This window comes from Centropristis striata, chromosome 18, assembly GCF_030273125.1.
Source record: "Centropristis striata isolate RG_2023a ecotype Rhode Island chromosome 18, C.striata_1.0, whole genome shotgun sequence".
NCBI lineage: Eukaryota > Metazoa > Chordata > Actinopteri > Perciformes > Serranidae > Centropristis > Centropristis striata.
This window is the reverse complement of record NC_081534.1, coordinates 15727106-15871284: the sequence shown is the minus strand read 5'-3', so window position 1 is coordinate 15871284 and position 144179 is coordinate 15727106. Positions and strand designations below refer to the sequence as shown.

The 144179-nt window shown below is 39.7% G+C and overlaps 5 protein-coding genes and 1 long non-coding RNA gene across 8 annotated transcripts in view; 3 read left to right on the top strand and 3 right to left on the bottom strand.

Moving 5' to 3' along the window:
• The window catches only part of si:dkey-206f10.1 (adenylate cyclase type 8), an 18578-nt gene extending 13139 nt beyond the window's left edge, over positions 1-5439 (bottom strand). The window contains exons 1-5 of the mRNA XM_059356286.1: positions 5203-5439; positions 2759-2970; positions 984-1727; positions 185-334; positions 1-51 (exon numbers count right to left, since the gene is read on the bottom strand). The exon at positions 1-51 is cut by the window's left edge and continues 80 nt beyond it. Of these exons, the coding sequence (XP_059212269.1) occupies positions 1-51; positions 185-334; positions 984-1727; positions 2759-2914 (1101 nt within the window). The 5' untranslated portion in view covers positions 2915-2970; positions 5203-5439. The remainder of the gene's footprint in view (positions 52-184; positions 335-983; positions 1728-2758; positions 2971-5202) is intronic.
• Positions 5440-10155: 4716 nt separating this feature from the next.
• On the top strand, positions 10156-47164 carry LOC131990839 (protein EFR3 homolog B). Of its 3 annotated transcripts, XM_059355998.1 has the most exons (24): positions 10156-10294; positions 10755-10893; positions 22627-22703; positions 25452-25579; positions 26440-26590; positions 30567-30688; positions 31063-31212; positions 34834-34968; positions 37056-37134; positions 37542-37677; positions 38322-38483; positions 38676-38787; positions 38883-38934; positions 39478-39650; positions 39768-39843; positions 41115-41276; positions 41700-41831; positions 41984-42051; positions 42148-42275; positions 42664-42755; positions 42875-42923; positions 43516-43622; positions 43727-43776; positions 43865-47164. In XM_059355998.1, exons 2-24 carry the CDS (start codon positions 10887-10889, stop codon positions 43968-43970), a joined length of 2454 nt encoding a protein of 817 aa, XP_059211981.1. In that variant the 5' UTR covers positions 10156-10294; positions 10755-10886; the 3' UTR covers positions 43971-47164. The 3 variants fall into 3 exon arrangements, with proteins under 3 accessions (XP_059211981.1, XP_059211980.1, XP_059211982.1); XM_059355997.1 differs by lacking the exons at positions 10156-10294; positions 10755-10893 and adding an exon at positions 11829-12370; XM_059355999.1 differs by lacking the exons at positions 10156-10294; positions 10755-10893 and adding an exon at positions 14797-14946.
• A 572-nt stretch (positions 47165-47736) lies between these two features.
• Positions 47737-49116, top strand: LOC131991201 (uncharacterized). Its single transcript, XR_009396109.1, has 3 exons — positions 47737-48086; positions 48567-48713; positions 48907-49116. It is a non-coding gene; the product is annotated as an uncharacterized LOC131991201 (long non-coding RNA).
• Positions 49117-50693: 1577 nt separating this feature from the next.
• On the bottom strand, positions 50694-52938 carry LOC131991200 (pro-opiomelanocortin-like). The gene is made up of 2 exons (XM_059356534.1): positions 52698-52938; positions 50694-51423 (listed from the first exon to the last, which is right to left on the bottom strand). Exons 1-2 carry the CDS (start codon positions 52815-52817, stop codon positions 50839-50841), a joined length of 705 nt encoding a protein of 234 aa, XP_059212517.1. The 5' UTR covers positions 52818-52938; the 3' UTR covers positions 50694-50838.
• Positions 52939-79988: 27050 nt separating this feature from the next.
• LOC131991193 (tyrosine-protein phosphatase non-receptor type 14-like) lies at positions 79989-127801 on the top strand. The gene is made up of 20 exons (XM_059356526.1): positions 79989-80352; positions 91971-92372; positions 95939-96114; positions 106110-106207; positions 110526-110593; positions 110917-110987; positions 111076-111163; positions 111270-111358; positions 111487-111574; positions 111756-111838; positions 112017-112077; positions 113274-113352; positions 115291-115760; positions 115849-117177; positions 118951-119091; positions 120504-120722; positions 122903-123031; positions 123230-123464; positions 124303-124466; positions 125866-127801. Exons 2-20 carry the CDS (start codon positions 92199-92201, stop codon positions 125992-125994), a joined length of 3891 nt encoding a protein of 1296 aa, XP_059212509.1. The 5' UTR covers positions 79989-80352; positions 91971-92198; the 3' UTR covers positions 125995-127801.
• A 613-nt stretch (positions 127802-128414) lies between these two features.
• LOC131991229 (N-lysine methyltransferase SMYD2-B-like) lies at positions 128415-139891 on the bottom strand. Its single transcript, XM_059356568.1, has 12 exons — positions 139302-139891; positions 136888-136951; positions 135532-135642; positions 135389-135449; positions 133448-133572; positions 132896-132963; positions 132183-132285; positions 131276-131386; positions 131073-131193; positions 130516-130690; positions 129031-129139; positions 128415-128574 (listed from the first exon to the last, which is right to left on the bottom strand). The coding sequence occupies exons 1-12, from the start codon at positions 139469-139471 to the stop codon at positions 128494-128496; spliced, it is 1299 nt and encodes a 432-aa protein (XP_059212551.1). The 5' UTR covers positions 139472-139891; the 3' UTR covers positions 128415-128493.
• Positions 139892-144179: the final 4288 nt, after the last annotated feature.

Genomic DNA, 144179 nt, shown 5'->3' with positions numbered 1-144179 from the left:
AATCATCTCCAAGGCAACAAATCGAGGCAGGATCGACAGCACCAGACGCTCCTGAGTAGCAAAATAACAAACTCTATTTGACAGTGTATGGTACAACCAGCATAATACTTGTTTATATACAAGTAAGGAGGATTACGGAGGTATATTTTGGTTAAGACCGAATCTATGGCAGCAGTTGCAGTACCTGTCTCTGGTTCTCTTGCTCTAGTTTGAGGCGACCCTCAATGCAGCGCCGTGTCTCCAGGAAAACCTGTCTCTGAGCGTGATCTGTCAGGTAGTGAATGAACAAGCCAGCTGTGTTCATACCCAGGTACAGCAGGCCTTTGGCAAACACCTGCATCCGAGAGAGATTTTGCATTCATGCAATTTATTTTAATGCAATGCATGTGGGCTTAGAAGAGAATAAGAGAGTCTTCATCGTTTGAGAGATTTTAGAGGGAAATTTTATATGTTTAATAGGCTTGTAGACAATATCTGGGGCTGTAGATGGGAGGAATGATTGCAATAATAAAGCAAGTTGTTGCCATAAATGGATACAAATACATGGCGGATTCTGCAGATTATGATGGTGTACTCAAGTGATCATTTTAACAATTTTTAACTTTAAACTTAACAGTTTTAAACAGTGCAGATACCTCTAGTATATTAATATCTTGAACATAAAACTAATCTGTAAGGGACTACAATATTGTAGTACAGTATACTTAAACACTGAAGTCCATAATAAAAGAATGTAATTTATTAAGCTATTTTTTGTTTTGTTTTTAAAAACACTTTGTAATATTTTCTAGGATTAATGTTTATAACTAGCTGATTTTATCATCTTTCTCTCTCTTTTTATTTTTTTAAAATTATGAACATAGACAATATAAAGCCAGTGCCAAAACATTGCGGCATACCAGTCAAAGAAAAATACACCACCACTCCCAAAACATACCACCCCCTTTTCAGGTATTGCCCTCATCCCTGTCTAAATTTCTCACCTTTCTCAAAAGCATGGCATCATTGTAGTGGCGCACCACCTCCACCAGAAGGTGCAGTATTGAGGTGAGGGAGCCGGCGCACATGGCCCACAGCAGAGGTAACGGTAGCAGCGTGTATGTGGCGAACAATGTGAACAAAACATACCACGAAGGGTCTTTTTCCAGTCCGTACACCAGTCCTCCTAGTACCTGCGTGGTCTGTGACAACCAGCTAGCTAAGCCAGCGTAGTGAAGCCACCGCGGGGACATGGAGTCTTTGCAGGTTAGCACCACGATGCACAGCGCTATAGCTAACGCCATGAAAATGCCCGTCAGGCAGCCACGCAGAGTGTCTGTGGCCGCCTCAGGGGCCAGCGCCAGGTACAGAACCAACACATGTAGCTTAGCCACCGCGTCGATGACATTAGTGATGGCTAATGAGTTGCGTCTTTGGTGGGAGTAGTGTTGCTGGTAGAGTTTCTCCAGATCACGACTCTTGAAGGTGTGCCTCAGGGTAGGTATGTAGACTCCACGAATTGTGCGGCCCCAGTGCACAAAGAAGTCGGCATCGCTGACATATTCATTATAAGAAGTCCTGACACTGTTGCGTGTGCTGGTGGAGCCGCGGGACTGGACAGGATGCACTCTGAATGTGGAGGAGCGACGTTTTGTGACCCCACGTGAGGCCTTGTTGCGGATTTGTCTGTTGATCTCCTCCATGTAGGTATCTGTCACAAAGATTTTACTTGCTGGCTCCACGCCCACCTGTCAAACACAACAGAAAAATCAGACACAGACATCAACTAGAGTCCATCTCTAGTTCAACTAGACTTTCTACCACCCATCTTCATTCTGATCTAAACTAGTGTTATCATGGGAATAAAATCTATCCACAGGCACATAGCTAATCATCTGTCAAACCACTGATAATAGCTTCTGTGATAAGTTCCTGCTGGAGTAGGTGCAGTGGTTGAATGTAACTAAACACATTTACTCAAGTACTGTAGTTAAGGTGAGGCACTTTACTTGATTATTTCCATATATGTAACCTTTCTACTTCTACCTCACTACATTTTGAAGCAAATATTGTACTTTTTACTCCACTACATTTAGCTGCCAGCTTAAGTTACTTTTCAGGTCAATGTTTAACATAAAAACATGATAAATTTAAAGTGATTAGACATTTTTTTGTATAATTAAATCTCATCAGCATATTAAGTTGTTAAAATAAACCCTACATTTACAAAATTAAAACGCTGCTGACATACATACATCAATGCAAATAAACCAATAATATATTTAGAATATATAAAACAATCTGAGTGGGTCCATTCTGCATAATTAGTACTTTCACTTTTGATACTTTAAGTACATTTTGATGCTGTTTCTTTTGTACATTTACTTAGGTAGGTTTTGAATGCTGCACTTGCAGTGGAGTAACTTTGCAGTGTGGTATTAGTACTTTTACTTTAGTAAGGGATCTGAATACTTTTTCCACCAATGAGTAATTGTCTCCAGAACCACATTTTGCCATGATGATAGATACTCAGAGACTCATAAGGTGAAAAAGAGAAACAGCTGTGAAGGCTGATAATATGAGTTTCTGTTTGGTTAAATTTTCCTTGGTGTGTGTTAAATGAGGCAGTGTTTCAGAAGATAGAACATCTGTTCCAGTACACACAGTCCTCATACTCTCGTAGGAGAACATTTACAAAACAATATAAAACACACCAGAACGAACAACAGTTCCATCTGGATGTAACAAATCTACTGACAAATGTGGGATAATGAATGACCTGGGCACTGAGCTCCTGCTGGATAATGATGTGCTTCACAGCGTTCTGCCACAGCATCTTTTTCCGCCGCAGCCCTGGGGACAGGGTCGCGGTCAGGTGGGTTGGCTCATGCAGCCCCATGGGGGTGAGCTGTGTTGTCTCGGCGAAGGTCACCATGGTGATGAGTTCAGCTGACCTCCTCTGTAGGTCTCAGATCAGGAGGAGGCAGCAGCCTGGGGCAGGCAGAGTGATGTAGTTGGAGGAGAAAAAAAGGGAAAAGATGTTGATTAGTAATGAGTCAGACCATCTTTTCTCACACATTCAATACAGTCACCTTAAGGACACTCAACCATTGTTATATATTACGTTTAGTCACTGTTAGTACTACTCAGTCTCTAAAAATAACTGGGGTTGTGACTGTGGAGGAGCTTTGTCAAGAAGATAACCATGATGACGTCACAATAATGTCATCAGGGTTACCTCAGAAAAGTGTAAAGCTAAAAGCGAATTTTCAAATCAAATTTGAAATCAAATCAAATTTTATGTGACTTGTGCAAGATGGCGCGGTTGGTAGAGCGATCGCCCAATGATCGGAAGGTTGGAGGTTCGATTCCAGACCATGGCAGCCTACATGTCAAAGTATCTTTGAGCAAGACACTGAACCCCAAATGGCTCCCAATGCTGCGTTCATCAGTGTGTGAATGAATTCCCAATGGTGTCAGCTGGCACCAGTGTACCCTCGTAGACTAGGCCACCAGTATGAATGTGTGTGTGAATGGGTGAATGAGCACAGTCTGTACACTGAAAAAAGAAAATAGTTGAACCAACTTAATTGAATTGTTTCATTTGGTAAAACCTAAATTAATTAAGTTCTTTCAAATTAATTTAATAAGTTAGATTAACACAATTGATTTTACATTAATTTGAAAGAACTTAGTTCATTTAGGTGTTACCAAATGAAACAATTCAATTAAGTTGGTTCTTTTTTCAGTGTAGTGTAAAGCACTTTGGATAAAGCGCTATATATACCATTTACCATTCACCAGTGTCCACTATTGCTGAAGTCCCACATATGTTGGAAAACCACATGCTGTCATGTCTGAAATTCTTCAACTTATGCGAATATGTGTCCTTTGTGAGAATTAAAATCTCTTACTGTGAGTACTTTTGTGTCTATTTGATGACTTTTTATGTAATTGTGCCTGGTGAGAAACTTATTTTAGGTCTTACCAGTGGGAAAAGGTTGGGGGTTCCACTGAATAGCGCTTTGCATTATGGGAAATGTAGGATCCACTATTTCTGGACCTTGACTCAAAGTCACGATATCTGGACATCTGCTGATTTTGATCACTTTTTATTTTATTTAACTGTGTCTACTGTGAGTCCCAGAACTTTGTGATAGTGCAATATTAAATTGCTGGAGTTTTCCTTTAAGCATGCTTTATTTTATGAATTTTATTTTTTACAAATTTTATGAGTTCTTAAGAACAAAAACATGTACATGCAACCAATTGAGCTAAATATTAAGATTTATTAATGTATATTTTAACATGTGATTGAAAAAGCTTTTGAATGATTGCTGGATGGAGATATCAGTTTACCCACCTTCTTCTTATGTAACAGCATCATCACTATGTCTTCCATAATGGTGCTTTCTGCTGTAGTGTATACTGATCTTCCTGAATCATTTGAATCTTTGTTATTTCGTCAGCAATTGATTTTACAGCCTTTGTGACCACTGACCACACACGACATGTGTCCAAACCGTCTGAAAAAATAATTTTAAATTATCTTTAGCATATAAACCCTTTTTAAAATGATAATTTGTGTGGACTGAACTGGTTTTGCTACACTCTTTCAGTGTGTTGGACAGGCTGGTAGGCTCCACGTGTTGACACGGCGTGTGCCAAAAAAAAAGGCAGCTTTCCAACAAATTACCTTGTGGCCAGATTTAGATTAGATTTAAACCTGAGCTGGTTAATACCCAGAGTTTAACTCCTCCAGGTCCTTGAGATGCTGCTGCCCTGCCCACTCACAGTCCACGGTTAGCCTGCTTGTCACCATGTACGCACACTGAACAGAACGGATATGATAAAACACTTGATGTTTGAGGAGCTGCATTTTAATCATCATTATGGCTGCTAGAAATATTCATCCTGTGAGTAAATGCTGTAATATGGCCGCAGTGCATTTTACAGACTTGGATCACAAGGCAAGAATTCAGCTGTTTCTCTGCTGTAGAAGGATCTCATCACTTATTGCTCTAATATTAAGATGGATACTAACTTATTTATCACATTTTAATGCATGCACTATTTGAATTTAGACTTCCTGTATGATATAGTCAACACCTGTTCCGAGGAAATAAGAGTTGTAAAGGCACAGAGTAATTTGTAACTTGTAGCATAAAGAAGAACTTTACTTCACGTCAGACAAACACATTGTGGCTTGTAGCTACAACTGACCTATATTGTTTTACATATCGTGCATCCTCTCCTCATGTCCAGCATTTGCCATAGGATATATTCGTCCAGCTCGTCATAATCCACAGTTGCTGATTCCATCTCACAGGGGTCGTACGCAGATTTTAAAATTAAGGCATAATCCATGAAAGGGAAAATTAAACTGGAACTAGTCCCCGTTGTGATAGTGTCCAAAGATGAAAAGATGGGGTTAAAGATCCAGCCAAGATTTGAGGAGCCGTTCTGGCTGGGTTTGTAGGCCACCACCTGGACTGTTTTGAACAATGGCCACGGAGCCGAGCTGCAGGAGTGAAGAGTGCAAAGAGGATTATTAAGTCAGCAGCCACTCTCAATGGCCTGTAAAGCTGAGATCATTAGCACCAAGACAACTGCAAGAAAAATGCAATGCTGACAACCTTTGGCTAAGTCAAGTGAATCTTTTAAAAGCAGAGTTTGCATTTAAATTAAATAGATTTATGATTAGTGCTTTTTCATATTCTCTCTATTTTATAGTCTCTACAGTTCTCTTCTTCATTTACTCTGCTCCTATTCTGATGCCATCATAGACATAAAAGCGGAATTGCTGCCTCTATATTACCTTCATGCTCTTAGTTATGTCAGCATGTGAATGAGCAATTAGAGTCATAAGGGTGAACAGTTCAAAACATTACCTAAAAGCTTACAAACACAGGCTGAATGTGGAATTAACAAAGCTGAATCATCTCCCACCTTTTTGCACCCTGAGGTGATTCAACAACAAATGGAGGCTGATGAAACAGCCTCTGCTTAGCATTCTGCAGTATGTGATCAACATTTTGAAGTAGAAAATGTTCCTTGCTGGGAGAAAAAAAATGCACATTTTGTATGTTTTATTGTGTTTCATACAATTGCAAGCTACTGAGTGACGTGTTAATATGGACATAAAGGATTTATTTACTGTTTTTTAAAATCCAGACCTTATTAAAATGCTGTTTTCGATCAGTTATAATATGGCCCATGAATGGATTACTGATGCATATACCGGGCACAAGCCCCCTTGGCCTTCACCTACAAAACATTACTGAAAGGAAAACATATCAACCAAGGAGAGACTCAAAATTACTATAAAGCAACATAAAACTACCACGAAGAGACACAAAATGACTACAAAGAGACCAAAACAACTACAAGGGGATACAAAACAGCTGCAAAAACACATACAACTACTATTGAATAATAAAATAACCACAAAGAGGCACAACAACTACAAAAAGCTGCAAAACCACAAAAAAGGGGTGAAAAAAATCACAGCTTAGAATGACTCCAAAAAGACCAAATCAATTGTGCACAAAGGAACTACAAAGAGATTCAAAACAACAACAAAAAAGCTGAAGAACTATAAAGTCTGTGTGTCTTGCTCAGTGGTGGAGCCTTTTGCATGCATCTGCCCATTTTCTGATAATGTACCCATGATATTGCTCAAAACAGTCCCCATCGCCAACAGTCCATCTAGGCACTTTTTGAAGACTAAAATCAGTATTGGTCCCAAATACTCTCAACGGCCCTTTATTAGGTAAACCTGTCGTCACCTAATACTGATTGTTAATTATCTAATCAGCCAATCACATGGCAGCAACTCAATGCATTTAGGCGACGCATTCAAGGCGACCTGCTGAAGTTCAAACTGAGCGTCAGAATGGGGAAGAAAGGTGATTTAAGTGACTTTGAATATGGTATGGCTGTTGGTCTGAGTATTTCACAAACTGCTGATCTATTGGGATTTTCAAACACAGCCATCTCTAGTGTTTACAGAGAAAGGTCAGAAAAAGAGAAAATATCTGGTGAACCACAGTTCTCTGGGCCAAAATGGTGAGTGTGAGTGTAAATTGGTGGGACTCTCCAGCAAGGTGACAGGAGAGGAATTTGGGCCAATCAGACCAACAAAAGAAAATATCAGAAACAAGAATATCAGGAACAACAGGTGTGTTTGAACAGTACGTCAGTAGTGATGATGATGAAGAGCAGTGATAGCATCAGCAGGGCTGTGGTCCCTATAGCTGTAAGCTGGTTAAAGTTTTTGAGACTGGCTTTGCTAATTGTGTCCAGGCCCCTAAGACTGATCTAATGAGTTCCCATCTGTCCAACCGTGACTGCGTAGCTCAGACCTTTCTTGCTGATTACTGTACATCTAAAAATATCCGCCAGGTCTAAGGCAATTAGTCTTACAGTATTATGAGTGCTACCACATCAGCATAGCTTCTCTTACACTTGGCAGGCATGCAGTAAAGCACCTTTGAATAAGTTTAATGAGATGTCACTATTACTAAAACAATGTGAGGGAATCATTGTAGATCATTCTGTTACAACACAGCGTTTATGTTCATAATGGGTAATTGAATAACACCTGTGAATGTCTGTCCACTGTTCAAATATGTTATTTTATTAAGTGACTCTGTTTGGAGTGCCTGGGAACTTGTGTCCACCTGAGGGAGGAGTTAGGTTGAATTAGTCAGCTCAGGGCAAAACCCCAGAAGCTAATTAGTATTAAGTCAAAAGTAACCGCTTTGGTTGTGCACTAATCAGATGATTCTCACACGCACTCAAGCCAGACCAGCAACAGAACTGACCCTTTGGCCTATGTGGTTGGCAAACATTTTGCTTATGCTGGACACAGAGATCTATTTGCATCTGTTGTAGCACAAACGCGCTGTGTAAGCATGGGAGTGTTTCGTAAGACTACAGTTGGATGGTGAATGCGTGTTACGTTTTGATGGCAGTTTCACAAAGCTCTTGAGGGTGAGGACATGTACAGGTCAGGTCGTGTCAGGTCAAAGTGAACCAAAAAAAACGAAAAACCTGTTCTTCCAAGGCAATCCAAACGTTTTGCATGTCTTGTTCCCCGTTGGTGGAACTTGCTACCAGTTCCTACCAGAGCAGGGCGTCCCTCTCTACCTTTAAAAAACTCCTGAAGACCCAGCTCTTCAGAGAGCATCTTTGAAGCACCTTGATTGTTCCCCTTTTTTTCCTGTAAGTCGCTTTGGATAAAACAGCATCTGCTAAATGACTAAATGTAAATGTAATGTAAATGTAAAAATGCCGACCAGAGAACAGATCATGCTACAACACTTTCATATTGAGAATTATGAATATTTACATCATACTTTTTGAGATGTATTTTGTCTCAAAAAGATGATGACAACAAACGAAGATGAATAGATTGTGAAACCATGGTCTCCTCCTCCTACCAAGCAGCCTCTATCCCAAAAGACTGAAAGCCCATGGTACAATTTGGCCAAAAGGGTTCCTATACTACCGGATCAAATTACACCAAACATAAATTAGCAGGGTTCAGTAACAGCACGTGTGCATTTAGTGATCAAATAGTCCTTAATCCAGTTTATATAATCTGCCATGTTTATGGAATAATCTAGTCTAAGGTGACTCTGTAGCTCACACCATGATGAGGGTGCAAAGGCTTTGAAAGCTCTTTCTGTGAGGGTTCAAGGAATGATGTACTTCTTGAACACGTGACAGAAGACTGCAGCTACTGATAGTTTTAGGAGTCATTAGAAGATATAAGTAAGGAGGCAGTTCATTTAAATATATAGAAAAAAAATTACCAGTGTGCCATTCTACTGCTGCATAAGGAAGACAAACCAACTTTTTCATACAATCTACAATGATGTATGCTGAAACCAGAACCAGAGACAAATTCTCACGTGTAAAGCTTACATGTTTTTAACTTTAGCTGAGTCATGATTAGCCTAACATAATTAGGATGGTATTATCCCATTCAAATGGGCTCTCACACCACCAGACATCGAATGGGGCTGAACAGATAGAGAGATGAGCAGCATAGGAGGACAAAAATACTGTCGCATAAAAGACTCAGGGATCTCACGGCTTAGTGGGGTTAAGAGACCCTGTGATCTAAGTGCCTTAGTGGTTCACCAAGAAGCACCAAATTTAGATTTTAAAGGAGCCCACATATAACAAGACACATCATGTACAACATTTATGGTATATTATCCTTTATGCATGATAAAAGCCTCAGGAAACTGCAGGCTGTTTGGCTTGTAACAAACTCCTGTCAGATTCTCCTGACTCACTGCTGCCATCAATTGGTTAAAAAAAATAAATTCCTAAAGCACAATTCATCCACAGAGACATGCTACAGAACACTGTTTTTATGTTGTTTCATTTATTATATTATAGCCTGATAGTATTGAATTGTCATTGTGTTTCACTAAAAATGTATTGTAATTACTTCTTGCATCACAAATCTGAACTCTGAAATAAATCTGCTTGAAATATGATGCATGGGACAGGGATTGTATAAATTAAAGGGGAACATTGCAGACTCTAAATAGGTTGGAATCTGCATTTACAGTTAAATAAAGTATGAGCGTGTCATAAACATGACATGGGATGTGTCATGAACATAAATGAAACTTCGAAGTAACATTAATGCTCATGATACTTGTCATGTCATGTTTCTGACAGGCTTGTGTGACTCTTATGTAGACACCTTCAAAATAAAGTGTTACCATATCTTGCTTAAGTCACAAAGGCGTTATCAAAAAAATTGCCTAAGTCATTTATTTCTCTTAAGTTACATAATTTACACACAGTGTTATTACTATGCCAAAAGCCATCCTTTGTTACATCTTTTTTGAGTGAAATGATCAATAAATGTCATATGTTACACTTTTGGTGAAGTTTTTTGTGTTTCCTGCAAAACTTGAAAAAATGAGTTAGGCGATTATTTTAACAGGGTGACGATATTAAAACCCCCCACAATTAACTCATGATGTTGTAATATTAAGGAATGTATTAATAACTTCTTATTTGTGTGATGGGGTGTGTATCTTTCCATTATGTACCCGGTAAATACATGTATGGGCAGGGTTAGTACTTGTCGCCTAGAGACTGCATGTGTTCAGACATGACTAAGGCTCCTGTCCAGTGGTGGGCTGTCACATATTTACAGCTGTCAGCTACAGGGAGTGGGACTAAATCTATGGTGTCCTGGCATAGTTAAACTTCAGTCAAGGTGGCCGACGTTACCTGTCCGCATGCCTCACATTTTAAGGATTTTAATTTCGTTCACTTTATGGTAAGTAATGGGTGTTGTCTCTTATTTACCTGGGGCAGTGGTAGCGGGGGATTCTTGTTAGGAATGTCAAGCACTTAGCAAGCTAACGTTAGCATACATTGCTACTATAAGGAAGAATACTAGCTGTCAGTACTATGAGTAGTTTTATTTGATTTGATAACCATAAATGTATCTCGAAACCTAGCTGTAATGTATGGGAAAGTACTGAGACACTTAACGCTAAGTTAGTTTAAAACGTGAGGCGGCTAGTACGCTAACATTAGCGTTAAATTAATTTATCAGCATATGTCATGATTTAGGATTTTTGTCCCGATGTATAAAGATGTATGTTTCACTATTTGGTTTCCACAGGTCAGGTTAACCTAAACACCTGGTAGTTTTCTTATTTTGATAGGTTCAAACATAATATCAACAATATTCATTAGAGTATCGGCTAAATTGGGCACACTAACTTCCGCAGGCCAAAGACAATCCAGCGGTTTTCCTGATTTTCGAAGCGCCGGTGGTGACTCCGTTCGGGGCTGAAGTGCCCACCATCTCCCTGCCTCTGTGAAACTGGAAGAGCAACGCCGCCTTGTGACTAGCATCCAACATGACAGGTGGGCAACACCAAAATGTTACAGTTGTTTTCTGTTTGCTTAAGCGCTATCTTGGAAACGTTGAGCTATATTTGCAAAGCTCTGCGTACACAAACTACAATACATTATGCTAAACATTATAGATTACTGGCAAAAGCAAGGCTTTTGTTTTGCGAGAGCAGATTACACAATCATCATCATTTGAATATTGTCAATGAAAACACTCGTGGCGTTTGCTGGCTATACGTCCTGGAAAGGCAATGTAGAGATCATTGTTCACAGTTTTGCTAGAAGTGTGTTATTAAATTGCAAACTGAATGTAAAGCAGAAAAGATTCATTCAGTTTGGTACACTTGGTAAATGCATTGGCTATAATGGTTTCAGCAAAAGTTTTTCAAGAATCACCGTTTGTGTTTGAGAATTCAGAAAAAACACCTCTGCTTTGCCTGAAGATCTAATTACAGCCCTCCAAAAGTTTAATGTAGGACACTGCTGAAGATGTGTGAATACTGAGGAACTAGAAAACCAGCTGCCGCCTAATATAAATCACAACGCATCTCTGCTGATTGTGAAAATGGTTGTGAGAGAAGCTTTGCATCAGTGCATCAGGTGTGTGATGTGTCTGGTCTTGCAGTGTATTATTATGTGAATTTGCACAGAAATTACTCACCAGACATGTAGGCCGTGTTGGCATCTGCTGATGGCCACATTCCTTGAACCTCAAACCCTCTGACTGAATGGCTGTCCCACAGTGCCCCTCTCTCCCTGCCTCTCGGCACCCTCCTCTCTCTGTTTCTCCCACCCAGAGAGAGAGACTTTGGGTGGATAGTGAGGTCCATTGTGTCAGTGAGATGTTTATTAATGAGAGAGGAGCACACAGAGAGCAGAGCTGCTATTGAAGGACTAATCGCTAATCTCTTCGTTAATACGGTCAATCTGCCTATGTACTAACATAAATTACTAAGAAGCCCCAGGACAGGGACACATACTAGATGGTCTTCAGCAGGGACTCTAAGTGAATTTGGGAGTTTGATCCGGTGTTTGTGTTGGTGTTTCCACAGAAGTTGGAGATGGCTTTTCTGTTCAGGCTTGACTGAGAGAAAGTTTGCATATGAATGTGTTGATTGCAGCCAAAATGGGAAGTTGTGGATGCCTGTGAGTTTTGCATTTAGCTTGCTTCGGAAGAAATTGTGAATCTGACAGCAGTTACATTTTTTGTAAATATTGACAGGCATTCATTTTTTAAAGCAATAATCTGAGAATTTTGGCTTTTTAGTCTGCTGCTTGTTGTGTATTGTTGCATGTTTTTGGCTTTGGATAGGAGGTTTTTTACACCTATAAAAGGAGTAGTGTGTGCCTGAGTGTGTGTGTGTTTCTTGTGTTAGTGGTCTGTTGTGCGCTTGTTTGCCTGCCATGCCCTTGCCTGCGCCTGATGTCCCGGCCTCTCAGAGGCTGGCACTGGACTGTCGTACCCTTCTGGACCATCGCGTTGGCAAGGGTAAGTGACAACACCACCTCCTCTGTTCTCGCTCTGGCTTCTTCTCTGGCTCTAAGTCACATGAAAAGAGCATTATTTTACGGAAATGTTGCTTTCCTCTTTATGGTTCCATGATGCTGACAAAATATGTCATGTTGCAAAGGAAATTACTGTTTGGGGTTTGACTTGCGCCGCCTCCTGTCTTGTGAAATTGATACAATTTACATCATAGATTGTAGAGGGTAATTGAGCACTTGAGCAGGCCAGCATGAAAAGGAACACTGGCTGTAATTAGTACTTACAGGTTGCTGTTAAACTGTGCTGATGGATTAAAGAGAAATTGCATTCATTTTCAGTTTGGTAATGTTGACTGACTCATAATATCCAGTACATTCTCTTCGTTGGATAAGATAAATGTTTGTCTTTCAATCAGGAATCTATGTTTATAGCTCCACAGGGAGTATTGCTGATGAGCTACCAGAGTTTCTGGAATGTGAGAGCGAGGAAAACAAAGAGTGATTGTAAATGATTATGATGATTTTTCCACCAAAGTGATATCACACAAGACCCCTGCTATTCAACCCAAATTAACAAAAAATTCACAGTAGGCGATGAGATTAATCTCGTGAAGGATTTTATCACAAATTCACCTGCTCTAAGCTGCAGTGAAATGCAGCAGATCATAGTATCATAAGGATGGAGTTTACAGATTAACAGCAATGTCTGAATCTTTTTATTCACTGCCCAACTGAGAACAATTCACCACCATCTTTAATTCATTGAACCAGTCCTGATGTAGCCCACTCTCTTCTCCTTGTTCAATCAACTGAGCACTTTTGTTAATTGCAAAACCAAGCCTGATAATAGATCTCTGCTTTCTTCTGCTGCATAAGCCGGTTCTTTCTTAGATTGTTTCCAGAACCTCTTTTTAAATGGGGATAGTGAGGGTTCATATGTTTGTATTTAGGGCTGGCCTTTAATTCTATATGATAATGTATCCTATTATAATGGTGATAAAATAATATACCCTAACTAAAATTTATCAGAAAATGTGATGTGAGAGAATATGATTTAAAGTTTGCCGTTTTGGTTTTACATCACACTGTACAAGAAGAAAATTGAATTATTAGGATAAATGCCTATGATGCATTTTCTCGTTTTCGGGGGTGTCCCAACATTACCATTCAGTTGCCTGCATAGTCAGCACATAGCTAGAAGAAGAATGTATTTCCCCCCCATAATTTCACTTAAGACCGTTATGTTCATTTTGCACTTAAGTTCTAAATTAAATAAGGAAATGCTTTTCATTTGTTAAGTACTTCATTCAAACCGGAATATACTAAAATAGTCCTCACCATGTGATTATTTCATGAGGACTATTTATTTATTGAAGTATCAGAAAACGTACTGTGTCGTGATATATATTGTTATTGAGATATGAAAAGACCTTTATGGAAAACATTTTGGCCTCATCGCCCAGCTCTTATTTGTAATAATACAACATGTGAACCAAAAACGTTGAGTAGGCATTTTATCTCAAGCACTTGTTCATGCTTTTACAAGGACAGTGTGGTACCATCAGGTTTACGGTTTAACTGCAATTTTGTGCATTAGAGCGAATTATGTGAACATCATGTCTGGTTTTATGCTTGTTACAGTTTCATGGCTGTGTTGTAATGTAGATTAAAGCATTGCTTTGGAAGTTTTGCAGTTGAGAAGCTCTGCTATGAGTGAGCCAACTGCTGAACATTATTTTATTTTTATACTATGGTTTTGGAGAATTTAACCTGGAAGAGAATGACTCCATAGTGACCTCTTGAAAAGGATAATATTTCACAGTTTTGCATTAAAAGAAAAGGGCAAATACAAGTAAACATGGTTATATAATCACACAAACAATTTGGTATTGGGCTAGAAAATGGAAGGAAAGGTGGTAGAAAGTTGCATTAGCATAGAAGGAAAACCTGAAAGTGGGTAAAGCAGGAGGCATGGGAAGATTAATGATGGAGAGGAGGGAAAGAGTGATGCTAGCAGGGGGTGGAGAGAGGGAGAACAGGAGATTGCGTGGGTGGGAGGTCTTCTCCCTTTCTATTCCTGTGGTGCATATTTCTTTTTTTTATTGTCCCCCTACCCACCCCCTTTTCTCTGTTTCTTTCCCTGTAAGTGAGAAAAATGATTAGAAGTGAGGTGAGTGTGTTTGTATGTGCGCCTGCATGTGCAGTCTGCACTACCCCCTTCAGAAGGAGCGCTGTTGCGGAAGACAAACGGGAAAATCCAAGGTCATCACGGCACGCTTCCCTCTGACGTTGCCTTTCAGCCCCCTTTTGTGTGTGTGCGTGTGTGCATGTCTACACGGCAGGGAGAGTGTGTGTAATTCAGTGCATCGAGCCAGGCTCTGCACCAATCACGGTGCGCATTTTAGCTCCAAGCACACGTGCGGCAGGCATTTATACCAGAGTGAGCGGGGAGTGTGTGTGTGTTTGTGTGCGGTTTCAGTGCCTCTTGGCACAGCAGTGTGTCCGTATGAGCGACTGAAGCTGCATTAAGACAACATAAGCGTCTGTAGTGAGAGCCTCCAACATCACGAACGATGTACGGTAAGAATAACAATCACTCTTCTATTGTGTATTTGTGAGTGCGAGCATGTCAGCAATGTGAAGCATGCAGTGTTCAGCCAGTTTTCCTACATTCTACAAACACGTTTCTCTTAGCTTTCTTGCGATACACTGCAGCTGTCACAGTGTAACGTCTCCTAAAGCGCATTATAGGAACTTGGACTCTTATGAGGATTCTGCTTTATTAAATTACAGTATTAGCTCACAAGGAGACGCAGCTTTGAAGATGTTTATTTTTGGTAATAGACACTAATTTCATCGAAACACTTTTCACGCAAGTAGTTTTCTGTAGTAGTCTTCTGTTCTATTTGAGGGGGTAACGTTGTGTTCTCTACACACTGTAATTTTCTTGTTATCCTTTAATGGTTTTCACGATTTTTCAATATTTTAGGTAGCACATGATAAACAAATGCCTTGAAACCAGGACCATGTAGTATTTTGCTGTTGAAAGTTATAAATTGTGTGGTTTTCTGTAAAACTTTAAGATCTTGAGAAAATGATGGTGTTAGCATTTACTGTAGCTCTGGTGTTACTGGGACATGTTGATTTACGGTTCATTGATTAGCCCTAATTAAATATGTAGTCTGCTTCGCTTTGAGTTTGCAGCAAACTATTGATGGGAAAAGGCTTTGGTTAGTAGGCTAATGAATTATCAACAGAGACACTGCACACTGGAAGAACAAGCTCACTCAGTAAGGCTTCACTGTGCAGTGCACTGGTGAGCTCCTGTGTGGAAATGGTGCTGTGCTGGGCTTGAGTTCCTCATAGTGCAGTTTCAGTGGCTGTTTGACTGTGATTCATAGTGTGTCGGATTGGCCTTGTGTCATGAGGATTTGTTGGCAGCTGGGTCTGTACATCAGCATGTTGGTCACATTATACCAGCCATGTTCACTTCCACCCACACTGGATCGAATATGCGCTTTGAAAACTGGCTCAGCACACATGGATTGATGTCTGAAATATATATATACTGTACATATGCCTCTGCAGAGTGTATGTGAAGTGTACATGTGTGTCCATGGCCTGAAGATGCATCCTCAGTGGCTCTTCGTGACAGAGGGAAGCGGGGGATAGATTGATGTTGTGGTTATATATGCAACACATTTGAATAGCTGTCATTTGGTGCATGCATTAGTGACAAAAATTCACATTTCTTCCTCTTTGTCACGCTTTCCCTAATGCTATCAGCCTCTCCTCCACAACACTCACCTCCTCCCCTCAGCCTCTATACAGCACTCCCAAACTCATTGAGCGACAGCTTATGTGCATATTGGCTTGCTGTTGAATCAGCCTTGCTCATTATCCATTATTTGCTTACTCTCCCCCTTGCCTCTTGTCTAGTTCTATCTGAGTATTTGTAGATTCTGTTCTGTGTGCTCGCATTTTACTGTGTGAATCGACTGTTTAAGGATGTTTCGCCCGTTCTTGTTTACTGATGTAAAAATAGCAGGACTTGGTCTGTCCCCCCCACCCCCCTCCCTCTTATATAATAACACCCCTAAAGGGCAACATGCTTTGTAATAATCATGAGACATGCCATCTATTATGCACAGGTATATACACATTCGTGTATGTGGCTACAGAGTGTTTGCTTCTGTATGTTTGTGCATGTAAGTCTGGTCTGTAAAAAAAAACGTTGCCTGCATGACCCCAGGTGAAGGTGAGGTCTAAATGTGTATTGACAGTTCTGTTATGCAGATGCAACCACATAGATACACATACACTTACAAAAATACACACCGAGTGATATCAAAGTGTGCTTGATATTCTCCTTGCAGGACTATATTTACTCTGTCTTGTCAGCCACGTGACTTTGGGTACAACAGAGCGGCTTTGGGACAGCAGGTGCAGATATGATACTGCAAGATGTGCTTGGCTACTTTCCACGAACTACATTCTGTGTGTCTGTTAACTATTATATTCCTATAGATAAAATTATTATTTCTTAGATGTTAATGTTCAGTTTTTGTTGTGCTATTTACTACCCATGTGCGTCCCACAGGACAGCACTCGTATGCGCTTTTGTGTGGGTTTAAACAAACAAAAAAAAAATTCTCATGCACAAACATGTCTTTCAGAGCTATGCATTATTTGTTTGCCTCTATTTTTTTCTCACTTCCGCATGATGTTTTTTCTTCAGTCTATCTGTCTCTCTCTCACCCTAATGTGAAAATGTTAAGCTGACATCCTAGGGGAAATGGAGAGTGTAATCTGTTAATGTACCAGCCCATTGTCACAGGGATAAAAATAGCATTGTGATTGGCTGGTTCCTTGCTGTGGGGATTCGAGGGGTGGAGACCCCCTCACATGTGTAGGCCTGTCACGAAAACTAAATTTTTTTTGGACTTTATATTGTCACATAAATAATAGCGATTAACAACATTTTTTGTTGTTTAAAAACATTTAATGCCACTGATATTATGATTATATAATAGCAAGATTACACTTTTTCAAGAGCAATGAACTTTTATTGTGCGGAGATGCCTGAGTCCCGACCACGGTGAAACTCTGGCACGGAGAGCAGAGGAGAAGACAGAAACAACTGTACCACCAGTGACAGCAAAACTTGTCTCAGCATATTTTTTTCTCTTTCACCTTAGGCTCTGTAAAAAAATCGCTTAGACAATACACCCCAAAAATGAAAAAAAATTGGATGACATTCATATGTAAACAAACATACATGTAAACACAGCAGGCAGTATCCTAAGCTATATGGACACGTCCTCTTTTACTGAGATCGATACGTCGCGTGTTGTAATTATTGTGACAAGCCTATACATGTACTCTCATGGCATTAGAGTACCTCACAATACGATACTATCAAGTATGGGCTGTAACGATGACCCCTTTACTGTAACACTGTGGACATGTGACACTTCTGTGTTTATTCATCACTGTCAATGTTTTCTGCATGGTCAATCCCCTGTTATTCCAGTTAGCAATGCATTTGGAAGCTTTCACTTTCTAGGGTTGGGCAATTGGATGAATATATCATTATTCGGTGATTGGTGAAGTTCATAGGCAGTTGTTATTTGGTGGATGATTTTGGGGCCGCTTTTGGTCCTGTTTTTTTTTTTTTGCTAATTCAATGGTCTGCCTCTGAAGGGCCATGACAGATTTGGTGGCAGAGTTGCACACGGAAGCAGCAAATTGTGGAATGCAGGGCGATCTCCTGCTCAGTGGGCAGCTGTGCACAGTGGCACAGTGTGGAGGTCATAGACTGTGCGAGAGTCAAATAGCCCTTAACCGTTCTGAAAATATCGATATTTGGTGTGTCACCAATGTGTGATACAATATATTCCTGTATCAATATGTTGTCCCACCCCTAGTGTACACATATGCACACGGAAGTTCTTTATAAATGGATGTGTAGCTTAACATTCAATCAGTGAAACAAGTAAGAGACATTACACAGGCCAAAGTTTCCCAAGTCTGGTGCACCCGGCTGCAGAGATGCCCGCCTTCTCTTTAACATCTTGTTCTGTCTGCCAACAACCAGTAATTCATTGTTCCATGCTTCTCAATGTGTGTGCATAAACCCACACACAATGCTGTGTGGGTTTATGTGTGAGTGTGTATGAAGCCACTTGGTGTCCAGCCCCTAAATGTGTTGTCAGCTTGCCATGCAGAGTGGGTGGATGTCGTGAGGCCCCCTGTGTGTGTGTGCTTTTCTTTTCCACCGCTGCTATCCAAATTCTTGTCCACCCACCTTGCTGATCTCTCTTAGCTTTTTCCTTCCTAACCCGCTATTATCACAACCACAAACACTTAACAACTCTCTTTGTTTTTCATGCAAACTCAACATAGCTCTGAAGCTATACAATGTTCTCTCAGAGTGGCACTGAGGCTGCTGCAGTGGTTTCCAACAGAAACATAGCACATTATCTTGAGTATTCTGGGAGGAAAATATGTTAATTTTAAAGATTATTATTATCTCCGCAGGCGTAAGGGGATGCAAATGTTAAAAAACAGCTTTGATTTGGAATATTGTTTCCAATTGGGGACAATCTTCTTTTTCCTTGGGTCAACATTGGCTACGAGCCAGCTAAGCTGGTGTGTAAAAAAACAACAGTAAAGTGTGTGGGCACTGGCTGGTGAAATTAAGTTATTGTTATGTATGTCGTATGAGCAATGGTGGATCAGGCAACTGGCTGATTGTATTTGCTAGCCCGACTTAGCCTATGTCGTACCTTGTGTCATTTCAGAGTTAATGTTACAGTACAGTGTGAAGTGAATATAAATTAGTGTAATTGGTGTCAAATTTTTATCAATATGTTTATTTCTCTGTGAAATATGCATGTGACCTGTTTTGACCTTGCCGCATCGAAATCCAGCATAGTTAAGAATTGGGATTCAGAATCGTTATTAATTAGATTGGAAATAACATTTGTATTGCTACACCCACTGAGCTCTACTGAGCTCATAAAATGAATGATTGTAGAGTTTTTGGCACAATAGCACTGTTGTTTTTTTTCCAGAGTGAAAAAAATCCCAAACTTTTCCTCCCCCAAAAATCTCTTCTCTCAATGCTGACACAGAGGACAGGACGGATTTGTGCTGGACAGAGAAGATGCAATAAGTAGCACTAATCTGTGACTCATTCAGTTCATCACAATCCACCTCCTCCATCACACTTCTATCTCTCGCTCTTTTTCTCTTTAGCTGCCTGTGTCTCTGTCAGTCTTTGTCCTCCACCCTTTACCCCTCTACTCTTGGGACCTGCTGCATTTTCATTAATTTATTGGCGACTCCTACACTCGGGCTACGAGCCAATACAGCAAGGATGAGAGAAGGTGGTAGAGGGAGGTTGGGTGGGTGATAGAGGAAGGGACAGAAGGAGGGTGGACGGGAGCGGACGAGAGCCTCATTAGTGTTTGAAGTGATGGAGGGGAGTAGCACTATGAATAGACGCACAGCTCTCAGAGATAATCCTGAGCTACAGCAGAGCTCCTGCTGTGGAGTTCAGCACAACTTTTAGAGAGCAGACAGAGGCCTTGAAACATAAGGGCTCTTAAGTGGTTAAAGCACTAAATATGCCTTTTACTCTATTAAAAGGCTTTTCAAGGACATCCGGCCTGTTCTGACTAGCCTCCTCCCAGGTGTAGTTGGCTGATAACATACCAGAAGGCTAGTGAAACCAGGAATATAGCCCAGAAGACAGAGCATTATTGGGGATTTCACAGGAGTAGAACAGGTCCTCCTGTCCAAATGTCATTGTGTCCTTGGGTAACACAAAGAAACCCAAATTGCAGTACATCACATGGTAGCTTGCTGTTATCAATGTGTGCATGTGTGGATGGGAGGAAAACTGTAAAGTTTTTTGGATAAAAGCTCTATTTTAAGGCGCAGCCATTAACTCTTCATCGTCTTCTGAGCATCATTGCTTTTGCTTTTGTCTCCACACATATAATATCCATAGGTAGGGCTGTTATGTTATGGATATTTTCTCACCAAGGTGAAAAATTACCATAGGCCTGCGGTTTTGCAGTTAACACCAAATGCCTCCACCACCGCTCACTGATGTATGTGGTATGTGGCAGTTGACTGAATATCTTTACGTTTTGTCTTTGTACTTATATTGCGTGTTTGTGGTCCTTCCTCCATCCTTGCCTTATTTTAAGTCTTCTGTATTTATATTTGTTTCATCATCTTGTTCAAGTGTGGTTTTATATTACATGGATATCAACTGTATTGCACAGGAATCTCAGTTGTTGTCTGTCTTGCGAAGTGCTGTTACAGCTGGGCTCAGCTCATCCATTTGCATTCATGAGTCAGGCACGTGGCAGCTTATTGCCCCCATCATCTGCGTGTGAAATGTGCACAGTTGGTCCATTTTATATTGAGAAAAAAAGAATTCTGTGATTTCTAGGACGTGAAGTTGACAGCTGGTTTGAGCAGGCCAATCTTTGTAGGAGGCTCGGACTCGGAGTCTCACAGAGTGAACAGTGTTGAACACAAGGCTTGTCACTGGTTTTGTTGGTTGGTTAAAGAGCTCTTATATGTTTTTGTTGGTGTATTAAAAAAATGTCATCTTGGTGTATGTTTGATACAGCTTACTGTGAGTCAAGGGAAGGCAATTTGGCAGTTGGCAGTCTTGTTGAAGTCTGGTCAGTATGCTCTTAAAATAGGGTTTTAGTGCCACATCAGCAAAAAAGCTTCAATCTGTGTAAAAGCAAACTAAACTAATGAATAATGAAACATTTCCATTTTGGAATAATAGAGGGAAGGAAACTTACGTTATCAGGGAGGAAGGAAAGAAGAAAAGCTGTTTCTTTGCAGGTTGTTTTGCTTTTGTCCAACATGCTCTCAATTTCAGTTTGAAGTGTCAGGCTTTCAAACCATGCACTAAACCTGACCTACTTTTTCTCATTAGCTTTTATGACTCCTAAACTCCTATATCCTTGTTTTGTGTCAACAGGAAGATGACAATTGTTATGCAGAGCTGCTTGAACGGTTAAGCGATGCATTTGGGGTTTTTGGAGGTTATCTCTCTTCTTTTCGTTTTCTTCATTCTCCCAGGGTCCCCTTATGACTCACCACTGCTGAATTTCTTCAACCAATCAGAATCCACCTCTCTCTTTGCTGCCGAGCTTGCCTTTCCTCTCAATGCAAAGTCAGAAAAATCACTCTTCAGTGTGTTGCACTTTTCTCTTCAAGGCTTTCTTGATTGCATTCTGAGAAAAGAGGCTCTCTTTTCTGTGTGCATGTGTGTGTGTGCTTCTGTGTGTCTGCGTTATCATCTGAGCCGCATTGTTTTGACTGTAATTATCTTGTGACTGCTTACCTTTCATATCTGGCTTTCCTCAAATGTCCTATGCAAAAAATTGCTTCCATTTAGCACAGCTTCTATTTCCCAGAAGCTCCATAGAGATGAACACATCTTCATGTTTTTAATCTTGGACTGAGTTGTTTGAATGATGGCATCACGCCAATACTGACACTGCTGATTTAATTCAAATTAACATTTGGCAACTTTGGTATTTTTGCAGGCTACTTGACTATGCAGTTTTGTGGATGCCTGCTATATTTTTTTGCCCTGATACAATGAAAGCTATTGATGGAGCTGTCAGTCAGTCTTTTCTTTCCATATTCAGCAGCTCCCCCTGAAATACATGCTTCAGCCTCTGCACGTCAGCTGATCATTTTTACCTGTCACAGCAGGCTAGACAACCTAGCCTAGCGCCTAGTAACATGAAGAATTTATACATTTATATATTTTAGTGCCACTTGAATATGGCCCTTATTATAATACTGACAAGGCTGTTGTCAATACTTGCTCGTTAGCAATTATTATTTTATAAGCTGCAGCTGTGTTTTCCTTGCTGAGAAGTCAATTTGACAGATGTTGAAGCATGATTTTTCTTTATGCTTTTTATTACCTAATTTTGCACCACTAGCTCTGTGTTGATGTATGTTATTAATGTGAAGTCATTATCATTTGCTGCCTTTGCTGTCTTGTCATAGTAGGAAAAGCACGTGAAAATGATAACATTAACGATGGATCAGTTCCATTAAGTGTCACAGTGAGCTATTCCAGTGAGCCATGAAAAAAGAAGATCAGACTACTTTCTCTTTGTTTTTATTGCATTTCAGACAGTCATACCGCACAAGTCTAATTGAACATCTCTCTCTTTCTTCCTTCCCATCTTATGTCTTCCTCAGGGGTTTGTGGTTGTTGCGGGGCACTCAGGCCTCGGTACAAGAGACTGGTAGACAACATCTTCCCAGAAGACCCAGAGGTGAGAAGCTCCAGTGACTTTGTGTTTCTTTAATAATGTCTTTCCAAATGCAAACTGTTTGTCTGAAGTTTATAACTTTTCCACTTTCGTCTGTATTATTGTATCTTGCTACTGCATTTGGTTCATTATTGGTTCTTTTCTTATTTCTTGTAAAGATTTGTTCAGCGTACTAGGTTACCAAGTTTAATATAAAGAAGAACAGTGCACAATAGAAGACATAATTCAAAAATGTGGGAAGAAATTATGATAAATAATGTGCTATACCAGATTTAGCTGCCAGCTTTCAAACTGTAGTCTCTGTCAAGTAAATATAAACACAGTGTTATGATATTGTCTTAGATATAGGAAGAGTGAGGCAGAGGTGATAAGAAAACACAGCCTCCATACTTAACGATCTTCTTCAAAGCTGTTGGTATCAAAACACAGACTTCATCTTCACTACTGTGTGAGATCTGATACAGATGACTCATAAAGAGAATTAATTTCTGGGGAGAAGAAGGAGCATTTGTTGCAGAGGAAACTTTTAAGAAGTGCCTCTTTGCTACTGCAGTAACCCACTTTACCAATCAGATCTGTGGCCAAAACTGCAGTACAGGGGATAATCGTTCACACAGACCTCATTTCGCTGTTTTGTGTGTGCGCGCATGCGTGTGCACCTGCTCATTGTGCTCCTAAAAATGGTTTCTAAGTTTGGCTCCAAACTGCAGTGGCTGAGACTGTAACTAACACTATCCCAGCAGCTTGGGAATAATGAAGCCGTCTGATAACATTTACTCAAAATTGTGACACCCTGTGTGAGCATGTGGGTGTGTTTGTACACATTTACTGTATTTCAGTGTTTGGCCGAAGTAATTGGTGGTAATGTGCTTAAATATAGGTTGTGTTCTCGGCGTGTGTCCTGCACACATGAAGTGTCCCCATGTTACTGGTTTAAATTGGATTGGACATGATTGGACTTTATCTTTGAAAAGAGACTACAACTTACTCAGTTTACACCCCTGACACTCCCACAGCCTGAACTGTTTTGCCACATTTGGTTTTCCTTGAGCAAAAGTTGTGGATAATACCTGCTACTTTTGAGGATTGTCGAGGTTCAAAGCAAACCAACACTAGGTGGTGGAGTTAAGACAGACCAGACCACTGATTATTACATGCAGTCAATCGTCTCCTGCGAGACAGAACATCCTGCACAAACCTGGCATTTTTAAATAGCCAAGCTACCTTGACCCAGATTTAAATAAATAGCAGCCTGCAAAAACCACGCAATGCGCTGCAGCGTGCAGTGGACAAAGCGCAAGAGGTTCTTCTGTTTGGTTGCTGATGAAAGGGTTCATTATTGTCTCACTGAAGATGATGCCTGAGTAGTTCCACACGACATCGTGATGGCAATCAGCTGCGATTAGGTACGCCTACACTGAGCAGGTACTATCTGCTGTGGAAAACGAAATAGAGTAGAGGACCTGAGTTGAGCCGAACCATGTGGTTGAAATGCAGCATTTGTCTGAAGAACTACATAATGATTGATTGTAATAAGCAAAAACCTAAAATCAGCTTTTCAAACTGAAGTGTTTTGTGTTATATCCAGCTGCAGTGTTCTAGCTGTATGATTGGTGATGGATTTCAGCCGCAGGATGTTTTGAAGGAGCAAACAGAAACAGAGCCTTCGCCCTTGACTGACCCCTAAAATAACCCTCTGATGAGAGGAATAGGCTCCCTTTTTACAGCAGACATTTTCACTGAAAGGCACAGGGGCAACTAATAACATTAATGAGGCCCTCATTTCATGTAGGTGTGCAAGTAAACTATAGCAATGCACCAGCATGCACAATAGCAATGGCCTGCAACTACAAAATCTCAAATTGAATAAATCAGCCATTGGAAATGTTTTATGTCATACTAGAAAAAGCACAGGTGGAAAAATAAAATTAAAGATGATTTAGTTTGAGATTCCTGGTATCGTTAATGTTATTAGTAACACCTGTGCTTTTTTCACTATGACTAATCAAAAGTGTGACTGATTGTGATTGTTTGTTTCTCACATTTTACAAATGGGGAAAAATTGGATATTTTTTCTGGGATTTTTTGTAAATGATGAATGATGTTCTGCCAGTTATTATTTTTAGAGTCACTTTGCCATGCAAAGGTATTCAGGACACACTGTATAACTCCATTACATTATGCATGTCCTCATGTCTACATCATATAATGGTCATATCTGTATGATTTTACAGTAATTTAGAGTTAGATTCAGATTTAACAGAGTTAACCATTCTTTTTCCTGACTTTCTGTTCTTTTTGGAAATGCTATTTCATTGACCGCATGGTTTGGCTCCTGTCTGAATTTAAACAGGATCTCAGTAGGCTGTAGATGTTTTTAGCTCTCTCCTCCCCCTGACCAGACTGCAGAGCAGTGAAGTAGGTCAAGGGGGAAAGTAGGAGGTGAAACTTGGTGAACTAGTTATACTTTTACCATATGGGTTTTCAGGAGAAGTACCCACTTCAGTACACACACTGCTGCATTAGCTCAGAATTATTTATGGAATAGAAAATGTGTGTGTTTTTTCTCATTGGCGCAAACAACCTCATTGTCCAGCTGCCTCTTTGTTTAGTGGACCATTTTCATGTACATCTTCTCTGACCTGAGACTGACAGATTTTATTTTGGGTGAACTACTCTCCCTAAAACTTTGTTTTCATTATCATGTTTCTCCCCCTTTTTTCTTTCCATCTGTCTCTGTCACCCTCTTAGGATGGGCTGGTGAAGGCGAACATGGAGAAGCTGACATTCTACGCCCTGTCAGCTCCAGAGAAACTCGACCGTATCGGAGCCTACCTGTCTGAGAGATTGTCAAGGGATGTGGCCCGACACAGATACGGGTAAGCATCACCAGTCAATCGCCATTCAGAACAGTCTCTCAAAAAAACATTTGAGCTGTTTCTGCCCTGACAGATACTGTTTGCACATTTTATGTATTTATTCTCTGCCACTCATTAATTTGACTGATTTAAATTCAGCACAAGTGAAGCTAAAACATTCACAATCCTGGAAAGAATTTAAGGTCGTCTTGCTGTGGAGTAATGGAAAAGTGGTGCATGGAATAGCCTGTCATCAGAGAGATTTAGAGAGACAGTCCATCAAAGAGCTTAAGATGCTTTAAAGATCTCCATTTACAAGCCTGTCTAAAAGGATACATATCACATGCATTCACATACAGACTGGATAAGGAACTGTAAAGTAATTCCATTGCATTTTCTCTAAATGTGTATGTGTTCTTTACACTTTCTCTCTGTATGATGAAAAAGTACTTATTGTGCACTCCATACAAAGTTGCCAAGTAGAGGGGGAGGCAGGTTGGTTTTGTTTTTTTAAACAAAAAAAACAACATGACTTGGGCAGGGTCATCAACAGTTTCTGTGTGCTCTGTACTTGCTTTTTATGCTGCAGAAGTTGTTTTCTTTTATGACTCATGACTAGGACGCACTGCTATGATTCTCGCCAATGCAAACAGCCTGTACAGATTACATTTAAACTTGGCAGTGCCCGGCTGAAATCTGTTCAATATGCAAGTCCCCAGCGTTTGTCTGGCAGAACTTGTCACGTTTTTATTTCTGTTGCTGTGTGCATTTAGACATTTAGAATATATGCACCTATTTTATTATCCAGAGAGGGATTTAATTGCCTACAGGGTTAATTGTGTCCTCCAGATGTTTCTATATCTCTTTCTGCTCCTCTTCAGGTATGTGTGCATAGCCATGGAAGCCCTCGACCAGCTGCTGATGGCCTGCCACTGTCAGAGTATCAACCTGTTTGTGGAGAGTTTTCTCAAGATGGTGCGCAAGCTGCTAGAATCAGACAAACCCAGCCTGCAGATCCTTGGAACCAACTCTGTGAGTTTACAGGATTATATTAATTGTCCATCAGATGTAAACCCTGAAATTATAGAATAGTGGCTTTGTGCCTCCTTCATAATGAGCATTTTGCATTATGTTTAGGGGGATATATTCTAGGGAAGAAGCTAGTGTAAAAAGTATCTACAACAAATGTGCATCACTGTGACAACTGAAAACTGCAGTTAAAGTTGTGGTAAGCCATAAAGTAATAAACAATAAAAAAACATGATAAACTGTAAAAAAACAAAACAAACATGTACATCCATGTGCCGAAGAGAATGGATGCTGGATGAAAGAAATGTCTTGTAGAGTTGAAACAAATGGATATAAAGTACACTTGGTGTGCAGATCTATTTTGGCAACTCTGCTTAACATTAAAATAAGGACATCAAGTAGTTTACATTTAATTGTAAGTCTTCAAAGTTGGTTGTTGCATTCTCAAGAGAGTAAATGCACTATTCAACTTTAATTTTAACTTAACTTGATATGTGTATAATTTAGATTTAAGGTAGTTTTTTCAAAGGAAGTACAGTTTCAGAAATCAAACACAGACACTTTTTTGCTATATATAGAACTTACAAATCAAAGCAAATATACCCAGCCATTCATTCTTGTTCACAAGAGACACATAAAATGAAGACAGCTCATTTTACTGATGTAAATTTAGACAAACGCAAACAGTTTTTCACTAATGTGTCTAATGTGCCTTAGTTTCTAAGCTTTTCTGTCTATCAAATTCTGCCCATTTCAGTGGATTTAGAAGCATTATCCAATCAAAAGTTGACAGACTGCATTTACTTTCCTAATGTGATGGCACAAAGTGAAAGATGTTAACATTCAGAGGAATACTGCGTTAGTATTTGAGGAAGATCATAGCTCAGCAAAAGAGTGGTGGGCAGAGGGAGTGGGAGTGATGAGTATCCTCTGATGTGGGAAGCAGCTATCAGCGCTGTCAACCCGGTCAGCAGAGGACACATAAAGGAAATCAGATTAGCTGCAGACCACAGTTGCAAAGCTCCGCAGTCATCTACACAGATTGACGAGACACGCCAGCCTCTCGCTCATAATCTTCATGCTATCAATCTCTCTTGCACACACTCATGGGTGTGTATTTAGGACAAATGCAAGGCTATACACTGATCCATTCTTATACAAACAGACACATCGGCGCTGCATAAATAATCGTCCATCACAGTGTTATTTACTGTGATGAATAGTAGAGGTAATTTGCAGCATGTGATAATGTAAAGCTTTGCATCCATACTGCCTGTTGTTGAACATTGTGAAAATATTGATTGGTGTTAGTTTCCTGTAACCGATGAGTCCATTCAACCCGGAGCTTCCTCACACATAGAACTCTGCATACTGCGTTTCTCAGTGCACAGCTGTGGCTGTAGCTATAGCGTCTTTCTTTCTGTGCGTGCACTAGATGGCTCATCTGAAGCAGACCAGTGTCAGAGGCAGGTGAAAGGAGCAGATTAGAGAGTTTATCACCACAGGACTCAAGCCCGGCCAGGTTTTCTCACACTCTGTTTCCCTGACCTAAAACCTTGTACCGCAGATGCCTTTTTAACACAACTTTTTAACAAATCAGTACCAAAGTTAGTGTTTCTTTCAACTTGCTTTATGTGATGTGACAGAGAAGACTTAGGCCAGGGTTGAGTTTCTCCTGGCCTAGCCTGTGGTCACAACAAAGAAGTTTATAATCTCAGCTCTCCATCACCTGTGGTATTAGACCCCATTCTCAAAGCTTTCAATCAGATAGGGAGTCCATTTCAGCAGACACACGCTGACTTGATTCATTGATACCTTGAAGCAGCCCAGTTCTCCTGCCGGTAATACTGGGCAGCTTCTTGGTATCAACTGCAGCAGCAATTTACTGCAGCAGCTGAGCTGTTGCACAGAAGTAGTTATGGCTTCACTTTATTTAATTTGCTCGAGGGTACTTCATTTAAAATCAAGACCACTCCAAAATGTAATTTATATATAGAAAAACAGATTCACAAGGGGCTTCTCTCGATGCTCATTTTCTCCATAAATTCCTTATTATTTCTTTTAAGGTTACTGCACAAATCCAACCTGAGTTTTTAAATGAGGAATTTATGTAGTTAAAGTACCATCTGCTCTGCTTTTATTTCATTATATAATTTTTGCTTCAGGTAGCATCCGTTCCATCTTTACTTTAAAGAAATCCAGTTCATAATAATTTATTAATTGGAGAGTGTTGTGAAGCTAAATGTCAGCGTGTTTAAATGGTGACATTTTCTGGCCCAGTGGGAGAGCCCCCCTCTGCCCTGTGCTTTTCACTCTTAATGAGATGTTATGGCGCTGTGGTTTGACTTTAATTTAGGAGATATTCATCATGGGGATTTAGGGTTATTTCATTAAAGAGTTTTTAATCAATTTGAAACAAACTAGAAATGAACAAAGTAGAGCAGACTTACTGTAAATCTTTTGAGTAGTAGACTTTAAGATTCAAGACTCAATGCTTGACATATCAACACGATTGAAATTCGAGCTAATTTAAACAAAGTCAGGAAAAGACAAAATTACCATACCCATAATATAATCTTAAAAAAACTAAACACAACACATCTGCCTCTTTTCTTCAAGTCCCCTCAACTAAAAATAATTATTCTTACGTTTATGTCCAATAAAATGTCTGACCTTGATTATTCTGACTTGTATCTGTGCAAGGTATGTCACTAGACAGGTGCTGGTTTCAAGTTTAGAGCTGAAAAACAACATAAAAGATGCTAACTAGACTTATATTACATTCTTGATGTTAAACAGACTCCTTATTTCAGTCTGAAGGCTCAAGCACATGTGGCTAAATCTCTGTGATGTTTCCTCTCATGGATAAAAAGACCAGATGCAAACAGCAGTAGTCAGCAGCACATACTCATAGTGTGAAGCTTGTGAGTCTCCCCGGTCTGCTCGCACTGCTTTTTCACCTTTCAACCAAGCACGAGCAGCGGTGGTGGGAGCTTCTTTGAAAAACATTTTGAAAGATGAAAGAAATGTTAAACAAAATATTAATCATAGCAGAGTATTTTTAAAACTTGCCTGAAGTGGAAACTTTAATAAGTTGACCTGCCCAGTGCTCTGCAGTGCTATGCTTGTATTGTTTAGACTGCGGATGGCTGCAGGATATGTGCTGTTCTTGAACCTGGATGTTCTGGTCTTGTTAGTCTGTGAGCAGAAAGGAAATAAAAAAGGTTGTTAGCCTGGTGAGAAGGGTCTTATGTAGTCTAGCATGATAGATTTCTGCCTGTAGGGGAGATCACATCTGATAATTGTGGTTGCAGTGTGCATCACTTTGTCCAGCTGTCTCCTGTCCTCAGTTGACATGTAACAACAGCACACAGTAAAGCATAGGTAAAGATATTTTCCACTGCTGCTCTATTAAACTGCACAAAAACATCCCTGGATATGCCACATTTCATTCAGGGTCGATGATCCCAACAGCTCATGTGAAAGTCAACATCTAATTTGGTTTTTGAAACATTTACATTCACGGAAAAAAGGATTAGACCACCCTTGTTTTCTCCTTGCTTTCTTGTTCATGTAATGCCTGGTACAACTAAATGTGCATTTGTTTGGACAAATATAATGATAACAACAAAACTAGAGTTTAATTTAAGAGCTGATATCAAGACATTTTCCATGGTTTTCTTGATAATGATTTTGGTTATTATCAAGAAAACCATGAAAAATGGCTAGGTATCAGCTCTTAAATTAAACTCTTATTTGCTATTTTTGTTGTTATCATTATATTTGTCCAAACAAATGTACCTTTAGTTCTACTAGGCATTAAAATGAACAAGAAATTGAAGAAAACAATGGTCTAATGTTTTTTTCCATGACTGTATATCCAAATTGTTCACATTACACCAGTCCACCAAAAAAAACAACTGGGAGTTTGACATGAAAATATTTCATATTTTTCCCTTGTCTCTTCTGCCTTTCTCAGTTTGTGAAGTTTGCCAACATAGAAGAGGATACACCATCGTACCACCGCAGTTATGACTTCTTTGTGTCACGCTTCAGTGAGATGTGCCACTCCAGCTACGAGGACCCTGACATCCGCACCAAGTGAGTGGACAGATGCTTGATTGCACTACAGGCAGAATTATTAAATAACTGCTGTTTTTAGACTGCTTTGGGGCGTTTGTTTTTAGACTACTGCTGCCCCTGTTTATTTTTTACATCTTCAACAAAAATGAAATCCTTTTAAAAGTGATTTGTCATCTGCTAAAAATAAACAAAAGTGACATCTTTGAACTGTTGGTTATAGGTTTGCAGAATTAAAGAGTAACTGCCAAGCAAGTCACAGCTTGTGAAGGATACAGACTAAATTCTAGACAAAAATGAGATTTCCTAAATATAAGCATCCATTTATAGATTCAGTTAGCAGTCAGGCCATGTCTGGTGTCTGATTTCTGATCTTCTATTTCTGTCACTTCCAGGATCCGCATGGCAGGTATCAAGGGCCTGCAGGGTGTGGTGAGGAAGACTGTGAATGATGAGCTGCAGGCCAACATCTGGGACCCTCAGCACATGGACAAGATCGTGCCCTCTCTGCTTTTCAACCTGCAGAGTGGAGAGCGCACAGAGAGGTTAGTGTTCACAAGGAAAATTCAACTGATGGTGTTTTGTGTGGTGTTGCTCATCAGACCTATTGCAAATGTTTAATGGAAAACTAAAGTGCTTGTTTATCTGCTTCTAATTGACTTACATACATATCATTTAGGCATTCTGCCACTTAACACAGGCTTGAGACTACTTCATTGCTCTGCATTTTTTTACTAACTCAAGATTTCCTTTATGAGGTCATATTTAATGTGATAATGGTTGCTCGAAAATGGGGGCCCTACTAAAAGACTGAATTAGTCACAGTAAAAGTCACAGTCACAGTGCTCAAACACACTGTCCTGACAAAGGATGCAAACCTCTAGGAGTATTCCAGATGGAAATTATTCATGAAAATGAACTTGAATTTATGGGGATGTAAAACAACAGAAATATAATGGTAATAGATTGATTATTTGCTCAGGCTGTATTAACAGTGTCACATGCAGATGGAAACAAACCTTTTGCCATATTGTAAGCAGATATTAGCCATTCATATTTCAATTAAATCCTTTACTAAATGTAAACCTACATGAAAGTGTGAAGTCCCTTTGCTCGAACTGTGCAGTTACAGTAGTGTGACATGAGAATAGACTGAGCATGAAGAGGGCTACTTAATCCCTATTTAATGGGATGCTGGCAAATTATCTATATCTGATGCTGTGATGGAATAGTGTGCTGGGCTTTACAATAGGCATACCAAAGCATGCCTTAAGACCAACTATTGCTTTATCACGTGCCCCCCTCTTCCCCTTAATAAGCTCATTAGTAAAAGAAAAGTTTTTTATATTGAAATTGTGCGTTCCAAATTCTGAGCACAACTCTCCTTGGAAATGTTCTGTAAATGTACTGAATATTTTCAGTAACTTTGTCGACCTTTCTTAACCCCTGTCCTGCCTGCAGTTAAGGCAGATAAATTAGCCCCTGATGTTACCATGTGAGCCTCATTTAACAGGACACGCCATGCCAACATTTGGTGACAAAGCTGATGGCCCAAAATGAGTCGGCGTTGACCTGCCGCGACTCGGTCACACAGTGCAGAGCCATTGTGTTGTGGCCAACTGGTGCTGTTTGTCTTACGTTAGGCCATATTTGTCCTGGCAGTCTAGTCAGCCATCATCCATGTCATTCATCATCATTGTCATCTCTGAGTAAACCCCCTGAAAGCTCTGCTCCCCTTATGGGCATCTATTTGCCCACCTGCAGCATCTGAGGACAAAGACACTAAGACAAGGGGAGAAAATTTAAAGGAGAAAGGCGGAGTCAGTGTGAAACAGGGGAGCATGCAATGCTTGGAGAAAAATAGCATCACAATTGCGAGCTTGAGTTTGCCAGTGAGAGAGAGAGAGAGAAAGTCTGGAGCCTCCTTTTCTTGGCAGTATTCCACATACTGAAATTCATTTTGACGTCAATGCCGAGATCTGAGGGTTAGAAGAGCAAAGGGGAGGACAGCAAGAAGAACATTGGAAGATTGGGTGGAGGGTATGTAATAGAAAGTACAGTGATGGAAATGTGGAGGTTATTGAAAGAGAGAGACAGATGGACAGAAAGAGACAGAGACAGACACACTCCAGCAGAGAGACCCATTTTCCTCTCAGCTTCCCTTCGCTCTGTGTGTGTTATGCAGCCTGCCCCTGCCGTGCATCCTCAGTCATTACCAGTCCTAAAATCCACAGCAGTCAGTACAGTCTAATTAAGCTCACAGATGGTGTATTTTTCTCTACATTAATCCCTATGCACATGCATAAGTTCATTTAAAGATCAACCTCAGGCAAAGTTTTAGCAAAGCCTTCTGACAGATGAGACTAATTTCTGTAAGGAGTTTATTTCTGGAGATAATAAAATTTTCTCAGTGCCTTCTTTTGTGTGTTATAATTAAAGAACAACCACCAGCAGATTGATTGGTTTTAATGCAGTTTGATGGTGCCTGCAAAAGCTTTATGGTCCCCAAGCGATTTTCCTCTAGGCGTTGCCTCAGCAGAAAATCTTAACGGAAATGATCCTCACCTTTAACACTCCACTCCACAGACTCCAACACATCCACTGTGAATTGTTGATGAAAGCACATGTAAGGTCAGATTGCCTTGGGATAATAATGTCTATGATGCTGATTCTAATGCTAAACGTTTCACCCTTGTGAGTTTCCAAATCATTACACAAAACTGTACAGTGAGAGGCTGTTTGGGTGACCTCAGTATAAAGTCTCCCTTGGGTGTTTTGGATGCACTTTTCCACCAGACAGGGGTCAATAAGAGTGGCTTTGTAAGCATCATTAGTTACTGCTAACCAAATGCTGAGCCTTTTAACAACAGCCACACTTGCATCACTTAAAGAAAACGGCTTTTGGTTTGTGGCCTTAAAGTCAAACCAGGATATTAATCCTGTATTTTTTTATTCTTTTTGCTGTTTTTCAATACCCTCAAATTTCAGACTACATCCACCTGAACGTGTTTTGTATTTTGAATCTGTTTAAAACTAAAACGATCTTCTGCTTCACAAGCATTTTTAGAAATAATGTGAGTCCATATTATATTATGTAAATGCCAACTATCTACTCTGTGGTTGTTTCTTTGCTTGGACAGACAATAAGGTGGAACTGTGAAGTGAAAGTAACTTATGGTCAAGGTTGCGGAAACCCTAGATTGGGAGATGTTGCTCAAAAAGGGTTTTACATTTTACAGTGATACAGAGAGCATTATGCATTGCCAAAGCCATGGCAATGGGAAAGAAGTAACCACACAAGAAGGATGAAATCACAAAAGATACGTTGCCCTAGCTATAATGTTTTGACAGTTTCCAATCAGGAAGCGTACCTGTGTGTCTGCATTATTGTTTTTCAAAACTCTCCACCCATCCAGACTTTTTAAAACAAAAAGAAGTCAGTAGAGTTTTCTAAAGTCTCTGTTTTAGTGGTTTGGAAATGCTGGAATATTTTGGCTGCTAGGTGTAAATGTAGCAAAAATCACGTGATTTAAAACTGAAAAATATATTTATGTGGATGTAGCTCAATGCTTTTTTGAATTTGGGTTAAACTAGAGAAGCCACTGAGAGGCAGGAAGTCGCATTTCCTCCACATGAGCAGCAGGCAAGATGAAAGAGTGAGGCTGTTAATAAATAATGTCATCATTGGTGGACCACCCGAGGCTAGTCATGACTAAGATGGAGTTATAGTGGAGGTTTTAACTATGCATGAGAACAAAGGCAGGCTGGACCCGGTGTAAGTGCCCAAACACACTTGCACACATATACAAACTTAGAGACGGACATTTGCCCCATGGTAATAACAGATTCACAATGTGTACACACACAAGACGCCAAACACAGTCTGTTAATTTTCACTGCAGACAAACTGCAGAGGGAAAAGTCACCTCGGGAGAGAAGGCTGCAGTGACACAGCAGTTCAAAGAGTGTTTTTGTGTCAGAGATTGAGCCTTTGTTGAAATGTTAGTGTTATTGAATCAAATTGATTTCAAACTCTTCTGTCCTTTCTCTCTCTCTCCCTCTCTCCCCATCTCTAACTCTCTTCCCCCTCCCAACTTGACTTCCCCTCCCCTGCTCTTTCTCCTCTCCCTCTTTTCTGCTTTCTCACCTGCATCGCTCCCTACCAGCCGCTCCCCCTCTCCGCTGCAGGCGTCGGAGAAGGAGAAGGAAAGCCCGGTGGAGCTGACGGAGCGCTGCTTCAGGGAGCTGCTGGGACGAGCAGCCTATGGCAACATCAAGAACGCCGTCACGCCTGTGCTGATGTAAGACAGCCCCAAAAACTCTTCTATCCTCTTTTTGTGCTTTGTTCTTCTAGGCATTTGTTGTTTTTGTGACGCATTGACTAAACCTGAAGGAAGGATGCATGTTAATGCTACGTTGCGGCATTTTTATCTGTGTGCTGATTGGCATGAGGGGGCGCAACAAGGTCGTTGAAGGTGACATAGTTGTTCCAGACTAGTGCATGATTTGCAGATGACTCATTTTAAATTGTATGTTATTGTATTTATCTTGAGTTCTGACTGCAAGGTTGTAATTTTGTTGCAGTTCTTGTTCTTTTCTGGCAATTCTGCTTTTCGCAGCGTTGTCGTGCTTCTAAGGTCGTCCTCGATTATCTTTTCATTTAACTTTGGATGTGTCTGAGTCTGGTCCTCTGTGATTAGTTTTTTTTTTAAGTCGTCTGTCTCTCTATCCATCTTTAGCTTCCTCTTTCTGTCTCCTATTTGGATCAATTCAGCACTACTCTTCTTCCTGGAATGTTGTGTTTTATCTATCTGGCCATTCCCTGTATCTCTGTGAGCCCTAGACATTAACGCCTACTCTTTTTTTGTATTGAGTTAACTTTTAATTTTCTTAGTTTTTTGCCTGTCTTGGCTTCCATCCTTGTATCTCAGCTAATGTTTGTAATCTCTCATGATTTATATGTCTCTGAGGTTGTTGACATGTTGGGATTTGCAAGCTGACCATAGCATTTTGAAGCTAAATAAGTTCAGAGAACTGCTGAGGAATACTGTGGATAAAATACTTCAACCAGTATTCATACATGTGTCATGTGCTTGCAGAAATTCAGCTAGCTAATGCAGCCTTGTATCACACAGACTGTATTAAAGAAGTGAATGTAGCCACTGTGATGTGACCCATCGGTTCATAGACCAACATTTTCAAGTCTTTTTGAGTCAGAAGTGACCAATTTGGATGAGAGGGTGAAGCAAAGTAACGTTAGTGCTGTCTAGCTATGACTTTGGTTAGCATGATGCATCCATAATTCATTTTTAACTGTAATATTACATTTGGATGCTAATTTTCGCTGGCAAAAATCCAAAAAAGAATGTATTTAACTTTGAGGAACTGAAGGCCTCTATCTTGATTGACAGGTTGTCATGGTAGCGGCTTTTCTGTCACAAGGTAGCCATGCCCTAAAGCATATCCTGCTTTTGTTGTATATTTTACTCTAAATGGGACCATAATTTACAAGATAAACATGCTGTATTGAAGAAGACTTGAAGTTAGTGATTGAGACCATGAAATCATTAGGAAAATAATTGGTGAGGTAAAAAAGTGATAACTAGTGTAATTTTTTCATAGACCTATATACAACCAGACTTGCCTGCTGGCAATTAGAAAGAATGCAGGTTTAAGGCTCTTGAGGATTGGCTTCGCTTTTTAAGACCTAGAGGCTTTGTCAGCTTCTATCAGTCAGTGGTTTGGATTCTGCATAATAACATTAAAGCCAGCAAAAAAACAAACATTCAGGGACTTGTCTATAATGCCTTTATTCTTTTTTTGTACACCAGAAATCCAACTGCAGCTCCAGTTGCCTTTTTTTTGTGCAGTTATATATTAAATTCTTATCTCTTTTGATTTATTCTTTTTCAGTTTTCTCTCAATTTTCCCTTCAATTCATCTCACTTGTCGTGAGCCGTGTGAGACCAGCTCTCGCCCATCCATCACTGTCCCTGTTTCTGTTGGTTTCAAGCTTTAGATGTTTATTTCGCTCTATGCTCCGTCCCTCTGTCTCTGTGTACGTCAGGATTCTGCAGTCTCACTGTTCATTAGTAATGATTCTGATCAATAACATTGACTAGGTTTTTTTTTCCCTCTTTGCATCTTATGTCAGCATCCTGACAACAGTCAGCAGAGTTAAATGCCAACATATCTCTACTTTTGGTTGTGCATCCATACATTTTTATCACATAAGTAACTCCCCTGTGCTCCATCATAAAAAAATACATTAGGAGTGTTGATGTCTGGCATTTTCCAAACTATAAATTTGCTCTCTATCACTACCATCGCTGTATTTTTTACCTGCTGTATCCTCCCCATCCCTCTCCTCCTGTCTGTATTCCCACAGGCACTTAGATAACCACTCTCTATGGGAGGGGAAGACCTTTGCAGTGCGTTGCTTCAAAATCATCATGTACTCCATTCAGGTGAGTGATATAGTGCCTACACGTCCACAGAGACCTCTTCTGCACCCTCGTTTTTCTCCCGTCTACTCTGTTGAACTTAAATGGAATCCTGAAACATTTTGTGTGAGATACAGAGTACCCTGTTTTCATCTTTGCAAATGTTTTTTACATGACTGATGGGAGCAAAATAGAAACAAGCTCCAGTATTCATAAAACTAAAACGACTTAGAAAATGAGAGATATTTGGGCATCAACCTTTTCTCCTCATAGCTTAATTTTCGACCTGGATGAAAAATGTAAAAGTCAATGACTTTTTTAGTTTGCTGTCTAGTTGAATGACTTGCTCCAATGTAATAGTTTAATGTTTCTTCCTACATTTCTTTTTTTTTATCTCTTACTTTTCATTCTTTCCTTCTCTCCTCTTTTAGTCGCAGCACTCTCACTTGGTAATCCAGCAGCTTCTCGGTCACCTGGATGCTAACAGCAAGAATTCAGCCACAGTGCGAGCTGGGATAGTGGAAGTTTTGTTGGAGGCAGCCGCCATTGCTGCCAGCGGGTCTGTAGGTGAGGAGACAGACGCGCCACACACACACACACACACTGGCATGTTGTGGGGGGGGGGGGGTCATATACTGTATGTTGGAGTGAACTAGTGTCGTCAAAAATGTAGATTCTGTTATGCATATCGAGTCTAAATATTTGATATTCAGATTTCACTCAGATTTAAAAATACTAATTTCACACATTATCAATACACCTGTCTGGTACCTGCAGGGCTTTCCCTCTCTCTCTTCTCTCTGACAGTATGCTAATACACACACCGCCGCAGTGCCCAAAAGCCCCGCCTCTTACTTACTCGCAGTGCCACATTCGCATCACTCATCTCATTCTTGCAGATTGAAAAATAATAATTTGCTGGTTTTGTTGTGGTGCTGGCTCATTAAAGATGACTGGTTGTGATTGACAAAGAAAACAGCAGGAGCGCTGTTTGGAAACACTTTAAGCACATCAACAAGGAAAGACAAACGATACAAGCAAGCCCATATGCAGCGATGCTACATAGCAGTGCTAATTAAAGGTGCTAACACACCAAATTTACAGTTACTAAATAGGACAGGTTATTGAATATCAATGTTTTTTAAGGTTCCAGTATCATAATAAACTAGAGTGAAATATTCTTTTGTGTGTTCACTGTTTTGCGTCTGCAGGTCCCACGGTGTTGGAGGTGTTTAACACACTGCTGCGACAGCTCCGTCTGAGTGTGGACTACGAGTTGACCGGCTCCTATGACGGCAGCACCAACATCGGCACCAAGATCATCAAAGCTCACGAGGAGAGGCAGCTGCAGGAGGCTGTCATCAGGACCATCGGTAAGTCTGCAAGTGGTGTATCTGTGTGTTTTGGTGAATGTGTCTGTGTGTGTGTGAGGCTTTGTTAAACAGGCTTTGGGACTGGATCAGTTTGTCTAAGCTTTATGTTTATATGTTTATTTTGTGTTCCTTTTTTCTCTCATTCCATACATACTGTATCTCTGCTTCTCTCATCTGTCTTTTCTCTTTCAGGGTCATTTGCCAACACTCTGCCGACATACCAGAGGTCAGAGGTCATGCTCTTCATCATGGGCAAGATCCCTGTCCCTGGGATTCACCCAGCTTTGCCCTCCACAGGCTCTGGGTAAGCAAACTGAAAGCTATTCCATCCTCCAGTCAACCACTGGACTGTTGAAATAAAGGGTTTTAATTTGTATCTTAATTTGTTTTCTTCTCCAGGCCTGAGGGCACCAGGATGATTCAGGTCATGTTGCTTAAATCCTTGGTCCAGGTAAGTTTTCAGCCTCACATTAGTATTGATTTAATGTTTTTTTAAAATGATTTGCATAGCTTTGAGATACCTCGTTATGTCCCCAGTGCATCTTTATCATTTTAGGAATGTTTTTAATATAATGATGGTGCTAGAAAATGTGTTTATCAAGAAGTAAATTAAATCTAATGAGTCAGGTTGACACTTCACTTACCGGCTGTATAGAGCATACAGCTTCAGCTTGTTTTGGCAACACTCTTATGATCTCAGAATGACTTTACCCTCATCTTTCATTTCTGTACGGCTTTCCATTTGTCTTCATGTGATCTAAGAAGTGTTTGCACAGCAAGGCTACATCCCTGGTGGTCTTTTTTCTTTACCAAGGACTAAATATGTGCTTATGAAAGCAACAATCGATCTACCCAGGTTGGACTAACTCACTCCAGTCCAAACAAGACGAGTATCCATGTCCCTCAATGTGTAATTTGTGTATATTAGTTAATAAGTATCTTATTTCATGTAAACAAAATCGAACATCTGAATGTGTGGTCATCAATCTCTCAGGTGACGGCAGGTTTCCAGACCACCAACATGCTGACGGCGCTGCCCAGCTCTTTCCTGGAGCCGCTGCTGTCCTTCTCTCTAACAGAGGATCCGGAGATTCGGCTGCTGGTGCTCCAGATCCTCCTCAGTCTCATCGACAGACACGAGAACACGCCCAAGTTCTCCAATATAAGGTGTTTGCGGGGTGTCTGCAGTAGCATGCCAGTTTTGTGTGTATATTTTGGGGCTTCATTTGGAGTGTGTTGGAGTAATTGCTTGTGTTAATCATTGTGCTGTCTCTCTCTATGCAGCATCATCTCGGACATCTCTGTGCTCAAGCTTAAAGTTGACAAGTGTTCCAGGCAGGACAACTTGTTCATGAAAAAGGTACAGCTGGGCGTCCCGGTGGCTCACACCGGTAGAGCGCTAACCATGTATGCCGTGTGCTGCGGCGGAGCCGGGTTCGAATCCGGCCTGAGCTCCCTTTGCTGCATGTCTTCCCCTCTATCACCCCCTTTCTATCTCTCACTATCAATAAAGCAACAAAATGCCAAAAAAATAATCTTAAAAGAAAAAGGTACAGCTTATTTACATTTTTATTACTTATTTAAAGTTTTATTGTGCATCATTGTAATTCAACACTAAGCCCCTGTGATCACTTTACCCTTTCTAAATCAGATTTGACCTTTCGAGTCTGGCATGGAAATGGGAATAAAATTGTCAAGAATCCGTTCATGAATGGGGTGTTTGGGTCATTTCAGACTGTTTTGCATTTCCCAGTTCTCATTTTTTTCACTTCCTTCAGATCAGGTGTTTTGTACAGAAAGGTTATCACTCTCTTCCTGAACAACCCCCGAGCACACCTTTAGTCATATTGTGGCTTTAAATGCCAGACGCAAGTGCACCATCTCCTGGATATGTCAAGAAATTGATGGTATAAACTTTCAGTCGAATATGAATAATATTAAAATACATAAACCTGTCTGTTATAGACAATCAGTGGCATGATTTTCCAGGCCACGTTGCTTCTAAATGTGCTCTAAAAGTAAATCTGTTCTGGGAAAAGGCAACATGTAACAGATTAAAGAAATTATTCGAGCCGTCAAGCGAGGACAAAGAAAATCTAATTGATTACATGCTTTGTGATTAAAGAATCTGAATGAATCACATATGTCAGTATATCTCACATGGATTTTGGTAAATGAGTGATCAATGAATAGACGGTACAAGCTTTTAATGTCAATATTTAACATTTTTATCATCTTGTATGTGCAGTTATGGCATAATTATCAAACAATATGACATTAACCCCCTGCCTTCTGCCAGCAATATTATCCTGCAGTCTGTTGCAATCCTTTTAGCGAATGAGCTTAATCTGTTGCAGGTAAATTTACTCAGTCTGAGTGTGTTGTGACCAGACTGGTCACTAATGGAAGCATCAAGGGGGTTTTGCTCGGCACCTGTGTGTTATTTTTATTTGTATCTTTCTTTACATTCTCGTCCCACTTTTTTTCAGACTTCATGATGGAAAAGAATAATCACAAATTTAAAAAAAATCATTACTCATTCATTTTTATTTTTCTGCAGAAAAAAGTAACACACTTAAACTCTAGAGTCCCCTTCAGACACTTCATTCTCTTTGTCCATCCTCCTTGCAGCACGGCCAGCAGCTGTACCGACACATCTACTTGGGCTGTAAGGAGCAGAGCAGCGGGCGGCAGCACTACGAGTCCCTCTTCGCTCTGTTGAGTCTCCTCAGCGTGGAGCTGGCTAATGAAGAGGTGGTGGTGGACCTCATTCGCCTGGCGCTCGCCTTGCAGGTACCAACGCATGTGCCCTTATGTTACTCGTTTATGTTTTTAGTGATTAATTGTGGAGTTTTCTGTTATTACTCCCAGACACGGTAATCTGCCAACACTGCACTACTGTAATTAGTAATTTAATACAGTCATTAATTTTATTTTTATAGCACTTTCCTAAATCCAAAGCATTTTACAGTGCTTTAAAACAACCATAAATTAACAGGAAATAAGGACCTAAACCCGGAATACCTTTTTTTAAAGTTCAGTCATAACACTAACAATAAATAAAATATATAAATACTAATATATGACAGAAGCTTAAGAGATAGAAACAGGTCTGAGTGCTTTTTATGAAGGTGTTTCTGCTGAATTTGTGACCTTGAGTTCCTCAGGCTTTACATTTGAGGGGTCCTTGCTGATGTGTCTTTGTCTCCTGTGCAGGACCTGGCTCTGTCCACCGACGAGGCTATGCCCATTTATAACCGATGTGCTGTTCATGCCCTCGCCGCAGCCTACCTCAACCTCATCTGCCAGCTCACCACCGTCCCAGCCTTCTGCCAGCACATACACGAGGTCTGGGTCTGCGCTTCTTTGTGTGTGTGTGTGTGTGTGTGTGTGTGTGTGTGTGTGTGTGTGTCTCTGTGTGTGTCTGTGTGTCTGTCTGTGTCTGTGTGTTTATGTGTGTAAAAACCTCTTCAAATAACCTCTTTCCCTCTGCCCTCCAGGTAATAGAGGTGAGACAGAAAGAAAGTCCTTATCTTTTGCCTGAGGATGTCTTCATTGATAATCCCAAGTATGTACCAGCCACATTAAATTTTTCCAAAGGAATATTAAATTTGATATTTGAATATGCAATAATAGAAATCCATATTTCCTATTTACTTCCTAGGCTGCCTCCTTCACTGGAGAAGGTAGAGGGGGATGTTCTGTTTCTCCAGTCGAAGATCACTGAGGTCCTCGGAGGGAGCGGTTATAACACAGATAGACTGGCTACGCCTTACGTCCCCCAGTATACTGGTAAGGAGCTCCAACAATACACATCTTGTGTAATAATTTAACATTGAGTTCAAAAGGCAACTGTGACAAAGAAAAGGAATCCTTAAAATGAGAAATGTAGTCCTCTGTCCAAGTAAATAATGATAATGTTTATCGACTCTCCAGCGCGTTACAACTTTGTGTTGGTGCTTTATTGATTCCTGTATGGAAAAGCAGAGCCGAACTACTCCCCCGGAGCTGGCGGGGATTTAGTGTTTAGCTGAAGGACACTTCATCATTCAGGGCAGACACTTTTGCCGCTCTGGAGCTCGAGCCAGAATCATTATGTAGAAGGACAATCCCTCTCTAACTTAGTGATATGCAGCCTTCATTTGTTAAAAGAAGCAATATGTCTGCACTCTCCTTCCAGATGAGGACCGTCTGTCCAAGAGAAAGAGCATCGGAGAGACCATCTCACTGCAGGTGGAGGTGGAGTCCCGAAACAGTCCAGAGAAAGAGGAGGTAAAGACAAATAAATACAGTGACCTTGTGGTCTAGAACACAAAAATATACTCTCTATTAAAACGTTTATATTACTGTATTAGTGCATCATACTACTTTTTTCTTGTTGTATTCTACAGAGGACACCAGCAGAGGAGATCACCTTTGAAACCCTGAAAAATGCTATTGGTATGTCCATACATTTATCAACTGTTGTGGTTTTTAAAGACACACTATGCAAAAATTGTCCCTTACTGTTTGTAAACACAACATTTACACGTGGCCCCTTCTCTCGGGCTCAACGAAAAGTGAAAGCAAACCATAGATTCTCTCGTTTTCGTGCGAGCTCTGTTCGCCTTGCTATGTTGGCGGTTTTTTTTCGGTGTTGTCTGCTTTTTTTATAGCTTAATGCCTAAAGATTGACGACCAGAAACTTCTCAAACAGCAAAAAGGAAAAGAAAAGACACACTACAGTCAAAGGACACAGTCTCTGCAGATACAGACACATAAGTGATGATTTATAGGGATAATTTCATTACGAGTCTATACATTTTTTTATCATTTTTAAAATTCTGCGTCATTTTTAAAGTATCCGTGAAATTACATACTGGAACCTAACATGTTACTTAAGGTAACTAAAAAATGGGTCAACAATCAGGAAATGTAATTGTTCTGATTCCCTTCACTGCTGTAAGAAGAATCACTGCAGGACAACATTGATACTTTGAACAGAATATACTGCAGCATAGTGCCTTATTAATATGTAAATGTCTCCCTCTAGTGGACAGCGTGGGCATGGAGGAGCAGGAGAGGGAGCGGAGGAGGCAAGTCGTGGAGAAGTTTCAGAAGGCCCCCTTCGAGGAGATCGCTGCCCACTGTGGAGCCAGGGTACGACAAAACATTTTTATTTTAGCCATATGGTTGTATAAAACATTTTCCTTGTTTCAGATTTGTAGTAGTGTCTAACATGATCTTGTTTTTGTCCTGTCCAGGCCACACTACTGCAGAGCAAACTAAATCAGATCTTTGAGATTACAATCAGGTAAGAATTAGCACTTTGGGATACTTCCATTTTTTTGATGACACTGACTAAGTGGATGATCAACTCATGATGTTGTTGACTCTTTCAGACCCCCGCCCAGCCCATCTGGAACCATTTCATCAGGTTACGGACAAAACCAGAGTCGATCTGTACCCATCTATGAGATGAAGTTTCCTGATCTCTGCGTGTACTAGACCAGAAAAAGCAACGTTACAGAACTATTTAACATTTGCGGACAGGGATAGGGATTTTGGAAGGGCAACCGATCGTCACTGTAAAGGCGTCTTCTTTAAAATGGAATCAAACAACCACAGGAGATGAGGAGGAAGCCACGGTTGTTTGAAGCCAACTCAAGAACAAGCCACATCTTGATTAATTTAGCTGTCTGAAAAAATAATTCTTTTGCCCTTTGATCGCAGCCAAAACAAGCCGGTTAATATCAATAAATGCAGCAGTAAAACAAACTTTTATTTCACATACTTCCCCTCAGTTCTCGTTAGATGTTTGTAGAAACTCCACTGGTTGGATTTTCAAATTTAGAAATTGCCAAGAACTGTGAGGCAGACTGAAAGTTATTTCATTGGCTTTAGGATGAATTGACTCATTGCATGCCCTCTAGCTGGACATTTTTTATATAGCACTGCAAAATATTTTGACCTATTTGTCCCTTACAGGGTGCCATACTACCCTCGATCACAACAATAGACTGATCAGTCTTTATATTTTATATTTTATTTGTTTTATTGGTTGTTGATTTTATGGCCAGGACGAGTGTTTATGAATTTCGAGGCATTTTATTTATCTGACATGATTTATCTGTGTATTTTTGTGTGTGTTTGAATGAAAACTGGATAGATGTATACAAATATGATGCTTATCCTTCTCATCTCCCATGTTACTACACTTTTGAACATCTGTCTTTAGTGTTTAATGCTTTACCATTTTTTGTTGCCTTTTTAGTGTTAGCCAAAAGTGCATTTTCTTTCATAATGGGCATTTATAGTTTTGTTTCTAACTATTTTGTCTCTAGCCGTGGTTTTAATGAGAGATAACTATCATCCCAAAGTGAGTGTGCCTTACAAGGTGACTCAAAATTCAAAATCACACACTGCGCCACAGTCATGACCACACTAAACTTCTGAAAATCTGAAGTCTTTACTGTGATGTTTCCCAGATCAAACACTATAAGATAATTAAGGATCCTTTATTTTTCTCTTTCCATATAAATGTGTACATACAGAGAAATATATAAATCTTTAAGCCTATGTACAGAGTAGGGATGTTTTTGTGTGTTTATATATACTGTATATTGGTTCTAATTTTAGACTGCCAGTGCACTGACTGTGTCAATAGAGAAGGGAGAAAGCTACTTAGTTAGTATTCGGATACTTATGTTAAAATCTCAAATAAGTAACCAGCAACACATGAAATCAAAAAGGTGGTTTGACAAGGGTCTGAACAGCCCGCAGTAGAAATCTGCATCATCTCAAGGCCAGTAGATCACCCTAGTAAAGTCTCTCCTGAACCTGAAATAATCAACATCATCATTTGCAGATTTTGAGACATCAGAATCGGGACATGTATTGTTGCCAATACATTTGCAATCCTGATGGAATAACTTTGCACTCTGTTTTTACGCCATACTGCTGCTGCAGCTTCCAAGCAGTGCACCTGTCTCATTCAGCGAGGTTTAAAGGAATACACCACCCCTGAAATCATCGTGTATATCAATTACTCACCCTGTTACCTTGAATTCCTAAAGAAAACTTTTGGTTTTTTTGCATGCCTCCATGGTGAGCCAATAATCCAAAAATGTAGATGAATGGAAGTAAATGGGGGTTCAAATTAAATGACAATAAAACTATATCAAAACATCAATTTATAAACTCTTACACAACTCGTGCAGTATAATCCAAGTCCCATTTATTCAGCTGTATGCTCTGTACTTCCGAAACCTTACAAAATCAGTTTGATTGCATTGTTTTTTTATTGCTTTTGTCAGATGCCCTGTTTTTTATTTATTCCTGTCACTAGCTTTGAAAGCGCTGCAATAAACAAGGAACGGCTGATTTGTGAAGTTGAACTGAGTTCTCTATACAAAACCAACTTATTTCAATACTAAAACCTAACAATGTGGTAGCTGGCTGGAGGGAGATCGCCAAGGAGCTAAAAGTTTCTGTTGCTGTTGACTATATTGTGTCATTTCCAGTATATATCACAATATGAAACTTGTATCTTTTACAAAAGATTAAACACATAGGGAAAAAGCAAATGCACACAAGTGAGAATTGTGTTGGGTGAGATTTTGTAAATTAATATTTTGATATAGTTTTACAATTGTCTCGCTGTATTTTTGGATTCTGTGTTGACCATGGAGACGTGAGAATAATGCTTTTTAAAGAATTCATTCAATCACTTTGGTGGCAAAGTATTCCTTTAAATAAGTCTAAAAGCCATTATGTGTGCATGTGTGCACATACACACAGGTATAAAAACAAAGTATAATGGCAATAATTTGCCACTAGTCTGGCTAACGCAGACCAACTGTTGGTAGCAGATCCTTGCGTGTTTTAAATTGTACCTTCTGTTGTTGTGGTGCTGTGATGGTCACTTTTGTGGTGTTGTAAGAGAATGACCCTCCTGCTCCTGCGCTTCAGTGAACTAACTGCATCGTGTGTAAAACGCGCTGCAGCCATCCTGTTTAATGTAAACGACAGTGTCTGGTTTGTCCCTGATTGTCATGTGTCGCAGTTGTTTTTATTATTTTTTACAATGTAGTGTCTTCTGTATGTATATTCATGTCCACACATGCTAGTGTATCAGATCTGTTTACCCTTACTGTCAGTGCAGGTGTGTGTGTGTGTGTGTGTGTGTGTGTGTGTGAGAGTGTATTTGTTCATGTGTCTATATGAACATAAGTCTTTATCGTCATTACCCAAGACCAAACTCTTCAAACACAGTTTACACTCTTGTCCAGTGACTCTTTTCACCATGTTAACGAAGAACAAGCTATCTTAGAGCAATGTGCAGCTGTCTAAACCTTCCAGTGACACCTTGTAAAATTGTCTTTTTTCAGCATCTCGCAACTTCGCAGTGAAGACCTGTAAATCTACTGATGTGCTTGTCATCATTGCATAGTGTAATGTAATATTAACTGACGGTAATCCAATCTTACTTTTGTCATTACATGTCTGGTTAATAGATCTGTTTACAACGTAGTGCTGTAGGTCAAATCTATTCATTCTGTGAACTTTGCACTTTAAAAACAGGATTACCTAGCGACAAAGGCAGCTTTTACATGGAGAAAATGCCTTACGAGTGTCATACCTGACTTTGCATGCTAGTGATGTTGCTGTGTTGTACAATAAATTTGTCTGTAACCAGAAAATGTTTCAGATTCATTTTTTTATTTTTTTATATCTGCCTGAAATACAGGAAGCTGCAGAGCGTCCTCATATAAAATAATCTTTGATTACAAACACAGATGACTGGTTAATCTTGAGTGCAATTGTTAAGTTTTCTCAAATGTGCTTGTGTTATTTTTTCCACTTGATTGTAATGTTTATTTACACTAAATGCATCAGTGCTTTAGTTATGTAGTTGCCATTCCCATGTCTGTATTTTCTCCAACTTTTAGAGCCTTCAGCAGGATAAAGTATCCAAAAACAATGGACAGGTTGACCTAGAAACTCTGTTTCACAGTTTTGACCTTTGTAATAAGTTCTGCAATTTTGAAATGAGCTAAGTAGCCTAAAAGACTAGGTCAAAACCTGGTATATGGATGTCTACATTTGGTCAATGTGATTTTGTGGGAATTGTTAATGACAACTATTTCAGTGTAATATATACAAACGGCTAGATATACCTTTTGAAATTAAATTATTGATATAAAAGCTCTGTCCATATGAGACTAATGACAACTTGATTGAAAACAGGTGTAAGCTGCGGATGTAGAAAAGGACTGTGGACGAGCAGCTTGAGCAAACAACAGTGTGAGAACAGTCGCTCAGACAGACTCTTGCATACTTACTCACCCGTGGTTAGGGCAGACCTCGTCAGCCAAAAAGGAAAGAAAATATGTATTTATTATAACCTTTGATCCCTTGGCTTTTCATCTAGCGCCATCAAGTCAGGAGTGATAAAACTGTTCACTGTTCGGCCCCAGATGGTGCTCAAGCACCTGCCCTTTGGGACCTCTGACTACAGGGTGCCTTTTTGCAAGACACTTTTCTTTTTATGTCTTTTTCTAAATGTAGAGTATTGATGAGCATCTAACTCAGCAACAACCACTTTAGTGGTGGTAAAAAGAGGTAAGTATGCTTTATGTGTGTGCGCATTGTTTCTACATCTGGCCCCAGATGTGATGAGTGGACCAAAGAGGAGAACGCACACTTTAATTTTGTGTGAAGATTTGTTGATTTTCAATGGTTCTGGTTTATTTATACATCAGTAAAACATACACAATGTGGAACTGCTTTCTTTTTTGTTGCCTGTTCTTATGATAAATTTAGAACTAGTTCTTAATAAAGACTTCCATTTCTTTGTGAATTTTGTAGAAATGTAAGTATTAAACATCTGTATAAGCATATGAGTAGTGAGATAAATATGACAGTAAGTAAATTATGTGCTAACTTTTTTTTTCATTATATAATGTGAACATGAGTGATACACCGCAGGCCTCTGTTAGTGACAGCTACTGGCTGACAGACATCCATCCATCTTGCTTATTGTTCTTTGGGAGATCAACAGAACAAACCTCAGCCACTAATAAAGATCACGTGTCCCACCAGGGATAATAACACACTGCTTAAAGGAATTCGGCTCTGGAAATCGTCATCTCCTGACTTACAGGCCAACTGAAGACATGGGTGAATTACAAGGAAACGTGGCCCTGGGCAACGACATGCAAAAGGCCCCACCTTTTGTCCTCCATAGCAGTGAGACACACAGACTTTATAGTTTATTGATGCTTTGTGTGTTTTTGTACTTGTTACCCATCTCTCTGTGATTATTTTGTTACTCTTTGTAGTCCATTTTAGTCTCTTATGGTTGTTTTGCCCCTTTTTGTAGTCGCCATGACTGTCTTGTTTGTGTTAATTTTGTGTCACGGTTGCTACGTGCCTCTTTTAGTGACATTCTGCAGGAGACAGACAGAGGGCCCCTGAGTCTGCACTCAGGATCAGAGGATGTGTGTCAGTGATGTCACGGACAGAAGAGAAGGAAAGCGCAACGCCCTGGTGATATGCAAACACTCCTACCTGAGAGTCTGTGCAGCCAGCTGGCCCTCATCTTCACACACATCTTCAACAGATTACTGAGGATGTGGGAAGTGCCCTGCTGCTTCACAATTATCAAGATCCCATATACATTTTTCCATTACAGAATTTAATTGCTACAGGCCCTGATGATTATGGTCATAAAATCCTTTGAGTTTGTAGTCTGCTGAAAAGATCACTGGATGCAATCAATATGGGACGCCTCGACATTCCTGCAACACCTTGACTCCCAGGGACATTTGCAGGTATAGTCTACAGACTTCAGCTTTGCATCCAACACCATCACCCCAGACATCCTCCACTCCAATCTCACCCAGGTCACCTCTGTGCAAGCCTGTCAGTAGCATTTTTTCTTCCTCAGGCAGCAGGTGAGGGTAGATAAAATCACATCCAGCACTGGGACCGTTTGTACTGGCGTCCCCCAGGCATATGTGCTCTCCCCACTGCTCTTTTCCCTCTAACCTTACACCAACAACTGCACCTCAGAAAATTTGTCCGTTAAACTCCAGATAATACACTTACACTTATTTGCTTTATCCAGAACAGTGAACCATAGAGCGTATAAAAAGATGCTAATTTACTTTTTTCGTTAGGTCAATGTACCATCTGCAAACATGGAGGGTTATAGTGCAGGCAACCAACACCCTGTGCACCACTGCACTATTTTCTTACTGTCTACAACTGTCATTGTGTTGTTGGTTTTTATAAAAGCTGTACATATAAACTATATTTATTGCATTGCCGTCAGCCTTAGCCAGGGTTTCTCTGTTGTGCTATTTAGCAGTTGTTAGCAACCTAACACACTGAACAAAAGACCATTTTGGGGGTGTTCTTCGCCCAGGGCTATATTTTAGTCAGGAAACTTGACTAACGCTACAATGACACCTGCTTATTCAAGACGTGGCAAAGACAACATGGGATTGCAAAGAAAAAATGTGATTAAATACCGTTGTTAGGACCTGCGTTTAGTCTATTTTTAAGAAAATAGTCCTCCACATGGTCTAAATTCAGGGTTAGCTCACTTTAATGTTTGCCCAGGCTAGTCCAAGGCTACATTCATCTAGTTACTTAACAGGAAACTTGAAAACGGTTTCTTTTATTCTATTTTTCCAAGTCAAGGATCTAAGGATGGATGGGCTGTATGCTGTACAAACTGGAAAGTCCCAGTTGGTTTTCAGCAGGATGTTGGGAGCTGTGGTGACCTTTGTCTTGCTGAGAATTTTCTGGATCCCTGGATCTGAAATCTATCTTTCTATCACTTCTAGGAACATGGTCCTCTTACTGGAAATTTTCCTTTCTGCTTTCAGCTGCATGTAATGGCTCTCATCAGGTGGTTGATACTGTGCTTATTAAATGAAATCAGTCATTACCAATATTGTTTGCCACAAATATAATGATCTTTAATATTTAATATTAATTTACAAAAAGACACCACTCTGTAAATAATTTTAAAATAAATGGATTAATGGATTTTTAAAATACTTTCATTCACACCCACCTCTTGCCCTGTAATAACATTCTCTGCTTTTATGGATCAATAATAACATTCCACACAAGAAAAAAACACCTAAAGAAAGCTTGCAATTCAGACCAAGAAGGTCAAGGCAGTCAGTGGGTGCATTATGCTTTTATTCAACATAAAGCCTTTCTTATCTTCAGCTAAGGCGTTAATGAAACAAAGCTTTGGCTCAGAAAATACATTCAACAACATGCTAATGATTGTGAAAATTGTTTGTAATTTAAAGTTAAGACCTGTGGGTACTAACATGCAATGACTGTTCTCCTCTCAGCCCATTATCCTCTGCACCTCCTTGAATATACTGTTCCTGAAGAGCTTGGCCAGCTGCCCCTGTGGTTTCTCCTCCCACTGTTTCATAAAGTTGCCATTACGTTTAGAGGCAGGTGGGCTCCCCCATCTGAAGTGACTCATCCGGTAGGTTCCATCTTTCCTCTCCTGCGGGCTCAACGGGGCATGTGCCTTAGAGCTGACTCTGGCCTTTGGTAATCCCTGGCTTTCACTTCCTACCTTCAGCTCCCTCTTTACCTCGTTCTCGTGAATGGACAGCTGCCTGCGAGCCTGAGCGGCAAAACTGCCCTCAGACGAGCCTCCTCCCTCCAGAGAAGAGACAAAAACCTTCACAGGCCGACGCTTGCGGCCGGGGGGTTTGCCCCAGCGGAAATGCTCCATCGAATAGGAGCGTCTCTGGTTGATGTGTGCTCTCAGATCCGACTCTGATATCTTGTTTTCAGACACCATGTTGGCCAGAATGATGCTGAGTAAGAGGTCGTCATCATCGTTAACCTTCAGGGCCAATGCACTGAGCTGTGGGAACTCTGCCCGGATCACAGACATGCAGAGGTCAAGGCAGTCCTGTGAGGAAGAAATCACAGAAACACCAGCTTATTATTCACAATCACTGTGAGATCTGTGAGAGATGAAGAGTTGGTAATGAGAAGTAAAGAGTGGGAATTATGGCGCATTCTGGGCACCATTTCTGCAGGATAGTGTACATAGCTGCAGTAACTGTCGTTATCTGTCTTTGGTCTAATCATCATTCATCAGAAATGTAAATACATGCATGAAAGACAAATTTCCATATAAAGAGAGGAGGAGGAGGAGGAGGAGGAGGAGGAGGAGTGATCTATTTAGTTAGTTCAGCAGTTGTTGTTTTTTTTACAGCATTCTTACCCTTGATGATTACAGCACATTCCCATTCACTGTTCGTTCATTTTGATCCTGAGTTATTGTGTATTCTCCCATCAGTTTAAAATTTCGTTCAAAAACAAATATTCTGATGCTAAGTATGCACATTGAAAAAGTCAATGTACAATGGTGTCCAACTTAAAGATAAAACTGAAAAACTAGACTTTTTTCATTGCCGCAAATTGCAATGCCATTAATTAATCTGCCTCATTGCATTCTCAATCTTTTTTCAAAATCCACAAAATGTTAGATAATAGTGAAAATGCCAATAAAAATATCCCAGAGCCCACACTGACATTCTGGATTGTTCTGACAAAAAACAATATATATTTAGTTTACTTTGATTGTCCACAGCAGTACATTGTTGTACTTGTATATTGTATTGTACAGCTTTTGTGCCAGTACTCCTGCTTGGTTCTCCAATCTGTAGGTAGTTAGTACCTCAAACAACCCCACTTCAGAAACTATCCAAACTATCCACTTAATGCTGTTTTAGGTTGTGCACAGTACATTTTGTTTGCCACAAAACCATTTCACTTTAATGTCTATTTAGTAGCTGTTTTGGAGCTTTTGATCATATGACACAATCTTCCCAAGCAGATGGAGTTTGTGCTGTAGTTATGGAATTCATCATTTTCCACTTTTCTGAGCTTGATAAGGCTTGAAAGTTGAGTGTCAAAAACTACTACTACAACTACTAAATGGACCTTGAGGAAAGATTATTTGTCAACTGCTGTTTCACTGCAAGAATGAACTTTTATGCTATTTCAGCTTTTTCTTTGAGTCTGTTTTTTGTTTTTTAATTAAAGGTAATTTTAATTAATGTTGGAAATCCTTTATAGAAACTCAGTTACTTCGCTTAGTATTGGCTGCTACAGAGAGGAAATTAAAAGAAGGCAACAGTATTCATGATAAAGAAAGAGAAGAAGAGTTAGACCTACCTGTAACCTTCCCTTGTTCCTCAGGTCGTTGCAGATAGAGCTCTCCCAGCACACCGACCCAAGCCCGGGGACGCACACGTACGCCATCACCACCACCATCAACCAACAAGGACACACCATCTTCAGCCTGGTGCGAGGACAGAAACACAAGTGAGCCTATGAGTGAAAACAAAGCATTGCCACTGCCTGGGACCTCTTTAAAGGCAGTCCCAACAGGCTCAAATAATCACTATCAGTCTTGCTTCAGTAGAAAATTGCTACTTTTGTGAAGAATCAGTCTCATGATAATGGCACTTGTATAACACTTCCTATAATCCTTACGTAACCTGGAATGTTTCAACACTATCTTTGAGGCAATTGGTGAATTTGTAGCTCAGTGTGTCTTGGGTTGATACTAATCTGTGAGCTACAAAACATTCATCAACATTCCTTTTCAAGCACCACATGCACTGACATAACAGATGGTCATGTTTATCTTTCGCACATAAATTTTATTTAAAAGTGGTTGATGATAAAAAGCCCTGGAAATTGTGATATGTCCCTAAGGGATTGTCTGAACATTATTAAGTCATGTGTTAGGGTTTAGTTAAGGAGGAGGATCTGGTCTGTCTTATTGTTTTGGAAGAGCAGAGCAGAGCAGGGTATTGAAGCTTAAGTTTCCTTGTTCAGGAATTAAATTAAATTTTAATCTTTATCTTGTGAGATTTACTGTTAAATGAAGTTGAATAGTTACATAAAATATGTGCTCACAAATATGTGAACCATAGACTTTATCTATAGGTATGTTTTGCCATATGTAGAGGGCAGCAATTTCTCTGTAATGGAAGTAATTTCACACTTTTTTCATGCACAATAAACTTGTCAGTAACAGAAACCTATGTTTTTTACTGTTAGTGGCAGAGACTGCCATAAATTCACCTTTGCTTCACACATGAGCAATTACTTAATGAGGCATGACTGTAGACCAGTTACATTTTTAGTCATCGTTGTGAACCTTGAAGGGACAGTTCATTCCCAAAATAAAAAAACCCAATTCCAAAAATGTTGTGACACTGTGCGAAATGTTAAATATTATAGCGTAAAAACAGCATCAAATTCAGAATTGTGAGTGTATATTCATAAATTATTTTTTAGCAAATTATTGCATTCTGTTTTATTCACCTTTAAGACAACGTCTCAACCTTTTTAGATCAAGGTTGTACACGTTTTTCCTCTTAACTGTATTGCTATATATCAATCTAGATTATCTTTAATATAATGGCACTAGATGGCACTTAGCTTGTGATGCTCAAAGTGCTAAAACATGCATTTGAAGAACTTAACATCAAAGTCTCTTTCAAGAAATCAGTTACTAAACATTAGCTAGCTTAGTGGTGCTAGGTGAGCTAGCAGTATCGGTAGGCTTTGGAGCTAACAGCACAAGCTAGCTAACGTTACAGCAGTGGTACGGTTGATACTACAAAGAAAATAGTTCCTACATGAAAATGCTCAAAATAAGGGTTGTGGATAACTTCTTCTGTCAAATTCAAGAAAAGGCAGACATCTCTATGGCTGATATCTCCAACACTAGACAACTCACACCAAAACAGTGAAAAATAGCACTACAGGTAAGAATAAAAATATGTTTTTTTTAATTTATTCACTGTCCTAGAGCCTCATCAGAGTTGCTGCAAACTGATTTTCTACTGCTGGTGTCACAATGTCTCAGTTTTTTTTATATTAAACTTCTCTGCATTGCCTTTTTCTGTCCAACCACTAGAGGCCTTCGGACTCTTCCAGTCACCTGATTCTTACTTGCACCTGCTCACCTGTCTCCACCTTCACTAATCAGCCCTGCATTATATAACCGGCCCACTCATTTCCTGCCTGCTTGTCAATATTGTGCTGTGCCCTTGCTTTGCAGCCAACTGTAACCCTGACACCCTGATACGTCTGTTGCACTTGTTATTCATTCTGGTAAGCTTTTTCTTATTTTCAGTTCTTGGACTACATTCGGGCCCTTCACTTGTTGCCGTCACTGGCTGCTGCTTCACATTAAAATCCTTCTGTTAGTGAAACATTATGGAGCTTAAGCAGCAACTGGAGACACAAATGTATCTGGCAGTACTGTGGTTTGGGCTGACAACAATCATTTATCAAGCATGCGTCTACAAAAGGCTTTCTTTCTTTCTTTCTTTTTTTCAGCGATGAAAGAAAACGTGCAGGAAAGCCACACAGCTGTGTGGGAAAAAGTTCTGTCTGCTGCATGAAATCAAATCACGATTAATCTAGAATGACGGGAACTGGGCAGATTGACCGACTTCCTCTATTAAAAAAACGCGAGTTTGTTTGGCTGCAATTCTAAATTAAATTTTTAAGGATTATAACTTTAACTCATAACATGTATATTCAAATTAAAACCCAACCTGATCTACTGATGGATAAAGTGAAACAAATCCCAATTATAACTGTCCATTTAGTATTTTTTTGGTTAAAAAGTCTGCAACGTGAGTTTCAGCTTCCTCCTTAGATGGTAGTTCATAGTCCCAAGGTGTAGAGCAAAATGGTATAAAGCCAGCTTTGTTCCAGCAGCCATCACCCAGATAAACAAATAGTAGCCCCGTTGCACAGATGTTCTTAGTGATTATTGGAGCCTTAGGTTTTTTTTTTTATCATGTTTTAATCTTGTCTGTCTATTGTCTGCGTTTGAAAATGTGTATCAAGACGGATGCCTCGTCTTACTGCAAACCAAAGTAGCCTATCTACATGCGGGAACAAATAAACTAATATTTACCCTTACTAATATTATAACTAACGTCTACTAGGAGTGGGAACCAAAATAGCATGTGTATGATAAATGGCTCAATCTGGTGGAAAATTGTAAAGATCTGGATATTTTGAAGCTGTGATCTAGATTGAAAATATGAATTAATAGAATGAATGTTTGGCCATGGGGGGAAAATTTTTGGTTTTACTGGGTTTTAAACAAAAGTTTCCATAATTTGGCTTTGCAGTTTATTATAGAATGAATATAAGAGCTGAGTTTCAACTTCTAAAAATAAAATAAAAAAACTTACACCCTTGCCAAAATATACACAATATGTATTAACACAGCCACAATGATCAAAAATAACATTAAAAAGCTTCATAAGGATGCACAGCTCTCAGATCACTGCAAAAATATTCAGAACTGTGTTAGTATACAGTATTGTGCAAAAGGTAGGTGTGAAAGATGCCTAGAAAAAAAAGAAATTATGCTGGTTTGAAGGCAAAGGATGGTCACACCAAATATTGATTTGATTTAGATTTTTCTTCAGTTCACTCACTTGTTCATTCATGTTGGTAATTGATACTATTAACATTTCTATTTTTGCAAGCATTCTTATTGAACAGCATTTTTTCACACCTGCCTAAGACTTTTGCACAGTACTGTACACTGTCCAACTGCAGCTAAAATCAAGGCAGTAACCTTGCTGGACAAGAAGGACCCCAAGCAAACGAACAAAAATGAATGCAACAGTCCCTGCTCAAGCTGTTTAAGGGCACACAGGAGAGTAATTTAATCATTCATTACTTCAGTGAATAGGCTACACAGCCCCTTTTTTATTAACACAAATAGTAAGATCTGCAGCCAAAAACTGGGAGGTCAGTGAGAGGTCGGTGAAATGGACAATAATCGATACGCAAATGCACACAATGCACACAAAGGAATGCAGTTAATGTAGGAGTCTGCATTCACACAATTTAGAAGCAATATATTCTTGAGTGAAGATGTACAAGCAAATTCTTCCAATAGACGAAAACACCGGATTGCTTCACTTATGACGCATCTCCAGCAGGCAAACGCCTCTCCTCATCTCTTCACTGCTCTGTTTATCATCAATTCATCTCCTCCTCTTTTCTCTCTAAACCATTTATTTTGAAATAGAAACTTTAGGGGGTTTATTTTGCAGAAGCTATAACAGAAAAACATCAACAGTTATTTTTTTTAAAAACATTTTTCTTGGCGCGATGAGTTCATTTCTTTCTTTTTGTGGTAAATTGCATCTTGTTTTTCCTCCCCCCTCCCTTCTCTATGATTACAAGGAGTGACTCCTTGGTGGGCCATCGTCTTTGTAACTCTGGCAGAGACTCTCCACTCTTCCTACAGCATGACTCACCCAGCTGAGCTCTGCTCTCCACAGACATACTCCGATGAAAGAAGCCTGAGAGCTGCTATCAAAATAGATTGAAACCCTTTGCATTAATAATATATGGAGTTATTTAAAGGGGGTCTGTTGGTTAGAGTTTGTCGAGGTTTATATTAATGGAAAGCAATTAAAATGTGAATGTGTAAAACCTTCACACAATTGTGCATATTCTTCAAAAAAAGCTGTATCTATGAAAAATAAATCCACTTTGATTATAATTTAAGGAGCAAATGCAGCTGTCAGAAAACGCCATAAAATCCTAAATTGATCAATTAGAGAGTGCAATAATGCTTCAGAAAAAAACTAGACTAAAAACAAGCAGACACACTTTTGATGCATGCAAAACAAGAACCAAACAAGTTGAGAACATAATTTTTTTTTACCTTTTCTGAAAATGCTCTTCTCCTCTTTTTTTCCTCTCTTCTTGTTTTGTTTTCCCTCTGTTTGTCCACAGATCTTCCAGAGAGGCGACTCTTAACTGTGATCCCTCTCCTCCTCTTCTGCGCTCTCTATGCTCTGTGACGAAGTGCTCAGTAGGAGAGGGTCTGCTGTTCCTGCTTCCTTCAGAGGAGGAAAGCTCTTTTTATAGACTCATGCAGTGCAGAGTCCCAAGGCCCCGGGATGTCATTGAGGCAAGGGGTCTCCTTGTCTTTTTCTGCATCGGATGGAGTGTGTATAAAGGCCGCCCACACACACTTTTTAATCAATGGTGCGGCTCACGTCACCACCGCAACAGGTGAAGCATAAGTGGACTTGCTCCTCCTGCTTCTCCCTCTATGGTTGGGTTGCAGTCTTAGAACTATCCTGAATGGGTGATTATTTCTAAAATTAAATTTCAGGTCATTAACAGATCCCTGCCAATCTCACCTCTAAGTCATTGAAAGGTCAGCCTTAATCCCTGACAACTCAACGCCGACTGCAACGTCCTTTTGAAAAGGGATGAATAGCCGGCGATAACTGTTCAAAATCGATTTGACTGATTGAATTGGTTCTTGCAGATGTAACCCTGTGTGGAAACTTAATTAGGAACAACTGACTCACTTGTTTAGACGTCACCTTGAATGGAGAGGATGCACACACACACACACACGCACACAATGCTTTATAAAACGAAAGGCTGTGCTGTTGAAAGGAAAATCACTTTTCTTTCATGTGTTAAATGCGCGTACGTACACATTTAGCTTCCTTTTTGCTGCAGGCGTATAGTTTTTTTTTCTTTCAATGACTAATGTACAAGGACGGGCCACAGAGAATTACAGCAGGGTAGTGAAGACAACAATGTGCTTGTTGTAAGAGTCACTGATTAATTGCTTTCTTTTCAAAACACAGTCCCTTTTGTTAATTTGTGCTTATAAATTATATATATAGAATATATTCATTCATTCATTGTGTCTTCAATACATCTTTAAAAGGCAAATGTTAATGCATATCAACATTTGATATGTACACTCACTTAGGTGTACCTAAGAAAGTGGTGGTGTGGTTTTCTGCTGTTGTAGTGTTGTGCGTTCAGAGATGCTCTTCTGCATACCATACATTTACATTTAGTCATTTAGCAGACGCTGAAACTATCAAGGTATAGTGCGATAAGAGCCAGAGTCAGAGAGTCAGAGAGGGATGCCCCTGCTCTGTTAGGAACTGGTAGTGCGTTCCACCAACGGGGGTCAACAGACGCAAAGAGTTTGGATTGCCTTGGATGAACGGGTGGCAGAGCCAGGCGCAGTTCATTGGAAGAACGCAACAGTCGTGAGGTAGCATATGCCTGAATCAGGGCGTTCAAGTAGTGAGGTGCAGTACCGGAGGCGAGCATTAGAGATTCTTCTTGGCTGGTTGTAGACCAGGTGCTCCGCTGCGTTCTGGATCATCTGAAGGGGTTTCACTGTGCAGGCTGGCAGGCCCGTCAGGAGGGCGTTACAGTAGTCAAGTTTTGAGATGACGACAGCTTGTGTCAGGAGCTGGGTAGCATGTTGAGTTAGGTATGGTCTGACCTTGGTTGTAACAAGTGGTTACTTGTGGTTACTTACTGTTGCCTTTCTATCATCTCAAACCAGTCTGGCCATTATCCTCTGACCTCTGAATCAACAACTGCCGCTCACTGGATATTTTTTCTTTTTCCGACCTTTCTCTGTTAACCCTAGAGGTGGTTGTGTGTGAAATTCCCAGGAGATCAGTTTATGAAATACTCAGACCAACAACCATGCCATGCTCAAAGTCACTTAAATCTTCTTTTTTTCACCCATTCTGATGCTCGCTTTGAACTTCAGCAGGTTGTCTTCACCATGTCTACATTCCTAAATGCATTGGGTTGCTGCCATGTGATTGGCTGATTAAATATTTGCTTGTATGTGTATGTGATCCCATGATCGCTGTTTAAACACATTGTAAATGCTGTAAAGCGATTAGGTTTAGCCAACAAAACCAAAGGAAAAGTATGGAGTTGGGTTTCAAAATCTCTACATCTGGTTGCTTTTGTGGAATATCTACGTATTCGAGTACATTTCTTCTTTCTAATGAATCATACAAATTGTTCATGAGGATAGCCTGAAGGAGCAAAAACCCAACCACCAGAATAAATGTTGGCATTGAAAACTACAGTTAACGATGAATCAAACATACATATTATGAACAACAAATATGCTCAAAAATGGCCAAGGGGCGACTGCAATTTTGATCTTTCAATGATCTTATCGTAGAAAACTGAAGGAGTGTGCGTTTTTTCTGCCATAGCAGTTCTAAATTTATTTTGCACATGATGAAAAGACATAAACAGTAGATCTATTATCTGTTAGTACATGTGCAGATATAAATATATTAATATGCAGACTGTTGCCCCTCTTCAAACAATAAAGACTATTATTCCAAGTGACATGCAAAATAATGTGTATACAGTACATCATTGGCAAAAGGAGATGATAACGTAATGCATATCTAATATTATTAATCATTTAAAAAATAGCAACAACCCCCCCCCCGTTAAATCGCTATGGCTTTCAAGATAACTGTTATCAATCAATTCTATTAGATGTTTATGTCTATTAGATGTCTATTAGATGTCTATTAGATTAAAAGTTTCCTGGAACTAAAATGTGTCAAATTATAAAACAATAGCAAAAAAGAAGGATAACTGAATCATGAGATAGCACCATGTCTAAAATGGGCTAATTTTGAATTAACAACAGGGAGAAGTGCCTTCAGGGTTTAGTTATGAAGAGAAGCCTTGTCTGCAATAATCTGTTATGTTTCAAAAGCAATTTATCGGCAAGAAAGAGGACACAAGGTCTATTTATCCTGTTTAACAAAAGGAACATAGGCTGTTTCCAAGGCTTCGGTGCACTGCTGTGTGACCTTCCAATATATATAGATGTCCATCAATGAGAACAAAGGGTGTTTTGGGAAACGGTTGGGGCAAAGCTCAACTGAATATTGGAGTATAAAGACGTAATGTTTATTTAACCTCGTCCACGTTGGTGACGTAAAGAACCTAATGTTCTCCGCTGTCAAATATTATAACAATACCTTTAAATATCCCCTTAAACAGGGAGTTTACTTTCTCGTAAAAATGTTACCTCCTACATGACTTATCACACTGTTTTTAATCACTCCGCCTTAACAGCAATAAAACTGCCTCTCCTTACCCAACGGATATCCCATTGATTTACTTGAATATAGTTCCTCACTTTAGTCTGCCCTCGTGTTTATTTCATAAGCGGTTTGCAGGATGATTTCAACTTGTGATGTCTTATTTTTATGTACGGAAGCCCTGAAAGGCAAGTGAGAAAAACTGTTATGGTGATCCAATTGTTGACTTTCCTGTGTTTATGGCTTAATCAGGTTTTTTTAATCAAGTTTTGCCAAAATTATTTTTCTTGTAATGTCAGTTTCAACAGAAGTGCTATAGATGATATCTGATGTTTTATAATAATAATGATTCTCAGTAGTTGAGGATTTGACCTCAACCCTCAATTACTGAGTGTTGAGGTGAAGACAAACTCGACCCACTACAGTTTGTATACAAACAACAAATCGGTGTGAACGATGCTGTCCTCTACATGCTTCACCGTGCCCTTGCTCATCTGGAGGAAACTGGTGCTCATGTGAGAATCATGTTCTTTGATTTTTCAAGCGCATTCAACACCATCCAACCCCCCATACTTAAAAACAAGCTCACAGAGATGGGAGTGGATCTTTCCTTCATCTCCTGGATCACAGATTACCTGGCAGGAAGACCACAGTATGTCAGGTTGGGGAACTGTGTTTCTGAGACATTAATGAGCAGCACAGGGGCTCCACAAGGCACTGTACTGGCTCCATTCCTGTTCACACTGTACACAGCGGACTTCAAATACAACTCAGAGTCCTGCCACATCCAGAAGTACTGGGAAGACACTGCTATTGTGGGGCGTGTATCAGGAATGGACAGGAATCTGAATATAGGATACAGGATGCTGGCAAAACTGCTGGCTGTCATGGAAAATCCCTCCCACCCCCTCCACAAAACACTGGACAAGCTAAAGAGCAGCTTCAGCCACAGACTCATACAACCCCGCTGCTCCAAGGAACGATACAGGAAGTCCTTCCTTCCTTCTGCAATAAGACTATACAACTCATCTACCTCTGCCAGAACCCACATTACTGAAATGCACTAAATCTTTGCACTAAATCTACGCACGACACTTTGCTATGTTATTAATATTATTACTATTATTATTATTATATATACTGTTGCTGCCATTATAACTATATACTGTAATATACTACTATTATTATTATACCGGCCTTACCAGCCTTATTTATTATTATTATTATTATAACTATTATTATTATATATTATATATCATATTATTTTACTAATAATTACTTTATTTATATTTTTCATTTTATCTCTATATTGTTTATTATCTATTATTACATATTATATTATATATAATATATATAATATATACTGTACTATTATTATTATTATTATATACCGTCTAGTCACTATAGCTTCGTTGCCATCATATCACCAGTATAATTACCTTCATCTGTCAACCATCCTACCAACTGATGTTCTTTTTTAACTTCTTAAGTGTCCTTGTTCTATTCTGTGTTTTTTTCTATTGTTGTTTTTATTTATGCTACCTCAGTATTTTATTCTATTGTATTTTATTGTACTTGAATACCGAACTGCTGTGACAACCGAATTTCCCTTCGGGGATGAATAAAGTAATCTATCTATCTATCTATCTATCTATCTATAGGGATCTGATAAAAGCATTCAGTGACTGGAGTCACAAGAACTATCTCTGAATACCGAACACCTCAAAGACTAAGGAAATGATCATATATTTCTGCAGGTTCAAGCCCCCCCTTCAGCCAGTGAATACCTGTGGGGTGGACATGGAGGTGGTGCCAAGTTATTAGTATCTAGGTGTATACCTGGATAATAAGTTGGACTGGTCCCTAAACACTGACGCTCTCCACAAAAAGGGGCAGAGCCGCCACTTTTTCTTAAGGAAGCTCAGATCTCTTGACATCTGTAGTAAGATGCTGCAGATGTTTTATCAAGTCTGTGGTGGTAGTGTGTTGTTTTATGCTGCAGTCTGCTGGGGAGGCAGCATCAGACACAGAGATGCAAGGTGGTTGGACAGACTGGTCTAAAGATCTGGTTCTGTGGTTGGAGCCAGGTTGGACACACTGGATGGTTGAGAGATGACCTGTCAAGATGTTCGAGGCCATCTTGAAATACCTGGATCATCTGCTACACAAAACCTTTATGGACCAAAAAAACAGCAGTGGGTGGCTCCTCTCTCTCTGTTGCAGGACAGAGAGATACAAAAGATCCTTCGCTCCTACAGCAATCGGGCTGTCTCATTCTTCCAGAGTTACCAGACTAACTTGATTTTTGATGATCGAGATGATGCTACAGCTGTCTGCAGTAAAAGTCTCTGGTGGAGAACCTCGCTGAAATTTCACTTCTTCTTTACTGTATTCTTTACTATATTATTGACAGGTTGAAAGAGTGGTGGAGCGGGTGTAACATTTGATATGCAAATTAAGTTTAAGGGCGTTTCTACATGCATTATTGGAGAACTATGGGTGTAAGATTGTAAAACAGAAACAGCTCTATGAATCTGCAGAAAAGTATGAATTTATGCATTGAGTTTGAGTTTTATGCATCTGGCCTCTTGGATTTAGAGCATTGAGAAAATAAAACTCACATTACAACGTGACTTGTGGTGCCTTAGCTTCAGCCTCTTGTGGCCAAAAAAAGTATTACAACAACTAACAGCTGCCAGAACGTTTAGTAAGTGGAAAATGATCCTGGAAATGTCCTTTTCACCTGACAAAACACTTTTTCCCCCTCGACTTTTTAATAATTATAATACATTTTAATGCACTCGAAGCAGAAATGAGTATTACAACAAAAAACACTCAGACCAAAAAAACAGCACAAAATCATTATGTTGTCTTTCCATGATAAAAAGATAGATTTAAACTTCATATTTTCAGTTTTAATGCCAAATTTTTTACCAAATACTTGCATGTCTTGGTGTAATGATATCCACATTTTCTGAATGCTGCTAAATGCATTTTCAAATTAAAATGGTGCAAAACATGCTGTTGTAACCCCACACCAAGAATAGATTAGTAGAGTTCAAATGGTTAAAACCCCCTGTGGTAGAAAAAACATGATGTGCTCTCCAGGACACCCTTTTAGTGGCGTAGGACTCTGCAGGTGGTTTAAACAACAATAACAAATAAGATTTAAGAACTCTGAATGGGAGTGATTCATTATTATCCTTCATCAACAAGTGCCCATGCCTGTAAAGGTTTAACCCACTTGACCTCCATGTGTCCCGCCTCTGCAGGTTCTATTTGTTCTATTCATGCTTGCAAATTTGAACCATTACTGGAAATAAATGCAAAAGCATAAAGATCATGCACACCAAGCCACCTCTTTGATGGATGAATGTGTGTTAAAAACAAATGGAGATGATGCATTCCAACAGCACTTAAGAGTTTAATTCATCTCCCTATTGATGTTGCTTAATAACAATAATAATAATAATGCAACCCCCGGATGAGGCTGTGCAGGGTGTGAATCATTGCCTAATAAAGACTGTGCCATTTAACCAACTGCCAGTACACAAGTATTATTATCTCATCAATCTGCTGAGGTTTTAAAGACTATGAAGGCAAAAGACAGATACTGCTCATTTTCAGATCTCGCTTTGCAAAACACAAGGCTTGTGTGCACGCTGAACAGCACTCAAACAAGGCAAGTATTGAGAAAATACTCAGATTTACTTCTGTGATTGACTTTTCAGCAAAATATGTATATATACAGTCATAGAAAAAATTAGAAGAACACCCCTTTTTTAAATTTCTTGTTTATTTTAATGTCTGGTACAACTAAAGGTACATTTGTTTGGACACATATAATGATAACAAAAATGGCTCATAAGAGTTTAATTTAATAGCTGATATCACAACATTTTCCATGGTTGTCTTGTCTTGTAATGTAATATCCACAACCATGAAACATCTTGATAATGAATTTGGTTATTATCAAGAAAACCATGGAAAATGCCCAGATAACCTAGCTGGACTCAATGGCTGAGAGATGTGAGGCAACACCTTAAACTTGAGAAATTGAGATTTATGTTACGAGGCTCCCCAGATAACTTTGAGAATACCTGGAACCCATTTATGGATTACATTGAAACCAAGCTTTAACCTTCCCACTTTCCTGTCTGTATCTCCAGACCAAGCCTGCAATACGTGACTACTGTTATTTATTTAAGCTATTATAGCCCATCATGATGGGGGGGAAAAAGCCCTGAACTGCCTGTCTGTCTGAGTCTGTATGTTTTTTTTGTTCTCCTTACTGATTGAAGCGTCTGTTGTTTGTTGAATGGCTGTCTTGTTTTATCGTTTGAAAAGAAAAATACAATAAAAATAATTACAAAAAAAAAAAAATGAAAATGCTCTTATGAGCGATTTTTGTTGTTATCATAACATTTGTCCAAACAAATGCACCTTTAGTTATACCAGGCATTAAAATGAACAATAAATTGAAGAAAACAAGGGTGGTCTAATATTTTTTTCCATAACTGTGTATTTGTTTATGCCTAACCCACATGATATGGCTACTTATTTGTTTCAATAAAAATGCTTTATGCCTGTTTCGGAATTTTGTGTTAAATGTACAAGCTTACTTTGTGACAAAAAGGAAGTTACCATAGTACTTTTCCACCTACTGAGTTTGCAAATAGTATTAATATTTTCACACACATTCACCACATCAGGGCATATTATCCCATGCTGTATAAGAAAAGCTCAAGACTGAATTTGTTTTGTTTCTCAGCCACAAAGAAAGTCAAAGCATTTCCATGAAATGCAATGGGACAGGAATGTCTAAATGCCGTGCTTTACATGGAGAGATAACAAAGCAAAGATATGTCTGCTTTCAATTAGAGACTGAGACACGCTAAATTTCATTATAATGTAATCTAATTTAAAAGATGAATGTGGAATTCCTGGCAACGTACAAAACAAATTGGTAGCCAGCCTTTCATCTTGTGCAAGTCTCAGCCTACATGATTTATTGATCATACCAGACACAATGAATTTGCAATGTCCTTAAAAAAACTGTAGAAATCAAAACTCACACCTGAACATAAACTGTCATTTTGCATGTAAAAAGACTGCAGGAACCTGTCCAATGCATCAATCTCTGCAGGGATTACTTGCTCAGCAGAGCGCACAGAATCCAACAATCAGGCAGAGAGGAGTCACAGGTGGATGTGATGCAAAGTCAGGAGTTAATTTTTAGGTGTAAAGCTAACTGTTGCACTGCTAACGGTGTACATACGTATACTTCTTCGTAGCAGTGACTCACTATCACCTCTCGAGGCACAAGTGGTATTACAAGACAGGACAAGCCTGGTCTAGCTGGTTAGCTAGTTAATAACAGTAGAAATATCTGCAACATAATACACAGTCATAGCTTCCACCATGTTACTTCTTCACATTTCTGTTGAATATGCTAATTGGTTTAATATTTCAAACTCTAAATCTGGCCAAATCTGACACTGCACCCTTTTAAAATACTGAGTTATATTATAATACATCCCCAGTAAATGTAATTGAAAATAGTATTATTCATTGCCAGCTCCAGTACCGCTGCTCTTTATTCTGCTTTCTAAAGAAGTTGTGTTGAGGGTGAAGTGATAAAGTGAAACCCATCTGCTGATGATCAATGTGGACTGTTCATTCACTGTGAACCCAAACTAATTACTCAAGACACTGACAATGAACTCCAGGTTACAGCTGTTTATAAAGACTGTACAGTATGTCAGTTTCCATTCTGTCGTTACTCTGAGATGTTTACTGTAACTGTATGAAGTTGATGTCAAAATGACTTTCTTTTTTATGTAATCACAACACAACAAGTTACGAATTAGCTCATTCATTTCAAATGTGAGCATCCTCCTGCTCCTCAGGCATCAAACATTTCTCTCAGACATTTCATCTGAATAGAGATCAACGTACAAACAAGTGACAATTATACGCGTGATCTGGACAGATTACTTAACCTCGCTGCAACGCCCCAATCAGTCTCATCTCTTCAACTTCAAGTGTAGAAAATAGACTAAAATGTACTTCAAATCAAAAGTACTCAATACAAAAAGGTCATGGTTGATTATTTCATTAGATTGTTATTGCTCATCCATTAATATAAAAACAGCATTTAACTGTTGTAGTTGGCTGAGCAAATTATTTTAAACTATTTTATTTCATCTAAGGCTGCAACTGATCATTTATTTCATAATGAATATGTCTGCTGATTGTTTTCTCTTTAATTAATAAATAGTTTGTTCAGACAATAGTGAGAAATGCCAAAGCCCAAAGGAACACCTCCACACCGCCTGTTCATTAAGAATATTAAAATAATTACACAGAAAAAACATAAATCCAATTTAATTTGGCAATTTTGCATTAAAATATGACAAATTTTAAATACATTTTTTGTCAATTAATAATTTCAGCTCTATTTTTTTATATTGTTGTGTAGTTTATTCTAGAACAAAGTATCATATTTTATAAGTTCGTGTATTTTAATGAAGAACTCTTGGAAGAGATAATAATTTCAAGGTATAATAAGTAATTCAATAGCATATTTCTAAGAACAAAAGGTCAAAGGTTACTTAATTGTCTCCCTTGGGAGACCAGACTTAACCGCAGTTTTGTTTACCTTACTGAGTCCATGTCCACCCAAATGTTGATTTATATCTGGAGGTGGAAATAATAAAAGAAGATGATGTTCCAAGTAGGGCAAGCAGGTCCAACACTCCTAACTGCTCCAATTACATACATCTTTCATTGACCTTCTTCAACCTCAACAATCATCAATCAGATGTCAGTTCCTCCCACACCAGTGTTTCCACATTGTTCCTTTAAAGCTCACACCAAAACAACAGGAAAACTTCATATTGTAAAGTTTTTTTCTTAGATATGAGAGTAGTCGTGCATCACAAGAAGAAAGCTATGTGCATGACACATCCAAAACATTTGAAAAAAGAAACATTTGCATGTTCTCCTAGAAGAGACCCCTGTTAATTTTCTAAATGTGACAGCAAATTTCCTCCATGGAGTGCACTAAAGGTGTCAAGGGGATAATGTGAGTAGCTGAGTTCACAGGTTGTTTTTGACCTTTGAAACAGCATCTGGTAAAATAGACTCGAAGTCCTTCCACACACTTGAACTGGAGTTTTTCATGTCACACACCAAAAATGAATGAATGAATGAATGTATTTAAAGCAAGCAGAACTACGTAATAAGCCATGCTGTGGTAACAGTAAGTGTATTATTGCTAAGGGGCGTTGTTAAGCATGACGCTATTCTAAAATCACTATTAAAATCAGTTCTAAATCATGATTGGCTGTCTATAAACACACAGACATGACCGCATTACAGTTTCAGTATTACTGCATCAATTAATCCGCCAGAACGAGAATGGCAGTTGCCTCTGAGGTTCAATTATCCCCTCAGGTCACAAGTATTATTGTCACTTGTTTGTGCGCCGAGAGAAATGTTTGATGCCTGAGGAGCCGCAGGATGCTCTCATGTGAACTGAATGACCTCAATCGTAATTGTTGCTTGTTGTGTTGTAATTACATAAAAAAGAAAGTGTTGTAGACATCCACTTCATAAAGTTACAGTAAACATCTCAGAGTAACCACCGGTTGGCAACATTAATAAGCTGACATCCTGTACAGTCTTCATAAACAGCTACAACCTGGAGTTCAATGTCAGTGTCTTGAGTAATTAGTTTGGGTTCACAGTGAATGAACAGTCCACATTGATCATCAGCAGATGGCTTGCACTTTATCACTTCACCCTCAACACAACTTCTTTAGAAAGCAAAATAAAGAGCAGTGGTACTGGAGCTGGCAATGAATAATACTATTTGCTGTTAAAATTTTAAAATTACTGGGGAGAAATAATAATAATAATAATAATAATAATAATAATAATAATAATAATAATAATAATATAACTTAGTATTTTCAACTTCAGTCCAGAAGACACCAAGACAAAAATGACCAAATGAGATCTCCACCAGGCATTAAGAATCTGATTGATCCGACAAAAGTCCTCTGGTTGCATTGAGAGAAGTGAAATGTACAGAAATTCACTAAAACTATATACTGACTGGGCAGTAAGAGTTTTTCAGATGGGGCGATCTGAATTCTCTGAATTTTCTGTGATGAGCCTAAATCGGCATTCCTTTCTGAATTCTGAATCCTCAGAATTCCTCTCTGTGAGGGCAAGTGAACAATTAAGTGGCCATCAAAGGTTAGCTACAACCCCCAGGTGTGAGCAATTTCACAGCTTCCATTCACAGCTCTGGCAGAGGGCGGTCTACGGTTGTCAAAATCAGCCTGAATGCGAGAACAGCCGCGTTTAATTCCAATCACATGAAGCGACAGCCGTCCTTGGGTAAGACGGACGAGGCTAAGACAAGGGAACCAGTCCTATTCCCTCACCAGTCTTACAATATGTGCCACTCCATTCCTGTTGTTATCTCCGGTCCACACAGAAAATGTCTTGCCAAAAGGTGCAGAAATCTAACTAACCTTCTGCCTCTAAAACAGTCCTCACACACTGTCACTTCCTTCTCCACGGGCCTGTGGAACTGCCAATCTGCAGTAAACAAAAGTCATTATATTACGGCTTACATCAACCACTTTTCTCTTCAGCTCCTTGCTGTCACTGAGACCTGGATCAAACCTGAGAACACAGCTGACAGTTGCATCAAATTCAAATCTCTAAAGCTGCCCTACAAAGTTGTCTCCGGTACTGCACCCAGCTACTTGGACGCCCTGCAGGCATATGCTACCTCACGACCGTTGTGCTCCTCCAATGAACGGCGCCTGGCTCTGCCACCTGTTCGCCCAAGGCAATTCAAACTCTTTGCATTTCTTTTCCCCCGTTGGTGGAACGCACTACCAGTTCCTACCAGAGCAGGGGCGTCCCTCACTACCTTTAAAAAAACTCCTGAAGACCCAGCTCTTCAGAGAGCATCTTCTCTCCTAGCAAAACATGACAATTCTACCCCTTAACAAATTGTCACTAGCACTTATTGCTGCACTAATGGCTCTTATTGCATTATACCTTGATTGTTCCCCTTTTTTTCCTGTAAGTTGCTTTGGATAAAAGCGTCTGCTAAATGACTAAATGTAAATGATCCAAACTACATTCAGAAAACAAGCATTTAAAGTTGTTTTCTTGTTGTCTTTTGGACAGACATGACAAAGCATGAATTCACACCATTCACATCCATTTTGCGCCATGGGGTTCAAATTACTTACATTTTTTTATTGCTCTGTATTTTATTATCTGATGATATGTTTTTTTTTTTACTAGTCTGCCTTACAGCCTCTAGTCCTGTTTTTGCTCTTGCAAATTTTTGTAGATTGTAGATAAGGTAAATAAATAATCTATTAAGCTACGGATTTGCTAACTTGTTTAAACCGCTCATGGGACCGTGGTGTAGTTAGCTATAGCATAAGGTTAGCCTTTTACTTCGGTCGGCTGCATTAACGCTTCAAACATCATAAAAGTGGTGTTCATTTGTGAAGGTTATCCTGCTGAACAAAACAAGTAAGCATCAAAAATGTGTTTGCCACAGAGCTTATTTTCTGCAGTGATACAAAATCCAATGCAAAAATCCTGTAGGTGAATTCTCAGTAGACCTCATGGCGATGCTACTTCGGGGTTGGCCAACAAATGTGCATAATTTGATTTGCTCTCTATACAGACGAGTGAAGGCAAGAGCCACATGTGACTTCATTCTTCTCTGTTACTATTTCCCCTGTTCAAAAAAAAAAGTCTGAGTTCATGCTTTATCATGTCTGTCTGCAAGACAACAAGAAAACAACTTTTAAAATGCTTGTTTTCTGAATGTAGTTTGGATAAATCAGATTTTTAACCCTCCTGTTATGTTCGTTTCTCAGCAATAATGTTCATGGGTCAATTTGACCCGGGGCATGTTTAATTATCCAAAAGTATCAGAAACTAAAAAAACCTAATAAAAATTGTTTATATTTCATTAATAACTCCATAACTAACCATTTCAATCAATATTTAGTGCAATGGTGTTCTTTACCTTTCACAGATCATGGTTCAATGAGGATAATTCACTCGTTTTCCATAAAAAATGCATGTTAAAACTTTTTTTAATGTACATTGCAAATACCTAGGCCTACATATAAATTACAATGGTTTTACATGAAATTGATTTAAAAAAAATGTTTTTTATTGTTATGAAAACTATTTTTAACTATTTTTTTCCTAGATAATTAAACTTTGAAATGCCTGGCTTAATGCCTGGTGGAGATCTGCAACTACTGAGTGCACTTATCTAGTTTGGTCTTCTTGTCTTCTGAACTGAAGTTGAAAATACTGTTATATAAATGTTGATTTATGTGCGTTTTCCTTATAAATTCGGTAAGCCCAGTCTGTAGTTCCTCTAAGTAGGGTTGTGTTTACTCTGCTCACAAGAAGAGTCCATATGAACAGTTCTCTGAGTACCACAGATGGGTGATTCACAACCAAGAATTTCCACGCATGACACTGAAATGCAAAAAGAAAAAACCCCACCAACAAACAAACAAACAAAAACACACAAAGGCCGTAAACATATCAGAAATATCTATTGCCTGGCAACGCTTAACCTCCTGAACCCAAAACATATTGCGCAAACAACTTCCTGTCAAAAACAGAACCTCTGACAGCAGCACGCAGTCACTGAAGCTGGAGAATATATATGTGACAAAAGAACATAAAACAGATAAGTCATATCTTAGGTGATTTGAATACATTAAAAAAAACATCTATTTTGGTTGCATGTGCCTCATTTTTCTCATTTTGGTATTTACATAATAAATGAATCATAAAAATACCATCCCACCATTTTGCTGTTTAGTCATTTGCCAGCCAGGCGTATCCTGTTTGTGAAGCCCTCTATTATTTGCATCTCAGCTCAGCCGTGGAGAGAAGAGTCCAATTATTTCTCCCTAAAGCTGCAGAGTAGCATATTTTATCGTCCCATAATAGGCCACCTAAGCTTAAAATGAATGAACTTACTGTACCTGTGACCTTTAATAAACCAATTAAAGACTTCATGTAAGGTATTTATAGCTTTTCACGCATTATCCAGAGCATTCAATCATAACCCAGTGTCAGGTTATGCAACTGTGCGTCATAAACCGGTTGACGTCACTTAAAAACATTGCCCAAGTGAGGAGGAATGTCCCTTTGGCAAATGTTTTCCTTTACATCGTAGGCGGAAGAAGCTGAAGTTTAAAGAACGGAAAGTGAGAGGGTACCTTTAGATGGTGCAAAAGGTTAAAAAAAAGGTCAGATTGTTTGAAAAGCTCCATTTTATCCAACCACTTTAAAGTTATCACCTTGGAAGAGAATTCTAGAAAAGGTGAGTTTTTTGTGGGTGGGTAACATGGTGTGCATGAAAGAACGAAACAAAAAGAGAGATGTAAGGTTTAAAAAGTGTCCATTTACTGTGGCCGTGACTTTAGCTAGTACACTCGTCATGTTTTAAGGCACCTGAGGACAAACGGGTGTGCATGAGCAAAGCTTAACAAAACGCCTACGAGTGTTTGAGTCCCAGGATGAACTTTTTCTCACACTGCCAAATCCCCAAACACAAGCGTCAGAGAAGAGCTGTGAGGAGGAACTGATGAACGCTGCTTCATCACAAATACTGAGTTGGAGACATGTACTTCTAGTTTATAACATCTACTTATCTGTCTGGTCTGTGGGGTAAAACAGTGTCACAACTTCTTAGTGTGACAGGAAATTTAAATATGATTCATAAATGACAATGTTACCCTTCTTTCTCTCTTTTGATTGTTTGAAACAACATTCAGCCAATTCTTTAGATACTTGTTTCATGGAAGGATTACTTAAGGGGCCTACTGGGTAAAGGCCCAGGGGCCCAAAGAGTCAGGAGCCTCATGACTTTAACTAAACCTATAACCTTTAAAAGCGTCTGCTAAATGACATTGTAGACTACACAGGCTTACCTCATGATAGAGCCATAATTATTCCTAAGAGTAAACAATAAATTTGGTGGCTGTCATTATCCGTATTTATCTCTGTATCTGTTTATCCAAACCAGATTATCTGTCTCTGTCCATGTATTCAGATTGGAAGTGGCCTTGAGTAATACTAGAAGTTTCAGCTAATCAGGCAAATTCTGTATTTTTTAACTTAATATTCATTGAGATACGTATAGACATTTCCCCTACATAGCCGTAAAAGAAACAAAGACTTACAGCATCTATAAAATGGGAAAAAGAGGCTAAACAACTATAAGGTCTGTGCTTCTTTCTCCTATGTAAGTGAGGTGGTGGGGCCTTTCTGTGTCTGTGTCCAGGGGCCCATTGTCCTATAATGCACCTATTCTTTCAGCAGTTCACTGTATGTTCCTCACATGGCTTTTGATGTGTTACACAATATTAAACTCTATGTCTCACTGTGCTGCAGCTATGGCCAGTAGGAGCCATAAAGTGCAAAACAACAACTTTTTGGGGTCCCTAATGAATAAAAAAAAAGATCAGAGACATTAACAATCTCATTGTAATGTGTAAATTCTTAACACATTTGGAATTAATTAAACTATGCTCCAACAACATAGTGATCCTGGTGCTTTGAGGACCCATGATGGTTTTTTGGGGAAAAACATTAGGTTATTCATCAAGAAATAAGCAAGAGAAGAGTGGATAAAGATATTTCGTGCGTCATTAAGAGCTGCCTTTTAAGATTTTCTTTCAAACAAAACTGCTGACGTCAGACGAGAGATGCCAATAAGTGTAATCACACTTGTAAAACACAGCTATTAGTGACGCATGTGGCACATTTATAGGTGTACTGATGTATCAACGTGCAGCTCTGGAGATTGAAATGTGCAGAGCTGGAGGGTTACTTAAGTATTGCACAACAGATGAATAGATAATAATGTGATACTCAAATAATGTGATGTGTTTTAAATACTTAGTATTACTTTGTGTAATATATATAAATCATCTTGCTGATCTCATTTGTTTGGGTCTTATATTTCCATGCCAAAAAACTGCATGCCTAATATGAATTTTAAAGCATTTTTTGTGACATCTGATGAAGGTCATGCCTTTCATTTTGTAGTTTCAGTCTTTTCTGCTTCCCATTTTACTTGTAGCAGCACTGTGTAGCTCACAGTGTCTCTTATTTCAGGTCCCATCATTTCCTTCCCTCATATATTTTCCCACCTGTGTGATTGTTTTCACCTGTTCCCAGTTACCCAGCATTCCCTGTGTGTTTAGACTTTGTCTTCCCTCGTGTCTGTGCCAGTTTGTCTCATCTGTTTTCAATAGGTGCTCCAGCCTGTTTCCTTTTGATTTTGACCTCCAGTCTTAAAGCCTATCATATTTGTACTACTTCTGCCTTGTCATTGGCAACATTGTGGAACACATGAAGACTTTGTAAATTGTCACCACTGTCCTGAGGCATGCATCTGGGTTCTTTTCCTGGTTTAGCCCCTGTTAGCAGTGGTGGAAGAAGTATTCAGATTCCTTACTTAAGTAAAAGTACTAATACCACACTGTGAAATTACTCCGCTACAAGTAAAAGTCCTGCATTCAAAACTTACTTTAGTAAAAGTACAAAAGTATCAGCATCAAAATGTACTTAAAGTATCAAAAGTAAAAGTACTCGTTTTGCAGAATGACCCCACTCTCACTCACAAGATTCTGATTTGCTCCTGAATATTTTGGGTTCTTCCTCAGAAAACAAACCCTACCATCATGTTTCATGAAAATCAGGCCAGTAGTTTTTCCATAATCCTGCTGACAAACAAACCAACAAACCAACCAAACTAAGGACATAACCACCTTATGTTAATAAAGTAATCCCATCCAGTAATCTATTTTTAAAGACAATACCACCAATTTTACTATTTACTATTCTACTTTACTTGTATTCTCCCAGACCCCGGTCATGCGACTTTTTTTCAACTAACCATTCATGTCTGAAACATCAAGACCACAGACATGTGACCAAACGTGAGTTATGTGGCTCATATAATCGTGCAGAGACAATATACCTACTCCAAATGACGTCCTGCTGAGAGAACAGGATGGAGATATCCCTCATCCTTTAAGACCAGAACATTATTACATAATACTCCCTGTCTAACTTTAATTTATGACAAAGATAAATTTGTGAATGTATCTGTTTGATCATTCAGAAATAGGAACCGTGCCACTGTGTCAAAGTGTGGTATTGTGGTATGTAAGAAATACTTGTTTTTAATTAAAATCGTGACCATCTGGCTGCTTTTCGAAAAAATTTGCAGGAAAATTGAGTGTGTTTGGTTTTAGTCGTGCCAGGTTTATTTACACACCTCTTCATTTAAGGCATGTGTCATGTTAGAAAAGACAGGAAGTCAAATTTATCTTGCTTTGAGTCTCACAAGCTTCAGACCACTGGTGCTGACAGGGTTAAATTGATAGACAAAGTCAGAGACTTCCCACTGTGTGCAATAACTGATATTACAAGAAATAATAGAGTGGACAATAACTTTGGCAATAACAATGAGCTAACCAAGAAAGCAAATAAAACACAATAAATATTTTGCTTTTATGCCCTCGCTGCTGCATCCGGTCAATCATCCAAAACTTTTTAATCCTGTTTTATAGGATGCTGCCCACTATAACTGTAGACACATACGTAAGGAAGGACCACCTGTGTCCTATTTAGTGTCTCAAACCCACATTAATGTCAGTGAAGAAGAACATAATGCACACCGGGTGTAAAAAGCACTGGCGGTCTCATAACAACAACGGCAGTGTTTTACACTCCCACAGCATCTCCCACAGGATATCTCAGGAAGCACAATCCTCTGCCTGTTCCCAAAAAAAATCCAAAAATAGAAAATAAGAAACATATTGTTTCTGTTGGATCTCATGCTTTAACCGCTGGTCAGTTGATAGTTGAGACAAACCCTGCCTGCAGTGTCCTTTAGATAATGTGATGTGCGGGACTGTTTTTTATTTATTTGTAGATTTTTTAACATTTGGACTGAAGCACAAAGGCAGTAGTGTTGTCTCATTGAAGAATAGGTGAAAAAAATTAACCCGCATTTATCTCATCATGTCTGGATTAATGCCACAGTCTCTTGCCTTCAACAACAATCTATTGATCGACTCCAGACTGTACAGAACTCGTCTGCCAGGCTTTTTAACAAGAACCATGAGACGTGATCACATCGTTTCAGTTCCGCCTGGGCTCCTAAAAAATATTATTAAGCCTCATTGTCAAGTATGTTCCAAGGAAAACACATTTTCTCCTGGAATACATTTGAATCACAAGAGTCTTTCTAAAGTTCACAGATGTCCACACACAGAGGTGGTCAGAGAGGATGGATAGACCAAACAATCACAGGACTTTCACCCAATGACGGCTGTTTGTGTCCCACGAGAAAACAAGTATCAATGCTGTGTTACTTATAACAAATTATAACCCAAAATCATGACCTTTTATTAAATCAAACCAAGAAGATTTGGTGCCTAAACCTAACCAAACTGCAACCATTTCACATTGTTAATCACATGTTTAAACTGTGGTCTGTCTCAGAATGTATCGCTCTCCCTGCTAGATCTCATTCATTCATTTTAGTACTACTGACACACCACAGGACACACAGAGGTCTTTTTTTCTCAGAGATCTCAACCCAGACTCTTCTCCTCTGCACCGCCACGGTGGTGGAACAAACTTCCAAACTCCATCCGATCTGCTGAGTCCTTATCAATCTTTCAGAAGAGACTGAGAATGATCTACACAGATGAGAACTATAGAAAAAAAAGGTTGCAGTGACAGCTCTCACTGCCTAAAAGCACTTGTAACTTGTGTTGTTTCTTGGTTACATCTTTGCTTATATTGTACTAACTCTCGATTATACGTCTCTTTGGATAAAAGCCTCTGCTAAGTGACATTGTAGAATTGTAGAATTGTAGGTCTTAAAACATACTTTAATCTGAGACACTTCCCTGATTTTGTATGACTTTTAACCTTTTAACTTTTATTTTATCTTTTCATTCATTCATTAGTCAAACTCAGGTCATGGGGGGGTGGGGCTGATCCCAGCTGACATTGGGTGAGAGACAGCCAAAATATCACAGGGCAGACACATAGAGACAACCATCCATGCCTTCATTCACTCCTACGGGCAATTAAACCTAATTAAACCTAAGCTGCATGTTTTTGGACTGTGGGAGAAAGCCGGAGGACCCAGCTGCTGAAAGACTTTCTTTAAATCCTGATGATTTTAAGACTTCTTGCTGCTTGAGGAGCACTTTGCAATGTGGATGTTGAAAAGAGCTCTATAAATAAGGATTATTAATATTGTATTGAGGATAAAACTTTTGATTATCGGGACAAATACACCCCCGAGCAGGAAATGGGACCAATTCTGGTATCTTTCACTTAGAATTTTCTTTTAAACAGAGGGACTGCTTCCTTCAGTGTATGTGAGACTTAATACTGATGATTTAGAATTATTGCAGTTAAATGCTTGCCAGGATAGGCTACACATTTGTGTTTTATGAAGCTCCTCCAGGATCCATTAAGATTCACAGGCTGTCTCAGTGATGCTGTGTGGAGGATGCAGTGGATTGCATGGAGTTATTATTTGCAGGGACTGCATGCATCATCAAATAGTATTAAAATAAAGGTGATCAAGCATTTCACTTGATCACCTGCTTGGGAAATGTATAACTCTGGACAAATACTTGCTTAGATTGTGTCTTTTGTACAACAATGACTTTTAGACAAAACATTGATATATTATATATATATATGTTTTTTTTTGCCAATATGTTTTTAAAATATAGCTTCTCTCTCTGTGGAACTTTGTTTTAACTGCCACTTTATGATAATTGTGATGTGTTGACACACTGATGTGTTTTCAGGGTTTTTGCTGCTGCTGTAATTTGCATTTTGGCCACAAGAGGCCGCTATGCTGTCACAAATAAGGCAGGGCTGTTCTTATTCTGCTGATAGTTGAAATCCTCTTTTTCACTTAATGAATGCCTGATCCTTTAAACAAATCATAAAGCAAATATACACATAAACATACAGATATTATGTTGATTATGTGTAATAATACATTTGTTGTCCAGCTATATAAGAGCTATACCTAGTACCTTCAGGGGACAACAATACGTTTTATATAAAGCCTTTTGATTTTCTCTTATTGAACCCCACACTCATCCCAAATAGAAAATCACTTAGATACCTTTTTTAATAAACTTGGAGTACAAGTTCCTGTAATTCCCCCCTCCTGTGGTGTCATTAGATGTTTCTGTGAAGTCCTTGCAGGATGCAGGGATGAATCACTTGCTATGGTATTTATAGTTTGCTTTGAAAAGGTTCTAATGAGATCACCATGGACTCTGCTCACCAGGGCTCATAACAGCACAGCAGCAAGTGGGGGGCAGTGTATTGCATCAGCATAAAAAAAATTAGAAACATTTTGACTCATTGAAGATGGTTTAGGGTAACATAAAAATAGAAGCATCTGGCATCATGAACATAAGTATTTAAAACCATACATACTAGGGCTGACTTTCTCCACAAAGAATCATGGAAAAGCAACACTAAATTATGTGTTTACCAGAGATGTGCTCATACCTTTTATTTATTGGAAATTAGTCATTTAAAAACAGAAAAAAACCTAAAATCTTTGATGACTTACACCAAAACGCCCAAACTACTAAGAAGAGACAGCCTAATACATAAAAAATGGCCATGATAAATAATTAAATAATTTTGTACTTCTTCGGTCACAGGGATAAAGCCACTACTGAGGGCACAGAGGTGATGTCTCCGGTATTGTGGAAACCCAATTGAGGTGATACTACAATTAGGCAAAATTAGGCATATACTTAATGAGTTTTTAAAGGCTGGCTAAGATATTTAATAGAGTAAAAATATTTACGTTTTTAAAACTGTCATTGGCAATAAAAAAGAAATAATAATACAAATAAATAAATGAAAAAGGACTAATTGTATATATATATATATATATATATATATATATATATATATATATATATATATATATATATAGCACCTCCAATAAACAATAAATTAATTAATCGATAAGGTGTTGCTCAGGACAAGCTCATATATAAGTTCATATATCAAAATATCCTATATATTAGTTAAATAATGTTCAGATTTCCCTATACATCCCAAAGCCTTTAGGCCTACATGTTGTAAAAATGTAGGTTATGCAAATAAATTGGCCCACAAAGGCTGTAACTCATCCCCGGCCAAAAGGCAAAATGGGGGGACATAAACATGTGAAGGGACCTCCTTTGTTCGACGTTTAGTCACCTCTGTGGCCCCTGGAAAACCATTAAACGAGGAGGACTTCTCCCAGGAGCCCGGCATTCCTCAGATTCCTCCGGTCTGATGTCAGAGCGGAGGGGACGGCGCTCCGCAGGCATCTGGACCCGCTGCTGCCTCCACGGCCCTCACCGCGGCTGCGAGCTCCGAGCTCCACTCTCGGTTACACTATTCACACGTTTAAAATACATTCGTTATTTTACACAAGTTATTTCTCAAAAGTCCTTTTTAGTGATGTTACTTTATATTCACAAATGCATGGAGTAATATTGTTCTGATGTTGGACAAAACGTTGGACAACACACTTATTCACTTAAGTTGCAGAGAGTTCACTCACTCTTACCACTCTTTAAAAATGTCTGTATGTTAAAATTTTTAGCTTATACTTGTTACAGCCCGGAGCCAGTTAGCGTAGCTTAGCACAAGGACTGGAAACAAAGGCAAACTGTTAGCCTGCTTCTGTCAAAGAAAACTAAATTCACATATTAGCGCCTGTTAAGTTTGCTGATTTACAGTTTATGATTAACCAAGCTACATTTAAAGCAAAAAAAAAAAAAGAAAGAAAAATAATAATCAAATTAGGCTGTTTCCAAACATGTTAATGAGTAGGCCTATGGTAGTAAATGATTCCCACACGTGAAATTTCTTGTGACATCTTTTTGGCTTTTGACATCTTATTAGATTATTTCTTGATAGATTGCTTCCTATTTTTTCTTTTAACTCTCTGTCTTTGTTTAATATACCCTTAATGATTGTGTTTTTATGTTTTTATGGGAAGCACTTTGTGCCTCTAGCTTAAAAAATGCTATATAAATAAAATTATTATTAGTATTAGTATGTCTTGATCAGGTCGTGATGCAGAAAAGTCAATGAGCAAAAATCATCCAGTGATGAAAAAGGGAGCAAACAAAAGTCTGTCGATTCGATTTCATGCTTTGGTGCAGGAGAAATGTGTTTTTTATGCCTTACTATTCTTTTAAACATCTCATGAGCCTTTGAATATCTCTAGCGACCATTTGTGAGGCTCTCGAACCATTCTTTTATATCCCCTTAAACTAATACTCCATATTCCAATATTTCCTGCTGTTTGTGAACGCAGCATATGCTCCTCTCTCCCCCTTTCCTGAACGCCTCCATTGGACTAGAGGGACCACTACTATAAACATACAGAGTCCCTGCGCGAGAAGAAGACCACGTCGTAGTTATCCACGGCCGAGTTTGAGAACTTTTTGTGACTCTTTTTTATGACTTTTTAATGCTCCGTGGAAAAAGAAAAAAAAAACAAAAAAAAAAAACGGGCAAGAAACGTGGGAGCTGGAGCAGCGACAGGACTGAGTTTGCGACTTTTTTTGTTCTGAAATTTGCGCTCGTATGATTCACGAGTCCGTCTCGCGGGTTAGTTTTTTTCCATGGGAACTTATTTAAAAGAAATATGAGGATTATGTATCTGCTTTGAGGCTGAACGCCGTCGAGCAAAGAGGAGTTTTTACAGCGGGGAGCAGAAAACGGCATGTAGCACAGGACCGAGGGTGAGTTGTCTTGTTGCACTAAAAAAATCTGCACCAGGAGTTTTATTATACTGTTAGTTGTTTCCAAAACATCTAGACATTCTTAAAGTAAAGGAAAAACTATTTCTCAAAGTCGCAAACCAAAGTGTTAAAATGTAGGCCAAATGGCTGGGCCACGTAGGGAAGACAGGGGATCCCAAATATTCTAATGCTAAGCCCCCACCCCCGTCCTCCAGCAGATAAACATACATTAAAATACAGACAGAGCCCCCAGTCCTCCTCTCCTCCTAGTGGGATGTGGACTGCTGTTGGATTTGAGGAGACTGGAGAACCTGTAGGTAAGTAGGACAAAGTTTGGAGAGTAACACCTCCAATCAGATCAAGGTAAAGAGGTAATACTGAAGGTATATTAATGCACTCAAAGGCACTTTATGGAGGCCTTCTGCAGGACCCAACTTAGGATCCACTTTGGGGAGAAATGGGCACATGCAAGGTGGAGTTTACACCTGGGTGATCTAGATCATACTCTAAAAATCACAAGCTGTACATGCAGGTGATTACAGCTTTACATGATGGGTTGAATGAGTCTGTTCATGATGACAGTATGATGTTGTTTCCCCTGATCACACCCTGTGTGTGCTCCATGCATACATGTTTGTGTGAGAGTATGTAAAAGATGTGTTTGGACATGCACCTTGGACTAGCACCATTACTGTAAAAAAAGGGGAGAGTTCTGTAAAGGCAAATATAGCATAGCTTCAGGAGGCGTATGCTGCACACACACACACACACACACACGTACAGATACACATCTGGCTGTCTTTATAAGCTCAAAGGCATGCTGTGTAAATTATATGGTGCCAGAGCAAGTGGCTTGGGAGTACACACCACTTTTAAAACACTGCTGGAGGAGTTAAAGGACCAAAAGTCAGAGTTGTAGGTCCCGCCTTCATCCGTGCTTCTCATCACCTTGTGGCTCGTTAAAGAGTTGAGACCCAAGGGAGAAGGCTTACCCTAAATATCTAATATATGTTTCAGGTTACTTCCACAGAGGAAGTGCCATTTGTTGCCCCTTCCAAGGTGCTCCTGAAATGTTAACTTCAAGTTCCAAAGGCCTGTTTTGTTTATGTTCAGCATGGTAAGCTTATAATAGGTGTTTACTGCATAATGCGGGCCTGCATGTAAAAAGGAAAAGTGGCTATTGTTTGTGTAGCCAGTGGTCATTTGAGTCTAAAGGCCATTTGATTGCTATGTGGGGCAACATACCTGTAATTTTGGTCAAGTGCTCACGCTGTAGCTTAGGAAGAGAGGGAGAGAGGAGAAGTTGTTGTTGTTGTTGTTGTCGTAGCAGAATTCCTTAAAGTCAACTTTAGATTATTTTGTTATTCTGCAGAGGAAAGCCTAAGACCTCTTTATCTTTGATTAATTCTTGAGGAAAAACAACGATATCAAGTGGTTGTGATCATGCATAGTGAGGCTGTTTTAATTAGTGAAACAAGGCAGCTTTTGCAAAACAGTAGAAGAAGAAGAAGAAGAAAAGTACTTTATTAATCCCACAATGGGGAAATTCAACCTCTTATATTTTATATAAAACCCCTAATTATATCCTTTTAACATGTAGGTTTGCATGTCAGGAGCTCTTAAAATAATTTTTCCATTAATCACTTTTTTGACTGCAGTTAAACAACAACAATTTTCCAAAATTAGCAATTTTAAGAGTCATTTATCAAGCAAAAGTGTTAAAAATGTTGGTTATAGCTTTTCAAATTTGAGGATGTAATGCTTATGCGATTGGAAACAAAATATATATGTAAATATATTTAGGTTTTGTCATATTTTGTCATATTTTGTTATATTTAGGTTTGTCAGACAGCACTAGCAACCTTAAGATGTCACATTCGGCTGTAGGAAATGTTGATGGGCAATTTTCACCATTTTATATGACATTTTATAACCATCAGATTAATTACTATTGTCATTAGCTGCAGCCCTAAATGTAAGTATTCCTGATACATTTATTCCTTATGAATAAATGAAGTTTTTCCTTATAATGAGATCAGCCCCACCACATCTTTGCCTTCTTTTAAATCTCTTAAAAACACACTTTTAAAGTGTATTAATAGCTTGCTGTGTATTTCTAATAGTTAATTTTATTATTTTAATATCTAATTATTTTATTTTTATACATGTTTTAAATTATTATTTTAGGTTATTGTAATTTTATTGTTTTTTCAATTTTAATTTTAGCCATTGTATACCACTTTAACTATATTTTATTAGATATTTTTTTGTGTCACTCGGTTTTGATTATAAAACTAGCTATTCATATAAATACTGCATAAATTTGAGTTCTTGAAAAGCAATGATTTTGAAAAAAAGGTGAGAAAAGTCATTAATAATATGAAACAGTATAAAATACATTATTGTGCAAGCTGGGGTTATATACTGTGATCAGTATGTGTTTGGTGAGTGTATTCAGACTGGCAGAGATGCTTTCGTCAGAGTTGTGTAAGTGCTGTGCTCGCTAGCAGCAGACAACAACAGAGCATAGAGCGTGCTGCGACCTGTCCCACTCTCCCACACTCCACCTTAGGCACCTACCAGGTGCTGCGGGCGAGTTGTCAATCACTGCTTGCCCCGCCTCCCCATAGCTGGTCAGACCCCTCTCCCAAAAACGTAGAAACATGTGATTTTCCCTGTGATCTGAACTACAAAACGGTTTTCAGAGCGTTTTGTGAGGAAGTGTGTGTATTTTGTTTTTCCTAATAGAATATCAGGCAGAGGCATTTTCCATTTGATGTCAAGTTTAAAATGTGTGACTTTTCCTTTTCCTCACACTCATTATGTGTGTTAGATGCAGCCGGATGTAAGCAGTAGCAAACCCAAAGTGTTGCTGCTTTCATAGGCCTGTAAACTTGCTGCTATTGAGGTCCCTGCTCGTGTTGGTGCCCAGGGCTTCAGCTGTGAGAAAACACTCTGTGGCTTTTTAGTGATTGAGCATGTGTGTGTTTGTGTGAGTGTGATGTGGTTCCCAGGAGGAGGGGGGCATGGAAAATGTGAACAGCACCGTGGTTTGGCTGGAGCAGACGTGGTGGCCAATGGTTGATGGTCCCATGTTTCTGTTGTTGAGGTGGAGAGTCACCACTATCAGCCTCGCTGTCCTCCCCTGTCTCCCCCGCCTCCCCCCCATCCTGACCAACTGTACCAACATGATAAGAGCCTGAGAAACACCGGTGTCACACCTCTTCTTCCCTCTGTGCCCTGATCTCTGTATCCTCACTTATCTAAAGCCACACTCTGCACTTTTTCTCTCAATCATATCTCCAAACTCTCCCTGCCTCCGTGTCATCAATCCTTACATTTCACTGCCACAGGATGAGTCGCCAGTGCTACGTCATTGTTGGTTTAAAATTCAGTCTCTGGCCAGTGTGAAGCTGTGTCCCTCTTTGATCCTCCCCCTCCATCATGTTCTAGTGACAGTGTTTAGATGGCTATGCCAGCCTGAAACACTGGGCATTCCCTATCTATTACCGTCAACTGCGGCACAGTGCTGCAGTATGTTCACATATTTCTATTATTTTCCTTTAGTTCCTTTGATTTTAGAACACTAAGGTTGCTGTCAGACATTCAGTATTAATAATGTGGAGCCGGAAAATCCCATTATTTACTCTTTTAATGTAGTGCAAGTGGTACAGTTCTGCATATGTTAAAGTCTGCATCAAAAGTGAATGTATTATTCACTCTTAATGCAGCATCTTTTTGGATTTGGAAGTTTTGTATTGTTTTTCCTAGCCATAGACTGTATAAAACATGGACCTAGTCTCTGTGACATTTTTGAACAGCCAAACTGAAGCTCAATATGGTTGATTTAAGCATTTGCAATCTTAGCAGTGCCCGATTTCTCCTTCTGACTCCTTGCTAATCCAAAATAGGCAGTGTAGGTGAGCCACTGTGAGGTCACCCCCACATGCCCTTAAATATGCATAACTTTAAGCCTTAATAAATTTAAACGAGTGAATTGCATATAAAGTAATTCCCTGTACAGCTGTTATGAACGGGGAATTTATCTAAAGAGATCAAAACCAATTATTATACCTGGCTGTAAACTTGTTTATTTTTGCTGTAAAGTTAGAAATTTTAACATGGCAGTCTATGGGTTTTTTTGCAGCCAGCCTCAAGTGGCCATTTTGAGGAACTGCAGTTTTTCACACTTCTGTAGTGACTTAATTTATCGGGAGGTTGCCACTTGCACAAAATATGTGGAAGCATGGCACAGACTTTGTGAGATTGCAAAAATGTTTGAGTTGCATGTTGCTCAACACTCAGATACCGAAATGTGGACAGATACATCTTGTTGCACAAGATGGTACAAGGAATTTGTAGTATCCATAGTGCACCTTGAATCAAGATTTCAGGCTGAGTTATTGTCTGCAGTGGATGTTTTCAGAACAAGCCTAAATGCACGTCATTTTAAAATAGGATGTACTGTTGCATTGGCTGCTAGTATCAAGTATTCACAGAAGATTAAAATGCTTTTAAGCTCTTTAAACCTTTGAGTGTGGCATGCATGATTTGCACCCTGAGTTGAACCCCTGGTCTGTGCAGAAGACTGTTTGTGTGTGATGGAGATAGAGGGGGAGGCAGGGAAGTGTGTGTGACTGTGTCAAACTACAGACAAGGCTCCTTCACTGTCTGGATGTCACCTCTGTGCGAACACTTTGCACTATGTGTTTGTGACCGTCCCCGTGCTCTCATGTACTGGAGAGAATGTGTGTATGTGTGTGTCTTTTTCTCTGAGATAGAGAGAGAGAGAGAGAGAGAGAAAGAGAGAGCTGGAAAGTGAAAAAGCAGATGTGCTTGTTAGAAACACACTGTCTGGCCGCCTGGCTCCACCATCTGTTTGCAGCTGCTGATGTTTTGTGTGTGACAGACAGTACGTGTGTGTGTGTGTGTGTGTGTGTGTGTGTGTGTGTGTGTGCAGGGGTGTATGTAAGCAAGCATACAGTATATTGTGGAAAGTGTATTTAACTCCATTTCTTTAAGGTGAGGAAACGTAAAGACAAGGTCTACTGTGTTGTATTTTAGTGGTGAGACTAAACACGCACACACACACACACACACACACACATATAAACACAATCCTCTGGCTCAGACAGAAGCACACATGTCCAGAGTGTCAGATAACAGAGTGGGTCCTGGTGGTGTGTCCTGCTGTCCCTTAGGCAGGCTGGGACAACAATCGCTGTGTATTTTGCATGCATGTTCTTTCACTTATGTGATTTTTTTCATATTGCAAAAGATAACACTCATTGTGTTTTGCTGTCCAGCGAATTGGGCAGCAAAGTTCATTCAGGAATGTGTGCAGACTTCAGAGCCGTATTTCCCCAAAACATCTAACTACTGACTGGGGTCGTCTTACCTCCACCGTAAGCCACTGGGGCCAAAGAGGATCAAAGTTCTAAGGAGATTTTTTTGGGGGGAAACATCAGACCAAATCTTTCTGTTTTGGAGCAAAGAATGTAATAGTATTTCCAAATTCTTTTGATTTAGCTCTGCTTGGAGTAACAGATGATTAGTCACCAGATAGGACAACACAGCAAGAGGCAAAGTTCCTGGAGGCAAAGATATGAGTCTGCTGACTAACTGGTTTCACTGTATTAGTCAGTTAATTGATTAATAAACTGTGATTTATCTTGAAGCAATTTCTCAAGCAAACATGCTAATTCTCTGTGAGAATTAGCTGTTAATCTCTTACTTATGTATAGGGCTGCAACGTGCAATTATTTTTATGATAAATTAATATGCCAATTGTTTTCTCGATTAATCTTTTGGTCTTAGGTAGAAAATAATGGAAAATGTCCATCCCATTCTTTCTGACTTGTTTTATCAGTCCAATACCAAAATATATTCAGTTTGATATTTTTAAAAACAGAGAAAAGCATGAAATCTATATGTGATATGTCATTTTCTGCCATTTTTGCGTGAAAACTTACTTTAACATTGTAATGGACTATCAAAATATTTGGTGATTATATTTCTGTCGATCAACAAATCAATTACTCCACTCCTGCAAACAAACACCTGCCTGGGCCCAGGGAAGCCTTTTTTTTCAATAATTCTTTGACTTTTTTCAACAAAATGATTTAGTCAAGAAATAATCTACAGATTAAAAATCATTAGCTCATGCACCCCTGAACTAATTGATGCTTCACAAGAACACTAGAGGCATTATTGCACACACAAAATTAGCAGGAGAATCCTGAAAAATCAAAGAGCTAAATGGGAATATTATTTGTTTCTATTGTCCTGTGCACATAGCCTATGAATGCTACTTGATTTGAACTCCCACTATGTCTTCAAGGCCTGGTTAAGGCTCGTAGACCAAACTATAAAGAGAGTCCGCTGTAGGAAGAGCAGTTACGAGCTGTGAAGCACTTAACCCCTTTGTTTTGCTACAGCGCTCATGTGTAACAGGAGGGGAGGAGGAAGGGGGTGGTGTTGGTATTTCAGACAGAGACAAGCAACAGAGATCAGATTGATTGAGTTACACACGCTACACTTGCGTCCTCAGCTCTTGGCGGCCTGCGTCTAATGGTCTTAGCAGTAGGCGACAAAGTGCTGTTTTGTTCCTGCTATTGTGTGGATATGAATGGAGCAAAGCGACAGACAGGCGGCCCCGAGAGAGATGGAGCACCCGGACCAGCAGCTCTGTTACTATGCACAACTGGGAATTGTTGGGAACTGTTTTACAACTTATCTGTCCGTAGTGCTAATTTTTTACTATTTAAGTAAAAAATTTAAGGGAATTTCTGCTGTTTGTCCTGCAGATGAGCAACTAAAATGCAACCGTTCTTGTCACAGCTTGTTTTGGTTTGGTTCTAATTATCAGGTGGCCCCTGTGTGCTGAATCATCACCTGAGTGAGTGATTAAAGAAATGACTGGTAGCAAAACATCACACCCTGAGGGGTAAACCCACGTCAACATTGTTTTTAACTGATTTTATATCCGTCTTTTGTCAGCTGTTAACACACGGCATCTACTGACTGTTAGTTAAACCACGCTCCCATTACTCACTGTTGTTACACCTGTCAAGCTTCCTGTTCCCGCACGGCGCCGCATGCAGTTTACGATAATAACAGGGGATGAGTTACCAATCAAAATTCTTTTGACATTTTTCGTCCTTTTACTTCAGACTGAGGTAGACCAGGTAATAACCTATAAATGAGTCTGCCCATTGTTTTCTCAGTTCATCCTTTGGTCTGTAAAATGGCAGAAATGTCTAGTTTTATCAGTCCAAAGTTTAAAATGATCAGTAAATCTCTATGTGATATGTCATATTTTCTGCCATTAAAGTAAATAATAAGCCTCTGCAAGAAAGAAAAACCTTTAACATTTGGAGCATTGATGCAACTACTGCTTATTTTTATTATCATGGGGTCCAAATACAAGATTGTCCATAATCAAGATGACAATAAGACAAAGAAAATAAAATAAAATAAAATAAAATATTTGAGAGGTTTGAGTTGAGTTGTTTTTTGCATGAAAGATTCCTTAAAATATTTGGAGATTTTCTCTTTCTGTCGATCAACCAATTGATTAGTCGACTCAGCTTTATTGTTGCAGCTCTATCTGTAATTGTTATTTTGTTATTCTATCTATAATTGTTATTTTGTTGTTTGTTACTCAAAAACAATTTAATAATGTAATTTTCAATATTTTCCAACATTTTATGGACTAAATGATGAATTTGGAAATGCAGCCATTTTGATAAAAAAAAATCTTAAAATGTACAGCTTCCAGCCTCTCAAAATGTCAGTATTTGCTGATTTTCCAGGATTAAGGAAAAACTACTGGCCCAGTCTTATAAACGTAGAAGGGTGCAACATTGGCCAAGGAAGAACCTATCAACGTTTTGGAGTGAATCCAAACCATGGAGCAGACACACACACACACACACACACACACACACACACACACACACACACAAACACAAACAGTGCACCCAGACACACAAACAGCACACACCTTTAATAATGTTTAGTTAAAGTATGCAGGTCCCTGAGGTCAGACTTGTCTTTTCTAATTTGTTCACCTTTTATAAATCTACTAAGTGGCTCCTGAATGCTAATCATGTTTTATCTTGATTGATGTATAAAAAGAAATTCGTCACAGAAGGCAAACTGTTCTTAAGAAATGCCAAACTTGTGGTAATGTGTTTTAGGCACACACAGAAAAAAAAGATCCTCTCTCTTTTTCTTATTTTCACCTTTTTTGCCCCTGACCACACCACACCAGTCTAGAGGGGATAAAGAAGAAACAACAAAAGATGGGAATGGTTTCATATATATTTAGCCAAAGCTTGCTGCCCTGAAAAAGAAAAACAACCCTCTTCCCTCCGTTTTCCCTCTCGTTTTCTCCATGCCGCAAAATTACAATGTGCAAATTCATAAACGTATACGCTGTTTTTGCACGCTGAAAATAAACACGACGGTTGGGAGGGAATGTCGCTGCAGTGCTGTAGCGGCGTTGAAGCAGCGTTTTTTGTGTCGAGGAGTGGGTTCGGTCCCCGGCTATTGTCTATCTGTCTGTCTGGCTTTACTCAACCACACACTTCCAACCATGCCACTGATTACTAGTTTAGAGTTGCACTAACTGCTGTCTGGTCCCTTGGCTAACCTCTGAAGAACCTGGTGGGTGTGTGTGTGATCCTGTGTGTTTGTGGTGTGCTCTGTTCATGCATGTCTATGTTTGTACACTACACAGTGAAAGTATGCGTCTTTATTTGTGTCTTTGTGTGTTTATCTGCGTCTGTAGGCTTGTTGACGGTGATCTTGCGGGGCCTCGGTGCTTGGGAACATTTCTTGAGGCATATTGGGAAGGTTTTACCGCCAACCTGTGATGTCACTTCCCCTAAGCCTGAGTTAAAGGGGAGGGTCAGAGGGGGGCTGTGGTTTGGGTCAGATGGCAGCTTGGTTCACGCATCCCAAAGCTGATTTACTCACCCATTGTAGCCCAATTATTCACTTGCTGCGGCTTTCTGGCCCGGTTTGTGTGTGTTGGCATGAGCGGCCAATAAAAAACAAGATGATGCCACATTACAGTGAGCTGTTTCGGATGGATTCAGGAGTTAGGAATGTGTTATGGCTTCCAAAGGGGCACGGCTGTTACAAAAGACAAGTGTGATTCAAACTGTACCAGACAACATGGCTATAAGTCAGCAGTTTGTAGCTCTTTCATTCAAGACTCGCTCGCTTGTGTCTCTTCTCTCCCGCTCACTCAGCCTTGTCACACACACACACACACACACACACACACACACACACACACACACACACACACACACACACACACGCACAAACACACACACACTTTTCTTCCTTGTGGTGCATACTTGTGTCAGGTGTGCTCTGTTTTTCCAGTCAGGGTAGAGAGGAATCTGGGCCGGGGTCCAAGCTGACTATCAACAGCACATTGCCAGAGCCCGGGACAAGAAGCAACACATCCACTCCATCTTTACTCCTCCTCCTTCTCCCTCACTACTCCTCCTCCCCCTTTTTCTCCTCTCCTGATCACTGGAGCATTGTTGTGCTGTATTTTGGTCTTTTCATTCTTCCATTTGTGTGTTTTTTCCTCCAACTTGCATCCATTTTACTTCATTTTTGATGGGTTTTCCTGTTTCGTCTCCATTTGTTTTTGTAACGGGTTGCCAGTTTTGTCAGTGTCTTTTTTTTGTGTTTTTGTATGGAGTAGAGGTTGTTTTTTCCCTGCTTAGGAGGTGTGGAGACTTTTTTTTTTGGCTTTGCGGTGTAGGTCCTGTCTAACAAGGCTACAAAGTGGCCACCACCCATAAAATGACACTGCTTTTAGCTATCTGAATTTATTCCTGTTGACAACACCAGCATTATCCCCCGGTGGCTCGAGTTTTAACCTGTTTTAAATAGTTTTAGATTTTCCTCAAGTGTTGCATATAGCATATACAGTATTAATTATGTACATACGGTAAATACACTTGGGTTAGTCATCAGGTCTTCGCTTTCATGTCTGTGATGAGGACAGAGCTTTGAAGTAAAGCTCACACAAACACAAGAATTGGTTCAAAGTGTTCCCCCAAGACCCCTCTCAATCTTAAAAACCACACTGCGTGTGTGTTCCTGACTGAGGCCACCTTCTGGGACACATTTCAGACTAAATACCAATTAATAATGGCTAGTCCAACCGGGGACAATCAGGGGGAAAAACAGATTTTTTTGGGGGGGTTTAAGGTTAGGGTTATGCATGTAGCCATAGCCAGCACACGACAAAGGGTTGACGAACAGAACAACAAAATGTTGTCAATCCAACCCATAACGACCCACATGAGCGTTTATCAAAGATGTGAGGCCTAGATGGTGAGGTCAATGATGTTTAAATCATACCATTTACTGGGACATGAACCCAATTCTCCTGGGTGAAAGTCTCAAGTTTGTTTGACATATCAACCCAGAGTGCGGGTCCTGTGCTCGATAGATTGCATTGCTGTCATTCATAATTACAACTGCCTCTAGAGGGTGGGGGGAGTCAGTCTCAAACATAAATATATATATATATATATATATATATGTTATATATATGTTTGAGAACATATTTAGCTGCCTGTACAAGAAGGGAGACCAGTCTGCAAAAAAAGCTGTCATGAGTATTTTTACACTGTTTATGGGGCGCAGTTTAGCATACTAGTCGAGTAGTGTATTAAATTAAAGCTATTGAAAGTAACAGTATTTAATAAAATATGATGCATGCATTTCATGTCGCACTGGGAGGGCTGCACCAAATGTTTCTGGACGTCCACCATTAAGTAACTATGGTCTATGTAATGTCCCCAGAAGTAACACAAGTAAACATGTGTTTGTTTGTCTGTTGGCTTATTTTCCTCATAATGCTCCACTTTTGTTGCAGTAATTAACAGTTTTATGAGTTCTTTATTGACAGCATTAATTGACGCTCTCTATTTTGTGGCAGCAGCTGACAAACGGCGTGTCTGTGAAAGCATCTGTGCCACCACCGCATGTGTGTGATCTTACACACTACTACACTGTACGCTTCGATGTCTGGCACTGCGCTGCTGTCAGGGAGAGAAGGAGAGATTAAAAGGAAAGGAAAGGCCTCCCACACAGGCAGATATGAGACTTAGAAGCTCCATTAGTTCCTCAAAGCCAGCTGCCGGGTTCAGATGGATGTCTGTGCTCGGCTGTTTGATGTCCATTCATCCATAGCCTTACATCTCTGCCTCTGTCTCGCAGCTTTGCCCGACGATGGGCCTCACGGGGCTGCAGCGAGCGCAGCTGCCATAACTATAGGATAAAGCTGTCTGCTACCGGGCGATTCCTGCCTCCACTAACATCGTAGCATTGCCGCTGCTGCCGTTATCGCTAGTGATTCTGCTGGCCTCAGCTGGTTATTGTTTCTGGGAGGTATGCAGGATGATGATATGGGAGAATATGATGTGGGAAGGTTTGATAGGAAGAATGCTCACTGATAAGAGCACAGTGTAGTTTTTGCATTCCTGTGGGCTCTACGTGAAGGTTTGAAAAGAATCCAAAAAACTTTCAAGAGTTTGTTGTTATTAACTAATCTGTCTCTTTTTCATGTCTCCCTGCAGCACCCGTTCATCCTCCTCCTCCTCATCGTCCTCCTCCTCCTCTCCGGACATCTTTGGGAATGGGCCAGCGCCTTGCCAGGGTGCATCTTTCCACCCGGTGGCGTGGCTGGCGTCGTGCGAGAGTGAGGAGGGCATCGGCCAGGTCATAGAGCCCGCCCACCCCTCTCTCCGCTTGCTTGCTCCCAAGTGACTTTTGACCTTTGACCCAGTCGTGACCTCCAGCCAGCCATGCCCTTCCGGCTGAAGTTGCGGCGCACACGGCGCTACAACGTCCTGAGCAAGAACTACTTTGTGACACGGATTCGCCTGCTGGACAGCACTGTGATTGAATGCACTCTGTCCGTGGAGAGTACGGGACAGGAATGTCTGGAGGCGGTGGCCCAAAGGCTGGAGCTACGGGAGGTGAGGAAGCTTTTTGTGTGACCCACGTACATGTCTGTGTGACTGATAAGTCAGCTGATATTTGGACATTTTTAGAGGTATGCAAGTACTTCATCCAAGCAAAAGGAATCTGCACAACATGATATAAATAAAAACTTTTTTTTTTTAAATATCCTGTCATCATTCCTTAAATCAAACACTTAAAGGCATGACATGGAAGTGCAAACCTTGCAGATGCATGCATCAAAGTGTTAAACATCCCATATTGTAAAAAGTGAGCTTTCCATGTCATTTTTGATAAAGCAGGTCAAGGAACTCTATTAATACAGTGAGAGTATGAAAAAGTTCAATCCACATTGAAATGCACACAGCCTATATTCAGAAAACCACTAAAGTGCTGTTATAGGCATTCCCGGCTGCGATGACAGTGCAGAGACAAAGAAGTACTGACCAATCAGAGCAGACTTGGCTTTTTCGGGAAAGGGGTTAAAAGAGACAGAAAAATAAATGTGTTATTTGAACATTAAATCATGTAAACATATTCTAGTAGAAACCCAAAATACAAGTATAAACCTGAAAATGAGCATAATGGGACACATTGTCATTGTAAGGGCATACAAATGATCTTATTGTAAAGGGGTTGAATGGCGATATTAAATATCAGTGGTTGGCAGCTTCAACACATATATCTAACTATTAGTAAGGTTGGCCAATATGTGATGTATCACAGTATATGTAAAATAATTTGGCAATATTAATACATTGTCATATAGTACATTTTCTTGAGAAATCTATTTTTTTGTTGTTGTTGTAATCTTTAGCTAATTCAGGAAAGAAATCCTGACAAATCAAAGTAATAAATACTAACAAATACTAAACAATGCCAAAATCCAGATATATTTAAGGGAGAGTGTATGGCAAAATCTCTGATAATAGACATATTCATATAGTTTTATCAAGCATACACAGAAAAGAAACAATTGAAATTGTGTGTATGTGTCTGTGTGCGTCTGTGTGTGTGTGTGTCTGTGTCTGTGTCTGTGTCTGTCTGTCTGTCTGTCTGTCTGTCTGTCTGTCTGTCTGTCTGTCTGTCTGTCTGTGTTGACCACGCGTGTCTCCCCACACCCCGTGTGTGTGTCCCTGCCCTCTGCTGTCTCTCTCCTGCAGGGTCCTTGTCTGTCTCTAACGAAGCGTGGCTACCTCTGTCCTCTATTCTCTGCAGAAGAAAGAGATACAGCTCATCTCTCTGTCCCACTCCACCCCCCTCCTGTCCGTGCTTTCTCTGTGTTTCCTCTCATCCTTTTCTTTATGTTCCCTAATTTTCTTTACTTTTCCTTCAGTGAGGTTTAACTTGCATAGGTATGTAGCTTTGCATGGGGCTTATTGTTTGTACGCGGAGTTGTTTTGAGTGTGAAAGGACCGTTTGTTCACAGAACGGAGAAAGAATGTGTCTGTTTGGTTGACGACTGATTGAGTTTGATGAATACGTGTGTCTGACTGTGTGACCGTGCCAGCTGGAGCTGCTGACAAAGTGAGAGAGAGGGGTGGTGTACTTGTGCGTACTCACATAGTGTTGTGGTATTTGCCAGGTGTCAGTGATGTTATAAATAAGGTTGTGTGACGCCTCTGCTTCAGCCGCCGTCTGCTACTGTGCATGCATGCCATCTCAGGTGTGTGTGTGTGTCTGTGTGTGTGTGTGTCCATCACAATTTTTGGTTTTCATCTTTATTGCTGTAGGCCTTGGGTGTGTGTCTATTTGCATGTGAGGAAGAAGTGGTTTTGTATGTGCGTGTGTGCTCTTGCAGCTGCAGCTTTACAACTTTCATTACAGTAGAGTCAAAGCAGGTGGATGAAACAGGTGTGCTTACCTGTTCGTGATATCACACACACACACACACACACACACACTCACCAATGAAACATCATTGTGTTATTCCAAATTACATGTTTAGCCACAAGCAGTATGGCGGCTTAATCTGTAAAAACAAACTCGGTGAGATCTTTATTTAGGAGACAAGCTGATGCAGGTCAGGGGTCTGCTTCACAAAGGCTGTATGTGAGCAGCTCTCACATACAGATCGTTAAAAGCAGCAGTGTCATGTTTTACAAATGACTGTCTCTCGTCTTACAGTAGAGCTGGGCGGTGAATCCACTTTTATTTCCAGTTAGGATTTTGACTTAAAATGATTATAAAAACAAGATAATTGAGATAAAACGATATTATTTCACATACAATTTCACAATGATGCTCTTAGTTTGTGTTTTGTTATAAATCCAGCACCCTTTTACCTTCACATTGCTGCGTTTTCACCAATTTTCATCAAGTTACTGACTTGAATATATGTAAAATTGTTTATATTATATTTAATCTTATTTATTTTGGTATAAATTAATTTTATTCATTTTTTCTGTATGTTGTGGGAGTGCACTTTCCAAAAAAATAGTTGATCTTATTGATTGATCTAATTATTTTATCTATTTATTATGCTTATATTATGTTTAAATGGATATATTTGAATATTATTCATTTAATTTTATTAACCAATTCTTTTTTTCACATATATTTCTAATTTGTTTTCCGTTGAATTAAAGTTTAAGAACATCCACAGTTAAAAGACAAGTTGTTTTTGTAAGTTCAGTAAATGCATGATGTTTCCAAGGTCAACGACTTATTGTGTTAACTAATAAAATGTATAATATACTTTATAAAAGCAGCCCTATATCTTACATGGCTTTGGCATTCTCATGCACAAGTATGGTGGATGTTTTAACTTGTTAAGCGTGTCAAAATGAACATAAGGGGGTTTAGTCTTGTATTGCAAATTGTTGGATGTCAAAACATGCGATCCAGGAAATCTAGGATTCATATCAAACATTAAAATGCAAATCAGTATTCTCAGTCCAACTAGAAGATTAATGCGGTCTAAACTAGTTGCAGCACTTCCAAGCTCATCTGCCCAACCGCTCTCTCTTGTTGGCCCAGTGTTGTAATCAGTACAGCATGTTTCAGATGAAGTGTTTTTCTTGAAAAGGCCAGTGTCCTCATCTCAGTTGAATTGTGTTTCATTTTCAAACGACATATGAATCTCTAAACTTCATTTTGACTCGGTGAGATAGGATCATTGCCTGTTTCTTTTCCCCCAAGGTAATCTTACCGGCAATGGGTCCAGTCTAATATTTATGTTTAATAGAGTTACGCCACTGACGTCAAAGGTTTGATCAGATTTGAAGGAGAAATATGCGCTTGTTGTATTTCAGCTGCTTATTAATCTCCTCTGCTTTGCTCAATTGTCCCCAATGTATTTCTCAACCAGTTTCCCATTTCATTCCTCAGTCTATTCCTCTCAATTCCCACAAACCCCTGTTTCCCATCCCAATTATTTGTCTCATTCACAACCATATCCTCTGTCTCCCTCTTGTCTTCCCAATTTTTTTCCCGCCCCTTTATCTCTCCATCCAGTTTACACAACTCATCTTTTTGCTCTCTTCTTTCCTTTCCTTCTTGTCTTGTTTGTTATCTATCACCACCCTCCCTTTGACCTCGTGCACCACACTGACCTCCTCTCTCCATCTCTCCCCGGCTCCAGACCCATTACTTCGGGCTGTGGTTCCAGGGAAAGACCCAGGCCCCGGCCCATCGCTGGGTGGAGCTGGAGAAACCGCTCAAGAAGCAGCTGGACAAATTTGGCAATGAGCCACTGCTCTTCTTTGGAGTTATGTTCTACGTGCCCAGTGTTTCCCGGCTGGAGCAAGAAGCCACCAGGTAAATAGTCTCCAAACACCACTAACAGTGTGTCCAACAGGGTTTTTAAGACATTTAAAGACACAGTTTTGGAAAAATCGGGTCGACATTTTTCACTATTTTCTGACAGTTTCTGGAAATGTGTAAATGTGCAAATGTAACAGCTTTCTGCCTTGCAGAGGCTTTTTATTTACTTTAATCTGCTAGTTTGAAAAATGTGGAATAATGTAAATGCACCCATACATTTTCCACGTAGCTAGAGCCAATATGCCCCTATTGTGCTTTGTTTTAAATGTTTCCTGTGTGTTTAAAAGGAAAAATAGAACAGAATTTCCCTTACTCCATAAATCAGATATAATTAGCATATTATCATCGAGCAAAAAGATACAGACAGGTTAAAAACATGACTTAAATGTTTGTATATGTGATGAGAAGGGTTCAAGTAAACAAAGAAAGTATGTCACTAAGAAAATGAATCATGAGTGTGACCTTTGGATACATCTGGTCACAGAGAAGTGGTTCTAGACGCTGGTAATGTCTGATTTGTTCAGCAGTGTGTCCATCTGATGGCTGTTTCAGAGTTAAGCAGGTAGGATTATGAATGAGGCTGTTATATGAAATCCACGAGACTGATGTCATCTTTATCTGATTAGCAGGTTAAGGTATATCTTCATCATCAACAGCAGCCTTTTCTCCTGATACCACGGTGTGTGTGTGAGAGAGTGTGAATGAGCACGTTAGCGAGCTGTGAAAAGTGCATCCAGGGGTCAGTGTGTAGTGGACAGTCTGCCATCTCAGATTCCTTCTCACACACACACACACACACACACACACACACACACACACTCTGCAGGTCTGCCTCGCACTGAGCTGGTGAATTTGCGGCTTCTGCTTCGCTGAATGTGGGAAAGGTCAACTGCAGGTCACAGCTTGACGTTTTGACGCTACAGTTAGTATTAAGGTGTGTGTGTGTGTGTGTGTGTGTGTGAGTGAGTTAACCATTTACGCTGATTGAATTTCCTCATTATTTTGGGGAAACCGGACTGGACTTGCAGTTTCTGTGCTTTACAAAGAAAATAGTGAAAGTAGTCATGTATCAGTAACCTGCGTGTGTGTGTGTGTCTGTCTGTCTTCAGGTTAGTTACAGAACCCACAATCTGCTCTGGTAAAGGGATGGTGGCCCAGGAGACCCCTATGGGCTCCTGTGTGTGTGTGTGTGTGTGTGTGTGTGTGTGTGTGTGTGTGTGTGTGTATGGGGGTTATGGGGTTGAAGAGGTTATGATGGGGCCTTAGGGGCAATTTAAGGAACAATGGCCGCCTCTTTTTTCTCAAGCCCCCTCTCTTTCTCTTACAATCTGTCTACATAGTGTCACCCCTACTCCTTTTTTATCAAGAGCAGATCTCCACATCACTCCAGCCCCACATTTTTACTCTTTCTCTTCATCCTCCTTTTCTCTCTCCCTCTTTCTCTCTTTTTTTTGTTTGTCAGGAATGTTGGCACAGCCGTCCAGCGTAGGAGGCGGACCACACATTCCTCCCAGCAGAAGTGCTGGGGGTAAAGGGTGGGGGGAGATGTCTGGTTTACAAAACACACACACATACGCACACACTCACTCACCTCACACACCTCGCCCCCCCCCCCCCCCCCCCAAAGAATCCTCTCAGAAGCCAGCTGCAGCCCTGTCAGAAGAGTTAGTCACAATACACCACATTGTAAGAACATACACGATCCCCGAGGCAAGCTTTTTTTTTTTCTAAAAGCCCCATCCTCTTTTTTTCTTTACATCAAGTTGAAAACAATCTTCACAAGTTTTTTTGATGCAGTTTTTTTTATTACACACCCACACCTAATCAGGGGTTTAAAAAAGCTTTAAAAGCTGTCTTTGCTCCTATACTGTCTGCACATCAATCAGCACGCGGGATGATAACAGTTACAACTGAAGGGTCTCTTTTAAAAAAAATGTAGATAATTTATTGAGGTTGATTTGGGTCAGATCCAGTGAAGCAGATCTTTGTTTTTTCTGCACACCTGGTCTGATGGAGGGGGAAGGGCGGTGGGACTTGGAGAAAGAATGACAGGAGAAGAGGAAGACAAGTGGGGACAGAGAAAGTAAAAGTTTGGCAGTAAGACTTGGCTTTGGGTTTGTACCTCCTTGTTATTTATGTGGTTGAAGCTCGCTGCCCGCATGTGTTTCTGCTCGATCTTACACATATTTATGTGTCCGCATAGAAAACTATGTTTGTGCTTGTGAGTGAAAACAGCGTAGGAGTAAGTGGATTTGGGTTTTGGAACGTTGGTGCTTTGATTTAATGTTTCACTAAACCTTTTTTTAGGAAAGTAACTTTTAAAATTAAAATGTTACTACACACATTTTAAGGTCAGTATGATGTAAGAGTTACCAACTTAGATGTAGGGCACTGGTTTAAAATGCTTTTTCTGTCCATTTTAACAGCAGTAAGAATGTAGGAAAATAAATACTTGGTTAGCTTGTTGCCAGAAACCAGACAGACAGTGTTGACTCTGCCTCCTCTGACTAAATGAGATTTACTGAGAAAGTAATGTGAGTTTTATAATGTGGTCAGGTCTTTGAAGTTCAGTATTTGACTGATGTGTAACCTGATACAAGATCTCCCTCTCTTCCCGTCCATCCATTCATCTGTTTCTCCTTCCCTCTCTTCCTCCCTCCATGCAGCTGTGAAAATCACCCAAAGCACGGGGCTAAATAGTGTGTGTGTGTGTGAGTGAGTGAGTGTTCTATATTCACACCAATAACCCAATTATCAAGCAATTAAGGCAGTAATGCAAGAGATCTGGAGCCAATGTAAACACTGTTCTCTGTTACGTTAATGCAGTTGTGCTCATATTTGCAGTTATTGCTGCAAGACACAATATTTGGACATCTACATAAAGTCAGATTATATAGTCTTAAACGTTGATTAGAGTTTTTAATCATGTTTTGGAACACACATCACAATCCAATTGTCTGACAATGGATGTCAGAGATATTTTCACTGGCGAGACGTTTCACTCTTTCTCTGTTACGTCACCTCCAAACATTCTCAAAAATACAAACTTTCTCTGCTTGAAGTGGTATCATAAACAAACATCTTTGTGCATGTTCGATGGTGTTCAAGCTTATGGGAAATAATGCCTTAAATCATCACCAATGATTAACCCACGATGGGTTGCCGAACCTGCTGGATTTTAGTTGGTGTTTTTCTTTACTTTGGAAAAACGAAAAAAACATCTCCCACCAGCTATATTCAGGGAGCCTTTGTTTTCTGCCATAGCTCAGCCTAATCCTTTATTAGAAATGTACACAGTACTAACAAAGAGCTAACAGAACAATGGCCAAGAGTCAGGGAGGAGAAAAACACTAAATTTGTCCAAAAAAAGCCTATTATTAAGTATGCATGATTGTTAAAAATAAGAAATTACATCATACAAATACTTATTGTATTAAAAGTTCAATAGCAGGAAAAGTGATATCTGAGGCAGGAAATAATCTGCCCAAAATGCAACCAAATCACTCCTTTTACACAAACTACCTGCTGTTATTGTGGTCCCTGTTTGGGTAAATTGTACAGTTAATTGATTGTTCTCTACTGTTATTGCTATGCATTGAATTTAGTATGCAATGTCTATAAATGTCACTTAGTTGGGGTCCTCTGTTTACTTGTTTTAGCATTAGAGCCCGATTTTGTAGCAATATCCACACCAAAAGACTGGATTTGAAGTTGAACATTGGAGGATGATCTCTGACTGCGTAACAGAATCTGTAGGGTGCACGTTTTGGCCAGAGCTGTCCTTTAGTCCGCTTTTGTAAACATATAAATCAGAGTACTCAAGTTTCTGGTCACAACCAACCAGAGTCCTTTTCACTTTTTTTGACCCTTGAGCTGCTTATTTTACTGACCCCAGACTACCTCCTATATACTACTCACTTATAACTACATATCGTCTACCACCTCCTTTCTTTTTCCCTTTCTCAATATCACCTCTGGGGATTTGATCCATTTTACCACACACATACATCTTGCAGAATGTGTGTGTGTGGTTGAGGCCTTCTGTTCCTTCAGTCTCACTGATATGAATGAGGAGCAAAGTGGCCCGGAGAGGGAAAGTGAAGAACCTAAACAGGGAGCTGTTGACCGGAGCGAGGCCAGCTGGCCTCAACAGCCCCCAAGGCTAACGGCACCAAACAGCCTTGAAATCCTAGCATTGTTCAGCTAGTTATCACTAACACACACACACACACACACACACACACACACACACAGCTGTACTCTGTTGTGCCCCTTGCTGATTCAACACATTTCAAAGTGAAATCCTCCTGCCTCCCACACAAGCTGTCTGGACCCATCCAGGGTTGATGGGGTGGTCAGGGTCATACCACTGCAGAGGTGGAGGGGGTGGAGGAGGGTTGGAAGCATATGTACACACACATTCATGCATGCATGCACATATGCTTGCAGGCTTGTTGTCCGGGACCACTTGGACATCTGGCAGCATGTCTTGAGCGGGGCTTGAACATGCGTGGGCATATAAAGGGCTCTTTGTGCCTGTGTGGCTGCCTGGAGTGCCAGCAGAGCACTCTGCCATGGTGAAGGTCACAAGTAACTCTCAGTGGGGAAAGCTCTACCTCATGTCTATGCGTGTGCATTCACCTGTTATTACAGCATAGTGATGTCATTCTGACATACGTGCCAGGTGTGTGCCATCATAACAACGTCTTTGTGCACATGTATGTGTAGGCTTTCCAGTAACCATGGTTAAGTTTTTTTCTTTTCCTTTTTTTTATAGACTCTAATTTAAAAGATGGATTCACCCAAAGTACATAAACACATTTTCTCACATTTGTGCAGGTATCTAGCCATGGAGGTATTTTTGGTCTCATTAGCCCAGTTTTTTTTTTAGATATGTGTTGGAAGTTTCTTCTACCATTACATTTTAGCACTGAAAAATGACTTACTGCAATATGTATTTCCACAGAAAGTGTTCCCATTACTCTGGATAATCCATAGACTCACTCTTAACATTTTTGTGGAAGAATTACTCCTGTGAGCTTTTGATGTTATGTTCTGTAGAATTGGGGAAACTGTTTCTGAAAATATATGTATTTTTTAGAATTAAAGTAATGAGAGGATCAGTGCCCTGCCCACAGCTCTACAATACAATATGATATGACCCATTTTAGAAAGTAAAATAATAGAAAATCTGTATGTGGTCAGTGTTGATATTGTGGCGGGCTGCCATGGATAAATCAATGTATGGGAAACACTGCCTCAAATGTGGTTTTTCTCCAAATGGATGCATGTCTTCCTCTAATTGAATCCTTCACTATGCAGCATATGGACGTTATATGTGGCGAGGATCATTTGAAACACAAACATTTTCCAGACGCAAGTCAGTGTTGTTTTTAAGCTTCATGCATTACAAAAAGGCTGAACATTGAACTTCAATGTGCACTGATGCAGAGTTAACATAAGGACTGGACAATAAACTTATTTTTAACATCATGAATATCCTAATGCTCTAAAGAACACCTATTTAATCATATTTCAGTTGAATATCACTAAACTGACAGTTAAATCAAATAATGCATCTAACCAGGAGTTTGACCAACAAATCAGCCAGCAGCTCTGAATATTGAAGTGGTTTTAATATAATATAATATAAAATAATATAATTTTATATTTAATATAAAAACATAGACAAAATATTTGTTTCATTTATAGTTCTCAATGTAAATTGATTGTTTATCTTGCCAATAGAGAAGTTATTGCATTTTTTTTACTTTGTATCCCCAGATAAATGACAAAATAACAGAATCAACAGTAGGAAATAATCATTTAGTTTAATATATTATTATTAAATATATTAGTTAAATATCTATGTTCAAACATACTGTTGAAACATACTGTATAAATCTGAGTTTTTAACCACTTAGATATTAACACACATTATTTATGATGAGGTGAGTGCTTTTAAAGACTGTAACTTCCACTGCTATCCATAGAGCAGATACTAGTATTAGATACATTTGTATAGAAGAAGATTTAGAGTTTTATTGAGAAATGTGATGGTGCTTTATCATGTCTGATTGTTTATTCTCATGTAGATTTTATATAGCCCAGTCCTGGATTTTTGTTTTTAAAATTAATTAGTTTAAACTTTTTTGGAGCATCTGGAAGTAAATAAAAACAAACAAAGCCACTAAAACAAACTGAGAAGAAAAAAATCTCTCTTTGACTGAAATGGTCTAAACCTGTAAACACATGCAACTCGTGTACAAGTAGACAAAGGTTTGTAAAGGTTTGTTTTGTGGCTGTTTTGTGTAATTTGGGCTCTCTCTTGAGGAGTCTTCTCTTTACTGCCTTCCACTGTCACGCTTTCACTTGTTCATAGTTATTCCAACAGTTTACCGTCCGCCTCTCCACCGCTGACCTCGCATATATATAAACACCATCATGTTGTTACCATTGAACCTCAGAATGAGAACCAACCACTGTCAACCTCAACATTTCCCCAGACCCCATATGGAGAGCGCTGGGAAAACATGGAGAGTTTGTAAAAACAAAGTCCACAATCATTTGAAGGGTTTTGTGTGCCGCGAGGCTCCTCCCCCTCCGGACCGCATCAAGCTCCTCCCCTCCCCCCCTCCCCGTTGCAGCCGCGGCGGTTGGGGTTGGCTAATTAGGGGGTTGCCACGGGAACGGAATGGCAGCTTAGCCAACGGGTGTAATGACAGGGTGAGGGAGGAGGGCGGGGTCAGATTATAGGCCTGGGAGTATGCTGAGTGGAGCTCAAAAAAGAAAAGAACAAGAAGAAGTAGAGGGGGAGAGAATGTTGAGAAGAATATGAACATGAAAGATGTAAAGAACATACAGGGCATGAAACTATGACGGTAAATTAATAGTTCAGCAGCTAAACAGGGCTGTGAGAGCTGGCTCTGCAACTGAGATGACAGAAAAGGAAAGAAAATGTTGGAATTAGCTCAGAAGTGTGTGTTTGTGTGTGTGTGAGGAAGAGGGAGACTGAGTGAATGACTAAGCATGTATAGCTCAGTGGTTTCCACATAGAAGTTTGTGTACTCTGGCATGCACTTTCGTGTGTGTCTGTGTGTGTCTGTGTGTGTGTCAGAAAAGGTGTCTCAGAGCCCACATTGGAAAGACTTTAGAAGCACCATGGCAACAAACAGGAAACGGTGTGCGAGTTTTTACGCGGCTGAGCCTGGTCACCCTGACAATTCTCCCTTTCCTCCTGTGTGGCCGCTCCATTCTTCAAAAGGCAAACATCCAGTTGGACCGCGGCTAAAAGTGGACAAAAGGAGCTCGGAAACTTAAGGAGCTCAGTGTATTTCAGCCTCTTGGTTTTGGGACTTTTTTACCACATTATGTGAAGGCTGCAAGTGGGCTCGACAATCTGAACTGTGTCATCATATCAGCTTACACTTGGCAATACTACCACTGCCCAAAACCGCAGTGCAGAGTCCCCAGTTTGCCTCACATTCGCACAGCAATCATAATACCTCTCTTTTGTCCAGCTTGTGTTGGTCCGACCTAAGATTAAACTCCATGTAACATGCTTGCTGTTAGCTGAAAATTTACAGACCTATAAAAATCGTATTGTTTAGCCCCTACTGGTGTACATTTGGCATTCCTCTCAAGTCAGAAGTGAGTCACTGGTATTTCAAATAGAGGTGATTCACTCATTCCTCACTTGGATTCTGCAACAGGCTTCTCTGGCATTGTTTTAAAGGGCTTAAGCTGTTGCCAAAATTGTCTTTGACGCATATTTTCTGTTGCACAAACCAGAAGCAGAAGAATACGTCTCTCTGTGGTGTCTCTTTGGATGTTTGCAACCCTTCAGTCGCTAATGTGCGACGCCTCCAGCCCAGCTCTTCTTACTTTCTTTGGATGAATGTGTTGAACTGAAACCCATCATGTTTTCCAACTCGATTTGATGTAATTGGTGTTCAGAGACAGTGTGGCTAGTTGGAAAAATAACATTAACCACCAACCAAATTCTGGTGAGTTTCTGAGAGCTAATAAGAGTGTCTATGCTACCACCCACAGTCAGATGTTTTGCAGAGTTTAGCTGGTAGAAAGGCTGTGGTACTCAGTGTGGGCAAGACTAAAGCTGTGTACTAATCTAGAGAACTCGACTTTTGACTTGGACTCTAACACTTGAGTTGAGCCTTTTGACATGAAAAAACGTCATACCCTCTCTTGAACTCCAAGGTTGAAAAATATGTTAATAAAAGTGAGCAAGTAAAAATTACCTTCAATTACCTTAGCCATTACTTTCAGTTTCCGAATCAGCTAATGTAACATCACTCACTACTTAAAATCCACAATTATATCCCCAGATCCACTTAATTTGAACCAGTCTGACGGCATCCAATCAGATTTCAGAAGAGAACCACAGAAACCTTACAATGTGTTACTGAGCACCAGTTGGCACCAGTTACACAGTGATTAAAATGGCATTACATTAGGTGAAAATTGTGACTTTTTAGGAATCCAAACTCAAAGTTTATAACTTTGGAATTGACCCGGGACTTGAGTGCAAATACTCGGGACTTACTTGTTTCTTGCAAAACAAGTGCTAGCAACTATAATACTTGTCTTGTTCACTATTGTAGTTTAGTGTGTTAGCGTGATTAGCTCTGTTAATTAGTACTTAACGCAAATTTGATTGGAGTGTCACACATTTTGCAGGTATTTGGTCATAAATTAAAGTATATAGACCTGATGGTGGTGCTAGTTTAAAGGTCATGGGGTCACCAGTGTTGTTAAGATTCATTCTGAGGGTGGGATTAATACCAGTACAAAATCTCACAGAAGTCCATCCAATATTTGTTGAGATTACATTACATTACATTACATGTCATTTAGCTGACGCTTTTGTCCAAAGCGACTTACAATTAGTGTATTCAACCTGATGGTACTAGCCACAGGAATCAAGTAAGTACATAACTTTAATAGGCCAACTGTAGTCGCTAGAGGACTGCTATATGTTAAAGTAGAACATGTAGAAGAGCATATTTTTAATTTTTTTTAAAAAATTAACAGACAACAGACAAAGCCTGCTAGCTCCTGGTGTGACTTGAACATGAATTTCTTGTAAAAGCTGTGCCTGAATTGGACCCAAAAAGGTGCCAGTACCTTAATTCAGCAGGTGGATGTGTCTTTGATATATTTATATCTTGTAGGGATCCAGTAATCGTTGACAATTCTCTGATTCCATCTTAGGATCCTGACGATTCAACTGTGAAACCTCACAGTCAAATTGTCGTAGTGGCAGGAAAATGTAGTGATGAAGCAAATGATCATTCCATTCGGACTATATGGGGGTGCTAAATGTCTGACTTTACATAAATTGACTGGGTTGTGCTATATAGCCTATTTTGGTATAAATACTAGCCTATTAACAGTGGTGGAAAAAGTTTTCAGATCCCTTAAGTAAAAGTACAAAAGTATCAACATCAAAATGTTCTTAAAGTATCAAAACTAAAAGAACTCGTTGTACTGAGTGGACCCACTTAGATTGTTTTATATATTCTAAATGTATTATTATATTATTTGTAATAATGCATTCATGTAAGGAGTGTTTAAATTTGGTAAAGATATGACTAATTTTAGCTACTTAATATACTGTTATGTGGTTTAATAAAAATAAATCTGACCTGAAAGTAACTAAAGCTGGCAGCACATGTAGTGGAGTAAAAGTATAACGTTACATATAATGGAAATACTCAAGTAAAGTACAAGTGTCCCAAAATTGTACTTAAGTACAGTACTTGTACAGTAAATGCACTCACTAACATTTCTCCACTGCCTATTAATAATATTGCTAAATTATTAGAAAATAAGAAGTAAGGGTACTCATGTGGACAAAAATCCAAAGGGCTGGTACTCAATATGGTCGGGCCATTCCAGTAAAACATTTCCAACACCAGTTCATCTCATCAGAATAACGCTTTCTTTCTTTGTCTTTTCTTTCTCTCAAGGTATCAGTATTACCTGCAGGTGAAGAAGGTGGTTTTGGATGGACGTCTCCACTGCACAGTCGAGCAGGGGATCAGACTAGCTGGCCTAGCAGTACAAGGTAAGAAACACACACACACACACACACACACACACACACACACACACACACTTGCATGAACAAACATCTCATGTGAATAATCCAGAGGTAGACAGGCAGCACAAGAGAGAAAGAGTGAGCACAAACCCACACTTTCTCAGGTCATCTCGACTTCACTACCTAATATGGCTGCATACCACTGGGAGAGCCCAGTCCACTTGAGTTCCTATGGTATCAGTCCTAACACACACACACACACACACACACACACACACACACACACACACACACACACACAACCTGACTCCATCTCCTCGGTCTTGTTCCTGGGTGCTGTCTGTGTCTCGGGGGAATGTAAACAGACATTTAGCTTATCACTAGTTCCAAGGTTAGCCTTAGCAGCATCAGGAAGCCGCTTATCTGTTGGGAGGCGAGGATCCTCCGCTGCACCTCCTTTTGTCCAACAGCAGAACAGTACTTAAGATATACTCACAGCTTCTATCTGAAGGCCTGACAATGTTATGGAGGGGGTGTGCAGATGGGGGCATTACTGGTGCCCTGTAGACATTTATATTTGTTTATTTTTTTAACAATAAGGTATACAAGTTAGTATTTATTAGGAACGAAAATGGTGAAAAATCAGTGTGTGTAACTGATTAGGTAGCTAGTTAAGCGACTTGTTAGTTGTTTTCTCTTGCAGGATCAAAACAAACAAACATGACTGTCCTTCTCGACAGAATGCAGCTGTTTTACCTGTAAAATGATTTGATTCATCGAAGATGGCGGATGCTGGTGCGTTTTGGCTGCCGCTCCGTATCTGGTAACTAAAACTGACGCTATTCTTTGACCTTCAGCTTCAGCTTCACTAATCTGGCCCGGATTTTCTAACCTCTAAATTGATGACTCCCTGTCATCATTATCATTGGTCAACCAGCTAACCTGGATTAGCGTCTCTGAATTACACATTCTACCTGCTCTGCTAGCTCCAGGACTGCCGGGATAGCCTCACCGGTGCAGCAGCATTGGTCCGGCTTCTGGACCAACGCCGGCATTTCTGCCAGTCTCATCGCCTCCACAAGCCCACCTGTTTGTCCCGCAGTGACTCTCCTGTCCTGGTGTGGTCAGCCCCGCCGGACCATCTGGCTGGTCTCTCTCTGCTGACCACCTCCACTACACCAGGTAGATCGCCACTCTCTGTGCGGGGCGTGCAGGCCAGCGGCACTTCCAGGGTCCATCTCCTACACGGCGGACTGCTGGTATGCTGCTGTGGCTATGCTGTGGATTATCCCCTGTGCAGTCCTGGAGTTATTGCTATAGCCCTCGCCGGCTGGATCATGCCGCCGCAGTACTCCGTGTCAGAGTTCCTTCACCTCAATAACCACCTTCGCCCGGACTATTTGGACATTCTCGCAGAAACTGGACTACTCCGCAGACGCCATCCTCCACATCGAGGCTCAGATCGCATTTTTACGTACAACTACTCTTCCCCTAACTCCATCCCATCACTCTGGTCCTGCCGCACACCGACTTCCGGATGACGTCATCACAACAAACGGCACATTAATCTGTCAAATCTCCGTCCCCTCCTTCAAGCCTCTCATCCAATGTCACAAAGCAATGTCACCTGAAACTGGCTTTGCTGAACACCTGCTCACTCAACAATATGAATTGATTCATAATGGACAATAACCTGGACTTCCTCTGCCTCACTGAAACCTGGCAGAAGCCCATGGACTATTTCTCCCTCAAGCAAACCACACCCACAGGATACACTTATATGGACAAACCTCGTCTTGAGGCGCGGGGAGGTGGTGTTTCTTCAGTCTACAGGAAGGACATTAAAACAATCACCATCTCCATTCCTCCCGTCCCTTCCTTTGAACACCTGACTTTTAAACTCTCTGGTCCCACTCCTCTGGTCACTGCTATCATTTACCGCCCACCAAGCCAAATCCCTCCTTTCTCCCTGAATTCTCAGACTTTCTCACCCACCTAAGTGCCATCTCCCCCTTCATTCTCCTCATGGGCGATTTTAATTTCCACATTGACGACAATGACTGCAGACACGCCACAGAATTCCTGGAACTCCTTCAATGCTTCAACTTCACCCAGCACATCAACTTCCCCACGCACAGCCATGGCCACACTTTGGATTTGGTTTGCTCCACCGGCCTCACTGTAAATCGCCTCTCCAGCTTCAACCTCAACATCTCAGATCACCTGTTAATCACTATGGACATTGGACCCCATCCCTATCCCAAAGGACAAGCGTACCATATAATTCAGAAACCTTAAATCCATCTTCCCCTCCGCTCTATCAGCCTCCCTTGCCATTCAAATGTCAACCTCCCCACCCCCGCTTTCTGATAACCCATCTGAACTTGTCTTCTACTACAACCACACACTTCCTCCTGTCTGGATCAGCTGGCTCCCATTAAAACCAAATCTGTCTCTTTCACTCACTCAGCCCCCTGGTACACTCCTGAACTCCACAAAATGAAAGCCCACAAATGTTAGCTGGAAAGACTTTCAAATAAAACCAGTCTTACAGTCCACCTCCAAGCCTCCAAACTCAAAGCCCACCTCAACACCCACGATCTGTTTGTGCTTTTGTACAACTGCTCTTCCTCCACCGCTCCCCTGTCCCAAGGCGTCCCCCAGGGTTCAGTGGTTGGTCCTCTCCTCTTCATCCTCTACTTGCTCCCCCTTAGTAATCTCATACGTCACCATGGTCTCCGTTTTCGCTGCTACGCTGATGACGTCCAGCTCTACATCTCCAACAAAGACATCACTACTGCCACTCACTCCACTCTCACCAACTGCCTTAACGATATCAAAACCTGGATGCAAACAAACTTTTTGAAACTTAACTGTTGCAAATCAGATGTCATTATCATTGGTCCAAAATCCCTCAAGAAAACCACAGACCACTTCAGCCTCACCATCAACAACTCCACTCTGTCCCCCCACATCCGCAACCTTGGAGTCATTTCCGACAGCAACCTCTCTTTTGAGCACCGCATCACCCAAATCACCAGAACTGCCTATTCCACCTGAAGAACATTGCCCGTCTCCATCCATCACTCTCCTTCCCCGCCGCAGAAACACTCATCCATGCCTTTATCACTTCCAGACTGGACTACTGTAATAGCATATTGTAATGCATTCCCTCCAAATCACTCAAAAAACTCCAGTACATCCAGAACTCAGCTGCTCGCCTCCTCACCCGCACCCCCTCCCGTTACCACATAACCCCTGTCCTCCAGAAACTCCACTGGTTACCGGTTCAACAACGCATCCACTTCTAAATCCTCCTCCTCACCGACAAAGCCCCTCCATCACCAGGCCCCCTCCTACCTCACTCACCTCCTCCATCACCACACCCCTTCCTGCAGCCTCTGTTCCTCTGAGGCCAATCTCCTTGCCCCTCCCACTCGGACCAAGCACCGAACCTGGGGCGACAGAGCCTTTTCTATCACCACCCCCTCCCTCTGGAACTCTCTCCCCAAAAACATCGGAGACTGCTCAGATCCATCCACATTCAAAAAACTCCTCAAAACTCACCTCTTCAGAACTGCTTTTAATGTGTGGACTTTGTTGTTGATTTTAATTGTTTGTTTTATCTTTAACTGCATTTTAACTGTAAAGCGTCTTTGTGTACCCTGAAAATCGCTCTATAAATAAAACATATTATTTTATTATTGTTAGCTACTTATCTGGTTACTCTGACTCAAAGGCTATTTGCCAAAGTAGAAATATACTTAAATCATTTGTGTGCTTTTAATGTGGTTGCAAATTGCTTCCCAACAATGTCTACGTTAAGTGGAAAAAAGTGTAGCAAAGTTTTAGCCTCTTAGCAATTCAACAGTCAATAACAGTCTTAATATTAAAATGTGTTACTTTGAACAATGCATATATGCTATTTATATTGTTTACTGCTGAAATACAGGGGCATTTTAAAATGTTATGGACTTTATGGAGACACAGAAAAAACTTATGGCCAATAAACATGTTATTACTTATTAACTCTGGTATGAATAACAAACACTGTAATATATGTTCTTGTCTAAGTATCTTTGACACCTGCATTTCTTTATGGCTCCATAAGGTTTTACCATCTTGTGAACTATTTAAGTAAAACTTTTTGGCTTAAGACCCACAAAAATATATATCTTTATAATAACAAAACCTATTGCCCCAAATGTTGTATTAAAATAGTAGTGAACAGAACAAAAGAAAATACATTCGTAAATGTTACATTCCTGTTCCTGTGAAAAAATTTTAAAATGTTATTTTAACCTTAAAGACTAAAAGACGTATGTGTGTTTGTATTTTCCAGCTGACTTTGGAGACTTCACTCATTTCATGTCTCAGGACTTCCTCAGGGAGTACGTGCTCTTCCCAGTGGTGAGTCTTCAAACCTTTACTGATCAAATATGTGTGTGTGTCTCTCTCTTTGTATCTGCGCGTTGCCTAAAGGCACACATTCTTGTGTCACCTGTGTACCTCCTCCCTCTGCGTACCTGATTGACAGGCAGAAAACAGAGAAAGAATAAGCAAGTGAGATAAAGATCTAGTGGATACCGAATGTATTACATCAATGTAACACCGCAAAACGGTTTGGCAGGGTGAAGAAAGAGAGCAGTGTTTTAGTTTTAATCGCCTTCTATCTGTCATTAATCCTCAATCACCTGTTGCCTGATGTTTTGCTCTCTCTTTTTTTCTCTCAGAACTGGCCTAATGGAGACGAGGTATTGGAGGAGTGGACCCAGAAAGTCGCTGAGGAGCACAAGAGTCACTGGTACAGCTTGATTTCAGAGTGTTTGCATGTGAGAAAAACAGATTAAACAGATGAAGTACCAGGTACTATAACTGTCTGTACTTTCCAGTCGAATGCAGACCGCTGAAGCAGAGCTGCTGTACATCAAGGAGGTGGAGAAACTGGATGGCTTTGGGCAGGAGAGCTTTCCTGCTAAGGTAGATATTTATCCTCCTACACACACACACACAGACACACACACACACACCTCTACAGAACAGCTGACTGTAAGAAAACTTTATGATATGCACTCTTCTTCCACAGGACAACTACACCAATGATATTTTCATCGGCGTGTCCTTCATTGGGGTGTTTGTCAAACACAGAAATGGAAGATCCATCATGCACCACAAGTAAGCCCCCACCCTCTGGCATATTGCATTTTGACACTGAAGCAAAATTGCAAGAAAATATTATGTATTTTGTGTGGGAAAAATTCACCCCTTGTGTTCATTTGTTTGTGTTTCCATGTGCTCGACAGGTGGAAGGACATTGGCACCATAGCGCACAACAAGTCAGCCATCACAGTAGAGATAACAAGCAGAGACGACACCATCATTTTTCACATGGTGAGTGTTGTGTCTGCTTGTGGTTTCAGTACACACACATTTCCAGTGGAAGGTTAAACAAAAAAAAACAGCATTTCTAAATATCCTTGCACACAGACAAATGCAGGGTCTTTTTATCTATAAATACAACTGGTGTGTTAATTAAAACATCAATGTTTTTCCTCTGTGTTCATATCTGCAGGAGGATATGGAAATGGCAAAGTACATCACTCGTCTTTTCACGGCCAGACACAAATTCTACAAACAGAACAAGATCTGTGCAGAGTGAGTCTCAAGGCCAGCAGAGAGGCCGGCTGAAGGCCGCCAGAACTCTTATAAATCCTGAATTATCTGTCATTCCATGTTTAAAATAGAGTTCATCAACTTTTGAAGGTTATGTGAAACAAAATACCAAAAAAAGCATTAATAGACAGTGAATCATCTTCTGTTTGTTTCTCTTAAGGCCCACTCACTCACCTGCACCAATCAGGAGGAGACCCACCTGGAACAATCGTCTATCTCTGGTACATTTAGCAGCATTTGCTTGCTTTGATATGGTTCATTATTATTGCCCAGTGGTTTGACACAGTGTGTAAGTGAGACCAGAAGAGAGGGGACAGAGGGAGAATTTGGGAGGGAAGACAGAAACGGCAGCGGTTAGAGATTTGACCCTGCTCTCCCACTCAGGGCAGCACTTAATTGTGCCATGGAGCCTTGGTTTTAACGTGCGTTGGTGGTGTGGTGGGTGTTGTTGGAAAGTTTGCAAGGGTGTTGCTTGGTCTGATTTCCGGTGCGACAATGAAGGCAGTGATTTGTGCGTCTCCCTCCCTGCTGGCCAGACAATGGCTCGGCTAAATGTGGCACAATAGCTGTTCAGTCAGGCCACTCGAGTGCTCAGTTGTCTGTCTGGAGAACCGCAGGCATTGTCGGTTGACAACGCCACGCCATTACAGTAGATCTGATTCGGTCACCTGTTGTGTTACGAAAGATTGCAATGTGACATTTAAGGGTTTTCAATTTTTTCAATATGTACAGATCATGATAATTTGCACAGCGTAACTAGCTGTGCAAATGAGTGTCCTGCACCTCTATGGACACAGCGCAATTTAAAAATGTGTTTGTGCAATATAACACAGTTAATAAAAAAGAAAGTAACACTAGTTGAATTTCTTTGATAATTTATTTGACAGAAATAGTATATATATATTCAAATAAAAATAAAATTTGCAAAAAATTGTAAAAATGTTAAAAAAAAATATATATATATATATATAATTTTATTTGAACATTTTTACAACCTCTCTTGTCCTCTCCTCTCTGCTGTGTGTAAACAGTCTGCAGTTCAGTCGAAGTTTCATTGAATTTTAGTCATCTGTTGGTCTCAGCTGAGTCATTCATGGATCTGGAAACTGTTTATAAACAGTTTATTTTTGGCGGAATGTTAACAGAGACATGTAGAATTAAGTTATTTTGATGAAATGTTGCTATTTTGAGCCTAGATTTGGATATTTGTCCGGATGGCACAAATGGTATTTTTATGGATCGTCAGAAATGTGAAAATCTGACGATAATGTTTGTTTTAACAGCTCCTGGCCATGATAAATGGTGTAATTTTGGTGATTAAATAAATAAATAAAAAATAAACATGGCTTTGAGGGTTAATGGAGTATAAAATTGAATTGCTTGTTCTTAACTGCATTTAATGTGTTTCTTCATTCAGCCGCGGCCCCAGTCCTGTAACTTCCAGTCAATGCATTCCCAGTATGGAGAGCATTATCAGGACACACAGAGCTCTCAAGGTACGTGTGAAACACAGACACACACAAACTGTCACTGCCTCCCGCTCTCTGTTCTGACCACAGTCTGATTGAAGACTTTAGCCTCCCTGATGATAACTGAAGCATTTGAATGGAGCTAATTGTGTCTTTCCCATCAGGCGTGTGACTCACACCCCATTTGTACTTTAACAATCTCCCAGCCAATTAGAGCCCAACGTTTGGGGTGCAGAGCAGTGACCTCATTTTGTGCTTCACTCTTTCATTGACTTGTTCACACACTCAGTCGGCCTTTTAATCCGGAGAGCTCCACTCATGACGGCTTGACAGTAAAACAGAGCAAGTGGAAAAAACATTCTGGGTGTGCTACTATGCGTGGGTGTGAGATCATTCAGTAGTGTGACCTCAGGCATCACACACTGTTTGTGTGGACGGAGATTATGTATGTCTGCCTGCTTGTGGGCTTGGGATAGTTTCACACGAGAGAATGCTCTATTTGTTGAGTGAAGAGGAATGACATGCATACCACTGTCTCCTCCATTATGGTGGGAAGAAAATATTTTACATCTATCCTGTTCCAAGTTGGTTGACTACTGGGAGGAAATTTTCACAATTTTTTTTAAAAGGTGGTTTGTGCTGCAGTGCAACCAGACCCAAACAATGATTTTTGCCACATGAGAAACACCTTGATGCTGCCACAAATACTGTTCATTGTTTATGGCATTAAATCAAAACACCACAACCACATTCAGTAGACTCAACTTTAAAAGGATCAGGTCAAACTTGACTTTTAGGAAAATGTTTTCCCCTTTATAGAAGAAGAAGAAGAAGAGTACTTTATTAATCCCACAATGGGGAAATTCAACCTCTGCATTTAACCCATCCTTTTTTACAAACAAGTGAACACACCATGCAAGGAGCAGTGGGCAGCACATTACTGCGCCCGGGGAGCTGTGGAGGGGGGGGTTAGGTGCCTTGCTCAAGGGCACTTCAGTCCTAGACCGGGATTCGAACCAGCGACTCTCCAGTTACAAGCCCGATTCCTAACCTCTAGGCCACGGACTCCCTTATTCCTGATTTTATTTAATTTGTGTACTTTTCAGTGTTGCTATGAGTGCTGGAAATCCTTGAAAAGGCTTGAATTTTAATTTGGTGTTTTTCAAGTTTTGGAACCTGCTTAGAAAGTGCTTGAAATTATTTGGATGCCAAGTCTACTTACAGACATTTTTAAAATATGGAAGTGTTAAAAATTGTCACCCTTCTGTAAAATGCTGTCTACATAAAAAAAAAAATTGTCATTGTTTTAGCACAATAACCTCTATTAATGTGATGGAGAAGTGTATTTTCTGTATAAGCTGTATGCACTGTATATAAATATGTAATTTAAACAGCTGTAAAGTGTTGGAAAACCTTGACATTTTTTTAATTTTGCTTGAGTTTGGAAAAGGTTTAGGAACCTTTTCTGTTTGTTTCAGTATGTTAACTGTTTTTTTGTGGGTTCCTTTTCTGTATTCTGTTGTATTTGCTTTATTTTATGCAAAAGTGAAGCAAGCAACTCTGCCAGCTGTTTGAATACATAGTCGTGGTTCCCATACAAGAGCTGCTCGATTATGCCAAAAATCATAATCCTGATTATTTTTTGTCAATAGTGAGATCAGAATCATTTAATATAATTACTCAGTGACGATATACATGCATTTATTGAACTTTAAATACCATTCAATTGAAAAACAAATAAAAATGTAATTTTAAATGATGAGACAAATGCACAAAATAAATATTATGAAATGTATAACTTAAGATTCTGTGAATTTAAATAAAAAATAAAAAGTACAATACATTAGAACAGTATATGACCTAAGACTCTCTTTCCAAGCCAAAAAATAAATAAAATTGAACTACCCAGCCCTGCCCCACACAACTTGTTTTTCATTCTCTCTCCCTCCCTCTTTTGATATTTAGACAGTATCTTCCATGACGACCTCTACTACAAGTCAGAGACCAGTCTGGACCGCTGCCCGGTGGACTTCCCCTTCCGTAACGGTACTGTGCCCAACGGGAGCATGTACAGCAGCCCCAGCCTGAGCTCCCTCAATCATTCCCAGACTTTCATCCCGCCCTCACCCATGTCCTCCAACCTCAGCATCCCCGGCAGCGAGCTCATGCGCCCGGACTACATCCCCAGCCACCGCCACAGCGCCATCATTGCTCCGTCCTACCGGCCCACGCCTGAGTACGATGCGGTCATGCGGCAGAAGCGGCGCATGCTCCCCGCTCACCATGACCTCCACAGCCAATCGCTGCGCAGTCTGAACATCAGTAATGCGTGCGCTTACCGCCAGCCCGAGGCTCTGGTGTACAGCCAGCCAGAGATGAGGGAGAGGGGGCCTTATCACGGCCTGGGGCCCAGCCCGGGACCTTATGCACCACAGGTAGTGGTGGATGCTCTTTTATTTTATTATTGTTATTTCCTGCTGTTGTCTGTATCTCACTCCGTTTCTATGAATGTTTGCCTTGCAGATCAGCTACAGTAAGCCAGTGTCCCATGGGCCCCATCAGGGAGGACCTGCCAGCAGCCAGGGCCCCTGCCATTCACCCTGCATTAATGGAGGTGGAGGCAGTGGTGGAGGTGGAGGGGTAGGAAGCTCCATCTCTCACACAGTCAGCACACCTGAGCTGGCCAATACCAAACAACAGGGAAACAATGCGGGAAGCTACGCCGCTACAGCTAATATGCTGAGGAACCACATGTCGCGCCCTCCTCCACCTTACCCTTCCAGCTCCTTCCGCCCGGCCACCAGCACCCCGGACCTGGCCAGCCACCGTCACCGCTGCATCGGGGGCAGCAGTCCAGAGCTGGTGACCCGCATGGTGCAGCTGTCCGTCAAGACCTTCCAGCCGGACAGCTCGGCCGTGGTTCACCAGTCCCTGCAGGAGGTCAGTGAACCTTTAACTGCAGCTGCTAAGCACCGCTCCACCCTGGGGAAGAGACACAGCATGGAGGTGATCAGCAGCATGAGAGGAGGTGGAGGAGGAGGGATGGAGGGCATTGTGATGAAGAGCATTAATGCTCCTCTTCATCGGAGGAATACTCTCAGAGAACATGTGATGCCCCCTCAGCCTCAGTCCATCCCTCAGCCCCAAACCCCTCAGCCTCAGCCCCAGCCTCCACCACAGCCTCCTCCTCCACCTCAGCAGCCGCAGGAGTTGCCCATGCAGATGCCTGCCCAGAAAGCATCTGAGGCACCTCCTGGGGTGGTGGCCTACCAGCATCAAAAGACTCTCTCCAATGCTACCATGCTCATACACAGCAGTGAGAGTGAAGAAGAGGAGGAGGAGGAGGAGGAGAGACCTGAGTTGGATGTTCAGATCCCAGGTCTCAACGAGGACATCAGCATCAGCGCTCAGCTCCAGGCTGCTCTGGCCAAGCTGCCCAACAAACCCCCTCCAGAATACCCCGGTCCTCCTAGACCCCCGAGCAATGCTCAAATCCGCACCCACAATCACAACCACACTCACCACCACAACCATAATCAAGGACCACAGAGCAACCAGGGACAAATGGACCCAAACCAAGCCCAGGGCAGAGCGCTCAAAGCTGGGCAGAGCCCAGGTGGTGGCGGACCTGGAGGTGGTGGTGGTGGTGGTAGTGGTGGTGCTGGTGCTGGTGGGACACTGACCCGAGGGGACCAGGGTGGGGTGAATGGGGCGGTTTTAGGTCCATCCATTTCAGAACCGGACCTGACCAGTGTGAAGGAGCGGGTGAGGAAGGAGCCGGTCAAAGAGAGACCGGTGTCAGAGATGTTCTCCTTAGAAGACAGCATAGTGGAGAGAGAAATCGCTCAGAGGGTAAGACAGTCATTCAGTAATTCAATGCTTTTACACAGTTTAGGGGTTTTACAAATACTGACACTGATATCGGATATTGGGCTGACACTGCCCTACTCAAATAGCTGTCAGTGACAATGTGGCTGTTCTATTCAATTCAATTATAAGTTATTTTGTTACATACATTATTTCCTTAAATTATATTTACTGTTTGAGGTTTGACCAATTTGTTGATGCATTAAGAGGTGTTTACTTTATTTGCAAGTCCTAATAATTTTTAAGATTTTTTACCCAGTTGCTGATGCACAATTTATTATTTTAATAATAAATAACAATTCAATACATTTCACAAAGGAGGACCAAATCATATTTTATTTTATTTACTGATCAGACAATGTCCCATCTTTTTTGTGATCAGGATTGTACTAAAAAGACACTCTGAGATTGCAGAGCTTTGCCCTAAATCACAAAGTTATAAGAAATGACAATAGTTCATATCAGCTTGATTAGAATGCAAAATGTAATGAGTTTCTTTGCTTGGCCCATGCTATCACATACCATATTTTGTGCAAATTGGGCCAGTAGTTTTACCATAATCCTGCTGACGAAAAACCAAACAAACTGAGCCGAAACCATAACCTTGTTGGCAGAGGTGAAATTAATCAACATGTTAATTGATCAAAGCCAATAACAGACTTCATCGTGCCATTGTATACTAGTGATTTAGAAAGAAATGTTATGTACCCAAGCTTTAAACAAGACGTCAGATCATGAAATATGAAAGTAATTCAACAAAAATTTCAATGCAGCACATACTTCTGTACTGGACAAAAAAAATGACCAAACTGTTACTTTTAATATTTCAGTGTGTTGTTTGCTAGCTAGTTTCATAGCTCCTGATTAACAGTAATCCGGGGTTCAGCACTTGAGAGGGTAGCACGAGGCTCTGAGTCCCCCCAGGCAGATAAAACCACATAAATCCCCCAGATTATTCTTTGTATTGTTGTGTAGGTCGGCTCACTGTTAAGGCACAAATATTTGACACAGCACCAGGTATAAGTTAAACATATAATTGCCTCACATAGCTGCAATAAACCTCTCTGTTTAGGTGTGACTCAGGTGTTTTTAGTGGGAGTCAATGAAATTCCAAAATATTTTACTTGGATCCAAAAGTCCAAAGCTGTTATTCCTCAGCTGGCTTATCTCATACCTAGAGGACACCCCTAGTGACCCCCAAGCTGTTGTTTTGACTGTCCCACAAGGAATAAAGGAGGTGGAGCTGTCCTGGAGGTTTAATGGCATCAGAGATTAGGAGGTAATCCTTAGAGGAAGGAGGGTCTGTGCAATGTGGGTCAGAGTTTGGCTAGCGTGGTAGAGAGAAATAAAGTCAGGGTGACAGAGAGAGAGTGTGTTCTGAAAAGAAAAGAGGCCAAAGAGGTAGGTGGGAATAAACAAAGGGCTGAAAGAATGAAAAATATGTGAAGGAGGAAAAAACAAGGACGAAAGTTGAGGGCGGAGTGAGATGGATAAGAAGCTGCAAGTCTACTCTTAATAGGCTTTACATTCAGGGCTCGTTAGTTCACACCTTTGGACGGAATAGAAGTAGACTGGTACGGCCAGGTTTGCCCTACAAACAGGACGCACACACACATACATGCACGTCATATTCTTCCCACCCACTTCCACACACTCACATGTGCGCGCTCACCGACTTGAGGCCAGCGCAGGTCAGTCAGTCTTGCCATGCTGCCGGTACCTGTAACCATGACACCGGGGTTTTTCTGTCTCTTGAAGACGCTGGAAAGACAGAAGATGTCCGTGGACTCCATGAAGAGGCCGCTGATGATGGCCGCCCTCAACGGCCTCTACGTGGCCCGAATGCCTGTCCCCGAGAGTCCCGCGGAGGAAGGAGCCAAGTCTGCTACGGACGAGCGGGTAAAATGTTTGCTCTTACTTTATGATGTGGAGCTGATTGAGTTTTCATTTCAAGATTTCATGTTTTAAATTAAATCATAATGATCAAAACATACAATTAAAGTCAATATAAATGGCTGGTTCAAGTGTGAATATACATTGATATGGGTATAAAAGAATTCTGTAATCTTTATTTTTCACAATTGAGTTGATAGCAACAATTTAGATGTGATGATAATGGATTTGAGAGTCTGAAAATATTTGGTTTAGGTGCCTTGAAAGTGGTTTAATTTACTCTTAAAAAGCTGTCAAACCCTGTAAAATGTGTGTAAGGAGGTATTTTTGAAAGATCTAGCGAATTTCCTTTTTTAGCTAGACAGTATGTAGGATTGATTGCTAGATTTTTTTTTACATTTTTCACAGCATTTTTTTGGAATCAGGGTTGAACATTTCAGTCAACTTTAATATGCCGGAATCTTCTGCCACACATTAAAATGCCAACCTGATTCTTTTTATTATTTCTGTTGTTTTTTCTAGTCATTATTATTATGCTCCTTTTTTATTCACAATTGCTTAAAAGGTTTGTAACCAAACCATTTTCAACTGATAATATAATCACACAACAATTTCACAAGTGCTGCTATTCTAGTTTAAGAATATTTTTTCATATAATTAGAGTATTCCTCCAAATCCTCCAAACCCAAATTTAACTCTTTATATGATTGGCAAGTTACTGTCAGACCTTAGAGGCTCCTCACCTGATGGCAGTGATGAAGGCAGATGGCTGAAGAGTTAAAGTCAAAGACCGTCTCTGATAATCACACTATTTAATTTAATGGATTCCATTTCCTAAATACTGTTTGCTCCCTTTCGAGAGTGGAGGTGTGAAACCCAGCCATTGTCCCGACTGTTGCTAAGCTAACGGGGGCAAGCCCTAAGTGGGCTGTGGAACGCGTGGCATGGTGGTGCTTATCTCCTCTAGGCCCGCTGGTATGTTAAGAATGTGACCCGAGAGAGAGCGAGAGAGCAGCACAGAAAGAGTGATAGAAAGAGAGAGAGACACGATGCTGCCCTCTCAAACATGACTGGCCTAATAAACAAGAACCCCCATCAGGATGAATACCACCGCTGCACATTCTGCTCTTTTACAGCTGTGTTGATGCATCATGCATGCTCCGAGTTCTTTGATGTTGAAGTCAGTATTCAGCTGTGAGTGGTGACGAGAGTTCAGAAATGTGGACGTATATTATAATGAGATTTCTGGATTCTTCTGGTCTGAATAGTCTCTCCGCTATGGTGGAATGTAAACGAATAAAAGCCCCTCGGGGACTGAAAGAGAAACCTCTGAATGATGTGAATGCCTAACACCCCCTTTTATTCTCTCTTTCCCTCTTTTTTTCTCTCGCTCTCTCTCTCTCTCTCTGTCTCTCCAGTGTAAGACCTTGGAGTTGAAGCTGGAAGAGGAGCGGGTCTTCACTGAGTATGAGCAGGTGCCCAAGAAGAGGACGGACTGTGTCCTCACCACGGCAACTCTGCCGGAAAACACAGAGCGCAACCGTTTCCGTGATGTCGTCCCGTACGAAGAGAACCGGGTCGAGCTTGTGCCAAACAAGGAGAACAACACGGGCTACATCAATGCCTCGCATATCAAGGTGCGCTCCAAGGGCGAGGAGGAAATGTAAAAAACTGTGAAAAGGGAATTTAAGGGTTGTTTATAGCAAATATCTCTCTGTAGACCAGACTTTTATCTGACTCACGTGAAGCTTTCAGCGTGTCAGATCAGTAAAGATGGGTCTTTTTGTGTGTTATGTCGTCCAATGAAAACTTTTCATGAGCCAAGAAAAACAAATATTTGTGAAAATACATTTTCAGGAAATATTATCGTTTTTTAAATGGTTTATTTAGTGTAAAAGTATACTATGTGCGGTTTTCCTCAAAAAAGAAAAAAAATGTTTTGACTCATACAAAAGTAATCCCACTCAATCATCACTTATGATCCATTTGAAGTCTTTGGCAGTGTCTCTGCCTCTATTTTCTCTTTTTTCTTTTCATTCGTTCTGTTCTGGGTGTTTCAGAGCATTTACCATTTGGGTACGAAGGTACAAAAAAAGCACTTAACAACACAAATATGATAAATGATATGCAAAATGTTAAGGGGAGAAAGCTTGTTGTTGCTTTCCATTCAAATATAACACAAATTTTAACAACATTTCTGGAAAATAGTCAAAAAAATGTAGCTCAGTGTGCATTTCCTCCACTATTGTTAATATAAACAGTTAATTTTCACCAGTTCTCCAGTAGGAGTGACAATATTTCCGACTTGTTGATGTAATGATGTCACTTACTTATACACAGCAACAACAAACATGACTAGAGGGGAAATTCCAGAGTTGATTCCAAATACTTGACTATTTATATTTTATGCAGAATCTGAATCTCACTATAAGTTACAGACATTGTTTACAAACTAAAAAACTGAGCTGTGTACTGACTGTTGTGTTAAGGCAGACATATAAAACTATATCACTTATTTTGTTTTAACTGTATGTTCTTTTGTTATAACATCAAGAATATCATTACCACTGAAATACGCTGAAAAACTGATATTTTTCTGGGGTTATATCGCCATTACACCATTGCAGAAGAGGAGCATTTATGTTTATTTCATTAGGAACGTTACAGTGTCCTCATTGCTCCACACGGATCAAATGTCTTCAGCTGCTGAAATGTTTAGTCTCTCCAGTGGATGTTTAGATGGATAACATCTCATAACACTGGATGTGCACTGTGTCAACATGACAGTCTGGATTTTGAATCAGATTATTGTCTGTGGGAACCAATATAGAGGAAAGGAATCATATTGAGTGGTAAAACTGTTAAATTAAGTAATATAATATTTCACAAGGTGTTTTATGAGATTTGAGTTTATGTGTTTGGCTCAACTTAATCAGTCACATTCTCAAAGTGCTTTAGAACAGCCACATCATACACCATAAATTAAAACACAGAGCATGAACTCGACACATTCAGCTCTCTGCTCGTCTTTGTTGTGGTCGTTCCTCAGCTCCGAGGAAAGGATGAAAGGCAGCTGTTGAAGGCTGTTTGGGCCTTTAAGCTCACAGAGCTCGTGGAATTCCCAAAGAATGTGGTCCAAACTCCAAACCCTCTTAAGTCAACCTGAGCTGCTCTCACTAGCCCCTCTATTCATGCTTAGTTGCAAACAGTGTGTGCGCACAAGCTGTGTGCTGGTGTGCATGCATGAGTTTGCATTTCACCAAAGCGGCGCTGAATCGCTGCCTATCACGGTGTAACCCTCTTACTTTCCCCCGTCATTTAAGGTAACTGCCACAGAACAAAAGGCCTTGTTTATTCCCCATCCATCTCCTAATACAGTGTTTACAGTCACGAGGTGGCCTGAGGAATTAGCTGGGACATGCTCATTATGTAATAACGCTGTGGTTTTGGTGTACTGAAGATGGGAAGTTTTTTAGAAGCTCCGTGCGGCTTTGTGATTATTAATGAAGTAAAGCAAAAGAAGAGGGGTTTATAGAAATGAGAGAAAAGACTCAAACTGTGGGTGAAAATTATGTTTATACTTCCCCCTAGTGGTGGATGAGATTATTGTCAGTGTATGGGAATATGCTGTTAGCATTTATTTGAAATACATTTTGGCTTATATAAGAGTTTTTATTTAATTGAAATGTGTTTTTTTAGGGAGAAAAGCGGTTGATTTACTCATGTATAGGCTGGTTCTTGATTGTACTTCAGTCACTGTAATCGCCATGTGCACTAATTGATTCTTGTGTGTGTGTGTGTATTTGTGTTTTCCCAGGTGATGATCAGAGGGGAGGAGTGGCACTACATTGCCACCCAGGGCCCGCTAGCCAACACCTGTGCCGACTTCTGGCAGATGGTCTGGGAGCAGGGGGTCAACGTAATCGCCATGGTTACTGCCGAGGAGGTACGCACACACATATGCACACACATGGCATACGCAGATGTGCGTATTTTTCAGCAGCCGACAGCTGGCGTCTGTCTGTGTGTGAGAAATGGGATGACAGTGAGAGTGTGTGTGTTCCTGTGTGTTTGTGTTTATGTGGAAGTGTCAGAGCTCATCATCTGTTTTCCTTTCTCTTTTTTTTCTTCCTCCTTCATCCAGGAGGGTGGCAGGTCCAAGAGTCACCGCTACTGGCCCAAACTGGGCTCCAAACACAACTCCGCCACTCACGGCAAGTTCAAGGTGACCACTAAATTCCGCACCGACTCAGGCTGCTACGCCACCACGGGGTTAAAGGTCAAACACCTGCTGTCTGGCCAGGAGAGGACTGTCTGGCACCTGCAGTACACTGACTGGCCTGAGCAGGGCTGTCCCGAATATGTCCAGGGATTCCTCGGTGAGTGTCAGAGTTTTCATCATCGGTTCATGTGAACTTCAAGACTTTATAGGAAGTGATGAAACAATAAATATACCTTCTTCAATGGAACAGTTTGACATTTTGTAAACTATGCTGTTTCACAGAGAGTTAGACATGGTATCACACTGATGTCTGTGTTAAATATGCAGCTAGAGCCAGTTAGCTTAGTCTATCATAAAGAGCAGTTTGAAAACTTGGCATGGCTTACTCTATAAGGGTTAACATGAAATATTAAAATGTAAAATTATGGTTTAATCTATGGTCAGTCTTGCTGTTTTCCCTCCTTCAAGTCTTTAAACTTAGCTAACTTAAGCTAACCCCTTTTCCTGGTTCTAATTTCATAACAGAGAGATTAAGGGGGTAAGATAAATAGAAACAGATATTATGCTTTGTGATACTGTATTCATTTTCAAAAACACTGTATCGAGTTGTAATTGATAGTTTACATGGAAATATTTGTCGCAGACATTGCACAACAAAGTAGGGCTATAATATTGGATGTTACAGAGACGGATCCCACTGTTTTTATTGCATACAAATGTTAACCTTTTTTTAGCAGTTTTAAAAAAAAAAATTAGATTGATTACAGTATCGCCTGTAATGCCTGCATTATATATATAAGACACAGCCCTAAAACAGGTGAGAGAGTTATTCATATTCTCCTGTAACTCTTTGCAAGAAAGCAAGTGTGTAATTGACATTCCTTGGAAAAAGCCACATGCTCTGAAAAGATGTCATAATACAACAAGTGATCAATCTCTCTTCATCCTGGCTTACACATGCCCACATCTTACCTCTGTCTCCTTCTTACCTGCAGCCTACCTGGAGGAGATCCAGTCCGTAAGAAGACACACCAACTCCATGCTGGACACCTCAAAGAGCCTCAACCCCCCTGTGGTGGTCCACTGTAGTGCCGGGGTGGGTCGCACCGGAGTGGTCATCCTCACTGAGCTCATGATCAGCTGCCTGGAGCACAATGAGGTGGGTGGACTTACAGGGTGGCAAAGAGTCTGACTGGGTTGTAAAGTTTTAGTAATTTTTAGGATGTCAGCTTTTCTTTGATGAGATACGTGTTTCACAAGCATCACATGAATCACAAGGTTGCAGGTGAGGATGCAGACAGTGTGGCTTAAAAACTGTGGAAGTAGAGTTGTTAAAAGATGGGTCACATTTGCAAAACATTTTATTGCGTCCAGACCAGTTTAATCCAGGTATGATCAATGCATTATTTCACTCAGTGAATCCTCTGCAGTGAGACAATGCAGCAGTGGTGGAAAAAGTATTCAGATCTCTTACTTAAGTAAAAGTACTAAATTACTCTAAATGACTTTACACTACAAGTAAAAATCCTGCATTCAAAACTTATTTCAGTTAAAGTTCAAAAGTATCAGCATCAAAATGTACTTAAAGTGTCAAAAGTAAAAGTATTTGTTATGCAAAATGGACCCACTTAGATTGTTTTATATTCTCTAAATATATTATTATATTATTTGTATTTATTTATTTATTTATTTATTTATTTATGTAAGCAGTGTTTTAATTTTGTAAAGGTATATTGTTATGAGGTTTAATAAAAAAAAATTCTAATCACTTGAAATGTATCGTTTTTTGTTAAATCTCGACCTGAAAAGTAACCAAAGCTGTAGAGGAGTAGAAGTATAAAGTTACATAAAATGAAAAAAATAAATGAGAATTGTTCTTAAGTAAGGTACTTTAGTAAATGTACTTAGTTATATTCCACCACTGAAATGCAGGAGGCAGGTAAACCTAACTCCTAAAGCGCTTTCCTACTGGACAGAAAAACCCACCAACATTTGTCTTTTGTCTTAAGTGGCAAAGGTTTTAATTAGTATTCATTTATTCCCAGGATAAATTAGTTATGGCTCATTTTCGCCCCTTTTCCATTGCATGCTGACTCTGTTGGTAACTCCTGCTACTCCGTCATCTCGGCCACAAATTCCATCCCTCTCCGTCCAAGCAGCACTCAAATATCACTCCAAATATGTCGGCACAGAGTTTCAAAGACAGATAAGCGACAGATATAAGAAAGAAGTAACCATTGTAACATTTTCACTGGCCTTCATGCTGCATTTGTGATGTCAAACATGACAAAAAAACAAAACAAAACAGAAAGGCGCCTTCATCTACTGGTAAAGGAGTCTTCTGCCTGTTTTAGTGGCTTTTCCTGTGTTTAGAAAGACCTATTTATGCCCTAGTTTTGGTTGAAAAACAGTAAGTCTGCTTCTACTAAGCAGCATACAGGTAGCTTTTTCTACTTCAGGATCAGTTTTACAGTTTACACTCTAGGAGGGTTATCTCTCACCTTTCTTCTTTACGCTTATTGTTAATCATCATACCGTCTCTTCTTCCCTCCCTTCAGCCTGTGGAGGTTCCCACCATGTTGTCAGGCCTGAGGCAGCAGAGGATGCTGATGGTGCAGACCATTTCCCAGTACAAGTTCGTCTATCAGGTCCTCATCCAGTTCCTCAAAAACTCCCGCCTCATCTGAGCCGGGGATCCTGACCTCTGACCTTACATGACGTGGCGGAATAGCACCAGATAACATCATCAGTACTTCAAATTAGCACGAGGACTGTACAACAGATGAGTGATAGCTGGTCGGAAGCAGAAACAGAGATTCATGTTGAGTTTTATATGTGGCAGTTTGTGGAAATTCTAGTGGATTTTCATACAAACTCACCTCAAGGGAGGAAATGATGCGTGTAGGCCTGTATAGAAATTGACCATTTCTCCTAATCAGTTTATGACCTTTTTCCCCCTAACACACAGACTTGGTGGCAAATACGTTTGTGTGTTTGTCTCTGTGTGTTTTTGAGATTTCCCCAACAAATATCTTGAGAAATCTAATCTCAGTTTAGTTTGGATAGACCGCCTGCCTGCTACATTTCTCATTCATTATTCAGCCATTATTAGAAAATGGCACTACGCTGCACGACCAGTAGGTGGCAGCAGTATTATTACTATTCTCTATACTCCGGAAGAGTTTGCCAAACAAAAGTATTCTTTAAATCACTAAAATGTTCCTTTGATGTTTAACAGAGTATTGATTAATACAGCAAATATTTACTTCAACATTGTAACAAATGTTTTTATTTATTTCTTATCAAAGTTGTGGTCACCTCTGCCAGTGAACGGAGCATTGACAAGCATGTTGATCCTTGCCCTGTCAGGTTTTACTTTTCCTCTTTGAGCTTGTCTTAATTTCACTATATTTTTCAGAAAGCCTTTTTTTTTCATGTCAAAAGGATCACTGACATTTCCCTTGATACATTTCTGTTAAGATCCTCCTCCACTTGCAAACATGCACACACACAAAGTGCATTTTACTTTAAAACGCTCCTTGCGATGCAATGTGTCACATTTCCTACCTAAAAGCATTTCAAAAGTCTAAAAGTGTTTGTCCAATGAATTTGAGGTCATTTATAAGTAACATTTCACAGTTGGCAGTCAATAGTGTCTTTATACAGCAAATACTGTAACATTGTGCCTTAATAAAACCCTATTTAGGTTGCTGGATGGGTTAAGTAAACTATTTTTATTTTTTTTTACCTCCAAAGATTAAATCTTTAAATCGGTATTAAATAGGTTGGGTTTTCATGTCAGTTACCTAACTCTTAGGTAAGGATTTGGCAGTAGAAGAATACTAATGTCTTGGTTTATTTTTGAAGGATAAAAGTATGACAATGACACTGACCTTGCCAAAAAAACCCCTCAAAAGCAGTCGTTAGTCTTAATCTGATCCAAACCCAGTAGATTACTATGTTGCCATGTTCCTGGATCCTGTTTATAAAATCACACTCTGAAGAATTCCTTTTTTCTTGTTACATATAATATTCTTTTTTTTTTTTCCTGAATCGTGATGCAAAGCCAGCCATGTCCAAAGTAACTTTGTACATAATGGGCATGTGAGAAAAGATTTTATAGAGTTTCTTTTTTTTTTGACTTGGTACCCTAAAAATACCGTAACATAATAAACTATGCATGCATTTTTATATTTCAATGTATATATTCTCAAATAAGTATAAGCTTTATGCTCTCTTGACATATAAGTGTTTTGTTGCACTTCTGTTCTTTTTGACAGTATTTCCTCACACGGCATTCCACTGTTTGTTTATATTTAATTTTTCCCCTTAACTTTTTTTTTGTGGCAAAACTCCCAAATACCCTTTCAAAGTATGTGTACATATGTTTTGTATATGCGTTTTCAGTGCATCAAGCTTTTTGTTTTTCTCTCCCCAGACATGTATGAAGCTGTCATACTTGCTTATTATGCAATAAAGCCTTATTTTCTTTAAGACTCTGGCCACAGATTCATTTCTAATAATTTTCTTTAGCTGGTGATAAAGCACGTGTTGGAGAGGGTTTATCTCTAGTAATAGACATTAATTAGCGCAGAGTTCTCACACAAGGTGCTAATGCAAACATGGTGCTCTATCTCTGTCCTCCATTGTGACACATTCTGCAGCTTTAATAGGCCCCTTGTGGTGAGGCAGCTGCTCTGATTGGCTGACAGGGATTTTGTTGCATTAACCCCCCTGAACACATTATGTAAACAACTTGACTGATTGATGACAGGGTCCAGCTGATGTGTCACTCACAAGCAAAAACAAGGACAGGGTTTCTACGAGTCCTGGGAAGCCTTGAAAACACTCTAAATTTGTGGTGTTTTCAAGGTTTAAAAAGTGCTTGAAACCCCTTCAGATTTAGATAAAATAGGAAGCAATATTATCGAATTTAATGTGATAAATGAGTGACATAATTAGTGTACTGTACTTACTGTAGACAGATGTGTAATTTCCCACAGCATAGGTGCTGGAAAAGCTTGGAAATGCACCTTTAAAAAAATCATGAAAGTGCTTGAATTTGCCTTTGAACAGCTGTAGGAACACTGCAGAAAAAAATGCAATATTCAAAAATCCCAGATTATTTTTATTACTTAAAACGTTGCATAAAAACATGAATGCTCAACCATTTATTTCCTTTATCTTCATTTTCGAGCCATTTCTTTGCGTAGCTCTGTTATGTAGAAGTGATCCTTCCCATGAGCCACCTCCATGATAGCCATTGCCTGTTTACACACAAACACATCATTTTACAACATTTTAAATAATGGAAGTATATATGTGATTTCTACGTCTGAGTCTATCGAACCTCTCTACCTTTTTGGCAAGAGTATTTCAACTTTTAAGTCCTAAAAGCTGGCATCCAATGCTTGATAACTGTGACTTGTTCTTTGTTTGGAAAGATTCATCTTAAATTTCAGACCAAATTCTAGAAGTTATTGATTATTGATTTATTAATTGTTAGTGTTGAAGTTATTGACTGCTTGAGAAGGATACTGGTTAAATTAAAAAATGTGTTTTGTCAAAAAAACATATTTTTTATTTATTTATAAGTACATTTTATTTCAAATGTTTCTATGTACTATATCCAGTATGTGCTGCTGTTCACTTGGTTAAAAGTACTTTGTAATTTTTGTACTTTGTGTGAAAGTTTGATATAAAAGCTCAGCAGGCCATGTTACCTTCTTGAGAGCGGAAACGCCCACTGACTGCTTGTCCAGCCCCATGTACAGTCTGCCCAACTTCAGGTACATGGAGGACACATTCAAAGAGTAGGGTGGATACAGCTTGCTGCATTGGAAAGAGAGTATAGATACCGATTACACTTCCATAAATAAATGACTACTTTCAGGACATGAACATAGGTGAAATGTCTTTCCATGATGATATGTTGCATTGATATTATTCAATCAATCCAAATCCTGTCTTGTTCCTACCCTGTTCCTCACTGTAACCATGAAAACATTTTTTTTAAATATTTTAGATCACCTTCATTACTTTGCAAAGTGACACAAATTCTAAATTTTTTCATAAATTAACGGACATGCAAGTATAACTAGAAAATTTCCTCTGGGGAAATTCTGAAAGGGCCATGGGGGCTACTGCTGGTGTGTATACACCATGATGAGATTCTTCAGAGATTTCAAACAATTAATACTAGTATTGTTATGATACTATATTTTACACAAGGAGCACACCTACAACAAGCATTCTTTTTCAAGTATTTATTTATACAGCAACATATGCCCTTTAACCTCAAAATGTGTGAAAAACTATATGACCTATCGAAACATGGATTAATACACCAATACAAAAGACTTGTGTGTACTGTTTAAAGTTTAAATGGAGTCTCTAGGTGAAATTATGCCGGAGAAGTAGATGTTTGAAAATCTCCAATTATTGTTCTTTTTCACTCTTTTTTTTTCGTCCGTCCCATTCACTTCAATGCAAAATTTTGGGCAGTTAAAACGTATTCCGTAGAGAAAAGTAATAGCACACCGATCCCGATCAAACCGCACGTTTTGATATATAATTTGTAGTAGCGGGATGAAATTGTGTCCGGAAGAGGAAGAAGAAAAAATCCACAGTATAACAATACGATTGCCCCGTGGCCCTGATTAACATTGAACAGAGGCAGATACTGTCTATCCTAACATTCAGTTCCTGGTATCAGTCAACCTCCAGAAAACCCAGGATCCTAAAATTCCCATAATTTAATGCAATTTATTAGCAGCTTTTACTTATACTAGGCATTCTTCTGGTGTCCATGAGTTTTAAGTCGTAAGGTGGAAACAACACAGATGCTACAAAAAATATGTTTCGTACTTTATTACCTGATTTTTTTATCAGTCTTAATGCTGATAAATAACATTTTCTCGGTCACTCTACATGGACAGCAACTAACAGTTATAATCTTATACCAGATTACAAATTACATGTTACCAAATAAAAAATAAATATTGTCCACCACGTTTTCTGTGTAATAAGACGCGGACATGACAAGTCTTGTACCTAAATTCTTGCTGACTTTGCGAGTTGTTGTTCTTGAGGAGGCGTTCATGTAAATATTCCGAATTGGGAATTCATTTTTCAGATTATTCTGACACCACTTGAATGCAGCACACACACAAACACAGTATATAGAACAGGGTACAGTTTCTCATCACCTGTAATGTTTGAGGACCTTCTCTCCGTATCTTATGGCTCCATGTGGATCTTCCATATAGAGACAAACCCCCATGGCCTGGTACATCATGTGGAGCATGTAGACGTTGGCGTCATCAAAGACAGACCCCATTTCCTCAAGGCTCTGTTCACATATCTCCAGCAGCTCACTAGGGGGTGCTACAGAGTCAAGGACTGCACAAGGTTTAACTAAGACGTCAAAGGACCTCTGATCATATTAACAGCTTTTTTAGAGTCTTGAAAGATACTTTGCTGAAGAATAACGTCTGTATAAAGAAGCTCAGGGGTCCCATATTATAAAAAGTGAGATTTCTATGTATTAGTGCTATATAAATGTTGTTAAAGTATCGGAACGCTCAATCCGTGCAGAAATGTGCTCAGCCTGTATTCGGAAACTTTAAACAAGCCGTCAGGACTTCTGTCAGGTTGTGATGTCACAGCTCTGAGCATAATATGTCCTATTTAATAAGAATACCTGCAGGTGTCCTGCAATTGATTGTACAATGAGACAGTGTTATTTTGTTACATTAAAGGATATTTTTTACATGTTTGAAGGCCTGAAACTCCCTCATGGTTTTCCTGGCGTATCGCACCATGTTGTTGGTGACCTCCGGCTCGATGGGGTCACTCTGCTTACGCACTTTCAACTTAGTCTTGTCCTGAAGGTGAAGACAGGAACATTAGCATGAAAGTCAACCAAACTATGATTTTTTTTGTTTCTTCAAAGGTCTTAAAACGTACCTTGGACCTGGTTTTACATTCCTTGCAATCACAGGTGAAGTAATAGGACTCTCTTAGCATTTTGTTGCGTTCGTCTGTTGGATAGAGGAGGTCTATGTAGCTGATGAGCACCTGGGGTGGAAATAACATGAGAGACTCAAATAATGCACGTGCTCCTTCCTTGACATTTTTCCTCTTGAATACCAGATAGATATTTCCTAAACTGCAGGTTATAGTCCAAAAAATGTTTTAATCAGCTGTTGCATCCCCTCTTCAAACCACACACACTCTTCTTCTACAGGTAAACTGTTATTGATCTGGTGCTATACACCAGCAAATACATGTTCAAAAAGATTATATATACACACTGACATATATACACATACACCTATACATATACACCCATAAACACACATCCATAATCCCACAACAATATACAGACAATCTACAATGTGGCTGGTTGCGACTTGACTTTGTCCATTGCTAGAGCTGGAGCTTCTGCTTCCTCAACCTTCATGTCCTGTATTTCTCCTATTTATAAATCTAGACCATCTGCTCTATCAATGTTTTAACCAAAACTGCCTGTGTTAGAACCACAACTACAACCACAACCTATTGAGTATGTTTCAAGATTTAAAGGAATTATTTGACAACTTAGGAAAGATGGCCATAGATAGATAGATAGATAGATAGATAGATTTTAGAAAAATATATACCAGGTACGTAACCTAGTGGTTCTGGATTGTTTCAGACTGATGCATCAAATCACACTGAACTGCCTGTGTTAGAACCACAACCACAACCACAACCTATTGAGTCTGTTTGAAGATTTGAAGGAGTTATTTGACAAATTAGGAAAGATGGCCATAAATAAGTTAGCAGAAACTGAACCCAACCCCCTCTAATAGCAGCTGTCCCCTTTCCTCACTTCATCACCGGGCTTCATGTTCTGCACCGCCCGAACCTCAGCCGACGTCCCTTTAAATGTGACAATGACGCTGGGAAGACAGCTATGGTTGATCAGGGCCACGCTGTGGACACACAGACAGAAAGAGACAGATAAGAATACCAATCCAGTCTTCTTCTTTCAACAGATGAAGCAGGAGCAGTGAGAAAATTGTTAATGTATTATGACATAACAGTAACATGTTAAAAGTGGGATTAACACTATGTTACAACTGCTCTTACAGGCAGTCTCCAGTGTCCCTGAAATAGTTTAGTGACCTTGCTATTACTTGGATGGCAGGCTGAAAATAGCTCATAAATGAGCTGAGAGGGCAAATTCATCTTCACACAGCCAGTTTTAAAACTTAACAGCCACAGCAGGGAGCTGGCATTTACCACCAAATGACCAACTGGAGAAGGAACTTGTCATGATAGGAAATTAAATGTCAATCTTAGAATATCTGTGACATGCTGCTCTGAACACATGGACTAATCTGCCTGTCCTTCAACAGTATTTTTTTTATCTCCAAAAACAATAATTGAAGTCCAACTCAAATGACCAATGTCCCAAAGTAAAATAAAGGAACACAAAATGTATGTATGAATGTACTTTCAGATACTGTACCTTGACATATGTTGATGAAACAGTACAGTGTAAATGTGCTCTTATGTATGCATTTGCATTTTCCTTCTTACTCTGGATAGACTGCAGTCCCCATGTGGGACAGCTCATCATCCTCTATCGTGAAACCATTACAGGCAACCTGTTGAATAAATGGCACAGAGAAGTGAAAGAAAATAATGTACATTACAAAGTAAACTCTAATTATATATCAATGCAAAGATGAGGGTCTATAGAATATATAGATGTTATTATCATTATGTCATATATCATCATATAGCATCTCAATAAATTAGAATATCATAGAAAACTTTATTTATGTCAGTAATTCAATTCAAAAAGTGTAAATAACACATTATATAGATCCATTACACACAGAATGAAACTTTTCATGTCTTAATTTATTCAATTTCTTCTAATTATAATGATTATGGCTTATATTTAATGAAGACCTAAAATTCAGTGTCTCAAAAAAATTGAATATTACAATATACCAATTTTAAAAAGTATGTTTAATATGGAAATGTTAATACTTGGTTGAGGCTATTTGACTTGAACCACTGGAAGTGGAATTTTCCATCATATTCTAATTTATTGAGATACACCTGTATGTGTGTGTCTTGTACCTGGGAAAAGAGTGTAAGAAGGTCTTTATGGTCGGGCAGCTCCAAGTGCTTGGAGAAAAAACGATGCAGTCCGGCAATATCTGTTTCATTTATGTCTCTTTTGTCATTATCTACGTCCTCCACGTCTGTTACAGGAAGAGAGATAGAGAAGTTGTGTTTACCCAGCATAGCGTACATATTCTTTAGCAGAAGTGATACCTATGGCCATGTTTTTGTATCAGTTTGCGTTTGTCTGCCTGGAACACCTTTTACGGGAGGTTAGAGGTGTTCCGAGCACGTCCAACTGGTAGGAGGCCCAGAACACGCTGGACGGGTTAAATCTCTTGTCTGGCCTGGGAACACCTCGGGGTGCACCAGGAGGAGCTGGACATGGTGGCTGGGGGGGAGGGATGTCTGGAATACTTTGCTTGGCCTGCTGCCCCTGCGACCCGGCCCCGGATTAGCAGATGAAAATGGATGGATGTGTTTGTCTGTCAACAGGATTACAGAAAAACTACTGGGCCGATTTTTTCATAGACTGTATATAAATAATGGACGTAGTGACCGTGACGTCATCTATTGGTTGATGACTGAGAGAAGCTGCTGCTAATTCATGTTAGCATTAACTGGAGCATTAACTGGGATGTTAGTTTTGGCTAGCAAAAAACAAAAACAAAATGTATGTTGCTGACCTCAGAAAAATGAACAGCGACTCCTTGGAGTGTCTGTTAGTCCAACCAAACGCTGAACAAGACATTTTTACTGAACTAAACGTTCAAATAAACTGTCATTAAGTGAAAATACAGTGTGAAAGGGTCAAATTTATGAGACCAAATCGGTAAACGTCCTCTTTTCTATCTATATAACGTTATATATAACTTTATTGACACGTTGCCGTGGATATGCATTGCTCTGCTTCTCTCCTGATGACGGCTCATCTTGTCAGTGACCTGTCAATCAAAGGTAGCCACGCCCCAAATCATACGATTCTTTATCTTCTATTTTCTTCTAAATGGGGCCTTTATTAGAACTATTAACATCAAATTGTGTTGCAGAAGATTTTTTACTAGCTATTGAGACCATAGTGTTGTCCTGAAAATTTTTTCTGAGGTAATAAATTAAGTGAGAAGTTTTCCAATTTTGCACTGAAATGAATGGGCAGGTTTTTTTTGCAGCCAAATTTAGCACCCCTTGCTGGAATTTTCGGTAGAATGCAGCTTAAGGCACTTCCTGGTTTGCCTCCATGCTCAGACACGGAGATTGCCGCCTGGATTTTTTTATGAATTTTGGTGCCAGGTTTTAAACACTCAGGAGGTGAAAACAGACCAAATAGAGTGTAAGTGTAATATATCATTCAACCATACGGGTGTGGGATAGGGAAATTCTTCATGTAGTTGAAAAAAAACTTGCCATATTTTATAGATCTTTTTTCTTGTCCTTTAGTGAGCAAGTTATTTTTTCCCGTGGTGTGCAACTGTTCACCAATCTGAATTCTATCTGACACTGACTCAAGTGATGTCACTTGGGGAAATTGCTCACAAGGCTTCATACAACTTTTTTCATATTACAGTACAACACCTGTTAATGCACTTTGATGTGAAAAATCTGCAGCTCCCCTTTAACAGCTTAGACTTTTTTAATTTTAAGTACAGACTCTGGTACAGTCAGCACTCTGTATGTTAGTCTGAAGTGCTCCTGCTTCCCATTCAAGTTGTTACACTTGTTTTGTTGTCTACTGGCCATTCAACAATCTATAGGATATATATATATAGATGTGGCTCTGGGTGTTTCTCTTAGTCTTATCTGAAGGGGCTGTTCTTTTTTAAGAGGGGTAACGAGGGACACTTAGGACTGAAACTCAGTCTCTGGATACTTTGTACTGAAAGAGTAGTCCCCAAAGAGCAATAAAAGTCATTTCACAAACAAAGACCATGCACGTTTGTTTAAGGAAAAATGACTCACGTGATTGTATCTCTTCTATGAGTAAGATCTTCTCAGAAGCACATCTTTCTTTCTGTGTTTTCTGTGAAAGAAAACATGCAAGATTAACCTCAGTGAACCACAGCATGTGCCAGAAAGAACTCCAAAAGGAAATACTGTCAAACCTTCTTGGCGAGGATCCGAGCCACCAGGCGGGTTATCTCTGACGGGCACCAGTTCTCTCCGAAAGCATTTATGGCAGAGCACTCCAGCTTGTGCATGGCCCAGTCTCCTTTCTACACACAAACACATTAATTATTATAACAGCACACAAAGAGCAACTCTGTAGTTCAAAGCCAATTCAATTGTGAAGATCTACTTTCTAGCCAACCATTTACAGTTTAGGTCCCATCATCTGGCATATATGACACCTGAGCTGCACTACTGGCTGACACATTAGGCAGCATGGTGGGATGAGACTCAGAAGTGTGTTAACCTAATCTTACCCTCATCACTTCAATGCAAACTGACCCATTATGAGCTGCTCCGTCCCCCTTTCATCGTAATAAAGTTGTGTTATCACACAAACCCTTCATATATCCCATTGAACATGTCATCTATGTATAGACCTTATTGTTTTAAGTTCACTGACCTAACCTGTGACCCACCATGCTGCAAATACTCCCCTTTTGCCATGTAACTTCTCTACCTTAGTCAACCCAGATTTGTTTGAAATAAAATATGTTACAATGTGTGTAAAGTGACCCACTTTAAAGCATCAAATTTGGCATTTTGGCCATTGCTATATCTTTTTTTATTTTTTGGAACTAGATTTGACGCTGAGACATTTTAAGTAACCAAAATATTTCAATTGACTTTCAAAGTTTCTAGTTCTATGGAATAATTAAAAAATGAACATGATGCTGTATTAAACTAGACTTGAATAGGAGAGAGGTCATAAATCAAGTGATAAGTAGAGTAATTTTCCCATAGATATTCATACAATCAGTCATCTTTTGAGTCGCCCCCTGCTGGCCATTACCAAGAATGCAGATTTTAGCACTTCTGGACAAAATTGTTTGTCTTGAGGGTGACATCAGAGGACAGGACTTTTTTCACCTTCAGCACCTATTTTAAGCAAACTCTGACTCAGCTTTGCAGATGACATCAGTTCAACTTCAAACAGTCTTGGCTGTACTCCGTGTACCTTAGCTGTACTTTGGTTTTAGCTGTGCCTAGAGCTGCATGCTGACATTGGAGTGACAATAATTGAGTCATCTGTTTTGTAGATACATTGTGAACTACAATAGGCATTTAAGCTGTTGGTCATGGATCACCCAATTTATTCAGATTATTCCTCTCAGGGAATCCATTCAATAGCTGTTGATAAACTGCACTGACAAACATTTCAGGGATGTCCAAAATTAAAATACTTGTATAATCATACCTCAAGTAAATAGTTTGAAGCTCTCAGCTACAATATAGGGTCCAATATCTCAGACAGGAAACAATACATTACAGAGTCATTCTGGCCCTCCTACCTGACATTTCACATTGCAGTAAAAGGCTTTCTTGCACTTCCCGCATCTTGCCAAACCTTCTTTCCTATAAATGACAAAAACAAGCATTTACTAGCTTATGTACAGCAAACATCCCATGATTAGACAGAGAAAGATCCTCCCACATCCTTTTATAATTCATTGTTCCAGGAATACATGACACATCAGAGCTCAGCAGATATCAACCAGCATGCAAAAGACATCAGACTTCAGTGTTGTGAATGTATCTGTATGTGAGTTTCTATTCTGTAAAGCTGCTTGAGTGTGTAAGTGTGTCTATGGACATTTAAACATCCTGCTCTGTTACTCTGAGACGAGAAGCCAGCAGTTGTCGTTGGCCCGTCGTAACTGATAGCAATGAAGAGCTCTAAAACATTCTGTGGTATTAATAGAGCTGACCTTAAACGGACCAGCTGTCTCTCTACCACAGAAAAGCAGACTAAAAGTCAACCCTTTTAACTTTCTTTCTCCAGGCCAAGTCCAACAAGCTGTTTAGTGGAGGGAGCACACTACCTGATGTAAAGTGCACATGTAACCTCACTGATGACTGGTTAAACCTCTACTCACAGAGAAGCCAATTAAAGTATCAAACATTATTAATCCATGATAATGTGTTGCCTATAACTGTATCTATAGAAGTCCTCTGGTCCACCTGAAAACCCTCCGCAGCACTGTGTCAGCACTGGAGATTGATCTAGCACATCCAGTATCATGAAGGGATAAAAGAAAAAAAATGTTCTGGCTTGTTTGTAATTCAACACCAATCAACACCGTCTTGGGTGGTGCTAAGCCCAGGAAGCAGATTTGTTGACCTTACATAATAGATAGCGGGGATACTGGAAGGGGAGGAAAATTCTGTCTTATATAAGTGGCCAATGGTAGGCTCCGGTCTCCATCTGCTGAGTCAGACTAGTGACTATATAAAAAATGTTATTGCACAGAATCAAAACTAGGAGGTGTCACGATTCTCCAGTCCCACAATTGGATTCCATTTTTGATTTTGAGGTCACAATTGGAGTGAATAAGCAATTTAAACATTTTGTTTTTTAGCACTGAAGGTGACGACATTGTCATTATCAAGTCTTGATTTGTAAAGTTCAACAACCATCATTTACATTTTTGAATTCTTAAAAAAAAGTGATATTACTGCTGTATTTTTGTTTGGGAATTTACCTTACTACCTAACTAATACCTTACCTTTTTGACCAACATGCAATATGTACTAATAACGTACTATTCTAAAGCGTTTTTAAGCATTTTTGGACAAACTAGCTAAATAGTTTCAAGTGTGATATCACTGCTTTATTTCTGTGTTGGAATGTACCTTACTAAGACTATATGGTTGAATTTAAATGCCTTAATAACAATTACTTCACATCCTGCTTTTGATTTCAATAATAGACATCAAAGGCTCATTTCAATCGTTTTTTTATGTTTTATTTTGATTTTGTGACATCCCTAATCCAAAGTGTGCACAGAATTATGCATCTTTTAAATTTAAATGATCATCAAAGCAATTGGGGTACATTGTTTAAGAATTTAAAGAGGACAAATCATAGTAGCTTCCATCATCCATTATGAACATCGGAACCTTCTGAAAACAACAACAACTGGATTCACAGTATTACATATACTGATCAATTATATATTGATTTGTCAACAATCTATACCAACCTTTAGACTACAGGGCAAACAATTATAATACATTGTTAGATTAAATTGTATTGTGTCTGACTGTTATTATTTTACTAGAACACCTGCATGATAACACATGCAGGCAAACAAACACAATCAAGAGTTGGATGACTGCCTGGATGTTTCATGTCAGAAAATATGATTATGATTTAAGTGCAATGTTGCTGTGTGTAATGTTGAAATCATCTCAGGAGAATACATGCACTAATATTTATGACTATGTTAATGGATGCTCCATAAACTAATTTAAACACACAATAAAATGGAAGGCCTATTTGTCTGCAGAAAATACATCACTAGAGAGATTGTTTGCATGTAACAGCCCCCTCATCAGTCACAGCTGCAGCCAGAGTTGGAAGACAATGTATTATGTAATCATGATGCTACTCAGGTAACAAATGCTCACTATTCATATGCTCCCACAGCGGGTCAGAGAGGGTATGTAGACACGTGGAACCGGATATACACGAACCAGATTACTAAAATAGATTTCATTGAGTGACAATTGCCATATGACAAAGAGCTTATAGTGTGCAGTGTGTTTGGTGGTCAGTACTAAATACTGAGACTTACTGATTAACTATATTGGTAGACAGGGAATCTGTTAGAGGGATTAGCGTCTAAAACGTAAATTGTAGTAATAAACTGCAGGCCAATGAACAGCAAGCAGCATGCAGGGATTAAAATAACCCGTCACTTACCTGGTGAAGCAGAACTCACAGTAGCAGCCTCTCTCCTTTAATGTCAGCACAGAAGAGTACGCCGGGCTGGAAAACAGCAGCTCTCCAACTTTAAAGGGTCTAGTAACGCGGAGACCTCGCCCTTTAACCGGACTCTCAAATCTCTCGATTCCCTCGATGCTGCCCTTCATACTGCCGCTCTCTCAGGGGCTGTCTTCCTCCAAAATGACCCTCACAAGGACCCGGGGGTGCAGTGGGATGTGGCACCTCAGTTACAAGTTTTGGGGCGTCGCCCTCCCTCCCAGTAATAGTTCATAGTTGCATCCAGAGCAGTTGCAGTATAATACAAACTTATTTTAAAAGCTTTTCTGGCATAAAACTCTTTAAACGTTGGTGGATTTAGGGAGATATAGAGAGGGATTTTACACCTGTTAAATAACATTTGTGCCGGATGCGGGGAGTTGGGTGGGAGCTCCATGGGTGGCCTGTATGACAGTAAAACATTTTTTTTAATATATTTTCCTTACGCCATACTATACTGTGGCTTTTTTAAATGCTTTCTTGATGGAATTATACACAATCATTTTTTTAAAAACATTGAGAGCATATTATAGCCTACTATTACATTTTATTATATATTAGACGGTATACTATACTATGACATTTACTATTAGCCTACTTTTTATGGCATTTTTTTTTATTTTCTACGCCATGCTATGCTATAATTTATTTATTTATTTTTACATTTTAATGACATACTAAACTATGACATTTTTATAACATTTTTTTATGGAACATTATACTGTGACCTTTTTTACATTTTGATTGCATACTATACTATGATATTTTGTAATAGCATGTTATACTATTACTTTTATGGCATTTTTTTATTTTCTATGGCATACTATACATATATATTTTCATGACATTTTTGGGGAATTTTACAATCACTTTTGTTGACATTTGTGATGTAATACTATATTACGACATTTTTTAAATGGCATTTTGAATGGCATACTATACATAACTTTTTATGACTTTTTTTATGGTACACTATAAAGTGTGTTTTGTAACATTTTTATATGGCATACTATACTTTGATGTATCAACAGCAGTGGACACACCTGGACTTGGTGTGCCACATGCATGTAAACAACATGATATACCATAGTAGGCCTATGACTTTTTTTTCAATTTTTGGACGAACTATAACATGGTGCTTTTTGTATATTTTTGGTAATATACTATTACCATGATCAACTTTTTAAAGCATTTTTTGACAAACTGCACTGTTAACATTTTAAAACATATTTGGATATTTTTCGACATGCTATAGTATGACTTTTTTTTTGAGGGGGTCATTTTTGGACATCCCATTATATGGTGTTTTTCCGCTACTTTTGGACAAACTATGATACCATATGTATCAACAGACTCTAATTGACCCATTTGAAGCACTTTTAGGCATTTTGAAATTAGACTATTTTGACAAAAAACGACCAAATTACTTTTTTCTTTTGAAGGGGTCATTATGGGACAACCCATAATATGGTATTTTTTTTCTGTCATTTCAGGCAATATTATGCTCTAATTTAAAGCATTTTTAGACATTTTCAAATTTTACCATTTTTGACAAAAATCGACATGCTATATAGTATGACTTTTTTTTGAGGGGGTCATTTTTGGACATCAGATAATATGGTGTTTTTCTGTCATTTCTGTCCATATTATGCTGCAATATGTATCGACAGACTATAATTGTATAATAATTCGGTATTATTGGATAAACTATCCTACCACATGTATCAACAGTGTATAACTTACACCCATTTGAAGCATTTTTAGGCATTTTAAAATTTGACAATTTTTGACAAAAAACGACGTGCTGTAGCTTGACTTTTTTTTTTGAGAGGGGCCATTTTTGGACATCCCATTATATGGTGTTTTTCTGCTACTTTTGGACAAACTATACTACCCCATGTATCAACAGACTCTAATTTACCCATTTTAAGCATTTTTAAAAATGTGACTATTTTTGACAAAAAATCCCATGCTATTTTAGTTTTTTGAGGGGGTCATTTTTGGACATCCCATAATATGGTGTCTTTTCTCCAAACTTTGGATAAACTATACATGTATCAACATGACGTTTTTGATTACATTGCATTGTATACTTTATGCCCTTTTTTGGCATCCTATAACCTAAACTCACCTTGGAATCAACAGAACTGGGAAAGTTGGTAAAGTGTGTATGAAAACATCAGTGTGTACAAAATAATTAATATTTACTGTAAAACAAAGCCCTTGTTAAATCATGTTTTAGTTCCAGTTGTTTTTCTCCCCACAGTATCATAATAATAATAATTAACTTTAGTAACATTAGTAAGACACACAACAGTTCATGTGGGATATAAAGTGTTTATAGAATGTTACAACACAGAGTTTTTCTCCATCTGAGCTCTGCAGGAAAAGCGAAGAAGAGGAGACCACATTGAGCAGCCATCAGCAGCACACAGCCACGACATGTTGCTACTTGGACGACTACACAGAGATTCAACAGCAATAATCAATTTTTTTCATTCAAAGACTATTGAGGAATTTGTCACAATAAAACTTTTATCTCTACAGTTTAAAAAAAACAACCAAAAACACCAACAACTGCTAAATAACATTCAGAAAAGCTCTATGGAGTCCTAAAGGATACTAAGTTGTAATAGGCATACCATATTTAAATTTGGGATTTGGGAATTTGGGATGACCTACTATATTGTGATTCATTTGTAGTATATTGCATTATGATTTTTGGGCATTTTATGTATGTATTTATTTATTGATATATATATACTATACTATGATATTTTATTGGCAAACTACATTATGACAAAAATATAATTAAAAAATGTCATAGTATAGTATGTTTTAAAAATATATATATTTTTAAATGTGTAGTAGTATATTGTCAAAAATGTCATACTTTATTTTGACTTTTTTTTTTACATTTTTGACAACATGACATTTTCATGATATTTTTGATTGCATACTATACTACGACATAAAATTTATGACAAAAATAGTTTTGACGATAAACTATACTATGACATTTTCTAAGCATTTTTAGGCATTTTCAGATTTGGACATTTTTGACAAAAGTCGACATGCTATTATGCTATTATGACTCTTTTTTTGAGGGGGTCATTTTTGGACATCCCAACATACATATGAATAGCCCACAGTTCATGTCCACTTTTTCCTGCAGTTCAATAAGGCCATCTGGTGGTGAAAGCCAAGAATATCTTTGCAGTTGATGTCCTACTCTGTTATATGGTTCATTCTCTGTGTTTTAGTGACCGTATGCTTGTAGATTTTACTAAATTAATTCCTGAAGTTGAATATTAAGAAGATAAGAATATGCATTATATGCAGTAGTGGAAAAAGTATTCAGATCCCTTACTTAAGTAAAAGTACTAATACCATGCTGCAGAATTACTCCACTACAAGTAAAAGTCAAAACTTACTTAAGTAAAAGTTCTGCATCAAAATTTTCTTACTCACAAGTAAAAGCACTTGTTATGCAGAATGGACCCACTCAGATTACCAAATATACTGTGTATTCTAAATATATTATTAGGTTAGTTGTATTGATGCATTTATGTAAGCGGTGTTTTAATTTTGTGCAGATAGGGCTAATTTGAACTACGTGATTTACAGTTATGAGGTTTAATTAAAAAAAAAAAAAAAAGTCTAATTACTTGAAATTCTTAGTGTTTTTTTATGTTAAATCTCGACCAGAAAAGTAACCAAAGCTGGCAGCTAAATGTTGTGGAGTAAAAAGTACAATATTTGCCTTGAAATGTAGTGTAGTAGAAGTATAAAGTTATATAAAATGGAAATACTCAACCTCAAAATTGTACTTGAGTAAATGTATTTAGTTGCTTTCCACCACTGATTATATGTTGGTGATGGTGAACAGTTCAGGTCAGATACAGAAGATAAGACTTCTCTAACTGATGTCCACTTTTGTCATATTGTGCCATCATGTGGGTGTTAATTGTAAGTGCACTCTCCAGTGATTGAGAAGCCCGTCCATGAAGTCCACCTGAGATACAGACAGATTATCCTACAACACTGAGTGACTTCTAGTGGGACGGCCAGCACTTTACACAGAGAGAGGGGGGGCACAGGTCAGGAACCTGATCTTGAATAAATTGAAAAATATTTCATAAGCAACCATGCAAACATATCCCATGCACACACGCCTGCACTCTCTCTCTCTCTCTCTCTCTCTCTCTCTGTCTCTCTCTCTCTCTCTCACACACACACACACACACACACACACACACACACACACACACACAGATAAACACATACAAGCACAAACCACTGTGAAGATTTGTCCGTCATCTGTATCTGAAGGGTTTATCCAACCTTGCCCCAGTTTCCCCTGATTTATTATAATTCCATTTTTCCAGTCTTTCAATCTAAAGATTTGTTCCTCCTCATTTTTTAATAATGCACAAGCAAGGGAGGCATGTCCCTGGGAGATTATGTCGTCGTCTTTGGCGTCTCGTCTTGATTACATCAGAGGAACCTGATTTGATTTGGAAGAAACCCCCATGTTCCAGTCGGCGTTCTCGTTAGACCTCCCCACTGTGCTGAATTCTTGCTTTGTCAGAGGGGATGATCTTGATGAATATGATCTAAAAGAGAGGGAGGGAGAGGGGGATTAGGTGAAAGGATTATAATTTCCAATGACGAGAAATAATAAGAAACAATAAATCCTAAGTAGATTTAGTTCTCAAGGAAACCCTGTTAGGGAAAATCAACAGAATAAGAGACAGGACAGAGGTATTAAATAGATACAGTCAGTCTGGGCTGTTTGGTCATAGAGGCCTCAACTCA

What these genes read in the sequence shown, in the direction of transcription:
- LOC131990839 (XM_059355997.1), top strand. Translation starts at nt 12,286, where the DNA reads ATGCCCTTGCCTGCGCCTGATGTCCCGGCCTCTCAGAGGCTGGCACTG. An exon ending in GGACCATCGCGTTGGCAAGG is followed by an intron (nt 12,371 to 22,626) that starts GTAAGTGACAAC and finishes TGTCTTCCTCAG; the next exon opens with GGGTTTGTGGTTGTTGCGGG. An exon ending in AGTGGAGAGCGCACAGAGAG is followed by an intron (nt 31,213 to 34,833) that starts GTTAGTGTTCAC and finishes GCTCCCTACCAG; the next exon opens with CCGCTCCCCCTCTCCGCTGC.
- LOC131991200 (XM_059356534.1), bottom strand. Translation starts at nt 52,817, where the DNA reads ATGGTGTGTCCTTGTTGGTTGATGGTGGTGGTGATGGCGTACGTGTGC. An exon ending in GGAACAAGGGAAGGTTACAG is followed by an intron (nt 51,424 to 52,697) that starts GTAGGTCTAACT and finishes TCTTCCTCACAG; the next exon opens with GACTGCCTTGACCTCTGCAT.
- LOC131991193 (XM_059356526.1), top strand. Translation starts at nt 92,199, where the DNA reads ATGCCCTTCCGGCTGAAGTTGCGGCGCACACGGCGCTACAACGTCCTG. An exon ending in AGTACGTGCTCTTCCCAGTG is followed by an intron (nt 110,594 to 110,916) that starts GTGAGTCTTCAA and finishes TTTTTCTCTCAG; the next exon opens with AACTGGCCTAATGGAGACGA. An exon ending in CCATGGTTACTGCCGAGGAG is followed by an intron (nt 123,032 to 123,229) that starts GTACGCACACAC and finishes TCCTTCATCCAG; the next exon opens with GAGGGTGGCAGGTCCAAGAG.
- LOC131991229 (XM_059356568.1), bottom strand. Translation starts at nt 139,471, where the DNA reads ATGAAGGGCAGCATCGAGGGAATCGAGAGATTTGAGAGTCCGGTTAAA. An exon ending in CTCGGATCCTCGCCAAGAAG is followed by an intron (nt 135,450 to 135,531) that starts GTTTGACAGTAT and finishes TTTCTTTCACAG; the next exon opens with AAAACACAGAAAGAAAGATG. An exon ending in AATGTAAAACCAGGTCCAAG is followed by an intron (nt 131,194 to 131,275) that starts GTACGTTTTAAG and finishes CTTCACCTTCAG; the next exon opens with GACAAGACTAAGTTGAAAGT.